Here is a 121896-nt window from a genome sequence, read left to right as displayed (position 1 = left end):
TCCCACCTAAGTAGTTTTACCCACTTAATTACCTGCAGGAGGGAGGGTATATAAGGCAGCTAGTTGCTTTCAGTGTAAGTTTGTTGCTTGTTGGTGTCGGTGTCTCCTCTTGTCTGTATGGAAGACAATAAATGCCACGTTTGTGCTTGCATTTTACCTCAGTCTCATGTCTCTCTCTGAAAAAAACTTAAAGCCACCGCCGGGCCATCGGACAAGTTTAACAAACTGTAACTTAAACTGTTGCTTACTTTAAAACTGACCTTCACTTGGGTGATATACTTTAGGGTAAAATAGGGAATTCTGCTTTATTTCTTGGTGCTGATTCAAATCACCGTCCTTTGTGCTTTAAAACAAATTATTCTCTTGGGCTGTATTACGAACTGTTTAGAGTGATGCAGAGAAAAAAATATGATGATCAATGTCTAATCTTTCTGGTGTTTTTTTTTACATTCTGACCTATTGTGCTGTCCATGTGAATGCATGGATACAGGTACCAACTCCAGAAGCAAAAAGATCATCTCCGTCTAGTTCATTAAAACGATGAGACAGCGAAATAGACACAAGTACAAAGTCACATACAAATCTACGGACAGGTCTTTTATTTACTTGTGAAACCAATGAAACACTGTTTTAAATGGAGGAGAAACTGTGAAACACACTGAAGTACAGCATACAGCTATCGTTCTTTATAAACCAGGTTCTTTTCATTTTAATTGGATTAGTCTCTCTCCATCCACTTATGCTATATTGTGCAAACAAACCAAGAGAGTTAGGTCACCAATGAGCCTGCGTGGGTTCAGAAGTTACTTCTGGACCACAAATATTGTAATCACTCTGTGGATGCAAAGGTAACAATCTACACTTAAAGACAAATCAAACAAATTTACACAGAGAACAAAAAGAGTCCACACATTTATCGCTGCTGTAACAGAAATGTTTTTATCCATCATTACAACACTATACTGGCTATGTAGTCTCAGCCTATCCGTTTCATATCAATCTGGCAAAAGTATTCAGTGCAGTGAGCAGAAAATTAACATTAAACACTTTATGAGACAGAGAGATGGGACTTCAATTATGCAACAAACGTCACACATTACATCCATCTCAGTCAGACTTTGCCTCATTCCTCTTGTGATCAATACAATAGGCAAGGCAATATACAATATTGTGTCAAAGGAAATTGACAGCAGTGCTGTAACTTGTCTCCCTATATTTTGTATTTTGTTTTGAGAAAGTTGTGGACACCCCTGCTGTCCTGCCTTTTTTGTCAGCCTGCTGGTTAATTCATGGCGACACAAATGACTGAAAGATTTAGGTATCAGTCTACGACCGGTGCTACTGTATTGCTATAATGCATAGTGCATAATTGTGCTTGGTCAGTACTGCATACTGTTTGGAGGAAGCATGTGGAGACAGCTAAACATGGAGATGTTACGATGACAGACAAGTGTAGCTTGGGATACTTGAAATGTCAATTTGATTGACACTGTCATTGTAGGAGGAACTAAGGGTGATCTGGGGTTGTGACCACTACAGAGAAGACAATGAATACTTTATGGTAAGAATATGATGTTGACATGACAGAGATGGTAACTCTAGAAGAGGCACACCTTTGGGGAATTTACATTTCATAACTAAAGTTTAAAAGAAGGTGGTCAGTTCACTCCATGATCACTTAAACCTGTGCAATTCAAAAGGCAAAAATCCAGGCCAACAGCCCTAGTCCTGATCTCACACGCTCAGCCTCTCGTCTATCCGATCTGAGCTACATAACAGACACAACCATGTCACTAGAGTCTGCTGTAAAAATAAATAAAAATGATAGGAGGTATAAAATTGTTTTTATGCACATGATTTGCAAAACAATCTCTGTATAAAAAAAACACAAGCATCCCAAGAAAGACTAGTGACGTTAGAAAGGTAGCTCAAATCCACCCATCACCACCAAAAAAACAATTTTTTTGTCCTAAAACGATAAAATGTTTACCTTCATTAGTCTGTTTGCAATGTCCAACCCAATGTTCTCTAACACTCCTATGTAAAAATGGCATACATATTTTTCAGTTATTATACTGACAAAATCTAACATTTTAAATGCCGTATATTATGGTTAGGCAAGTTTTAAACCAGTTCACAAGGTCAAAAAGAACTTTCGCATTGACAAAGTTCTGCTTTTGGTTGTTTTCACCACAGCAGTGAAACACGTCATGATATCGTGATCCTGAAGAAGGACCAACAAACACAGAAAAAAACATTCCAGTAATAAATATCTCAGAAACTCAATATGTAAATAAACAATTGATAGAGTAAATAAATTAGAAATAAATACTAATACGAATGAGGGAAAAGTCATTTGTCACTCTGGAATTTTGCGCCTCAGTTCAGTCCTTTCCAGAGAAGAAGAGAGTCTTCGTCTTCATCTGCGACCCAGGTAACCAGGAGGTCCCGCCGAGGGCCGGTCCATGTTGCGCCCCAGGGTGGGGGGGGGGGGTGTCACAGAGTCCAGTAAGCACCAGGTTTGACTGCTAGGTTCGGGGGAGTTCATCTGAGGGAATCCCCGTCTACAGTGTCTATGTCTCTGCATGACTCCTGCCTACTCGACGAGGCCAGGGCCTGGGCTGGAGCAGCTGGGTTAGGTGCCGGGGGGGTGGGGTTGCTGGGCCAGACAGTTACGAGGGTCGCAGGGGGAGAGAAGGCTGCTGCCGCTGGACAGGAGCGTGTGGTGTTCTGAGAGGTCTGCCAAAAATTTAGCACTGCAGGAATGCAGGAGATAGGAGACAGGAGAAGAGAACAAACAAGTTAAAAAGACTGTTCATTGAAGGACTACAAAGGAGGAGAACCGTTTTTGGAAGAATAAGGTTGCATCAAATCGACAAACAAAAATGCAACACGTGACACCGGCAAAAATACTGACATGGTTTTGTTAAAAGGAAAAGCTACAAATTTTTTCAAGCGCTTTCTTGTTGGTGGTGAAATGAGAAGATTGATACCACTTCTATGTACTCTAAATATAAAGCTATTGCAAGCAGTTAGTTAGCTTAGCATAGCAAAAAGACTGGAAACAGTGGGTAAAACTAGCCACAGCTTCAGGTCACCTCCTGTAGCCTCGTCATCATCAGCCCGAGACACCAGGAAGCTTCATATTTAGTGTTCAGACATGATAGTGGTGTCAGTCTTCTGAACAAATACTTGTCAAGAAAGTGTATAAACGTATTTCAGGCAAACTACAGCATTCCTTTAAAACCACCCTTTGTAACATATTCAAAACAAAGTCTTTTTGACGAGAACATCTATAGAACAAAAGAGGGAGACAAAGGCAAATATGACTTAAAATCTGTCAGCAGTTGCCTTGTATAAATGTCCACTTTGTTGACAAAAATAAAGAGACACAACTTGTTGCCCAGTCTGTTGGTAAACACAAACATTATTGGCAACATGTTGGTAAGTGAATGCAGTTCTTAAAGGTAATAGATCTTCCTTACAGTGGACATCTTGACTTGTCAAACTCAGGTGTAACTAATGATGCTAATTATGACTATTGGCTAACTGAAATGCCTTTATGTGACATTTCCATCGTTATTAATCACACCTGTGCTTTTCCTGCCATGGGAAGTCAAACATCTATCACAGTGAAAACTATAGTGCACATCCGAAGTTAACCTAGAACTTTGAAACTACTTTTTTTTTTTCAACACAAAAGTTGAAAGTTAAGAATAAAAAGGAGAATCAGCGTTAAATATATACAGTAAAAGCATGTATAGAAAACCGCCATGCAAAACTATACATGCAAAGTGACAAACAATTCCTTCACTCCCCCGCCCACTGAGAATGATTTATGCAATACAAGGGTCTCAGCCATAAGTGTTCTTAACTGGTTAATGTAAAGTGTGAACTGAGAGCATGCAGGAACATGTATCTTGTACAGATGCAAAAAAAGAAACTGTGAGCATTTAATAGGATGTGATTAGCTGCAACTGGAATTCTGTGGCGTGTAATAAATAGATAGATAGTAGATAAATAACCGACTACTAGCAGGTTCTACAGCTGGTTACCTGCGGGCTAGGGAGGCTCTCCCTCGCCTTAGTTGTGGGGAGAGTGACGGTACTGAGGCAGCAGGCTGCTGACAATCTACAAGAAACTGATAAATTAGACAGATATACAGAGTGGTGACACTCAGGGTTAGACAATAGCACAGAGAAAACACGGAGGAAAAGACAAGGGAAGGCCTTGTCAGAGACAAATCGACTACTACTGGTATGCTGCTACGATAGCTCAGGTTTTTATACTGAAGAACCAATCTGATCCTGGTCTATACAGTTGTTCTTATGGCACTACTATAGCAGGATAATATTTATTATATTATATAATATTTTATTATTTACATAAAAACTTTTATTTAAACTATTTTACACAACCCTTCTGCAATTTTACTTGACTTTGGTTCTCTTCGATAAGAAAAATGTTTCTCCTGCTGTGGAAGTCAGTGTCTCAGAATGTAAATGAATGGGAAAAGCCTCAGAGAAAAGAGAGCAAGTGGAGAAATATGAGCAGAAGAAGCAGAGGGAAATATTTGAAGCCAGGCTGAGTATAAACCAAGTGACTGCTTCTACTGCATGTCAATTACAGCTTGCATAGTGTGAATGTAACTAATACTGTAAAGCAGTCTCATCTGACCACACTGACTGGACCAGTCTCTGCACATCTAGACAATCAGCACTGGAGGTAGAAAACACAAAGCACCCTAAGAGACAGAGACATGGACACAATTTACACACACACACATACACTTCTAAATCCAATACTGTATTGATCTGTATAGCAGAAAAAAGGGAAGGGCATACACAGTGGGGGTAATGCTGAACAATCCAATCCTGCTCAACTCCACACTAGTCGTGCTTGTCCGTTCCATTTAAAAATTGTTTGTTTATAGGATGTTTATAGGATCACTTATGATATATATGATTATCTGACTTAGGAGATTGAAGATCGAGAGAGAGGTCAAACAGCATTTGACAGGAGAGAGGGGAAATGTGTTCAGACACTGCCATCTGGTGGAAGAAACTGGGAATACTGAGAGAGAGGTTTGTCAAGAAATGGGCCATCAGTGGGGGAATACATGGATTTAGCTTACTACATTGGGAGGTAAGAGTAGAGGAGAAGTGAACTGAAGACAATCAAATAGGAGGTTGAGGCACAGAGAGGAGGTCTGACTGGTTTCCATACTACTCTGGACAACACATTAACCGTGTAACACATTTTAAGCCTGTCAAATGCTTTTTGACATATCTATAAATAAATAAATATTACAACATATAATAAAAATATCACAGGTTTAATAGAATATATTAATTACATTTAATAAAAAAGCAAAAAAAAGATTCTAACATGTAATTCATGGAGTCTGGCACAGGGAGGTGCTCTGAGTCACTGTAAGCTGAAGCGAACACTGCAGCCATTTTTTTGGTTTGGTTTTCACTTTGAAACACTTCCCAGTACTAAGCCAGTGATACACAATGTCACATTTTATCGTAGCAGCTATTCAGATGCAGAGAAAAGATGTCTGATATCAAAATTGTGATGATGTTTGTATGCAGTCCAACTTTCATTCAACCTTAACAATAACAAAAAGGCTGCTCAGTGCTGTTTTTGAAGGCTTTTTGAAGATGGAGCAAGCTGTCGGGGTTGAGTGCCGCTGCATGTTCAAACCATAGACATGTGAAACCAGTTTTTCCTCCTCTCTGTGTCCCACCTAATCCTGAGGCTCTCTGGGAACTGTGTACATAGTGGATATTGGTGCTGGGTGTGGAGACGATGATGAATCATCGCCTTCGCCGTAGGTGAGGAGATACTGTGGCCGGGCTACTGGTGCTGTGGGATGTAGACAGTTGACCTTTGTCTTGTCTCGAATAAATGAGTCGTCGGCACTCTAAGGTTAGCCACTCAGGATCTATTATGATGGGCTGGGTGCCCGTAGACCAATTAGGGTAACTGATGTTAGGCAGAGTTGAAGTTGAAATGTGGATTGTTTCAGAAAGTGGGTCTGAAGTCCAGGCAGACATGGACGGACAGGTGGTTAGCTCTACAGAGCGAGGACTACTGAGGGTCAAGGGGGTGTTCAGGCTGTGGGTGGGGATAATGTAAGGGTTTAGGAGCCTGGTGGGGCTGGAAGGAGCTGTGAAGGCGCCTCTGCGACTTACTTTGGGCGGGCTGCTTTTAATCTTGGGCACTTTAGCGCCACGGCCACGGTGGGTCTGCTCATGGTCAAACTCCAGATCCTCCAGGCGTTGGGTCAAGGCCAGTTTCTGCTGGATGGCCATACGAAGGAGGGAGTTCAACGTCTTTTTCTCATCCTCTGCTGCTGCCAGCTGCCTCTGCATCTCATCCAGCTGGGTAACGTACTCATCACATCTACAGAGAGAGAAGTAAAAGTACAGAGGGAAGAAACAAAGATTTAGCAGGAGATCTCTTCTACACAAGCTAATTCTATTTATTTTTTAAGGAAATTTTAAAATGTTCACTTTCCCAGCTTGGTTGCCTCTTATTTCCCCTCTCACCTTGTGGCAAACATGGCCCTGAGAGACGAGAAGGTGGCGGCATCTTCTTTCAGAGCCTTCAGCTCGTTCCTCAGTTTCATCATGGTCTCTGTCACCATTGACTTTTCATTCTCATACTTGCTCTTCAAATTTGCCAGTGCAACCTCTGCTGTCTACAATGTGGATAATTTAACATTTCATTACAACATGTAGGCCTAAGTCTGGATTGTGTCTCCGACACATAAAGGTGAGACACACAAATGAGAGATATTGCACCATTTCTTTCAGTTTGCATGGTTATTACATTTTTCATGGTACAAAGGACAAAGAAGAATCCCTTTTCACCTGTTTATTGGCCTTCAGCACCAGCCTGAGTGTGGCTATCTGCTCTCTCTTGGTACTGAGCAAGGACTTTAGTTTGAGTATCTCCTCCATGCACAACTCCTTATCCTTGTCAAGCATAGGTGCCAGCTCCCTGGCTGCAGCTCTCTGTCTGGACAGCTGCAGTGAGCGGTCGACTGCTCTCTGGAGGTGTTTGATCTGGTCTCTGATGATGGCGTTCAGGTTGTAGATATTCATGGGCTCCTTCCGCAGGTCCCCACCTGCCTCTGAGGGCACTGGAGATGGGCAAGGAGAGATGCTGATGACATGGGAGCCCGTGGGGTTGCGGGTGGGGCTGCTGTGACAGGATGGAGAGTCCCCGGTGTTGGTTGTTGTCTCACTGTGATGGGCGTCTTTGGATGGGGAGTCCAAAGGACTGCGTAGGGATTCGGAGGAACAGGCTGCAGATGCTGCAGCGAGGCGTCGTGCCAGGCGAGGTGAGAGCAAAGCCCGAGGGTCTTCTGAGCCTTTAAGGCTGCCACTGCGTGTGACGCGGCTCTGGCGGTAGTAGTCAAGCATTACGCGGTTGGGTGTCTCATTGTTGCAAAGACAGACGTGGTGGTAGAGCTGTGCCAGTTCCTCACTGAAGGTTACCAGCTCATCCTGTGCTGCATTCAGCATGCCCTGGCTCTCTGTGGCTGTGCTCGCGGCTGCTCGAAGCTCTGCCTCCAGGCTCGCCACCCTCTCCCGGCTCTCACGACAACTACGCTCCAAATGAGTTACCTGCTTGGAAGAAATCAGTTGGAAATGTGCAACAGGATGCAAAGCAGAATTGAGTGAGATTACTATTGTCCAATAAAAAAAACTGTTGCAATTCTTTGCAATGTTACAATTGACGTGGCGATATTAACATAAATATTACTGCATGTAACAAAGACAAACCTGTTCACTCAATGCCTGGACCCTGTCGTCACTGTGGCTGTCACCCTGCCCCTCCACAGCCTGGTTGTACTTCTCCTTCAGCGCCTTGAGCTCCGCTTTTAGGTCAATCACCTCCGTCACCGCCACCTTGTACTTACACTCCAGGATCTCGAACCCATGGATGTCGGGATCATAGTGGCCATTGGCTGGGGGTGATAAGGAGCCACCGTTGGGTTTCTCACTCTCCTGTGGGTCATCAAGCTCTTTGTCTCCATTGAGACATTTCATGGCATTAACGTGTTCCGTGAGGCGATGGACCCGCTCATTCTGTTCGGTCAGGGCCCCCTGTGTGTGCTGGAGCTGGGTCTGTGACTCCTGCAGGTTCATGAGCAGCGCGGCCTTCTCACGCTCCACCTGCAGGATGGGCGGATACACATCCATGTGAGAGGCAAGACAGTTAGGAAAAATACAATGCTGCATGTGTGTTTAATGACATACATGTGTGTGACTTCCAAGTTCTGACAACCAACTACTGGCAAACATGCAGCATAATTTAAGCTATGAATGTGCAGCAATTACCCACAATAAATTAAAATTAACATAACAAAAGCAGCAATATTCAGAGGTGGCTAATGAAAGCTATAGTATAGCAGGCTCAGTTCCACAAATGTATAATCAGTATGACTTGCACAGCTCCATAACATTAAGGGGCTAATAAAGACAAAGACAATGTACCATGCAACCATCACTATTAGGCAGCAAGTGAACACAGGAAAGCAAATCATGGATATTGACAACGTATCATATAAGTTAACCTGTATTTCTGACTGTACAAAAGGTGTACAATGACATGTGGTGCAGCTTGCTTATCTTAAAACCCATTGGTAACAACAATGGGAACTGAAATAAAGTGCTGTTTAATTACTTCCACACAAATAAATATGTTTAAAAGATGTAAATGTAATGCCTAGGGTGATTAAATTGAGAATGTTTTTCAACAGTGTCCATACTGAGAAAGACAAAATGGACTTTACAAGGTTCAACTGCCAATTAGAAGCCCGATGCTGCTGGCGTTTACTTCTTTCCTGGAATAATCAACTTGTCAGAGAAAATTGATTAGTGAGTAATTGTGTTTATAGAGAAAGGCACACTGCTAATATAGCAGCCACTGATCTGATTTTCTATTTCCCTGGGGATCTCAGATAAGGCAAAAGTGTGCACTAATGACTTAACTAGATTTCAGCGTGAATTTAATTTACCTATGATTTTTAAGTCGTTCAACATACTGTAGGTATTTCTCCTGTATGGGCTGCCTGCTCATGTTTATTATGTATGTGCTGCACTCAGGTGACTCAGTGAAAAGCAGTTCCTATACTTTATTACATGAGCTCTATATTTATACTCTATGTCATATGGATGTAGCTTATCACAGTGCAGATTTGGAAGTTATTGTGGTATGAATATAAGTGTACTGTGCCTGTGGACCTGTGGCCTGTGTGCCTGTGATTTTCCCTGCCCAGGCTTCAAATGAAAAGCCCGTTTCTGTCTCTGTCTTGCTTCTGCATCCACGTCTACTGGACACTAATCACCTTGACAGGGCTCCCTATGGCACATGCAAATGTACTGCCACTGCTGCTGAACACTTTTTGCTTTGCTATCCCACTGAGACATTAGCACATATAATACATTGTATGCAACACGTTTGTCTGTCACTGCTAAGATAATTTTATTATTATGCGTTTCAGCATATGTACTTTGTGTCATGATATGGTTTAAATGCTTTTTCAGTGCCATTATTTGTATGCTTGTCTGGAAAACATTTAGTAAAGCCTGTGTAGAATTTTGCAGTATTTTCTTCTCATCCCCAAACTGTCATCACCTTTTCATTTCCTTGCTGTTGCTGTGTGAACAGGGCTGCTTTCATCGTTGGAGCGATGAACACAGAAAAACTAACACACCAAACAAACACAGACAAGCACCCACACAGAATGCAGCAGGGCAACAGATAAGACCCCTCGGCCTCTACACTGAAAACTGAACTGTGGGAAAGTGGATCGATACAGTCGTCTTCTAATATATCTTCTGTGTGTGCTGTTGGTTTCATCCTTTTTTTTGGAGTGTCGGTAGCAAGTTTAAATATCTACCAGACAGTAACTAAAAACACAACAAAAGTGATGTTCCAGTGGCGTCAGTATCGACCTTTAAAAGGAACATTCAATGCTATAAAAAGAGCTGAACAAAGATTAAAGGCTTTCTAGCAGGTGCAAGTCAACACTGGTCATTTTACTTGGATTATTATGTGTTATGAGTTTAGTTTTGGGTTATATTTGTGTTGTATTTTTCCCTGTGTTTTTCTGGTTTTGCCATTGTTTTATTTGTCTATCTATCTGCCTGTGTTTCTCTCGTTCCTTGTCCCTAGTTATTTATGTCTTGTCTCGTATCTTAGGTCTTAGTCCTGCATTTTAGTTCTGTGCTTTAGTTCATGTTAATGTTATTCCTGGTTTGTGTATTTCTGTGTTTCATTATTTGATTTCGTCTTGTTAAGGGTTTTGTAGCTTAGTTTATTCTATGTTTATCTGCATGTTTTTTACCTCTTTGAGTCCTTAGTCCTATGTCTCCATGTTTTAGTGTAGTCCTGTCACCTGTTTGGTCCAGTCTCAGTCCATGCCCTGATTTTGCAGTCTTTCCATATTTTGTGTTTTACTTTGGTAGATCTGTCCTGGTGTGTTCCAGTGCGCTATACTTCCTGTTTTATTTTGTAATCTTCTGTGCCTGGTGTTCTTGTCTAGCTTTGCATCCTGTTCTGTTCTCCTTGATGTGACGCACCTGTTTTATGTTCCCGTCCCACTCGTTTGCCTCACTACTTAATGCCTGTGTTCTGTTCAGTCTGTGTTGGATCATTGTGGTTAGTCTCATGTGTATGTTTGCTCTGCTCCTGCTCCCTACCGTTTTATGGATTTTTGGTTCTAAATGGATAACCTGGTTTTCGTTGGACTTGTTGTATCTGCCACTGTTGTGAGTATGCCTTCAGTTAATTAAATATTGAACTGAACCTGCTCAGCTCTTGTGTCCTGCGTTAGGGTCCTCATCCTTGCTCACACACTCTGCAAAACCCTGACATTATGGGTATTTAACGTGGGATTTACTGACCCTGCGGTGACCCGGTCTTTTCTTATGACCCACCTGTAGCAGCTGCTGTTTGAGTTTCTGCATCTCCGACAGGTTGAGCTCACTGAACAGGTCCGGCACAGGGTGCAGGCCCTCTCCTTTCCACCCTGGCCGGTAGTCCCCATTCATCTTAGCCAATCCGGTGCCAGCGTGAAGGTGGCCGTTGCGGCGGTTGCTGTCCTCATTGTTGCCATTAGCAGCAGGTATGGCGCTGCCATTTGTGCCATTTGTTCCGTTGGTTTCCTCAGGGAACTTGAGGCCCTCAACGCCAGTGACGGTGAGCGCCAGATGGGCCCCTGCTCCGTAGACGCTGTCACTCAGGCTGATATGGTGGGCCAGCTCCTTCCTCAGAGTGTTCTTCTGCTCTCGCTCACTCTTGAGGGCATCCAGGGCCTCCTCCAGCTGACCCTCAGAAATTTCCTTCAGACGTAATGCATCTTCCAGCTGACTGTTGAGAAGAACAGTCTCCTCCTCGAGTACCTTAATTTCATGCTTCAGTCCCTCATACTCCACCTGATTGGAAGCAGAAAGGACAGGCGGGGGAAAAAAGGAGAAGAAAACATTTAATTTAATTACTTAATTAATTAGATTCTAAAACATATAAAATCCTGTTTGCTAATGATTGGGTGGCCCAATTACAGGTGAAAATAGAGAGGAAGGTGCAAGTAAAACAACAAAAAAACAGCAGCGGAGAGAGAGAGAGCAAGTTAAGAAAAAGCACACTTTAGACATTAATGTGTCCCCTTTGGGTCAAACACCACACAAATTTTCGATCAACACGCCAGGATGATGCGTCAAAAAACTCTTTAGTCATTTGAATTAGATTACAAAGCAGGTAAAGGCATTCATTTTTATTTCACCTCAACACTTGCTGATGATGTAACCTTTACAGTAAGACCAGCAATATCTAAGTCTTGCAACAGAAGAGTTTTATTTTGATTCATGACCTTAATCTATTCCAGCCCAGCGCAGGTATTAGATATTGTGTCCATTTTGTAATTGCACAGGGGATCCTGTAGCTCCTTAAGGGAAATAAAGGAGGATGAAAGCTAGATGAGAGCACTGTATGATCTAATGCGTCCTGGAATGGATACTGAGAACTTAAAGGGGTCCACGTTTGAGAGGTTGAATTTACGAAGTGATATTGGGAAATTGAGTGACATCATTCATCTCAACGGGGGTTGGTGTCTCATCATGGAAAGCCTGTATGGGACAAAATTGGCTGGTTTGTGGTGTAGCTGAGAAATGAGAGAGTGAAATGTTACACCGTAATAACATTATGATCTTCATACTGACCTGGCTCTGCTTGAGCGTCGACACCAGTTTCTGCAGCGTGATGTTCTCTTCCTCCAGCTCCGTGTAATCCTGGAGCAGCCTGGTCTCTCTGAACTTGTACTCTTTAATCTCTTCCCTCATCCTGCTCCTCTGTAGCTCCAGCATCTCGTTATTCTGGAGAAGAGATAAAAGAGTGGGGGGGCAAAGATGGTTACAATGAGGAGAGGAAAAGGAATGAAGTCGATTCATAACTTAAATCCGTGCCAGATATTTTTCTTTTCCATCAGCTTAAGGTTGGATGATACGCACCGTCTCATAATGCTGATCAATGCAACTGACACCAACGCAGAAAGTACTTTTAGTCATACACATACTCCACACTCTCGGACATATACATCTCCTCTCTGATAGCATCAGGATGAGAACATGCATCAAACACTTTCATTATCTTAAATGCCATGAGTCAGCACGCTCCATCTCCCAGACAGATCATTATTTTAGGTCACCTGGTGTGCACAGATAGAAACATGAGCATATGCTGGAGATTAACTTTCGATGAGAGAAACGCACCAGCGACAAAAGTCATAAATCTAAGTACAGTAGGCGGCAGCATGGGGAATATGTTGAGACCTCAGTAAAATCCTCTGTGCTCACACAACTACTAATAGTAAGTTTTATTCCAGTGAATACTTGGACTGTTACTTGTTACTTTTCAGTTGGTAGTAGTGGTATAAGGGGTAATTTCAATTATTTGCTCAGCCCAGGTCACTTAAAAATAGTTTTTGTTTCACAGTAGTAGAACGTGGGCAATTGTATAAACTACACTATTTTTCAAGCAGAATAGGAATGAGATTGTAACGACTACTGGACAAGTATGGAATACAAAATAATGAGCAATTTACAGTATATGCACGCATGTGTGTACTTCTTTCACTGCAGAGTGAAGCTCCCCTGCAGCTCTCTGTGCATATGGCAGAAGTGCTGACCCAGAGATAGTGTCAGGAGCGGGTGGGTACACACACAGGAGGGAGAAAATCAGAGACTTGAGACACATATGGGCTCTTCTGTGCTTTGAATCTCCAAAACTTAAGTATGTGTGTGTTTAGGGGTGGATGACAAGTGTGGTTTTAGAACTGGTAACTGGACTGAAACTAAAGACCATTACGATACAGTGAACCTTTTGATGTGTACAGTTGCTGACTGCAGCTCCTATACTCTTGAAGCTAATGGAGCCTCAACTGCAATGTACACTGAAGTACAGTAGGACTGCTCCTGCAGCTGCACTGAAAATACTTTTATACTAATCTAGGAAAAGAAACCAAATTACATTGTAAGAACAAACCTTATTACCATAAATAACTTTTACAACAATAACACATCTTTGGATGCTGTATTATTGATTATAATGACCTTCCCTTGCTACATGCTGTCCAATTACATATTCATGAAAACACAGGGAATTACACTGAGCTGGGTATGAAGTGCACAGGATTAGAGGCCAATTATCAGTCAGTGAGGCTCTACAGAAGCGTAGCTGATCAGGGGCTATAGTGGCCGGGGTCAGGGACAATGTGACACACAACACTGGCAATGAGCCCGCCACAGACCAGAGCTGGCCAACTCACCCCTGATCTGGAGTTCACAGCACAGACTATGACATAGACTACTGTGACAGCTTTATTGGATTCATGACACAATAGCAAATATGGCAGGAATCCAGCCATTTTGTATTCATTCATCAGTACCACCACTGTTGCTGCAGTAATGGGGAATGAATACAAAATATTAACACAGGATCGAGAATAAGTATACAGTAACAATACAGTACAAGTTCAGGCAGAAGATACGCTGTATGTGCCTGTCTTCTACATAAGAGAAACTGAGGCGCTGTGATTTCATAAAAACATATTATTTGTGAAATTTCTTGTTTGCATAAAAGGGTTACACTGCGATTTCAACTGCAAAGTAAAGTTTTCCCATAAGTGTGCAGTGTGACTGCAACACCTGCCTCACACGATGAGAAGGCGACTCCTCCTCCTCATTAATGGGCATCACACATGCAAATGAGGGTTTCAAAGAGAGCCAAGAGCCATTTGATGAATGCATCATCAAAGAGCCAAGGTCACGATGCAAACAGGTTACATCTGTGTATGTGAAGAATAACAGCTCATCGTGAATGTATCAGGTAGTCAGCTTTCCAACGAAAATATTGTTCTGTAAGCTCGATATAATGTGGAATTTCTGGACTAATTGACCTGTAGTTTTGTGTATGATTTTATTTTTCTTACATTCACACTGACATATGACATACAACAAATGTGTCAATCTTTGAGACATACAAAAAATAATACATACACAGAGTATCAACTCACAACACTACATGATGAATATAGTGAATGAGAGTGTGTGTGCTGTGGGTGTAGTGCTGCTTGTGTGATGAGAGCAGCGTGGCTCACTCTGTCCCTCCACATGTGCCGAGCTCAGGGCATTTCACTTATTCCCCAGCTTAGCACCGGATTTGCCCCCCACAATGGGGTCGTGGCCACGGCGTCTGACCCCAGCTCGAACTCCTCGACACAGCGGCTGCAGACATGTATGAATGCGTAAACGCGCGCTTTGCACGTACACACATGCATATTGTTTTCTCTGCGTGAGGTCTGATCTCTTTCTGCCCGCCTATGTGATCCTTTGGCCTTTATCAAACACACTGATCTCATGTAAGTTCATGTACAGTAAATTAGGCTAAACAGAATGTGGAAAATAGTCTGTTTAAAATTCGAGAAATTGCAAAGATTAAGGAAATGTCTACTTCCAGTTTGGTTTAACAGTTTGTTATACTTTTCTCACAATCCTGAGTTACCTTTTTTTAAAACTCTTTACAAAGTTAACACAATCTTGGACTGAGCTGCAGATTTTTGTTTTTGACTTCTGCAACACAAAATGCATTCAGTGACCACACCTTTTTAAAATAAAAGTGATTTGATTTGATAATCAAACTCAACAACTTCCAAACCTCTATGAAACCACTGCTTATTTTGCACATCTTAAATTTCCTGTAAACTCCAAAACTAACTTACCACAAAACAAATTCACATACCAGTTGCTACATTTCTATGATACACAACTGAAAGAATACTTCAAAATGAATATCCATTGAAAATAAATAAATAAATAAATGCCACCAACCACGGCTTTTCCCATTTTAGTTTAGTTAGGGATTTTGCAATTTTCCTTTACTACTATCTATCTAATCAAAAACATCTTACTACAAGGAAAAAAATAGAAAAATAGGGAGAGAATTTTAAAGTACTACAAAATTGAGTATATATCCAAATACATTAGTTCATATATACATACAGACACGAGTTCTAGTGTCAGCTAATGCGATGCTGTTTTCTCACATTTATCCTGATTTCCTGTGTATTCCTTGTCTAGCATGAAATGACAACTCAGTCTTCAGCCTCTGTAACTGTCCACAAGCTCACCTCTCGCAGCTCCTGCACAACCGTGTTGAGCCTCTCGTTTTCAGCCTGGGCGTTGGAAGCCACAGAACGGCTTAGCGTCACATCCGTCTGCAGCTCCAACAGGCGGCCCATGTAGTAGGCCTCCTTGGAGGCTGACTCCTGCAGCAACGTCTCCTCATTGGTCTCCCCGTCCTCTGCCACCTTACGCTGGTTGGTGTAAGCCTGGCCGAACGCCTGGGGAGGAAGGAAAGCAAGCAGAGTAAAAGCAATGCAATGCAAAAAGAATAGTAATAAAAAAGAATTACACAGCCAACAAACATCTTTTGCGAAGTCAAAATTGATGTGACACTGATCCAAATCCTGTCATATAACATCAACATCCTAATCCATGTGAGGGATTTGCACTCACTTGCATGTAGAGAAAATTTTAATACACAAAATCACACTTTCGGCCACCAGGCGTACTCCTGCTGTACTTTTGACCACTGGCAGTACTGAAAGCATACTTGCAGGGGCTGTCCCTCAAGGATAACTGCTTTCTGGGTATGTGGGATGATGTTTCACTGTGATCAATAGACACACTGTTCCCATTTTCCTGACACAGGTTTTCACAGCACTGAGAGCTGACATGTCATGATAAAGGAGCTGAGGCTTGATTGTTAAAAATCAAAGTACGCATCAACAGCAAAACAGGCCAGACCTACTGTATCAAACTAGTGCTGTAACAAATGCACAAAAGCTCAGTAGAGTGCACTGACCAACAACATTTTTGCCAAAGTCAAATTTAAATATATACAGTTACTTTGTGCAAGGTTAGGGGAATAGTATTCTCTTTCGTCTCTGTTGTATGAATGCAAAATTTCCCTGAATGCAGCCTGAATGTAGACAGAATCATAGTCCTAGATGCACACTCCTCGACACACAAACAGCAGATGCCTTAGTGGCCCAATAAATACTATGAACCATCCTTCACCTTCTCAGCAGACAAGCAGGAAAAATTGATATATTGCCTGCAGTGTGAAACAATGGATCTATACTGCTTCTTCTAAAAAATATTGCCAAATGAAACTGTAAACAATACAGCACATTTAGTTATTAAAGTCTTCAGGATCATGGACAGACTTGACAATGCAGACTAAATCATAAGGGGTGATATATCTTGGACTAGAGCATTAATAATTCACAAAGAGTCTTCCCAATCCCACCTTGACATAATAACATTTTCTCTGTTGGGTACAAGCATCCATTATTTTGAGAAGACATGACTATCCTCAGTGTGCAGCTGACTTTTCTTCCCACCGCACTGGCTCTTTAAAATTGTTTTATTTACTTCTGATTCATGAGCTAACAGGTTAAGTAAACGGTGTGCAGTATGCTGAGGTCCTACTATTAGATAGGGGCAATTTATTACATCAGAAATCTACTTTAGTACAGACCTTGGCGTATCCAGAGCACTACTGGCACAGATAGGAGCAGTTGACTCGTGGATGTTCAGGGTGATAAGTTATGAGTTCACCACCCTGTGGTGCTGCTACATAAATCGACGTGTAGTTGCGTGTGAGTGAATGAGAAGAAACAATTTACCGGCACAGAGATTGGAATGTCACCTAATTAGCTTCATTGACTCCCTCTGTCATATTTTAAATACTCATCACCAGCCAGCACTGCAACAGTAAATGCTGGTTAAACAACACATCCAGTCACTGCCAACACTGTCCTGTCATGTTGATTGCAGCCGTATTCAAACAGCTTCAAATAAATTAAAACGATACACACACATTTCATTTACATGCTGTAAATCAGGTAAATAAACCACTATTCATTCAAAAAGGCACTGATTCCCTTGGTAGGCATATTCATTCCAATTCAATAGATCCCTTTGTTTTCCCTGTGAATTACAAATGTAACAGTTAGCATATGAATAAGAGCCAGTAATAATCAGTCCAGCAAAACGGCTGTAAATACAAAGAACATTTAGCCACTCAACCACAAAAACTGTCTTCAAGGACTTGCTTTGTAATGACTGGAAAACACTCATGCAAAAATACTGTATTATAATTCTCTCTCTTTTTCCCTCCAAGTCTTTCACCGCACCTCTTTTATTTCTCTCTCTCTCTTTCACACTCCCTTGTTCATTCGCCCTCGTGCCCTCTCTCGCTCTCTGGGGAGGCACAGTGTGATTGTAATGAATGATGGAGAGGGGAGGGCCCTCAGGAACAAAACAGCTGATTAATTCTAAGCACAGTGTGACTGAATGAGCTCGCATTCTCACTTCAGATGAGAGAGTCTACCAATGTCCGGGCAGGCCTCACAGCAACAGCTGAGCCCGGCGGGGGCGAGCAACAACTCCGGACCTGCTGTTGAAGTCCAAGAAGAGAGTAAAGATTTACAGAAAGTGCAAAGTGTGTGAATGGGGACCACTACAAATAATATGCAAGAGTTCAGATGTCACTTTTAGCTTTGTTGTACCGTGACTGAGGGGCAATTCATAACAGAACGGGCTGGGTATTGTTTTAAATGGTGTTGTTACTGATGATAAAATGACATCTAATTTTTTTCATTATCTTAGTTTGGTGAATATAAATATTCTGTATCCTGTTTTTTAAGCAACATTTAGTAAAATATGCGAAACATAATTGTTATATATCTTACAGTCTGGAAAATATGCTTTCTCACTTCCTTGCAAAGAGTTAAAGAAGAAGACTGACACGACTATGAGGTCTGTAAGCTAAATACGAAGCTTAAGCCAGCAATAAGTTAACTTAGCTTAGCATTAAAACTGAAGGCAGAGGCAGAAGCAGCAGTGAAAACCTTGCCTGAATAAGAAATAAATGTATGACATACTGTAGATGCTCAAAGAGTAAGTAAAGGAGTATTTGGCCAAACATTTCACTGCAACTTTCGACACTCTACTGACACATTTACTTCAGTATTTATACCTGATAAACATGCCAACAGACAAAAAGGCAGAACCACACAGTAACAGGCACACAGATAGAAGGACTGGCCCAGTTACAAGCAGGGATTCAGCAGCAACTCATCCACGGAGAATTGGTGGGTCTTGGATGAGTAACGAGAGGCAGATGGTTTCATAAGAACCCTCCTTCATGGGTTGAGCCGTGCTCCTCGAAGTCCGCCCGCTCCATCTGGCTACTGCTCCTCTTCACATTGAGCGACACTGATGGCTGAGGCTCAACATTTACACATAAAGGAGCAGAATGCTCTGGCCCCACTGATGCGGTTGCAGCATAGCTCCTGGTGGGCTAAAAATAACACTGTGACAGCTCTGTATGTTTCAGGCTAATTACATCAGTGTCACTGACAACACTGCATGCTGTATCATTATAGTGATGGATTTTCAGAGGCCCCTTATCTGTGTCCTAATTGGTACAACACAACACAGATATTCAAGCCAGTGCAGAAGATTAATTTTTAATACCAGTTCCTGAGGATGACATTAATATGGAGTCACTGATTGGCAGCCTGTTCGGTTTTGTGTTCTGAAAACCCCACAATGCATTCAACCTTGAGGCTCCTTTGCCTTCTGCGCCTCAATGGATAATGTCCAGACAATAAAGTCCCCTTCTATAGATATTCTTCCCTGGGGCCATGGAAGGAGGAGCAGACAGTGGGAACAAACCATTCGCTGCACCAGTGTGAGGAGGAGCGTGTGCAACACTGAAATCCTTCCCTGTCTGTTGCAACCCCTAATGAGGAGTCAGGGGAGGACCTGGGGGTGTGTGATCTTGTATGTGTGTGTATATTCTATTTTTACACCCAGGAGGGAGAAGAAGAGTGTACTAGAGAAATTCTACATCAGCAATTAATCACCACCGAACTTTCATGACTAACGTTGCAGCAGCATACACTGTAAAATAACAAGTTTATTTATAGATAGTCATGTAAAGATAGCAATGTAGTCCAGACTTGCTTACATTTTCAAGGTCACAGAGCAAAGCTTAGAGCTAAATACTACAAGCTGGAGTTTAACAGTGCAGAAATATGGACACAGGAAACTAATAACAATGTGTCCTTGTGTATTTAGGTTCTAATTAATGTGGATTTTAATTAGATGATCTGGATTACCTAATATATTAATGACGGTGACACATAAATTAACTGTTAATCACGCTACAGTCAGAAATTAATTGATGGCTAATTTGACAAAAAGAAAATAAAATAAGGTTGAGGATTTAAATTGTACCATGACAGATGTGGATTAAAAATTAAAATCAATTAGTTTTACAAACCCATTTATATTTTATGAACGTACAAGATGAGAAATGTACCACTTTTATTGCTCAGTCAGAGACACGACAGCCTTAAATTAGAATAACGAGAATGATTTAAATATCAACTGAAAGACAGCTTGCCGAGCTCTAATCTCTGTCTGCCAGTGCAGATTAATGTACGCAACATTTTGATAAGTTATGGGGAAGCAGAAATCAGGGTATTAGTCAACACATAAGAAAGAAAATTCTTATGAATAACACACACACACACAGTTGTGTCCTGTCCAGATGGTCGCCCAGCCAACCACATCAGGGATTTCAGTACCATGGAGAGAGACATTCAGGACTTCTGCTGAGAAACCATGCAGCTGTCTGCATCATGATCATGACAGAGCTCTGTATGGAAATGTGTGTGTGTGTGTGTGTGTGAGTGTGAGTGTGAGTGTGAGAGAGAGAGAGAGAGAGAGAGAGAGAGAGAGAGAGAGAGAGATCTGACAGAGTGAGATCGGTTGTAAGAGTGTTTGAGGCAAAGCCAAATAAAACCAGCGGGAACAAAACATTAGCTCAGTATCCCATAAATAATCAGCAACAGCAACAAATAGAAGAGACATAAGTCAGAAGCAGCATGCGATGTGTCAACCTCTAGTCACAAGAAGCACACAAACACACATCAGCCTGAGGTGAGTGATTTACTCCTAACTCACCCATGCACTCCTTTGGACAAATGCGTATTTGACTGCAGTACACAAGTCCGGGGAGTTAAACAGCAGAGCAGAGTGGGAAGAAAAAGTTTTCACTTTATTGCTGAGTGTCCCTATGGTTTGTCAGTTTAAATTACATATTAAATTGATGATGCAGTTTGGTTAGTGAACAACCTTTACATAATTTTGCAAACTCTAGTCCTTAATGTCCATGTCTCTAAGCAGTACTCAACAATACAATAGGCTACTTAAATATTCGCTCCATCTTGCTAATGTACAAATGAAACTTCACGCATTGCTCTTAATAAGAATGGGCAAAATGAAAGAAGCATTTCCTGAACAGGGCTGGGCGATTTGACTTAAATCTCATATCCCAATAACAATACATATCCCGATATAGAACATTTTTTGTAAATTCAATGATATAATGCATTTCCAACTGTATACTACTACTAGTGCTTGGGATATTTCTCTGCATTATAAAGGTTTTTCTATAGTGAAACGATATATATCATCGTATCGCACAGCCCTACCCCACACCTACTGTGTGTTACTCAGGTTCCAGTTTTTTTTTTGTTTTTTTTATCTCAAGGCCAAGCTGATCTAACCCTGATGACATCACCAGGTTGAGTAGTACTTTTTGTGATCAGTTAACTGAACTTCATGTGTAGAATCAGATCAGAGGAATTTAAATGATAGTTCTTGAGCATCACACAGTGGTTATGCTTTCTCTGACACCCACTCAGTGTTTCATAGTATAGTATATTAGTATATTTAGTATCCTAAAGGAACTCCTGTGTACTCCTGTAACCTATATCCATGATGAAGGAGTAGGTATACGGGAAACGTTCCCCTGGCATACTTCGCCCTTTAACAAGGACACAGCACGTCCCCATGTGCATCTCAGCCACAAGGAAAAGTGCCAAGTCAAGCGATCTGTCATCTATAAAAACACACAAGCACATTTTCACAAGTGAGGGGAAGCTGGGTAATCATAGCCCAGTAAGAATGGAGGTCAGTCTCACTAACAAAATTAATAAATAAAACAGATGATTAGAAGTAATTACATTATTGTTTGTGAAGATGAAATTACACATGATAAATTACACAATTACTAAAAATAAAGTTTGAAACTGGAAGCCACAGAACAGGCATTGCTTTGTGTGTTCATGTGCTTTAAGCCACAAGATATCCTCTACTGAATCAACAGGGATGTTTATTATTTAATATTATAACGCTGAGTGCCCAGGCATGCTCTACTGCACCATTTAAAGCTTTTCTATGCATGATATGAATGTTTTACAGATAGAAAGGAGGGTAAATGTGAATCGCCCTGCTTTCTGTTCCTCCCTACTGAAATGCTATTTAGTGCAGCGAGGCCCATTATTCCTCTGATAACAATATGCTATTGTTACATGCTGACACTTGAGGAAAAAAAAAACATCTATAATGCGGGGCAACAGCTGAAAAAACGCCTTAATGTGCTTTACAGTGGATAATCCCTGCCATGTACAACAAATCCACAGTATCTGTGGCTTCCAACACAATGTGTACAGTGCAAGTGAAGCTGAAAGGTCTGCCAGGGGACAGGCTGTGTTTAGTTAAAGAGGTGCAGCTTGTTAAAGTGATTCAATTTGGCTCTAGTCTGCTCATGATAAGAAAGATTCCTGGATTATTTCTCAGACTGCCTATTACTTACTGTCTGTGTGCTCAGTCTGCACCTGGCTGAATGGACATTGAATTGGTAGACAGAGAGGCAGCTGGGCGAAAGATTTGTTTGCCGGATCCCAAATGACTCTTCCATCCTTACGTTCTCCTCTCCCTCCCTCTTAACTCCATCCTTACCATCCACGATCACAAGTTCAGCACACTGGCCCAGAGTGAAATTAAGCAGTGGACCAATAATTGTGATGACAAGCCATTATATCTTCCACAATTTTTTTCTGGATGTAAAAGACATTTTTGCATTTCACGATCCAAAAAGCCTTTTATGCTATACCATTCAATAGGAAGCAAGACAAGGAAAAACCATCATTAAAGCACTAACAAACCGTATCATCTGTAACTGTGTCATATGTAGCTTCCTCCCTGCTTGGTAATGTGCCCTGCAGGAGATCCTGAGCAAATCAGCCACAAAACCACGTGGCCTACCATTTAGGCCATCCCAGCACACAAATACATATTTAAAAACATACACATGGCGACAGGCACATGTGTACATGGACTACAATACTATTCAGCCCCGACTCCTCTCATTCATTTGTAGAAACAACAAGTGCCACCAGGCTGGAATGGGAAATAAATAGAGCTCTTACTGAGAAGAAGGAGATGTGGATTTTTGGAAGGAAGGAAGAAAGAAATCAAAATGCCCAAATGTGTTTTATGATTTAAATAAATCAACAAATTAGGAACAACCCACAGCCTACATTTTCCTGGATTTGTTTTAGGTTTTGGAAAGGGAATAAATCATACTTCTCCTTTCAACCTCTCTGGGTAGCAATTGAAGTTATTAGTTAGTAAGTGCACAAGGAACAGCGTTTGATCATATCTTGGAAAAATACAGCAAAAAGAACTAGAAAACGGCACCTTTTGCATACGAGGAATCAAATGGAATTAGAGTAAGTCCTACACTGCGCTGTGATTGGCCAGCTGCGTATTAGTATACAACAATATCATAATGTGCTTTTACTTTACACTATAAGGCAAACGGGCTGCAAATAGTGATTATTTTCATTATAGATCCATCTGCAAATTTTCCTGATTACTCAATTCATTGTTTAGTCCACAAAAAGTCAAAAAATTGTGATGTGTTGATGTATTTAAATGTCTTGAAAACCCAAAGAGATCCATTTTACTGTCATAGAAGACAAAGAAAACCAGCAAAAATATTCACATTTAAGGATCTGAAACCACAGAATTTTGTCATTTTGCCTTAAAAATTACTGAAATTGTTGCCAATTAATTTTTATTAACTATCTGCTTAATCGACTAATTGTTTTAGTTATATAAGGAATAATGATATATAGATATTATCTGCCCATTGTTTTGACAAGAGCTAAAAAGGAAAGTCAGCTCCCAAAGTAAAATACAACATTTGATGTGCATCATGCTCTACACCCTGAGCTACACATTCCTTAACATTTAATGCCAGTGTGTCCTCAGTGTTACAGCCTTTCAAGCATACTCATGGCAGATGTGCTGCAGCCTAGAGTGGGTACTTCTGTGTCTGAAAGTGCATATGTTTGTGTGTGCAGGTGTGTAACTATGCGAATATGTAAATGTGCTGTTGTGACCCAGACATATCCTCTACCTCCGGGTACAACCTTATAAACACATTGCATCACTGAGGCTCACAAATTCATAAAGATTACATTAACAGAACAAACAAGGCTAACTGAAAGATTTCAGTGATCATAATCCCTTAGGTCTAACATTACAAATGGCCTACTCTATTATTTTAGTAACTTCCTCTATTCTTGAATTGTATTTCTTTCTTTTTGCTCCTAATTTTAAGGTGAGACACCACAGTCAAACAGTCATATCACAATGAAACTTTACAAGCTGATAGTATATATAAACAGAAGCTTCTTTTGAATTACAATTTTTTCTGTATTAAATTTTTTAATGTGCAAATTAGGTATTTTCTCATTAAATATGCTTTAATTTACATATCCCACCAATCCATTTTCAAGCACATTGATAAGACTCAGATGATTTTATTTGGTTTTATTGTGATAATATACCAAATGACCAGACATTTACAGAACCGCTTATCAAAATATTGTTTTTTCATGGATTTATTGAAAATATACCAGCCGTATGTGTGACCCTTGACTGACCCTTTTTATCCACAATGTTATAAATAAAATTAACACATAAAATGAGAATGATAAAAGATATTTTTAAAAAACGTAATTACTGTTTGTAGCACGAATATATCTCTTATGGATATATGATATATGGACTAGCTAACATTGCGCTTTAGAAATCAAGCTTTCAAATGATAAATAATTCAAGATGGAGAGCTTTAAAAAGGTCAGACTTCTGAAAATTGACAGATAATAGCAAAATCATCATTGACTGTTGTGTCTTGACTAAAAGGTAAAATACTTAAATTTTTATCCATCCTTGTCCAGAATCCTTTAAGTGGTTTCTCCCTCCGTCATAATCCTCCTAAATGACAACAGACCATTTCCATTCCGATCCTTAACTAATCACTGAGTCTCCTCAGTCAGTCAAGTGTTGAGGGATTTGCCTGAGGCGATGAAGAATTAGAGCGCTAATGTAGGGAGTGTGGCGCGCAACCCACTCACCTCTCTCCATCCTTCCTCCATCTCTTTGTTTGACTAAGTGGTAGAAGTACTCCATGGGACAAGGAATTTAAGAATTAAACAAAATAAATCACGAGGGACAGTGAGCTTGGACGAGCGTAATGAGGATGGCAATGAAAAATAAAAAGATAGAGGTGTTTGAAAGCTCACAGGCTGATTGGTATTTTGTGTCGGGTCCAGTAGACGCACCCAAAGAGGCAGCCAGAGGCACACGAGAGAGAGCGAAAAAGAGAGAGAGAGACACACAGATTCTACTGATAACATGGTCTCCTCTCTCTGTAGTGGGTCTCTGCTGATAAAGAGGACTCAGCCAAGCCAGACAAACAGGCTACAATAGAAAGGCAGCCTGCACACAGTGACCCTCTTAGTATTGACACATGGGGCCTCTGGGTGACTCAGTGATTTTGTGCAGCCATAGGAAAGCCGTCATGCCAAGCCCCCCAGGAAAACTGCCGGGCACATTTCTGTAAGAAGGCAATTACAGTGGTAGCACTTCATCAAGTCTTTATATATACTATGCCCTCTCTGTTTTTGTCTCTAATATGTCCAAACATCCTACTTCTCTATACTTCTTCTCTAGCTTCAAACTCTTTCTTATAAAAAGAAATACACTAAAGGTTTTGACACAGGTCTAATTTTACATGTTCTCCATTTCTGTGTGGCTGTACATACACACAGCGGTGCACTGAATTAAATGGTAACATGCTTATGATGAAAATATTAATATGCTGATGTTGAAAAGCTATAAGGTTTACCATGTACACCAGCTTTCAGGGCTCAACATTAAACTTTTTTGCAACTTACTGGCCGGAAGACAATTTTTACTGTCCCTCCTTCCAAAAGTGTTTAATTGTTTATTATATAAGGATATATAAAAAAAAAACTAAACAAAAATGTAATCACAGTTAAAATTATAAAAAATAAACAAAACAATTTATTTTTAAAACAAAACATGCTAACAGACTCAAACATGACATGCTCTCCTGCTGACAGCCATTTATGAAAAATGTACACAGAGCAGACACGAGTCGCCTCTATCCTGATGAAGAGTTTGCCGTGGTAGCGACCTGTCAATCACAAGGTAGTCACTTCCAAAAGCATACGCTGAATTATCGTCTATTTTCCCATAAATAGGACCATAATATATTAAATGAACATCATGCTGTGTTGAAGAATACTTGAAACTAGCGACTGAGACTATAAACTCATTTAAAAGTGTTTTACTGAGGTAATAAATCAGCTGAGAAGCAGCAACATTTTTTTCCATTTTTTCTAATGGAACTCGCCCCCTGCTGGCCGTTTGAGAGAATGCAGGTTTAAGTTCAGTCCGCATGATTGAGATTAGAGAAATAACATTTGACAGCCACTCGTCGCGTAACTACAACTCTGGATTGGACAACGGTGCGCGCCAAGAGCTGCAAAACAACTGCAGGATGTTGAGTTTCATTATTATTATATTTTTTTTAAATACTGAGTTGCTAGTTCAAGTGTCCCGACGTTACGTTTTACTGGCCCCGGGCCATCGGGCCACCGTTATTGTCGAGCCCTGAACTCTGTTTAGCATGTTTTCTAATTAGCAAATATATATTACAATATCATTAGTTTTGCAGGTATTTCAAGTACTGGGCAGACTGGAGTTAGTAAAGGGATCACTAAAGTTATTACATTACATCCATCATGGTGCCACTAGAGTCAGGTGATCATGAAATACATTAGGATTCATCCTCTGGGAATCATGATGATTGCCTACATACAACTTGGTGCCATTTCATCTTGTAGATACAGACATATTAGACTGGATAAATGAACTTTATTTATACTATTTGTATATATATATTATTTAATACCTGCCTAATCCTACACACGCATGTGCACAAATTCATGCATGCTACTGTATCTGTGATAAGGGGAGATAGGCAGGAACGTTGGAAGATCATGCTCTACATCATTGCTAGATATAATGGCCTCTGGTCATCTAGATAGGAGGCTTGTCTTTACCCGGCATGCAGAGATGATGAGCATGAAAGAAGACTGGAGCTGAAACTAAAATACTCCGTCTAGACACAACCAATGCCAAATAACTGAAGTCTGATTTAAAATACTGGATTCCTGTGAAACGATAACAATAAATATAGGCCGCAGATGGCACAACCATAGTTCTTAAATTCACACAAAGAAAACATTTGGGATCCAAAAGCAAAAGTTTTCCTTGTGAGAGGAAAGGCTGCTTTTTTGCTTCGCTTTCAGAGTTTGCAGCACACAGAGCTAAAGTAGATGACAAATCAATACAGCAGCCTGCAGGCAGGGGAGTCCTGTTCCCTCTTCCCTCTTAACAAATACTGTATTTCACTGCAGCAAAAAAGAAGCTTTCTGAAAAACAGAATCTATGCAGGGCTGGGCTGAAGGGTATGTGCAGAGAGAACAGATTCATTAAGTCCTGCTCCCTTTCATGTGAACATCATAAGGTTTCAAAAACAGGGACAACAGAAAAGAATAAGGGTCAGACTTAAATAAATGGGCAAAATCATGTAGTCTTTTTCTGTCTTCTGTTCCTCCTTCTAAAATCAGTCTGAATCCAGCAACCAGTCCACACTTTATCCCTTCCTCCCCTCTTCTCCAACATGTCAACACAACCATAAAAACCTGAAACAACAAAGACACACTCACCACCACCAGTCCATCCCGACACCCCTCCCTCTCTGGTCTCAATCACAACATCCGCACACCCAACCCCATCCCTCCCCACCACTCAACCTCTCCTGCTACACATACAGACACAGGAGAGAAAAAAAACCCCGAAAGGAAAAGCCATATGCACGTGCAGGAAAAGTGGTCCTGACTTGTGACTCAACTACAAAGACAAATGACCTGCCCTTCAGGTCCTGACAAAACACACAAATATCAACCACCCCCATATAAAACACCAGAGGCCAAACACAAGGGCAGACAGGTCCTTATCTATATGCTCAACTGTATCCCTGAGCCTGTTGCTGGGGTCACAGGTCAACACTGCCAAACCTGCAGCATATAATTTATTATGATCATCATCAGAGAACCCCTTTTTTCCTCCAAACACTAATGTAATTTAAACTGATGAAACAATATACTCATTTGTTAATGGCTACATTTCAGATAACCACACAACTTTAAAAGACAACATTCTTCAGTTTCATTTCTTTTAAAAGCTTTGTAAGAGACTGTTTCCGTACAGCTGTTCTGTATGATCCACTTTAAGGAAATTACATGGGATCTGTCAGATGTGTTTCACCAACATGCGCTGATTTCTATGCTACAGTACACACAATAGTGCGCAGCATAGCATAGACCCCACACAGAATAGCAATCGATGCATAAGTCCCACTTCACTCCAAGGGGGGGTGGGTGGGGTGGGGTGGGGCTACAGGAGGGAGCGCCACAGGAGATGAGGTGGGGGATGGTGACTTAATAGTGTAGGGCACAACCGAAAGAAGAAAACAACACCGTCTCATGAGCTATTGATTCAGCCCCTCCATCCATGTTTACAGCCCTCCTTCGAACCCCAGCTAATGTAAAAGAGGAGCAAAAAGGAGAAGGAGGAGAGGGGGAGAGAAACCTGTAAAGCATCCTCTCTCCTCACTCAAGGCAGACTGATTTACAACCACAGCTGCTCTCTTTTTGTGGCTGTTGTCTCTGAATCTGAGGCCCAGTCAAACACACCAGGGAGCTTTATTTAAAAAAGTTAATAAATGTTAATTAGTATTCAAGTTTTGCTAATCCTTCTATTCAATGTCGATTTGCCACCTCAAAGAAGAAACGGCAGATGTGTCCTGCACCTAACTACTCTGTAACTCTGCTACTTCCCTGCTACATTTCAACAGTAATGTAACGGCTGCGGTAAACAGTTGGTGAGGAAAATATGTTGAACGCCTCTGGAAATGTAACTGCTCATCTCTAATATCTTCTGGTTGTACTGTTCATTGCTGTATGAGACATGGAAGGTTCGAGGACCGGTGTGACTTTGTGCAGGTCCTCCACTGGCCTTCATAATTAATTCTGAAGGAGGATAAGTCCAGCAACAGCTTCACACCCTTGTCACTGGTCCCCGATGACCGAGCAGTAGCATGATATCAAAAGGGACAAATCAGATCAGTTACTGTGAAGAAAATCCCAGGAGAATGGACTGACAGAGAATCAATCATCTACAGTATAGGCAAAGTGTGTTGTTAATTTGACAGCTGGCCCTTGAGAATAATGCACTATAACATACTTCGACTACGCACCTGGACCAGGCCAGGATTTCCAAAGTAGGGCAACTGCAGTGTCGTCTGGTTCTAATTTTTCAGAAATAATTTCTTAAAATGTTTTCCTGCCTAAGGAAGGTATTGAAGGAATAGTTGGACATTTTCATAATATGATTTTAGAGTAATCTCATTGGATTGATACCACTCTCATGTCTATACACTAAACATGAAGCTAGAGGCAGCAGTGGTTAACTTAGCTTAGCATAAAGACTAGAAGCAGGGTGAAACAGCTAGTCTGGCTCTGTCTAAAGGTAAAGCTCACTAAGTAACACATAATATCTTGTTTTTTGTGTTTGTAACTCCAGGAAGTCATTACTCCCACCTGAGAAATAGTCACTAAATTAAGCTAATCTAAGCTAAACTAAGCTAACTGGCTGCTACCTCTAACTTTAAAATTTAGCATAAAGACATGAGAGTGCTTCCAGTCTTCTTATCTACGTAACTCTTTGCAAGAAAGCAAATAAGCTTATTTCCTAAAGTGCCAAACTATTCCTTTAACTTAAAGCCACTTACAATAGAAGACAACAATGTTTGTAAAACAACACACTTTGAGGATGATTTCCTGTCAGAGGCATTAATTTCTCCCTGTGGGTGTGATTGACCATATGCAGAGCGTAAGAAAATGTGTGTTCTTGTGCTTTGAATAGAAGGCACACTGAAAAACCAAATCAATATGTTTCCTGCAAATTTTACGTTCAATGGCAGTATAATTCATAAATGTTGAATGCCTGCAGACACTACCAAGAATAGCGTTAAGGAGAGGGATGACTACACAGCTGCCCGAACTATAGAAATGCAGTCTTGAAGCTGAAGCTTTCTGGATGATGAACAATGAACCTGATGAATCAGGACTGAATCTTGCTTTTTAGGTATTTCAAGTTGCCATGTGAAGCATTTGATGTAATTTCTTTTGGCATCTTTCACAGTATAAAGCCTTAAGAACAGAACTGACCTAAGAATTGCCTGTTCACAACTTACACCAAATGTCAAATCTCCTGCGGAGTTGTAATTTAAAAGAGCCGAAAATATGAGTTATTACAGCAGCCAAAAATGAGTAACTTATTTTTTCACACTCCGCAGTGGTGGCATCCACCTCCATCCACCTCTTACTGTGTGTCCTATCTGAGGTTGATCTGCCCAGAGACAGCACTAAGCCAGAACCACGGGGTAATGGTGTCTCCGTCACTACTTAGGCAGCTGTCCAGAGACATACATGCACACACAGGGATACAAGGAAGGAAAAAGCGATGGGGCCGGCAGGCAGAGAGAAAGACGGGGAAGGGCAGCTGAATGAAAGAGCTGGGTGAAGGGGAAATTTATAGAAGAGGAGAGGACACTACAGAGCACTAAAAACACTTCTTGCTGTCAGAGCCAAAAGACGCTCTTAGTATCCAATTTCTATGGGTCCCTGCAGACAGTAAAGAGATACATGCAGCTTTTCCTGAAAGATAAACTGTGCAAATGATAAGAGAAACAATGCACTGATGAACAGCACCAGCTTTGAATTTACTTGCAAAATGTTTAAGATCAACAGAAAAATCCATCTTATGTCAAGGAACCATTAGTTTTCCATGATATTTGCATGCCATATTTCCACTAGAGAGGAAACTAAAATGAGTTGATTATGGAATTAGTCAATTAACAGAAGATTATTTGGCAACTATCTCAATACTTACAATAGTTTAAGTTATTTTTCCAGCAAGAATGGCTGAAGTTCAAGTGGGAGAATTGGCAGAAATGCAACTGGACTGCTAGTCGTATAAAATAAGCTACTGGAAAATTGTGAGAGGCGCAAAAATTAAAACAACAGTTAGTTGCAACCCAAACTTCTACTAGAAGAGGTTGGTCTGTTTGTTCCTATCATCATGGTCTTGTTTTTTTATTGTGGCTGCTATTTAAATATAGCCAGATGCAAATGTGCCAAGTTACAGCAGCTGAGGCACCAGTGTCATTCAGTATTTTGTGTGTAATCTGTGAGTTGTGATTGTGTGAAAGAGAGAGAAAGTAGACTACAAGTAGTGCTTTAGTCAGTTGTTCTCCATCAGCTGGGATTTGGACTGAGGACAGACAACCAGTGCATATGTGTCACCACAGAACATATGCAAACACAGTAGGAACATGCATTGCAAATCTGGCCAGCTTGCACACACACACACCTGCACACAAAATGACATATACTCAATGGAATCTCTATATGGCCTGCTGTCTGTTTAGAGCATACAGATATAACTCAATATCTGGTAAGATAGTTGAAAGCTTTTGAAAAATGAACACTGACTGGGTGAAACAGAAAATACAATCTACTCTCAAATAACAGAAAAAAAAGACAGCAAGACTGTGTAATGGATTTTTGGTCTTTCATAAGAATAAACAACAAGATAGTTAGGCCTCTCAGTCCCAGAAGCAATTCCAATTTCCATTTGCAGTTTCCCTGCCCTTTATATAATGCACCTCTCCTGAGTACAGCGAGAGTAGATGTGATGTTCTTGTAGTGGCAGGTTTGCACTCTGCCTTTCGGTCTCATATTCACAGAAGTGTGCGACAGACTGATAGAAAGCGGGACGAGTTTTTCTGTGGAAGTAATATCACCTCCGGAAAATGTTCCCTTTGTCAGGCGAGAGCAAAGACAGAGACAGACAGACACACAGACAGAGAGACATGCAGGTTGGGAAGCACAGAATACAATGGAAGCAGATGTGAACAGATGACAGATCACATCAAGATTAGCTGACATATTTAGAGAAATAAAAATCTTTTTTAAAATACAGGATGATGCAAAAGTAAGTGGACTATTAGCAAAGAGACACAAAAAGCACCATATTGTATGCTAAGTGACTACATGATCCGCTGATATTCAGAATATTATGTATATAGCAGGCAAATCCACCCTTCTGGTAATTGTATAATAGAGCTATGGTATGGTGTCTTAAAGGTTAGAAGGACTTCTCTTCTGGCATGTAAATCCTTTGTTTTCATTCATCTAATTTCTTTCACATTTATTGTCTTTCTTCACTCTATCCTCTCCATCTCATCCTTTCCACCAGATCCCCTCTCCTACACAGCCAACGTGCTTCTTTCTCTTTGTCTCGTCATATTTCCCCCCCCATCATCCAATAATCCATAAGTGTGAGATATCAGCTGCCGGCTGTATCGGGGTGTCTCTTCACATTAACTTTCTGCTGTAATCTGCACAAAGATCATTTGGGTTATGGGTGCAAGTCAAAACAAAACGGTCAACTAGTCAAGCAGTGGAACAAAAAGGCACTGTGAAGAGAGTGAGTGATCTTAATACATTATATAACCATGTACGCATAATGTAACATGGCAACTATATTCGAGAACCTAGAACCATCAAATATTTGGCATTTTTGATGGCCTAAATGATAAATAAATTGCTAAAAAATTGGCAATTTATTTTCATGTTGATCGACAAATCAATTACTCAACTTATCGTTACAGCTCTAATAAACATACACTTTCTTAAGAATTGTCTTGTGACTAGGCGACCTTTATCTTCTATCTGCTTTGTGTAGATTGGAGAGGACACTGTCTAAATAATGACAAGGCTTTCTAAGTTGGCAGCAAAGAGATCATTTTTCCTTTCTCTACCTCTCTCTCTATCTCACACACAGACACACATAAACATAGCCTTCAGCTCCTATTGCTCTTGGCCCTCTTGCTCCCTAGCATCTCCATGAGCAACCTTGAGCTATGAAGCCCTGTCAGCATCCGCTTCTTGTTGTTGTATTAAATAATGATATATATTAACAGTCAGCATTCATTATTTGGTGTGAATCACACAGAATTTCTCTCCATCTTTGGTGTGTGGACTTTTAAGCCCAAGAAACATGAACAACAAAGCATTTTGGAAAAGGAGTAAACGTTTATGTAATCTAAGAATTTAGTATCTCTACAGTAAGTCTTGATGTCCTTGTATCTTCGCACATTCTTTATGGAGATCCTTATCTTGACACTTGGATCAATGGACAACTGAGCAGCCACACAATCTGTGGTGCACAACTCTGAAGATCCAATTACTGAGGGATTTGTGAGAAAAACATATATCTTAGCAAAATACCAAAAGAATCAGAGTCCCACCAGAGTTCCTGAAAGTAAGGACTGTTGCTACGCAGGGGAGGAATCTTGAAACAATGAAATTCAGTGGTGCGGCAGGTGGAGTAGGATGTCATTGTGTTCTTGCAGAATCCTGAGCTTGCAATATAGGCCTACATATGTGCACTGTCTTGTACCCTACTGTTGCCTATAGATGCACTGCACAGAAAAAGCATAAATTATTCACTTTTTTCAGATTATTATAACTTATTCATACCGGACGGAGCCTATAGCATCAAACAGACTGTGATAGGGCCTATCCTTTATGCACATATTTTCACATAAATTCAATTTAATGTGTTCTTCCTCATTTTGCCAGGGACCTTGGAGACCACAGAACGACCCCTGCTGGTTCCCACTCCCACTTTGAAAGTGCATATTAACACAACAAACAAGACATCACTCATAGCTTTAGGTGGGTGCAGCTGATTAACACACACCTGACTGCAGTGCGTTTCCCACGGTGTGAAAAAGCAACAGAACCCCCCTTTTCTCTTACCTCCTGTAATTGTTCCAGTTCCTTCCTGAGTGTCTCTTGCTCGGTCTCCAGGTCTAAATACTTCTGCTTCAGCGCCTGGTTCTCCTCCAGGACGACCAGACCGCACTCTGCAGCCCGGATCTTCTCTCGGTTCGCCTCGGCCAGCTCCTGGGTAAGCCGCTCCAACTCGGCCCGGTACTGATCCACCGATTCCCCGCATCCTCCATCGGCGGCCATCGCCCCTTTCTCTCTGTGTGTCTCTTGTCTGTTCCCCTGTCGGTCTGCGGCTCCAACCACCGTGTCTCCGTGTCTCTGGACAGTGCCACAGAGGCGGGCGGAGGCTGCGAGATGCTGATATCCGCCCCCTCTCCTGACAGCCAGTGCAGGCAGGCAATGGAAATATAAAACCAAATAAATAATATTTACCTCGACAATGTTGCCAACAGCATCTAGCAGCAGGTAAATAACATTGAAAGGACCATAACTGCTGGTAGATATGGAGCCTTGCGATTTAAATTCAGGTCAGTGTTGCCTTCAGTGTGACACTCAGCAAAACATAATTTCTGCTTATTCATGGGTGCAAGGGCGCCACCTGTCCGCTGCTTTCAGGCACAGCGTCATTTCTATCTATAGCTATGCAAATTCTACACGTGTCAAAGTCCCAATTGCAGCCAATCACATCCCATTGAATGAACACAGACTTTTTTCAAATACTTTTATACTGTAGTAGCACACCTGCCTCTGTACTAGATAAATGCTCTCAGTAGACCTATTCACACTCAGTTATGAACAAGTATTGCATTGCACTGGGTGAAGAAGTGACAGAAGTCTTGCGTACAGCTTTCACACAGTAGCAGCTGCCTGCAGACCTCCATGCCATTGCTGCAGAGCCTGTATATACTTTATGTCCACTTTCCTTTTTGTGCAGTTTAAAAATCATGTTCAATCTAGTAGTAAAGTATGTCTTTAACAGCAAATGCTTTGACTTGTGATAACAAGAAAAGCACAGGTGCTTTCTAATAACAGTAACAACCGCTTGATGAAATGCAGATAAAATAATTATTATTAGTTTCACCTGCGTTTGACAAGGCGAGATGTTAGTCTTGACAAAGGTCTACTGGCTTCAGGGTGGAATCTCTCTATCTACTCTATCCACCCATCTCTGTTTATTGTGCTCAATATATGTGGTACAATAAACAGACAGTAGCCTATTTATTGAAATGAACAGACTTCTGCCAGCACAGAAACACATCACCCCTGACATGGGTTCCCTGTTTGAAAACTGCATGGCTAATGTACAGCTCAGTAATGTATTTTAAAGCAGAGTTTAAGGTCCACAGCTGGATGATGGAGAGATTTTGTTGCTCACCTGTTGGCAAATACCTGAGGTAATCTTAAGGAAGGGCTATAATTGATATTTTGACAATAACGATGTATCAAATGAAATTGCCTAACCTAGTACAGAGAATAATCACCTGAATCTGCAGCCCCCCTCAGCTATACAGAGTTTTATAGGGTGTTTCAGCTCATTGCTCACCGCTCTCATGGCATCAATCTGAGCGGCAGCAGGCACCTGTTTTCAGCAGAAAACCCACTGTACATTACCTGCTCAGAACCAAATGGCAGACAGGCAACTAGCTGGTGAACATATTAAAGTATTTAGCAGCTAAGGGGCCAGATCTTTCTTCTTGGGAGTTTGGTGGAGACCAAAAACAGAGCTAAAAGACATATATTATTGGATGCTAAAAGAGAGTGAATATTGGACTTACATTTGCCAAGGGCCACAAACACTACTCCAAATGAATAATAATGTTATTCCATTACTTCTGGATGTGTAAATAAGCCACTGTTTGCCATATCAACTTAAAGACAGGGTAGGTAATGTATTTCAGAAGCTTTTATTGTTCTATTTGTTGAAAAAAATCAAATGCTCTGAGAGAAAACAAAAGAAAAAAATCAGCTGTCTGTGGCAGGCCTGTAATAAAGGATTGGCTGGTCTACCTGTCTGTCAACCTGCATGCACTCTGCACTCATTGCACATGATCTTGTGTTTTAAGGGGAGTGGCTTTGCAAGGGGGTAAGCCACAGTTGGAACAGTGAAGCCGACCAAAGCCTGCATGGAAGGTTCCATGTAGGCCAAAAAATGACGTCAAAACCCGGTGACCTCCCGTCACACATGAGATATGTAACCATATTGGTTAGATTATAAATGGTGTTTGGCAGGTGAGCCTGGTAGGTGGGCTGATTAGACAGCGACAATCTGAGTCAGACAAACACACTGAACCATGAAACTTTTTGTTGGCGCAGCTACGCAGCTACCAGAATTACAGTGTATCTGCTGGTGCTTTAACGTCATTAAACCACGATTATGCTGCGTGATCATGCACAGTAGACGCTGGTGCCAACAGGAAGTAGCCCTGTGGTAGTATTTTATTGCTCCAAAACTGTCTTCACTGCTGTGCATTAAAATTTGCTGAGGGGCTTTGTCCAGTAATATATTGTCTATGAGCTTTGGAGGCATGGCTGATGGGCAGGGGTGGGATTTTTTCAGATGGATACTTTCAATATCCAGCTGTCTCTTGCTAGTTTCTCCAATATTGCCTACCTCAGCTTTAAAGGGTGATACTATGTCAATGTTGTCTTAACAACTTGTTTTCGCTGACAAGTGGACAAAAAATAAACTGTTATTGTAGTTTTTGATTGAAGATAAAAGTATATTAAATACTCAAAGAAAACATCTTATTCATCCAGTCTGTGTCAACTTATGTTACATTAGAAAACGATCTAGATATACTTATGTTATCCAGAATTTCCATTATTTCCATTGCTGAAATATCTAAATGCATTAGTGACCACTAGAAATGCCGGCAATCAAACCAATTATACAGCCAATCAACATGTAAGAGAGTCTTGTCGAAGTGAGTTCCTCTCAAAGTTGGTCAGTCCTGTGCTTAACAGCAGGATAGACAACTGAAAAAATAGTTCAAGACAAGCAGTATTGACTAGTCCCTTCAATAACTGTCTGTGGATGGATTGATGCCCCTTTTGACCTGTATTTTAGTGGTCTCTGCTGTGTTATTTATTTGTCCTGAAAAGCAATCTCAGAACATGTTATTCAGAGAATTGTCATGTCAGGTGTTCATCTATCATAGGCTACTTAGATGCCAATTTGCAATCGCAATAGTAGAACCTACATTATGATGAAAGGATAGCTACAGAAGCATGGTCATAGTTTTCTGATTGACGCTCTCCACCAATTATTTTTGTTGTCTTAAACCCCACCCCTGCAGCCAGGAGTGAAATAAAGTATATCACAGCAAACCATAAAGGGTTAAAGAAGATATGACCGGGGTGAAAAGTTTACTCACAGGCTTATTAAATTTAATCAGTTATGGTGTTGATAGTGAAGGCGATGCTGTGTTATCTTTGTTTTATAATTTATAATTATTCGCAAATGGTCTATGTAACACTTCTTGGAAAGAAGCGATTCATCTCAATGTTGGAGCCATATCTCAGAACAATTTCACTGTTTGAGGTGAATGAAAACAACACAGACAGTTAGCCTGCACTTCAAGTTGTTTAGTCATTATTACACGGAAGGCTTTGAAATACATTTACTGAGGTAATATTAGCTTAACAAAACGAATAAACATGAATAAAAACATCTATTGATTTTTGTACTTATTTAATTTAAGTTACAATTATGTACATATATCTACAGCACCAATGTACAGATATTGTCTTTACCTTCAGCTAATATTTCCCCTTTGATCCTATTCAATAAGTTCTCTAAGTTCCCTGGCTGACCTGCCAATAACCCCTATGTACGAGGCCGAATTAAGATAAGGACAGGTTGTCAGAAAGTCAAACAGATGAACAGTTTATGGCAGCTGTGTATCTTATCTCTGACAAGGAAGTGTGGTGTCATGAAAACATCAAAACGCTCTCTTGCACAAAAACACAGCTCTCTACCACCAAGTATACCACAGTAAAGTGTTCCCTGAAACCTTGATCTGTACAAATAGTACAGACTTATCACAATGTATTTTATTACAAAGAGAGTCAACTGATGCCAGGATATTCATTTTGAATGTCAACTTTATTGGTAAATGAAAAAAAAAAAAAATCCAGTTGCGAACTTTCTTTCAGGATGACAACACAGTGTAGAGAACACAGTTGAAAGCTCAAGCAAACAGTTATTAAATGTTACATATTACAGACTGTAGTTGTTTTGTGTATCACCAGAAACTCATGATCTTTGCACCATGATGTGCAATGTAAAACGCTTTGACACAACAGTGTCATCATTTATATCTGTCTGTCCCCAGCGGGTCAAAATACAGAGTCCTATGATCTGCAGAATGTGTGTCGGTCAGCGGGGCGGGAGTTGATCTCGCTCTTAGGAACAGCCTTGATTGGAGGGGTTTAGGTAAGCAGCACGGCAGCCAGCACTCCGCCTGCAGCTGGGGCTTCTGTAAGAGCTGGAAGAGTGCATGGTGATGAGAAGTTATCTCACTGAATGTTGTTTAAATCACAGATTTAACCTGTGTTGGCAATACAGTACGATCACTTTTGATTAGATTTTACACAGTCAAATCATGTAGTTGTTTTTGTGAAAAGACTGACATTGCATCTTATTGCTACACAGAATGTCAGCTATCTATTTTCTTTTTTTTGTGAGCATTTGCTTGTAATTTAATTTTACAGTATTGCATTTTTAAATAGTTTTTATTATTTTTCCTTATTTTTTTTACTTCAACTGCTGTTAAAATTTTCAGCTATAGGACTATAATGAAGATGGACAAATATACTATGCAACAAATTATACTTATCATATGTAGTAGGTGCAAAGTGATTGTTCTTGTGTTACCTCATAATAAAGCAGGGGATGACTGGCTGACTGTATGCGTTGACTGGCCATCAGCTCTATATCCTTCAGTGTTTCAGCCTTCCTCCATTTTGCTCTGCGGTTCTGGAACCAAATCTGAAGCACAAACAACACATGTGAAATACATTTACATATCACAACTGAACCACACACACACACACACACAGATACAAAGAAAGACCTATTTTGTTACCACTTAGGACACATTGAAAGAATTCATCATCCATCAGTTCTTTATTACACATTTTTATCCTGTACTGTGCCATTTATTTATTTAAGTAGCTGTGCAAAGACTATTCCTACCATTTCATTGAGGACTATTTAGAATAATCAATTTAGTGTTTGAGGACATTCGCTGAATTGTTAGTAAATACAGTTTGACTTATTGGCTCCTTTTTCAATTAACTCAAATGTCAGCAATACATCAGTTGCAAAATAAAGGTTAAGTGTGGTCAGATTTGACCAATTTTACTCATAATAGGAATCAAATGATGATACTGGTTTGACATATCAGAATAACATCACATTATTAAATATTGCCTCATTTTAATGTGCTGAATATTAAGACATGGCCATTAAGCCATAGTTGAAAAAATAGAGCTATGAGAGGGGTTAATATTCCGAGAAAAACTCCTAATTTCAGAAATGAAAGTCATACAATTACGAGAGAAAACGTGAATATTCTCTGATATTATAAAGAAATAAATGTGCCAGAAAACTCTACAACTCTATCTATCTGAGACTTAACTATCTAAACTCTCTGAGATTAAAGTCACAAATTTGCCAGAAAAAAATAGTAACGATAACGTATCATTATTATAAAAAAAACTCGCAAAATTCTATTTTTCAGATGTGTTATTAAAGGCTCTGTGAGCTAAAAGCAGGGCAGATGCTGAAAACGACAGTGTGACCATGACAAAGACGCGACACATGCTTCCAAATGGCTTTGTTGCTGTCTGACAGCTCCACCTCGAAAGGTCTGCGCTGACTCTTATCTTGAATTATTAATGACGTAAATGTACGACTTTAATCTCGGGGAAAGTTTTTAACTGAACTTTAACTCCGTAATTTACGAAAAAACACGTACAATGGGCTTATGTCGTCATACAATAGGCTACTGCAACATTTAAACACACCAACCATTAACGGACTGCTGAATATTGCCATGACAGTTCTTGGTAAAAAAGCAAAACTAACAATGTCACTCAAGGACACCAGTGCGCATACTCGCTCATTTCTAGAAACTGGCAGACAAGGATGAATTATGCGTCCCACCTGTATTCGGCCCTCGGTGAGGTGCAGCCGAGAGGCTAACTGGTCTCTGGCGTTGACATCTGGGTAGTGAGTCTGCTGGAAGACTTTCTCCATCTCCTGCACCTGGAACGGCGTGAAAGTGACCCTGGTTTGCCTCTTTTTCCTCTCACCTGTGCACAAATTACAGTCTCTGACTTCTTCTTCATCAGCATCATTTAAACATGCACCTCACCGTGTGACTTCTATTTTAATAATAATAATAATAATAATAATAATAATAATAATAATAGGGATTTTTTACTACTTACGCATGCAGTCTGTCGTGGCTTTTGGAGACTCTTCAAGTCGTCTGATTTGTGGAGTTTCTACTGGCAGAGAGAGCATTCCAGCATTAACAGGACTATTTTCATAACTATGTTGTAGCAACTCCCCTTGGGAGAATTTCAAAAAACAAAACAAAAAGATACCTGAGAGCTGATTAGATATTCTGGTGTTCTCCTTGATAACAGACCAGTTACGCTGAGCTATTTTATCTTTTCTGACACATGTGGGCCTCCTCAGTATTTCTTCAATCGAATGGGATAGTTTTTTGCGTGCCTGAGATTCCCTTTCTTGATCCACGCAGGACTCCTTCTCTGAGTCTCCTCTATTCCACATTTCCAGCAGTGTATCCTCCGTCATCAGATGTCTCTTAAGAGTTTGGAAGAGCTCAAAATATCCCGACCTCCTCTTACGCACACCTCGTCAACTAAGGTGATGAAGGTAAGGTTGTCCTCCCTCTCCTGTCAGCCTTTGTTTGACCCGGATCACATGGTCATTATTAGGGAGGAGCGAGTGGCAGTCTGTAACTTCTAGGAAAACTCAGCAATCAGCATCCGTTCTTGTCAAGGTTTTTTTTCTTTCAGTGTCCCTGAAGAACTTTTAATTGAAGGTGTGCTCATTGTAAATGTGTAAAGGTATAGCCTACTCCTGATACAATTATCTGCCCTTATCACTCTTTCATACACACACAATTTGATAGAACTGCTACAGTTAATCTGACCTTTTATTACCTTCAGTGTAACCTGCATAAAAAAACAAATTCATGCATTTTAGGGTACATCTCCCACAAGGTGGTTCTGTAGGTTGATTAACACAGACACTAACCATCTATAAGGCATATTTAAATTCTTGCTTCTCTTTCTTATCACCAGATTTATTGGAAGGCTAACTAACCTTTATCACCTTGGCCTCAGTATGCCCCCTCACACTTCAGTTCAACTCAGAAACACTGGGAGCAGTCATGTGTGATTGGTATGTCGCCATCTAGTGGTGTTTGTGATTCAGTGCATTTACCCCCCCCCCCCCCCCCCATTAGTGAGAATGTAATATTATGATGGTGGTGAAGGAAATATTCAGACCGTTTACTGTCTGCTTTGAAGATGTTACTTAAGTCAAAGTATGTAAGTACAATCAGGACAAAGCACTTAAATAGAATTAAAATTAAAAGTAGGCTAATTAATGTAGAATAATCCACCCGTGTGACTGTTATACTATTATAAAAGATTATAGTTACTTATGCTTTAATGTAAAAGCAGGCTTTTACTATTGTAGGTGGAGCTAATTTTGGATTAATCTGCTAATCTCCATTATTACATTGATTGTTTGGTTTGAAAAAGTGCTGTCACAATTATCCAAAGCCCAAAGTTCTCATTATGTTTATCTTGCCCAATCTATAGTCCAAACATCGAAATGAAAATACAAAATATTTAAATAAGTAAGATCATCAAAAGGAAGAGCAGAAAATCACGATGTAGCGATGTGATTTTTAATATGATAAAAAACAACAACTGCAACAACAAGCATGTCTGAAAGCAAAAGAAACATTGCTACCGGCTCCACGTGGAGAAGTTAGTTCCAAAAACTTCAGTACTGTGGAAGGGGTTACAAAAGTAAGATGTACAACAAACCACAGTAATATGTAAGAAGTGCCAGAAGACTGTGAAGACAACAGAGGGCAATACAACAACCTTATTTCACCACCTCAAGCAGAAGCACCCGGCCAAGTATGATGAGAGCCAAAAATCCCAAGAGGAGAGCTCAAAAGCTATTGTAAGAATAAAACCAAATATATCCTTCAGTATTTTATCATATTATCAAGAATAATATTATTGGAGAAATACCCTGAAATATAAGGGAAATGGTTTAAGGGCCACATCTATCCACACCTAGCTGGAACCATGAAATGTTTTTGCATAAATAATAAAATAATTGACTAATTGTTTTAGTTATATTAGTATATGCTGTTGGGTTGTTTAATTTATAACAAAACATCCTCTTTGTATGTTGTGTATGCACAAATCTAAATTTATAAAGTAACTGGTAACTAAAGTTGTCAAATAATTGTAGTGAAGTAAAAATATTTCCCTCTGAAATATAGTGGAGTAGAAGTAGAAAGTGGCATGAAAAAAACCCACACACTTGTGCCTCAATTTTGCATTTAAGTACAGTACTTGAGTAAATGTATTTCGTCACACTGCATTACGAGGCCTAGCTGTATACCATACCAAAGATCAAGTGATTTTAATAGACCTTCTTGGTGGCAGACATTTTGACACTCCATAGGAGGAAAAGCACATGTGTATTTAACATTAATGATAGCTGTGTTTTAAACTTGACACTACTAGTTTTAATGCAGGCTTTGCTACACTAAAACTGAAACCAAAAATGCATCATCAGGATCTTTTTCTCAGACTTCAGAAAACTCCTCCAGAGCCAGGCTGAGTAAACTCCCCATGCAGAGTAAGCTGACCTTCATGTGTGAAATCAGTGGTGTGCACCTTTAATATATCAACATCACAGTTTACAATGTCGACATCACTTGACTCAATTGACAGATGTAAATTTTCGTCTGAATGCAGGTTTAATTTTTTGAGTACAACATATAGAGGAGCAGTCATTTAATAATCAGTTCCAGTATGGTATGCTACAGGAACATGAAGCCTGTAGGTGGTGCTGTTTTCTTACTCCTCCGGTCCCTCCAGTCGCAAAATGTGACTCACGTGTGTCTCTTATTGACTTTCAAAGGGAAGATTACAGCTAATTTATTTAAATAAACATACATGTTACCCTAGAGTATGGTGAAAAACAAACAATTTATGAATAGAACTTTTGCTTTCTGTCACATCTGAGCATGGAAACAAAGGTTAAGCTTATTATTTAAATGCACCCAAAACTGCACTCTGTTAAATCAGAAGGATCACGGGATTTTAGTTTTATAAATGATGTCTCCCAGGTTGCCTCTCCTCGGGACTTTCCAGAATGCTACAGTAGGCTAAGGATAATGACTTCATTGTTTTGTTTTTCAACAATTTTTGGTGCTGTTTTAGTGGTATAATATTATTTGCCCAGTAAATCTTGATCAGTTTCCCTGACAGTCTATTACTGGAAAAAAGGTAATCTTTAATGTTACATACTACACCTCTGAGGTTAGACAATTTTTTTATTTTATTTTAGACAATGCCTATCATTTTCTCAGTCATACTGGAGCAAAATATTCTCATATCTCATGCAAAGCACCCAGTGAATGCTTATGGTTACCATAAATTAAAATCATTTATTATTATGGCAAAATATACCTTCTCTTAAAAGTTAGCTTGGCATTTAGTAATACTGTAAATAATATCTTGATATTATGATAATGTAATTAAAAATCATTGAAATTGAATTCTCAATATAGACAGCATTCATCAACATTACCAAAATACTGGTTTATGTGCTCTAATATTCCAAATGTGACCAAACCTTAAGATTTTTTAAAAATCTAATTCTTCTCTACAAGAGCTGAAAATCTTGAGAAGGAGCAATGGCCTTTTTTTTATATGTATATGTGTTCATTTATAGTTTATAGTTCATATTTAAATTTGACATTAGGCCTTTAAATGAAAACAATGTTCATTATCTCCTTTTAATTTCAGCATGTGCAACTCATTATTCTGTAAAAGATTCCCAGCCCACTTAGCGATTGATTGCGTATTGCTCCCTCGCCCAATTTGATGGAACAGTCTCTCAGACACACTTTTTAAAAGTACACTGTCTCTGTGGTTTAATGTGATCATGTGCCTCTGATGCAAAAACTCGAATGTGAACGATACGACCAACAATAGTTTGTGGTTCAAGAAGGAAATAATGAAATCTTACTTCTTTCTTCACAAAATTGGCTCTGCTTTGGTGACAGGACACATTCATAAAAATGATTCATGTTAAGGTAGAGCTGTGATAAGCAAGCTTTAATGAGCAGATGACAGCCGTAGCTCATTACTCTCAACTCCGTCTGTGACACTGGTTTACATTTAATACCCGGCTCACATTTAACATCATCTTTATGACATGATTCTGGCTTAATTCAGCCTTCACAAAATAGTTTAAAGGACTACTGGCACCGTCCCAGGCCTTCACTACCTGACATGTGATGGATTCTTATATAGGCTACTGTGCGCAGTCACATGCACAGAGCACAAGACCTCATGATGTCCCAGGGCTGCTTCTCTCTGTGCTTTGCCAGTTTCATGTGAGCTCAATTTCCTTCAACTATTCTATTTGGTGTATTTTTTCAAGCCCCCATTCCTACTATTTAAACAGTCCATAAAAGTCAAGACAAATGCTCTCTCGTAGTAACTTGAAACTGTCTTTTGAATTCTTCCCAGACTGTTAGAAGAGAGCATTATCTCTGAATGAGATAATTATAAGTTTCAATTTTCTAAAGTAGAAGGGTCTCATATACAGGTTATTTGCTGGTTTTCTGTCAGATTTGTGGTTCAGAGATGGCAATAACAGATAGCTGACTGGTTGGTCCAGACTGAAATAGCTTGACAATTAACTTTTAGATGGGTTGCCATGACATTTTGTACAAACATTTATGGTATGAATAATAATAACTTTGATGATGCCTCTCAGTTTTCCTTTAGCGCCACCATGAGGCTGACATTTGTGATTTTGAATGAAATGACTCAACTATATTGCTATGTAGCAGTAGGGAGTTAGAAACTTCATTTCAACTATATAACCTGTTATATTGTGACAAAATAAATCTACCTACCTACCTAAGATTGCCATGACACATTGTCAGAATCAGAATCAGAAGGAGCTTTATTGCCAAGTAGTGTTTTACACATACTAGGAATTTGCTGTGGTGATAAGGTGCTACACGTAGACAAACATACAGTCAACATAAATAAATGTAGAAATATATAAATATGGAATGGAAGAACAACGTTACAGATATATACATGTGCATTATTAACAACAAAGATCAACAATCAACAACGAATATGTACGATGTGCCAGGTCTGTGCCCAACACGAGATGAAACAGTATTTACATGTGCGGAGACATTTGTATCATTTGCAAGGGGGGAGTGTCAGTAGGGGACCCGGGCCTTGTTAATGAGGCTAGCTGCAGATCTTTCCTGCTCGCCTCAGAGTCCTCGAGGCGTACAGGTCCAGAAGAGAAGGAACATTGCAGCCAATCACCTTCTCTGCAGAGCGAATGATGTGCTGCAGCCTGCCCTTGTCCCTGGCAGTGGCAGCAGCGTACCAGATGGTGATGGAGGAGGTGAGGATGTACTCAATGATGGTGGTGTAGAAGTGCACCATCACTGTCTTTGGCAAGCTGAACTTCTTCAGCTGCCGCAGGAAGTACATCCTCTGCTGGTCCTTCTTGGTGAGCGAGGTGATGTTCAGCTCCCACTTGAGGTCCTGGGAGATGATGGTGTCCAGGAAGCCGGAAGGAGTCCACAGTGGTGACTTGGGAGTCACACAGATCCACCTGCTGTAAATACAGATATTCACGTCTCCGTCAGGATAAATTGTAATAATTTTGGTAATCTTTTCATCTAGCGCCACCATCAGGTCTAAATTATAATTTTTCCAGTACTTTAGTTGATGTCTAAATTTGCAAACATAAAGGCATTTTCATCAGCCTCAGCTGCACTTTTTTTGTATATAATACACTAAAGATCATGAACATGGTAAACAGTATTGCATTATAGCATTAGAATGTTAGCACTGACATTGTGAGCAGGTTAGCAGGCTTACTTTAGCATTTAGCTGACATTTACCTCACACCTCGCTGCTAGCATGGCAGTAGACTCCAGTCTTGTTTTAGACACATCCTCAGCAGTCTTAAAAGGTTAACAATGCAAGATTTGCTGATTTTTGTTCTACAGTTTTTACTATAAATTCTACTATGGAAAGTGTGGTGTGCGTGTGTTAAAAAGACATTTTTAGAGAATGAAATTTATAGACCAAAGTGCCATACTGTAGCCTCCTAGCAAATATCATAAAACAGTGATTCTGTATTTCCTGAAACAGAAGGAAAACAATGAGATTCATAATATATATCATATGTCAAACATTTCTTGTAACTCCAGATTCTGTAATTGTAATGTACACACTTTCAATGTATAAACATATTAAAAAAGGATCTAATAAATTTGTAATAGTTTAAAAAACTCTAGTTTCCAGACATTATGTGAGTGAATGATTATGAACAATCCTGTGACAAAGGATCTGAAAAATACACCCAAACATACAGATTCCTAAAGTGTGAGAATCTGAGTTTTTTGCTGCTATATTACAGATGCCCTCTTTTAAACCTTCTTAATTAAGCAGATGTGGGCTGCTATCACACTCTTAATTTGACTACAATTCTATTTAATCTAATATCATTTAGCTTTACGGTAAATTAGGAAATGAAATTAACATTTACTGAACATTTAACCATCATCAATAACAGCTTTGTACCACGTGATAGTTTGGCAACATGTGATAGCTATGAAAGTTTGCCCTACCAAAACATATATTTGGTGTTAAAATTAGAAGGAATGTAGTTATAGCTAGTAGCATAGTAGACTACATGATTTGACTTGACTGGGTCTTAAACAACAGGCCAGAGAAAACAGCAAGAAGTGCCTTAAAGGATCTGCTCCCTCAGCTATAGAAACTTATAAACCACTCTTGAGGAATTATATCTTTTTTATTCTCTGTCAGCTGTCAGAAAGTACTGCTGCTATGAGATTAAAAGCTATCAAAGAGAGTGTGTTTGAGAGACCAAGAAAGAGAGAAATAATATCGCCGCCTCTCTCAAAGGGTATCTGCTGCCTGCCAGATGCTGGTTGGTCAGCTGATTGGGTTCACATGAGCTGCTGGTGGGACTCATTTCAATCAACAAGTGCAGCAGTCTCATGTCTGAACTCCTGCTCCTTCCTACCAAACGGCCCGGCCCACCCGTGCTTCCTCCTCCCAGCTCTCTCCCGTCTCTGGCAGACTCTCTTGATGTTTTATTTTCTGGCTCAGAAGACCACCACCTGACCCTATAGGCTGAAGCTGACATGGCTCCAGGAAAGGAAAGTAATGGTCTTGACAACTATGAATTTGCAGTAAGTATAACTTCATTTTCTACAAGGAAGTGTTTTGAATAGATTGCTTACTTAAAATGTTCTAGTGAAGCTACTTCTGATGATTGTTAAGGTTAAACTAAATAATTTTAACCACTTAGTCATTCTTCTTTTTCTTTTCTACCAGTAAATAATCATATAAAATTCTGTGATTCACTTTTAAATTATGTGAATGTAAGAACATCCGGATTATATGTTTAACTGCTACATGGTGATTCATCTCTCCTCAAATCACTGAACTGGATAATACATGCGTTGTGACGTCTTTTAGCACCAGAATAGAAACTTGATGTTATAATCAGTTAATAATTGACGCCAGATAGAATAGCCAGAAAAGTAGCGTCATGGATACATATGAATGTGTTTGTTTACATTCTTGCTCCCCCAATGCTTAAAATCACATTATTGAATAGATAAGTGACACGCTGTTTAGTCAGAGAAACAAAAGCATTTTTGTGGTTTCAGTCCAAACCTTAATTATATCCAAAAGTGATGAAACTTATCTGGATATTTGTGAAATAAACAGAAAACTAATTTTGCTCTCCAGTATTTTTAATCTATATCTGATTAAGGAAATAAGGAATTGTTTTCATCCTAATGTATAATCTCTAAATTTTTATGGCTATAAAAGTCATGAGCTAACTACACTTACTAGGGATTATCAAAATGAGGAAAGTTTATGGGCGTCTCACATTTGTACTGGTTAAGAGTTTAAACATGTCAAAGCATTCCATTGTTATTGTTGGTGTAAGTTTGGACCCAAATAACAAAATGACTACTGATTGCCACAGTGCAAAAAAAAATATCTGCTACATGCCATCATTTAATATGCATTATTAACCGATCTCTATCTTCCTTTCTGTCTGGCTAATTGAAGCATGAAGGGCGCTTCTGTGACCTACCTGACACAAAACATGTAGAAGAAATGGACACGTCATGTCACATGGAGGGACACAGCAACAAGCTTGCATATTGTGTAACAGATGTACCTCCCTGGTACCTGTGCATCCTTCTAGGCATCCAGGTACGTCAGCGAAGGGGTTTTAAGATCATGTTTGACAATATGTCTCCAGTGATTTCCTAATCAAAGGCCTGTGTAGCATAGCCTCTGATGCAAAGCAAACAGTGTCACATGAGAGCTTCCATTTGACACTTCCTTCGCGATTGGTTAGACCTGGTTCATTTATGTTAGCGTGTGTGCGAGTGTGAAATCTGCTTCAGTCAGTGAGAGTTTCTTTTATGCATTTAGCAGCCTCAGAAGTCCTGACAATTCACTTTTGACATTTTACTTTTTAACATGTTAGATTTACAATTTACTTTTCTACTTTTACACTAATACCATTACAAAGACCATTTCTACAACTACCATGGATCATTCTAGTACACATCTAGTCCACAGACTTTATAGATAAATATACACTAATGTTCAGTGTGCTGTAAACATGCAAATATCAGTTTATGTTTGGATGATTCTTTAGCCTGTAACTAAGGCAGGTTATCCCCCCACTGCACAGAAAGTACTTTAATACTTGTTACATGTTAATATTTCCACATGTTCGTACATTAAACATAAACTAAATGTCTTCATATTTTTCCCCTGACTTCGCTCTCTCAGCACTGTTTGACTGCATTTGGAGGTATCATCGCCATCCCGTTAATCTTGTCTCAGGGGCTGTGTCTGCAGCATGACGGTGTCACCCAAAGCCACCTCATCAGTACCATATTCTTTGTCTCTGGTATTTGCACTCTGTTGCAAGTTACCTTCGGCATTAGGTAAGGAAGTAAAGGGGAGTTAATAAGCAGTAAGGTCTTTGTAGAATGCTGGGCTGATAAATGTCTAGTTTAAATTGAGATGGTTGCAATAGATTTCTTGGATCTCAGGATAATTTACATTCATTCTCACATGAAGTAACACTCCCGTGCGGCCAGACTGGCTGTATAAAGACAGAACAGAGAGGCTGGGACAACAACAGGCAGAGGGAGTATGACGTCATTCTCTGCTCAGGACACCATTATCCCACTATATCTTTACAAACAGTTGTTTGCTGCTATATTAATGTTCAGAATCTCATATACAGAACCTTTAACAGAAGTCAAGCAGAACTGCAGAGTTTATTAAAGTGGAATTAACTAAGTGACTTCTTTTGATTAAACAAGCAGAACAGAGAAGCCTCTCAGCTCAGCAGTCTTTTAAACTATGAAGCCTGCCAAAGTTAGTGTGCAGCCTTAGCCATGAACAATATAACAATATTCTACTGTGTTAGTGGGCACAACTTCTATTCAAGGATTATCAGATGGAAAGCAGAGCTTTTACAGTAAGATGCTTTCAAATGTTGAGGAATTTTTAGCTGTTATGAAAGGAAAAATTGGGTAAGAGAATGAATTACATATTGAGGTACCTTACTGATATAATAAATTGTAGCTAATTGTACTTGGTAGTCTTGTCATAGTATTTCTATTTGGTTACCACATACAGGTACAGAATAATACAATATGATATGATACAATACGATGCAATACAAAACCATTCAATGCAGCAGAATCTGATATGGTAGAATACAACTTCCACCCTGTTTCTGCTGAAGGAAATCATTTTAAAATGCTCTGTAATGATATTATACAAGGATAAAAGCCTCTCTCTGTGTTGTTGTGTGTTTTAGACACCTCCCTGTGTGTCTTTGTAGAAGTTTCCAATCTGCGTATCAAAGAATATTTTTCGATGTAACCAATTTCACTTCAGTCTCATGTGAGGGCAACATGTTTAATGTTTGCAACGACAGTAACCAAGAGGGAAAAAAACAAGACCAGCAGCACGCATTTCACACATAATGTTAAAGCAACTCAATGTGAAGATTCTCTTGTGTGCAGTGACATACGTACACAAAGAAGACTTGAAATAATGTAATGGCAGATTTTGCTCTGGAGAACTATTAACTTAAACCATGTTTTGTTTCTCCGGACTTGTACTATGCTTATGCAGACCCAGTCTGGCTGAATATCAGTGTCACAGTAGGATTAGGGAAGGAATTTCCATCTTATTATGCTTGGAATCTAGTTCTTGCTAAATCCTCATTCCCCTTGTTTAGCACCACTGGTGCTTTCTTGTCTCTCTCCAAATAGCTGGAAGTCAGCTGTAAGGAAAATAATCAGTCTATTTAATGGTATACCGTTCCAGAAAAGCAAAAAGAAAACAACGCTAATTATTTGTGTCCCTTAGAGTGAAAACATTAAAAACTCCCATCAAAAGAAATTTGCTTGCTACGTGTCTTTACCGTTCCCTTGAGTTTTCCATGTTTTCCACAAACATACTTTTGACTATTCTGACTGACTGACTGTGAGAGTCTGTTATGCATGTTGCACTGTAAAATGTTCAGTTCCGTGTTTGCTACGGTCTGATTTGAATCGCTGACAGTCAAGTGAGCAGCATAATGAGGACATAGCAGACGACTTTAACTTGGTTAACCTCTTGTACAGGAGTTAGCCTTCATGTGATTTAAATTAACCATTTTATCATATGTGAGCGAAAGAAACAGGACTGTAGATACAGATAGGGACTCTTGAGGTGGGAGAGGAGATACACTTAAAGCAAATGTAACTTTTTTATTGCTTTTCTTAACTTTGCACTAAGGTGGTTGATTCACCTCTCACACCAAGCTGTCTTGCACAACATCTGACATGATTATATGTAATGATGTATGACCTGTCAAGAAATGCTCCTGTCCTGATGTCATATCTGTCTGGCCCCCTACTCCTAATCGCCTACCTCCTGACAACATCTTTATTTACAGACTGCCCATTCTACAAGGTGGTACATTCACTTTGCTGGCACCTTCCATGGCACTGCTGTCCATGCCAGAGTGGACATGTCCTGCTTGGACCCAAAATGCCAGCCTAGTCAACACCTCCTCCACAGACTTCATAGAGGTGTGGCAGAGTCGAATGAGAGCAGTAAGTAAACCATCTGACCTTCGTAATCACAACTCACAGAGTGAGACAGATTGAAGAAGTATCACTCAGATCTGGAGTTCCGCCTTATCTCCAAAAAGAGTTTTATTATATTTTAGCTCATTGTTTTTACAGCCTGCAATTTTAACGTTTTGGTTCAGTGTCACAGCTCTTGCCAACCTTGTGTCCAGGCAGCTGTTTTCAGTGAAAAGACAAAATACATCACCAAATGGCAGACATGCAAAGTTAGCAACTAGCTGGTGAACATAGTGGAGGATATGGCAGCTAGCTAAGAATCATAGCCTATATACTTTATTTACTAAAACTTAACAGACATAATATAGTACATACATTTGTCAGGCCACTAGAAAGACATGAGTAGGCAACTGTTTGCTAACATGTTAGCCATATCAACTTATCAGACCATATCAAATGAGTGTATGATGTTTGTAAGTGGACAAAAAACAAACACAAGGTAAAACACGAAGGTCTACTTTACTACAGCTGCTCTGTGTGAAAAAACCCCACCACATTAGCCTTCCTAACTTGCTGGTAGCTAATGTTACTTGCATTAATTATAACATTTAAATGTTGCTAAACATTTATATGTTATTATATATGAGAACTTTCTCCGATGTTGCTGCTGACTGATTCTATAAAGACTTGCTGGTTTGAGCTCAAACAGCTATTTGAAAAAGGATGGCTCTATGCTCACAGCAGTGAGTGCCAAAAGGGATAGGATGGTAGCCTAAACATGGAGAAGTTATTTATTAAGTTTATTAAGTTATTCAGAGGTGTTTGTTCATGACCAACAATATAATGTTATTTTCTATGTTTGTGTATTTGATTTAAGTAGCTAGAGCAACATTAGCAGCTCAACCCATTTTGCTTGTTTGATTGCTGTGTAATGGTAACGTGATGTGTGCACATTTCATGCTAGCTTGAACTCTTGCTCCTGTGTGTATAAACCATGGATTTATTGTAGCAGATAACAAGACCTGGATAGGGGTGCCGCTGTTCAGCTTTGCTACGAATTTTGCCCAGTGGCCACTTGTGGTATTGTAGAAAGAAATTCCCCTGGGCCCAAAAAGCATACCCAAAGGCCACCATTTATATCTGTAAAATTTTTCCTCAAGTCAATCTGATTGAAAAGTCTGTGACATTGTCAGAATGTAAAGTCTATGGGAAGAGTAGAAGTCGCTTGTGGTGCCAGCGCATACCCTGGAAGTAAACCCAGAAGCCAGAAAGCAATTATCATTGGACTGACTAGACGCCATCTTTGGGTCTGGTATCCATCCATGGTTAAAACAATAGCAACACATAGTTTTCGTGATTGTTGAGGTTGTGTAGCTAGGTGTGGAGGAGGAGCTGGATCCATCAATCTTAGATTACAGCATTTGTAATGGACAGTGGATACCCCAGCAGAACAGTACCAGTGGTGTGAACAGCTGTTTAAACCATCTGTTATTTGCACATGGTATCAAAAATGTGATGATGATATATTCTTTTTAAAGATAATGACTTATGTTGATTTCTGGTAACCGTTGTAATAATAGCGATGCCACATTTTGACTGTCATCTTACTTGTGTGTGTCTTCAGCTACAGGGGTCCATTATGGTGGGCTCACTCTTCCAGGTGTTTGTTGGTTTCTCCGGCCTCATCGGCTTCTTCATGTGCTTCATTGGACCTCTCACCATTGCTCCCACCATCTCTCTCATTGGACTGTCCCTGTTTGACTCAGCTGGTACCAGTGCTGGCAATCACTGGGGCATCTCTGCCATGTGGGTAAAATTCCCAAACGGTGTCTTTTAGAATTTGGGTGATTCTGCTACAGTACAAAATGCAAATGCAAAAATGAGTACTCAGACAGTAGACAGTTTTCATGTCTGCCATAATATTCTTTTTTGAATTATAATATAACTTATTTTTTACAATAATGTCACATGTAAGCAATAGAATAAGCTCTTGGCTAAATGGAGATTACTGTAAAACAGAGTTTATGCCAGTTTAATGCATTTTTTGAATTATAATATAACTTATTTTTTACAATAATGTCACATGTAAGCAATAGAATAAGCTCTTGGCTAAATGGAAATTACTGTAAAACAGAGTTCATGCCAGTTTAATGCATTTTTGCCCAACAAACCTGTTTTATAGATTATGTTAAATCTGCTTGAACCCATGCCCAGAGGGCAGCCACATTTTAAAAAACAATAATAGACTTGAAATCTGTATAAAGTCTTAATCTAGGAAAGCCTATTAAAAGTTCCAGGCCAAAGAACCTGCTTAGTTGTCCTACTTTGTTTCATGTTGGTCAGATCTAGACTTTACAACAAAGTAGTGGTGTTGTACTTAAATTTAATGCTGTTGATTTTATATTGTGAAGTAATTTCTTTGTCTCTGTCTCTCACAGGACCACAGCACTGATCATCCTGTTCTCACAGTACCTCCGTCACATACCTGTACCATTTCCTACATACAGCAAGGATAAAAAACTGCACACCTCCCGTGTCTATGTTTTTCAGATCCTCCCTGTATGTTTAATAAGTTGTCTTTCCTATTTGCCAGTAAATTTTCGTTTGGATCGAGATTTATGATTTATTAAATTTAGCCTTCTTAGACAAGATAGCAAAGGTGCTTTTTTCCCCCCCATATCCCCAGGTTCTGCTTGGAATCACTTTGTCTTGGCTGATCTGCTACATTTTGACAACCTACAATGTACTTCCTTCTGAACCAGACCGGTACGGTTACCTGGCCCGCACTGATCTAAAGGGAGATGTTATAAGCCAAACTCCTTGGTTCACTTTTCCATACCCAGGTAAGAGGCTGCCAAGCTATGATCTAAAGTGACATTTTACTTATAAAAGTTAGAAAAAAGGTATCACAGACTAAACTTACAGTGGCATTGTGTTTTCTCTTGTGGAATCCAAACTTAGGTCAGTGGGGGTTGCCGACTGTGAGCCTGGCAGGGGTGGTTGGCATATTAGCCGGTGTGATCTCCTCCATGATAGAGTCTGTTGGGGACTACCACGCTTGTGCCAGGCTATCTGGGGCTCCACCTCCCCCCAAACATGCTATCAACAGGGGTATTGGCATTGAGGGACTGGGCTGTCTGCTGGCTGGAGCCTGGGGTACAGGAAACGGTACCACTTCATACAGTGAGAATGTCGGAGCCCTCGGTATTACAAAGGTAAGATGAGCCTCCGCGTTGGCTAGAAAGAGTTTATCTGGAAGATCTTTACTCAATCTGATACATTTGTAGATAAGCATAACATGGGTATATTGACGTGGCACTACTACAGACAGAGGCCTTTTCTTTTTCTTTCTTTTCTTTTTGAAGGTTGGCAGTCGCATGGTGATAGTAGCCAGTGGAGTCTTGATGGTTGTCATGGGTATGTTTGGTAAAGTGGGCGCTGTATTCACCACTATCCCGTCACCTGTGATAGGAGGGATGTTCATGGTTATGTTTGGCGTCATCTCTGCAGCAGGAGTTTCCAATCTTCAGGTACACACTCTAAAACACTGAGCATTTTGGCAAGAGATTTTTTTTTAATCAACCTTAATATTGTATGAAAATAAAACAATACATTTCTCCTATGTTTTTCCCCCTCATATTTTCAGTATGCAGATATGAATTCGTCTCGAAACATCTTCATTTTTGGCTTCTCCATGTTCTCTGGTCTGGTCATTCCTAACTGGATATTAAAAAACCCAACAGCTATTGCTACAGGTACATGAATAAAATGTCACTACACAATTTCCTTAAACGTAGCATACTTTTACTTAATGTTCTTAACTGAACTACTTTCATTGTGTTTTGTTCAGGTATGGTCGAACTCGACCAAGTGCTGCAGGTACTTCTGACAACCAGTATGTTTGTAGGAGGTTTCTTTGGCTTTATACTGGACAACACAATTCCAGGTATGTTTTCCATTTTATATAATTGTAAATTTCTTTATTTCATTAGTATTTTATTATGTTTAAGTAATCTTAATCCTCATCTATATTAACTCATATTATCGTATTAACTGCAAAATTACATTGTAAAAATATGTCATATAATGTTGGTAATTTGACGCAACAGAAATGTCAAGTGAAGAGTCAATACTAGCCAAATAATGTATTCCAAAGCAGATGCTATGAGTGACTGACTGCTGCGTGTCAAGTGATTATCACAACAGTGAAGGGATAGATATTCAGTGTCTGGGGCATGGTAAATGATTTGGCTTGGGTTAGATCAAGATTACAAGGTTACAATAGGGGCTCGCTGGGTCATCACTTGATAGTTAAACACAAACGCTAGATTATAAAAGAAAAAGCGTTGTTAAAATGTTAAAATGTTGCTTTGCTGATTTATATAAGCAACCGATGTTTTTTGTGTTTTTAACTCAAATAATACGAAGGCAGTCAGCAATCTCATTCCTCCAACAGGCTGTAATAGTATGGTTTAACAACACATTTAACACGTGTCCAACAGGATCAAAGCATGAACGAGGCATCCTTGCCTGGAACAAGGCTCACGAGGATGACTCCAGCAACACACTGGAGAGCGGAGAAGTTTACAACCTTCCCTTTGGCATCAGTTCTTACTTGTCTTCTTCATCCTGGCTCCTGTACATACCTTTCTGCCCTCCTGGTGTGCCCAGCTCCCTGGATAGATGCGGGGCAGATACCAATGCCCTGGGGCCTAAGCAGCCACTGGGACAACTAGGGCCTTCACAGACCATTATTGGAGTTGCACTGTGAGTGGTCACTTCATCACCATCCGAGGCAGCTCAGTTTGGACCTCCTGTCCTTTTGTTAAAGACACTGTACTGTGATAACATGGTGCAAAGTATTTCACATGATTTTTTAAAGTGATATTTGCAAATTACATCTTGCAAGATTAATATATGGACATGGAGACATTTTGTATTCAGAGTTTATCACTGTTCAGTATAAACAATGTCTTTTTTGGTTTCAAGCTTGATTTTTAACTTGTTCGATCTTATCAGTTTTAGATTGCAATCACAGCCAGGTGCTAGTGAACACTGTGAATGTAAGTAGATCCATGATGTTTGTTGCTGCATTCAGTACATAAATCCAATGTATCGTTTCATGTATATACAGTCCCTCATTTGAATTAACTTTCAAAATTTGAATAATTGCATATTGCCTGCCAATATACACAACGCAACATTCCCTCAGTGCACAAATCAGGAAACCCCACTGATCTGGATTTTTAAAAATAAAAATAAGGTTTTTCTTATGTGCATATTAAACTGAAACACAGAGCCATTGTTCAGCAACACCTTTATCCGTTCAGTTTGTCCCTGTCAGATCCTGCTTGATGGCTTTGTACAGACTAACAAAAGACTCTGCCCACACATCTCGCTGGTGTTCAGTAGTGGAATTGACCATCTGCTGGGCAGTGTATGCCATGGTCAACAGGGTGCGCTCAAAATCGTCTTGACGCAGGTGACCGATATTATTTGAAAGGTCAGAGATGAGCCTAAATATGTCTGTTAGCTTCCTGGGAATGATCTCCTCACAGATGACTTCTAGGATTCTTGTCTTGTGGAGGGAAGCTAGCTCAGCTTCTTGCACTGAAAACTCTCCACTGGCCCCAAAGTGTACGCCAGCCAGCAGGATCTAGTAGATGACAAGAAGAAGAATACATTCAGTGTTCATTATTGAGGTTTATTTGCTAGTTTTACACTTCAATGACTTATTTACAGATATATTTGTCTCACCTCAAATAATAGATGAACATCATCAAAAGAGTTATGGAAGGTAGGGTTCCCAATGTTTGTCACCCCTCTTTTTATCCTGCTTGCAGCTGGGAATAGGGCTAGTGGGTAAAGAAAGCCAGACAGTGAGAATGAGGGGTGGTAGAAAAGTAAAATTTCCTTTCAGGTTCCATCACATGTTTTTGTCTTTTGTGATTTACTGCTATGCACCCAAAAGGCTTCTTAAATCTGTTGAGTTGCAAATCCCTGTAAAGAACAGATAAACTCTAAACTGTAAGGTACCATGAAAGACAAGGTTTTACTGGGGTACTGACGTTCTGGCACATGTAAGACCCAGGTTCAACAGGCTCAAATTGTGACATACTGCAGTTAATTTGTGAAATGCACACTGTGCATATCAAACTCTATGAACTCTGACCTTATAGATGACTTTTATCTGCAGGTGATGAGACATGACCTCAAACTTCAAAGGCAGCAGAAGAATCAAAGGTGGAGTAATGCACAAATTATACAACAGGTTCCAGATTACTTCAACATGCAGCGTACAGGGTTTAGCATTTCAGATCCATTCTCACAACATTCCTCATTCCCATGATTCAGACCAGGTTGTTAACCACAACAATTCTTGTACAGTCATAGAAAAATAACAGGTGAAAACCTTTCCCCTAACTTGTGCGCATGAGGAAATATAACCATTTAGCATTTGCAAAGACATTCCTTGAATACTATGCAGTGAGATTACTTAGGACTACTAATTGAACACAAACAGAGCTTTTGTTTACCAACCCCAATAAATATGTTTAACTTTCATGGACAAGATGATTAATAACAAAAACCTACAGCCATGCCAGCGGCTCTGTGAGGCTGTGAGCCAAGCGGGAATCTTCCGGTCAGACCTGCATTCTATTGAATGGCCAGCAAGGGGCGATTCTTCTGGTTGCAAAAAGAAGTCTGGTTCCATTACAAATAATGATAAAATGACCCTACTTCTCAGCTGATTTATTACCTCAGTAAACACTTTTATAATGAGTTCATGGTCTCAATTGCTAGTTTCATGTCTTCTTCAATACAACGTGATGTTTATTAGTATTATTATGGTTCTATTTAGAGGAAAATAGAGCATAAAGCAGAGTATGCTTCAGGGTGGGACTATCTGTGATTGACACGTCGTTACCATGGCGGCCTGTCTATCAGGCTAGAGTGACTTGTACCCACAGCACTGTGTACATTTAACCAGGGCTGTTGAAAATGCTTCAAAGGAGCTGGCTGTTCATTTACTCTGGTGAGTACTTTTTTTTAAGCCTGTTTTTCTCTAGTCAAAATTATCATCCCAGTTAAATAACAGTTAAAGTGAATTACAGATGCACCTAGCTAAGCAACGGAGCGTTAGGCTCCACAGTCTCGTCCAGTGCTGCTGATTGCAAAAAATCAACATTGTGGCGCCCTAACAGCCAATCTCGAAGCTTCAAAACGGCAGTCCACAAACCAACGGGTGACGTCACGATGACTACATCCACTTCTTTTATACAGTCTATGGGCTGTACAGCAGTGCTTTGAGCAAACATGCTTACATGCTGAGAAAGCTACAATTCCATACTACATACAGATTCTCTAAGCAGGTTTTTAGTTTGTTGTTTGTTAACACTGGAAAAGGAAATGGGGGAGCTACTCACAGCTGGAAAAACATTTTGTGGGGGGTAGTGAAACAGCTCAAAACAAAATCTTGGAAAACAAAAAATGAGTTTGCAAAAAAAAGTTTTGCTAATTTACACTTAACACAAAGTATAGCTGATGAAAAAGCCATAGACCACCATTATAAAAGAGACAGTAAAACACTTTAAAAGACACCTAAAACAGCAAACAAGGTCTCTTTCTATTATGAATCCATAAGGGTTTTGTACCTTTAAAAGTCTACTGGCAAACCCCAAAGCATTTTTGACTTATGCACTTCCGGCATCCAGTTCCTACAATAGATCACTGGTATTTGGTCAGACACCAAGGTATTGGATGAAGTGAAATTTTGACCTGATAATAGCTCTAGATCAAAAGTTGGTTCAGTTCAATTTTTCTTGAGGGCGACATGCAAATCTGTACCATATGTCACAGAAATAGTTGTCATTTAACACACAATCACATGATGGCACTACAAGTCATAAAGTCATTAGGATTCATTTTTCTGGGGACCATGAATGTCTGTACAAACTTTGGTACCAATCTAATGTAGGATTAAAATTTAGACCTGGGCCAGATAAAAGTCTGAAGTCCTCTTCCAACAGTATATGTTGAAATATTTCACTAGAAGTGAAAACTTTGACCTGCTGGTGGCCCTAGAGGAAAAGTCAGCAGATCACTGAAGTCAGAGGGATTGCTCCTCTGGGGAACACGAATGTCTGTACAAAATGTTATGGTATTCCATCTGATAGTTGTTGAAATTTTTCAATCTGGACCAAAGCTGTGGACACACCAACTGACTGACCAGACTGACATTGCCATCCATCAAGCTACTAACATAGCTAAAAGGTAGGTATAAAGATAGATGGGGCCGATAGAAGGAAATTGAGACCAGAGATAAATTCAGACCTCTGTTTCCACTTACTGTCCAGTATGTCCAACATTCTTTGCTGGCTGGTTTTATTATTGCGTGTAAAGTCTGGAGCTCATGCAGTTTACATTTCATATGGTATATTAATCTCCAGGTGATTAGTTCCAGGTAACAATGTTGAAAAGAGGAAATCATACAGACAAAATGCCACCCTAGCATGCAGAACTGTAGACAGTAGTAGAGTGACTGATAGCGTTAAAGACTGGACTGTGTTGTTTGATGTCATTTTTAACCTGCAGCAGTGCAATCAAAACCATTAAACCTGAACAGTTTTGTCTGGAGTCAAGCCTGGAGTACAGACGTTGTGACCAGCTCATAAAGTATTTATCATTTGTGGGATAAAAAGAAAGAGAGAGAAGTTTGGAAACACACTTAAGAAATCCATTAAATGTCTAAGCCAGAGTCAATTACCCAACTGCCAACTCTTTCACTCCCTGCCATCCACTTGTTTATGTCAGGCTCAACATGTGCAACAAGATGATGATATTTTAATAGTCTTCTGCCAGATCAATAATGGATCAAATAATCCACACAAGTCAGTCATAATGTTTGGATAATGATCTTCAGTTAAATAAGGCCAAGTACTGTGTATGTATGTGCCTCTGATGACTCCAGCTTTTTAAAGACAAAGTGCTCCTTACTGCTGCTTGGATTTCATCCTTGAATTTTGACTCACATTTCCTGTCAATGGAGAAATGTCCATAGCCGAAACCAGAATACTGAACCATCAGAACATTTGTACCACAGTTGTCCGCACGTGTTAATTTCTGTTCATGTCTGTAGTGTTTTTACAGTGAGTGATCTCACCCCCTGATATGAAAGGAATTCTATGACCAGAGCAGGTCTGAATATCTCCGCGGTTTGTTTTTTATTCACTCTAGGAATATGAGTTTCCTCTCTCAGACCTTTTTTGGGCCCTCCCATTGTTTTCATATTAGAAACAGGTGCAGAGGACATAGCTAGATGTGAAAAAAAGAAAGTATTTATCCTCCAAATATGTATCAGATTCGCCTCTAAATTAAATAATATAAATCAAATGTAAAGGTGTTACTAAGAAGATGGGCTAATCAAGACAGAGCAGTTTTTATGCATGGAGGGGGATTGCAGTAAAATGTCTGAGATAAATGTTCTTATGTTTAATCCACATAATGAGGTCATTCCTGTTACAAAACTATGCTTGTACAATATTTTCTTAATTTGTTTTCAGTAAAAAAATCCAGAGTTTTAAAAGAAAATAAAAAGATGAGTTTTCCTGGTTTAATATTACAATACATCTAAATCAAGGAACAAGGAAAGCTACAGCCAGGATTTAATCACTGCACTCTAAAAAAAAAAAAACTTAATTGAAAAGATGTACTGACACAAAATAAATAATTTACAAAATGTTGTGTTGTCATAAATTCCCCTGTAGCCCGGACTCACAAGCAAAAAAGTACAACCCACCGTCAAATTCTTATCATCAAATAACATTGACACTGCTGCTAAATATTATTTTTGCTCTGTGAAAAAACACGTTGATACAAAAAAAGTGCTTCAGTTCAAGTCTTACCTTTAGTCCGACGTGGCGTGACACCTGTTTTGATGCAGCAGTAGAAAATTCCGACTATGGCCATCCTCCAGGGCAGCATGGTGGCTTGCTCACTCTTACAATGTTAGTTGCTTGTAACTAGTGCTGGCCAGCAGTGCTCTTCTGTTTCATTTCTCCCCTTCTCTTCACTGTGCATCTGCAGCCTGACATAACATTGGACTGAATACCTTCTTTATCACTTGTGTTCTCTCAGTCTGTCTCTGCTCAAGACTGTTTTCTCTCCTCCTCCCATCTGATATCCCTCTCTCTCTCTTTCTCTCTCTGTGCGCCTCATAAGCCAACTCTCTTTTCATGTTTTCAGCTGGTTGTCATCAGCTCACAGACACACTCGTTTTTAAACCCTTCTGCTTCTACCATTTACAGGTATATGATTGATGACACTTCTGTGTTCTTGTCCTATCAGCAGCATTTTCATCTGTAGCATCAGAATTTCTCTTTGGGATTTGTGTTTCTTCTCTTCATTTGTGTTTGAAAAGTTTTCCTCTTTATCGTCTGAGTGCTTCATACAGGACTAACTTCATGTGCCCTTATCTTTCAGTCAAACGCAAAAGCTGTTTTTTTAATACAATTTACACTTGTAGAAGAACTCACAGGAAATCTCACGGGGGAAAATCACAAAAACTAATCTAACAGAGCCGGGGTTTATGAACTGCAGCGGCTGGTTATGGGATGACTCTCAGGGGTGTAGAGCAGCCACGGGTGGTGTGGTGATTGGCCTACCAGGAGAGGGAAGCGCAATGCCCAGACACACACACATACACCCAGAAGACAGATAGGAAACAGACAGAAACAGGGGGAAACATGAGAAACACTAGGAGCTGATAGGGTGGCAAAGCCAAATCATGACATTTGAAACATTTTGTCTGTTGAACACACATGTTGTAGCTTTCTTTTAAAGAATCTGCAAGTAGAAAATGTGATTTACCTTGGCTTCTCATTGTGGGTTGCAGAACTGATCATGTAAGAGACTATGTTTATTGTCCTCTTGGAGCAGTGTTTGTGGACCTGTAAATTCAAAGGTGGTTGTGTTTTCACCAACAGCATGCGGGTTAGAGCGTATGTGACAGTGCCAGGATGACCACCGGCAACCAGCACGGTTTGTGTTCCTCCAGAGGACAAATGTGGAAAGTTCACACTCCATGAACATGAAACTCAGCTAAGTGATTATTTCTAATTATACAATGCACGCACCCCAAGTTCTGGACAGAAAACATATGCAGAAACCACAAAGAAAGACTTTGTTCACTGCTTGGCACAGTTTGCCTTCTCCACAAGCCTTAGGAACAGTTACCAAAACTGTAACCATATAAAATAACTTTTATTTGTTTGAGCACTATGTTAACATTAATTTATTTTTGTTTGGGCATACTGATGCCAACATGTGAGCACAGCACACAGTAACATTTTCTAGAAGTCATTTCCATACATCTGGCCCACAGGAACCCAGATGTGTTTCAGAATCGGACAAAGCTGCATCTCAGACTAAGATGTGGCAGTCGTGCAGCTGCAGAGGAATGCAGACCCAGAGTGTGCTGAAACTGGCAAGACAACTGTGGCCTCTGCGAAACCTCCAAGAACTACAGCTCAAGAACTTGAACAAACATATTATTCTTTCAACGGGCAAATTGAATGAAAATGTTATTCTAGGCTGTCCCTCAGATAATTTCCTTTCTTAAATTGGTGTACTTGAGTGACTCAGAGGAGGATGGAGCTCTGTGTTGGGAATGGGTTTCTATTTTCTATTATATTAAATAAGACCTGGTCAGTGAAAATTGGTCCATAATTATGATCACTACACCTTGATGTGTATAATGTCAGACTTGAACCACTTCCTTAACATAAAGCCAGTTGGTAGCCAGAAAAATGAATCCTAAATGCTGAAGAGAATAAAAGGTAAGAGGAGGACAGGATATGGCTCTGGACTGACAGCAGTGACACAACAGAAAAGTGGATACATAAGTGTCTGAACTCTATAGCTCACATTTATGGCTCACTACAGTGTAAGTTCTTTAGTTTTTACTGTAATATATAGAATAATGAACAGTGGTTGGCTGAATTTAATTATTTACTAGTATATGTAAGTAGATTATTGAGATATTTGCACCTATATATTTCCACTTACAGAGTGAAACAAACTTTTTTTGACAGCTGTCGTTGCCAGTGACTTTACAGATTAATACTAACTTGTGACCAGTTTATAAAATATGATACATTGCTGAAGATTGAACCCAACTGTGCGCCAAATAGATAAAATTTGCTCCACATTGACCAGCTGCAATATTAAACTGCTGGTTACTCATTAATACACAAGTAATTTTCAGTATTAAAATATATAATAATGGAACACTGACAGGGGCTCTTTTTCAGCAAATCCAGTACTTTTACTATTATTAGAAATATGCTACTTTTGACATAAATACGTGCTATAATGACTTCGCTTTTAAAATTTAAATGCAGGACTTTAAAGGAGTATTTTTACACTAATGCTGCTTTTACTTAATTAAAGGATCTAAATACTAAATACATCAGTGGTGAAAGAAGTATCAATTTTCATACTCAAGTAAAGGTACAGATACCACATGAAAAGTGTTACTTAAGTATAAGTTATCCAGTATAAACCTACTCAAGTAAAAGTAAAAAAGTACTTGGTTTTAAAAATACTTAAGTAATCAAAAGTACAAGTACTACACATCAAAATCTACTGATCTTTCAAAACGCAATCTATCTTTTTAAATTCACTCAAGACAGGTTTGAATACAGCAGTGTAAGTTATAGTGAATCACAATAAGGAAAACTGAGTTGCAAGAAGACAAGTGGATATTTCCTATACTGTAGGGAGGAAGTCTGCGTTATTGCTCTGCTGCTGTGGTAGTATCCCCTTCAGACGGTCTGACAGACACAGAACCCCATTTGGGACTTTGGGTATGTTAAGATGAGTCAAGGAGGTGGAAACCAAATCTAACTGAAGCATTTCTCAATATACATTCTCACCAAAAATCCACACATGTTAACTTCAGCACCTCTCAAAGTGCAGCTCACAGTCCCAAACAGAGCAAAGTTGACTTCAGTTTTCAGATGTTTATATTGCAAAAGTCTCTGTGACTCACAGTGCAAAAACAGAGCTGCTGCACAGTCACACCTGACACCACAATGCTCTCACAACAATCCTCCCTCTGTAAGAAGCCTGAATACAAACCTCTACTAGAAAAACCCACTGCTGGTTTGAACAGACCTCAGCGCACCTCATGAAGTCTGATAAGACTGGGGACCAATCTGCTGGGTCATTTGGTGCTAGCAGCAACTGTTCCATTAGGGTCTGAGCTGCTTGAATCTGATGTTGGCTGTACATCTCTGGCTGAGCTCGTACTGGCTAAGGCTGGATGTGGATCAGCTGTGCTTATACTGGTTGACTGGTTGGGGTCTGTTCTTGTACTGGCTGATGATCCAGCATCTATAGACAAACTAAAGCACAGCACCTGTAGATTATGGATATTTTCTATATATTAATGGTATCAGCTGCATCAGGCCGATTCATTCAATACATTTTCATATATAAAATACTATTTAAAAAATGACTGGGCTGAAAATGTGATGCTTATTATTAACTGAGCATATTAATAATCAATGTGAATCCACTGCTTTCCATCATCCAGAGTTGTAACTAAACTTCACTGTCTTGTTTTTAAATGATGTATGAGGAGTGCCCTCACATCCTGTCCGGACTGGTCCCACTGATGTTTCTTGCTCAAATGCGTAAGTTTAATTTCTTGCACGCGCATATGAAAGTATTTCCACGCGCAACGTTATCATCTTCCCGAGCTGCAGTTTATAAACATCGTGGCCCGTGATCTACATCAGACTCGGAGAGGAGAGAACATGGTTCCTCTTCATCTCTCTCTTATCAAAGTTTTAAACATTCCCGTTTACCTTTGACAGGAAAGTGAGGCGGGGTCGTCCAGCTCTGCTCTGGAATATCACTGGCTGAAGTTGATTTGCGCCGAGTCGGCTTTTTCAGTTTTAGCCTACATTTGCATAGGCTACTAATACCATTGTAACGAGGTCCCGTGCAGAATATAACAGAGTAAAAAGTCGATATTTGGCTTTGAAATGTAGCAAAGTGAAAGTAAAAAGTTGCAGCAACTAAAAATAGTCAAGTGAAGTACATCGAAAAAACTAGGCTACTTAAGTAGCCTGTCGATCACTGAGAGGGAATGAGTGAGAGTGAGGGGTTTTTGGACATGACACAGGAACAGGACACAGACCTTTCTCATGGCAGGCACGTCAACGTGTTACACACAGGTGTAACTAACAGGGCTAATTATGGCTGCATTCCTTTTGGTCAGGGTCATAGTGTGCATGCTGGCTCACTTCATTTCACTTATCCTTAAATGCAACGGATAACGGTATTAATGTTATTAGTAAAGCTGGTGCCTTTCCTGCTATGACAAGTCAAAATGTCTGTTGTGAGAAAAAGGAGAAAACTGAAAACATTTGTCGAAAATATGTGATGTAAAAATATCACACATTTTTTGTTGTCTTCACCCATTAACTTAAAGTACCTTTGAGACTTCATAATTCCCAAAAGAAAAAGCTGAGATTTCCCATTTAACCTTATATACATTTTATTAAGTAGATCTTAGCTTGTTAGAAATACATGGTGGTCAAGCTTCAGCACTTTTTATAAATGATTTGCAAGCAAGTATGAACAAAACGCAAAATATGTCCATCCTGTCATCTGAGATATTTGCACTTTCTTTTCTAAACAAAATCTAACAACAAACATATCTGGTCAAACTGTCAAACAATACTATTTGGTCTTCATTTGTTCATAAATAAATCATACAAAGATTTGATACTATGTGAAAATAATTTGTGTATTTTCATAAAAGGTGGAAATGAGGGTGGACAATGGCATGACAGGGTGGACCTTTGCATGACAAGATGGACAAAGACTTTAATGAGTGAATTAGAAGACAACACATAATTTGTTAAACAACAGGAAACCTTTCAGCATTATAAAGAATGATTTTTCGAAACATTGTAGTATTAGATAAGTCTAAAAAAACACAGAGTTTACAACAATATGGCCCTGTGATTAAAAAATCTTCCGATCATTGCAAAAAACACATCTTGCCACTAACTTTTTTTAATATTATTAATTAATACTTAATTAATTAATTAATGGTTTTGACTTGGGGGAAAGAAAACTTGTAATTTTAACAGACTGAATGATTAATTTTTAAAAAAAGTTATTGTTTTCATTTCATTTTGGGGATACAGTCAATTCTCTTTGTCACTGTCATTGCTCTTTCAAAGCCTGGGTTTTGTTCTCTGTATTTTTTTAAAATAGGTAATGAAGTCTGTTATATAGACTATATGTTTGGATCGCAGTCTGTTGTTTTAATTACATAGAAAAAAGTTTGTAAAATATCATTAAAACCTGATCATCAATCACTCCTACTACATTAAAATAAATGACCACATGGTGGACCCTCAGGTAGCAAAGTGATTCATTTTGAAGGTGACTGTGTACTGTTAATATACGAATATATATTGAGTTTCTAAAAAGTTTTTCTAATAATTAATATTTCACTATGACGGGGTGGACATGTTAAGCTTGACAACATCCAACTACATACACAATATGATGAAAATTAAGAAATAGAAGTGTAGAAATTGTATGTACTTCCAGCAGTTGTTTAAACCTCCATTGAACCTTGACAAATTGCTGGTGATGATGTCACTAAATACATCGGCCTGTTTCTTAAAGAGAGAGGGACATGTACAAAATGTTTAACATTATAATGAAAATTGAACATAAATTATCAAAATGAACAAACTTGCTAAAGACCATTATTACAAATAAAAACTATTTTAACATTGTGTAATTAAACCACTTATTACACTCAGTGAAGTTAGCAGACCAGCACGTGGGACATGCAAAAACCACATGCACCCAATCAAAGAAAATGGTTTAAAATGAGGGAAACACATATCTAGGGACTAATCACTGTACGGATGTTTGTGTAAATGTTTGGTCATTTATAATAACACAATAACTCAGAATTCAATTATTTTACAATCTGTTCATGATGACTGAGTAATTCTGAGCAGGACACCAATGACACTTTATAGTGATATTTACCAATTTACATTCATAACAGAAAGCCTGCGTTAAACTGAGCACGAAGTTTACAGGATGTGGCTGTTTAGTTTAATGAAATACAATGTAGTTGCATTATGGGAAATGAAGAATCCATGGATTTGGGGGCATTGCCTGGGCTGGTTATCTCGGCCTCAACTGCTTTGATTTTGACTATGCTGCAATACATGAATGTATTTCCCCTCTATAAGGACACATTAATGAAGGCATAGAGTCAAATTGTAAATGTACCTTTGTTAGACATTGAGTATGAGTATTTACAAATGTTCCCATGTGAAAATTTGACGAAATAGCCCTGTAATAGCTATATGTTTCCACTAGATGGCAGTATTTATCTGCATTAACGTTCATCTATTGTGGGCTGTCTCACAGGAAGACCTCAATCATTTTTGGTTGAATTTCTTCTATTATATAAGTACTAATATGATAAAGAGGGAAATTAGTTACTTATTTGAACATTTGGGTCAAATAAAATTCCACTTGAACGTTGAATACCTCTCTAAACACACCGTTGCGACAAACTGTTGTCTCACTTTCATATGAACACATCAGCATTTTCTTTGGAGATACTGTGTGCAGCATTCACACACCCTGGGCAGTTGCCACTTCACAGCCTGGTACTGCAGACATCCCAGCTTTTTCACAGACCATCTGTCAGCACTATGCAGTTGTATTGTATGTGGCTGTCTTCAGGCCAAACCAGGGTTTATGATCCGTTCAGCCACCCTCCTGTTTTTAAAATGAGACTAACTTCGCATAATTTTTGACTTCTGGGACACACTCCAGACTACCAAATCTTTTGCTGGCGTAGGAACGCGTCACAGAGTCAGACTGTCAAACCCATTGTCCATCTGTTCCTCATAGACACAGAGCATAAGAGCACAGCCATGGCTGTAATTAGCTGCATGGAGAAGTTCAAAATCCCCACAGACTGCAGTCGGAACGTGACTTTCTGGGACAGCCTGCAACCAAATTGCAACCAAAAATAGTTTTGTGGGAACAGAACAGACTTTGGATTCTGGGCCGAACACAGTTACCATACTTTGACAAATGACCTGTGTTTTTGCATTTTAGTTGCAACAAATATCCAGCCGCATCAGGACATCAAAACAGTAACTGCATTGTTTCAGAACGATGAGAAAAAACCAAAGCACTGCGATGGTATTCAGTCTCTCTTGGGTTTGAAGAACACACAAAAGCAGAGTGAGCAAGAAAGAAAAAAATAGGTTAAACAGCTCTTTGTGTGGAAATAAATTACAGATGGTGATGTATTTATACACAAAGCATTCTTTTCCTCAAAGGGAGTGTTTTTTTAATGCTATGCACATCTGCCTGACAATGCTATATGAAAATCATTCAATTAATTTGAAATGTAATTTGGCATAGTATTTGACATAAATCAAATACAATTATTTTCATGTTTTAAATGTCACCAGTGCCAAAATTAAACAACTGACCATTAACTACTCCACAATATATCCCTGACATATTTTAAATACAATTCAATTAAATGTATTTTTGCATTTTGGCTAAAGCAGTTTAAAACATGACATTTTATTTTATTAGAATTTTGTCACACCCTGCATGTATCATGCACGTGGGAAATGTCAGTTTAGTGGAATGACTCCTATTTACAGTAATATTGTCAGTCCTGAGCTTATAGAAAATGACTGCAAGCAAATCCTTGAATACATAGTTTTGTGGTATTGCTTCTCATATCATTCAAAGCAGCTATTCAAAGATTTCAATCTTGAATGCTCGGCCTGCTGACAGAGACACAGTCTGCCTCGCATTCTGGACCCATCCTGCCTGAATCCTCCTCTTATTTCTGAGGACAACAGATGAGCTGTCTGCAGTGGCAAGGCCTTGAACATGCCCCTCATGACTCAAATTTAGTTCTCAGAGTCTTTGTTTGAGTTTGTGTACGCACATTTATTAGAATATATACTATATGTGTCTACAAATCCTCAGCCAGGTCCACAACAGTCATTTACATAAATCCAAGGTCCTTTTGCGCCTTTCTCCACATATCCCTCTTCCTCCATACCCTCTTGAGCTCTTTGTGCTTTTGCTGCCTCCTCTAATCTGCCTCGACCTTGACATAGGAAATCTACCGTCTACTGTCTTTCTTAGAGATCAGAGGGATAACATAGGGATGCAGAGCCCAGACAATCACGCTAAATCACACACAAATACCATCATTTTTATTTCAGTGCTGTACAGAGAATACACAAATTTATCATCAGCTCACTTCCATCCTTTTGGAGCAAGTTTGGTTCCACATCTTTCTCCTAGTTAAGACTTAATAATGGCTCAATAATCTGGGCAAGTGACCATAGGGCTCCATTTCAGGCTGCAAAGAATCTTGCAGTTCAAGGCCATTACCTCAGATAAAACTGCCGGTCCTGCTGGGAGCTGGGAAGTGGGTCTCAACCTACTGGCAAAAATCATGCTATTAATCATTCTTTTAATCTTTCAGTACCCATGAAACAAAATATTACAAAGAAAAATACAGGAAATGGTCAGAAGGGTGGGTAAACATTGAAATAGTTTTATACACACACACACACACACACACACACACACACACACACACACACACACACACACACACACCACACCTTCGGACCTTTTTTTTTTTTTTACTTCTGCAGGCATGCACACACACTCACACAAGCCCAATAAAATGTCAATATGAACTCATTAGACTACATCAGGTGGATATTTATGTTGCCTCACTATATTTGACATGGTGGTCAATATCCTGTTGGACCTAAGTTTCATTGAAGTTACAATTAAGGCTACAGACTTTCTGTATGAGCTCTTTCTCAGTCGGGTGGACATTATATTAACCCCCTTTAGCTTTTATTGTCTCCTTCACTCTGTCTTACCCCTCTCATCCACTTGACCTGAGTTCTCACTTCCTTTCTTTTTCCATTTTCCTCCTCTGTTGTTAGCCATGCACTTGTGGCATCCCAGACTGAAAAATCTCAACAGCTACTGGATTGTTTTGCCATTAAGTTTGTACAGAAATTCACACTTCCTAGATTATTAATGCAACTGACCTTGGTGATCACCTGACTCTTCCCACAAGTGCCACCTGAGGTTGACATTTTTGTTTTTTTACAAGAACATGACGCTTTGTACAAACATGCCCCCCTTAAACTGTAAAGCTTTAGTGATCTCTTAACCTTTCATCTAGAGCCATCATCAGGTCAAAATATTAATTTGTCCAATTCAATTCATGACCAAATATCTGCTAAAATACTTACATTCCCATTAGCCTCAGCTGTAGTTTTGTGCTACTTAGCCAATGTTAGCATGATAACAAGCTAAACTAAGATGGTGAACATCATAAACATTAAATCTGGGGCGAGTTCAGCGCCGACAAAATGTTTTTTTTAACGAAAATGGTGGTGCCTCAAACACCCAGTTGTGTACGCAAGCGCAGTGCATTTTCCTGCCCATTTATATTTTATTGTATTTTCAAAGTTATCGCAGCTGATGTCCACCAAGAGGGAGAAAACATACCTCGAAGCCCATTGTGGAACGTTGCACAATGTTGCAAGGAAACATTTTGAGATTGAACTCGCCACTGCTTAAAGTTGCAGTCGGCACCATTCAAACATATAATGCAGATTGTTACTTTCCACCACTGTCGACCACTGAGAGGGAATCAGTGAACGAGTGAGGGAGTTTGGACATGACACAAACCTTTTTCATGGCAGGCATATCACTCTGTTAAGCCCCTCCCACCAAACCCACAAGTCCTATGGCAGCAGAAGTAGCCGGGCAACACCTTAGAGCAGGATGAAAAGCTGTCCCCCCTCAAAAGTTATTCCCCACTCTTTGTTGTCATGACCCTTTGCCACTTGTCAATACGAACGCCATGGCATCGAATATAATGAGCTGAAGCTCTGTGTGGAGTCAGGACGTGTTTTGTACTATACGCTGTTGTTGGCAAAGGAGGGATGGGCGGTTCTTTCATTACTGGTGGTTGCTTCTCAGTCACTGTGTTTGCAACGTCTTTGAAGCTGCGTGCTGAAGATATTTGGACAAGACTGTGGAGCCAAGGGCTCTGTTTGGAGATAGCTAGCTTGCTTAGCTAGGTGCATCTGTAATTCACATTAACTGTCATTTTACTGCACTGGTTAAATTTACACAGTGCCCTGGGTATGAGTCACTCTAGCCTGATTGACAGGTCACCATGGTAACGACTTGTTAATCATAGAGAGTCCCGCCCTGAAGCATAATCATCTGTTTTCCTCTAAATGGGACCATAATTTCTAAATGAACATCATGCTGGATTAAAGAAGACATGAAACTAGAAATTCAGACTATAGGAAAGTGTTTACTGAGGTAATAAATCAGGTGAGAAGTAGGGTCATTTTACCATTATTTCTACTGGAACCAGACGTTTTTTTGCAACCAGAAGAGTCGCCTGCTGCTGGGCATTTGATAGAATGCAGGTTTAAGGGACTTCCACATTCGCCTCACTTCTCAGACCCGGAGGTTCCCGCTGGGGCAGGATTCAGTGACTGCATCGTTAACATCAGCGTGTTTACATCATCATTGTGCGCTTGTTAGCATGCCAACATTAACGTTTAGCTCTACTGAAGCCTCAGAGAGCTGTTAGCAAAGTTGGAAACTCTTAGTCTTGTTTCTATATATCTTCTTCCACTGTGTGTTCGTCTTATTGAACATCTCTGTTTCTGTGTGACAGGTGTAGTCTGACTCCTAGTCTGGGATGGCAAAAGAAAACCCTTATCTTGTCAATCTGATAGCTTTCTTTCTTGGTACTCCATCACATATAAGGCAGTAAACTTACTCAGACCCTCTCGTGTGCATATACAGGTACAAGCAAAGCCCAATCACAAAAGGACTTTAAGCCAGTAGAATGGGGAAATAAATGTGAAATGATTGTTTTCACAGCTGTGCACTTGGCCCTGATTCTTTAGACCGGGTTGAGTGGTATGTACAGTATAAGGCAAGCTGAGCCCTAAAGGGGGGGGGGGGGACTGAGTGTGCTGTTACAGTGAACAGGACAGGTGGAGTTGCTGCGTACAGGGGAGATGAGATAAAGGTTAGTTGGAGGTGATTGATGGTGTTGCCTACAGCGCTGTCATTGAGTAATTGACCTGAAGTCATCTGAGTTGTTAGTATTGAATCAAGCATCTGTAATGAAGTCATATCATCATCCCAGGCAGTGCTAAATGCAGGGATCCGACTGTAATGCAGCAAGAGTGATGAGGTTACCGCTGCACTCATGTTTCATGTCCCTGTGTACAGGTCTCCTAGTTGGACTTCAGTTATAGACGCAGAGGTAGTAATTTTATGTAATAATTCATCAGTTGTTAGATATAACATGCTGGTTTACTGTATGCTTTGACTTTCTTTGATTTTTATATTTTTTAACAACATGAATTTGCGAAATGATAGATTTAATGCTGTGATCTCTCTTTATGGCATAAAATGATGCAGTTTTTGTAGTTCATGGGATACAGAGAAATTGCAAAATTAGGTTATAAAAGTATGAAACATAGCACATTGACAAATTAAATTTACAAACAAAAATGTGTAAGTGGTAGCAGTGCATACAGTATATATTGATCTGCAAACATACAGTATCTGTATAAAATACTGTAGCCTATCAAAAAACAAAACAAAACAAAAAAGTTGCCAAAGCTTTTCAAGGCAGATGACTAATGATGAAAATGCTGCAGTTGGATGACTGCACTGGCCTCGTGGCAGGATGCATTGTTTTCCTGGAATCAGATTTGTGCAGTTTCAGGGATAATTTCTCCATCACATGCAATACAGTTTCAATCAAAACAACTTTTCTATCTACGGGAATGTTGGGTGGGTAGCTCACTGCTTCTGTGGTCTGACCACTAACTGTGTCACGCACTAAAATGAGGGTTTGGTTCAGTTTGTAATCAGGTATTTAGTTCTTTGTTGTACTTACGGAAAATGACTGTCTTTAAAATTTCATGGCCTCAGGGAGCAAAGTGCTGCACATTCACCCTTCACTTTAAGTCCCTTTCTCACTCAGCTATTCTCAAGTGACCCACAGCAAGTACTGCACTATACAAATTACAGGGTACATATTGATTTAGTAGAGCAACACTGTATTATAAACAATAACAGTGGATGCAAAAGCTGAATGGTCTATGTGACTAATGGTTTGTCAAAGGCAGAAACAAGGATATGAGCAACACACTGATCGTAAGCACAGGATCTCAGACCTCTGGTTACACCATCTCTGCTGTCTTGGAGTGCTGGCAGGAAACAAATCAATGCTGACTCAATGGGAAAGACATCTACAGAAATCTATCATACAGTAAACCAACATAAATATTTTCATCAGGCTTCAAATCGAATTGAAATGCAGAGATTTGAATACCACTTTGCACTCTCCAGTTCTTCTAGCCTCATCAGCTGCAGAATCTCATTAATCAGTACACTTGCAGATTGCTTGCTGCAATTTTAAGTGGGTGGAATTTAAAGTGGGTGGAATACTTGGGATAATGATTTCAAAATATAATGCAATATAAAATGAAGGCCAGATTGTCTAGGTTGCAGTAATCATGAAGATTATATGTTATTAGAATACATTGCGTATGTGGATGAAAATGAACAAATGACGTAAATTATTCTCTGTCCTTCTCTTCCAGAACAAAATGTCAAATTGATGACTATACACAAAGTAATTACTTTCATTTAATTTTTTTAATCTCCTTTTGTAATTTTAAAGGATGGAGTAGCTCACTACAGTATCATTAAAGCATTCCTGTGTGTTGTTCTGGCTCTAAGCATATTTGTTTTAGTAGCTCAATTAACATTCTATGGGGAACCGTAACATTTCCTCTCTGACTGTATCTACATGGACATTAGCGGGCCCAGAGAGCTACTCTTCTGGTGTGGTAGTGAAAGGTGATATGTGAGAGCAGCTGTTTGGTCTCCCCAGCTTGCCTGGGCTTCCTCCCAACAGCTGATGAGTATGTATGTATGTGTGTATGTGTGTGTGTGTCTATACACATATGGATATGTGTTATACAGAGCTGTTATCAAATAAATCAACCACTGTGTTCAGGATCGCCCTGCATCACCTTCTTGTCAAACTTGAACCATGCTTACATGTTACTTCACAGTTTACTTTTTATTTGCATCACAACTTTGTTTCTAAATTGTTCAGTGTTCATGTTCAGTTTTTGGAATTTGAATGACGTAAAGAAAACACAGAAATTAACCACATGTGTGCATCCTTCCGTCCTCTGTGAGTGTGTCTCTGAACATATGTAAAACACAGTAGATTTAATGATAGAGCAGATTTAACCATTTTTGTGATTTAAGGACAGTTTGAGTGTGTGTGTGAAGTGTTGTATATCCCTTACTAAATTATTGTAGAATGTGTCTGTGAAGACAAGAGGAAGTAGTTACGCAACGCAAGTTCACTGTCTATTTATATGAGGACTGCAATAAAATCCAAACCTCGTGCGGCTTAAATCAAACTTTGCAACAACCTGACTTCCCACCAAGTGCATGCTGGTAAAATTCCCAGACCCCTGTGCCCATTAAATGTCACAGAAAACGATAAAATAAAGGAATTAAAATTGACCACATTTGTAAACATTGTTATTTCTTTTTTCTGTGTGCTAAAACCTCAACACTTTGAAGACATTGCTGGTCAGAGGAACTAAGGGGAAACCTGTGTAAATAGTTACAGACAGTATCTCTGCAGCTAAACAGCATACTGTAAGAGTAGCCACAGATAAAATCAGCTACTTTCAACTCACAGCTTCACTTCTGTCAGACATTTATATTATCAATGCTTGATGTAAGTGTCTCTATCCAGAAGACTACCCTGATAGCAAAATGTATCTGGTGCACACTTAGGCTACATAGTTGAGTTTCTTCTTGCCCATCATATGCCTGGGTCCTTGGCCCAAGGCTTGGCCTATATACTGCATGATTGTCAGATCAGGATCCGCCTGGGAACCTGATTCAGGGCTAGCCTCAGTTCCACAACGCACTTTTGCTTAGTGTTTGTGTCTGAAAAGCTGAAACATGATACTCAGAGATAATATTCTCAATAAATTGATCCTATTAAAAAATACTGATGTTCAGTTTAGACAAGCTGGGGAAAATTAATTTAAAGAAGTTAGCGTAAAGTAAATTAACCCTTTCAGTTTCAGTACTGTAACAGTTTTGATGTGTATTTCCATAGCAACTGATCATTTAAAAAGTATTCCTGTTGGAAAGTTTCTTTGTAAATTATTGTCATATGAGTTTTGTGGGCTTCACTTAGCGCCATATGTTTTTCATAAGATGTGCATATCCATTATAATTTAAAGTCATTATGTCATTCCCAAATGTTTAATAACAATGCAGTGTCTCCCCTTCACCTCGACCCTTTCTACTGGATAGGGGGCATTTTTCAGCTTCTGTGACAGAAAACAATTGAGCCACTGTGTTAAAGACTTAAAGAAACGCTATTAGTATACCTATGAAAGAACAGAGAAATACCTAAGTGCATTTCTTGTATAGTGGAAAATGTGTGCTATAAAGAGAGTCTTAATTGTCCTTCAGAATAGCTGCTGACCTTCCCTTCCGGCTGGACGTGACAAAACATGATCAACGCTGCAGGTAACACTTTATTACATCTGGTCATGCTTTGGCTGTTGTGAAACTCTACTGTGATGCTCTCCTGCTGTGCCAAACTCTCAGCACCAGTCCTCCCTTAACATGCTGACTCTTACCCAATGCACATTAGTCTTAATTAAGCTAAGTGTTTTCTCTCTCCAGACTGCATCCTCCCTCCTTCCCCTCCTTTTCTCCTTCACCCTCCCTTTTCGGTCCCTTCCTCATTTCCCCCCTTCGTCCTTCCAGCAAAACTTCATCACATTTAATTACTTGGTTGTCTGGTCTCATGGGAGGTGCAACCAGTTTACATTCATTTTTACATAACTGTAGGCAATAAAAAATAGACTTTTGGTTCACAAACCAATGGGATGTTTCCAAGGCATTTGCATCTACTCTCTACTGTAAATCACTGGCTCTATTTTCAGTGTGTGTAAAGCCTCCAGGCTCTTTGCATAGTGCCACAAATGAGCACGGCAAACATGTAGTATGCAAACATGTTTGAAGCAGAAAGATTTTTCATAGATAAGCCTTGTGATATTGCGTATTTTTCTCACTCAACACCAGATCCCATGAACAGACAAACACCAACAACACACTGATGGGAAAAAAAGTATTTTGTCATGTATTTGAATCTGCTGTATATTATTCCTCTCCATTATCATTCAAAAACTATTAAAAACACATTAACTTAGTTCCCCATTCATTAACATGAATGTGGGAACTGTAGTTTATTTTTGGTCAATCCCAAATACTCCATCCTGCTCCTGTAAATACTCAGCTATTTATTCCATTTTAAGTAACATTTGCTAAAAACTACAGTGCCCAGCTGTTTTAGGAAATTTTTCAGCCTAAAAAAAAAAGCAAGTAAACTTTATATTTGTGAGCTGTTTTTAAACATTTATGCTTTAGAAACCACTGGGCTTGGGGCTGAGTGCTACAGCATAGAAAAGTAGGAAAGTATTGAGAAGGGGACATTTTTGGTTATAGTCTTTTCATGGGATTTGTTGACAAGAAAAATACAAAAAAAACACAAAAGTCCCATGTCTGTGAAGATTCTCAGTCATCCAGGTCATAGTTGTCCAACAAAGGTTAAAGTCAAGGGCAACTGGACTTGGTTGGTCTTCAGCCAAGTCCCATGTTATTATTTATCGCGAGTGAGTGCGTTTGATCATGGAGCATCACTTGTTTTTTGTCTTCTAAATCAGTTCTTCTAACTTGAATCTCAATAACCTTGTCAGCCTCATCGACGTCCCGTAAATTAGACATTTTGTGGAATTCTTAATAATAAAGTATGAAGAGATATTCAGAGAGGATTTCATTCTTCTTATTCCTGTAGAAAATAATAACTCTCATTATTTGAGGCTGGTTTAAAAACAAACAAAACATAAGTCCAGTTCCAGTTTGGCGCTGTGTCCGCCAGCTTCCTTCCTGTCCCTGACCTTAGAGGTCAAGGCAGCATAATGAGCGCACTCTCCAGTTTCTCTCTCTCCTCTGCGCCGTCCTGTCAGTGTGCCTCTTGCTTAATATCACTGCTTCAAAGTTGTTCCGCTCATGCCGCTTCAATATGACCCTTTGAGTGTGAGTTTTTCCACTTGTGTATTTTCAGGGACAAACGGCTTATACGTATGACAATGACTTATGGCGAAGGGGAAACAGGACTGGCTACAGAAATATCACTGATTATGATCATAATAAACATACACCTCATCGTTTAGCAGAAGCACTGCTGAAAAACACTCATATATCAATGTCTCGGGCTAATACAGTGCACCGCATCAGAATAATGTTTGTTGGCTGATGCCATTTACCTCAGACACCGTTGCCCTATCCATTACACTCCCCATAAGATTTTAATAATCATATGTACTTGCATATTAGAGAGTTTCTCAGTTGTATGGGAGACCACAATACCTTTGCGTAGTGGGGTTTGGTAAACCCCATTAACAGTGCCCAGAAAGAAAAGCCATTTTTTAAGCCTCAAAGTGGACTGTAAAGGGTACTGGGTCAATAAAGTCTTTATTTGTCTATACACAGGCTGTCAGCAGGTTCTTTCTGCTGTTTTCCTGAGAGTCACTTTTGATTTAACATGTAATCCATTTCAATACAGAGCTGCAAATACAGAGCAGTAAAGCTTGAGTTCTAACTTGAATGAAAACCATTTGCCAAAGAAATGCATGAAGTGACTCCATTTAAAAAGTCAGTTCACAGTCTGAAGGTAAGATTAGATTTGGCTGCACTTATTTTTACCTGCTACCGCTACCGTATATTTAACTCACAACTAAACACGCGTCATAAAGTCATTTGAAGTTATAATCTTTGTGAAATCAAACCCCATTTTTGACTATGATCTGCATTATTCTGCAGTAGCCATTAAATGCATTTACATTCAGTAATTAATTGTCTCTCTATGGTATTTATTGAGAAGAAGAGAAGTCTGCCATTCTCACGCTGGATTCAGATTGCTTACCTACTGTATCTAGCACAATTTTATCACTATAAAATCAGGCCTACTGTTTACTGTTCACTTTCTTTATACCTTTGTATTAACTACTACTACTAATGCAAATGGAAAATTCTACTGCTGCTTTACATTAACACCATTCATCTGGTGAGACACTGTGTGGCTTTTATTGTGAAGAAGCCACAGGAAACGCAGTGTATTTCTCATCAAAAATGCATCTACAAAACAAGACAACAGTCATTTTCTGCGTATTTGGACAAGTTTAAAATAGTGCAGAGAGCTTGGCTGTGCCTTAAAGAGTTACAACGCTCACTCTTCTGTTGTATTTCTGACAATGTAGCAGCTCAATGAGTATTAAACTGAATGTGCTGTTACCATCCAAACAGCAGGTGGTAACCAAAACTGAAATCTTGCTTTAAAAAATCGCTTTACAAATAATCATGAAATATAACAAATGCCTTTAGCTGAGCTCATGTTGAGAAAGAGGAAACCTGAGGGAAGAGAGCTTGATGGTTTCCGTAGCGATGCACATGCACGTCTGGAATGTCTCTATGTGTGCATGAAGCTCTCTCTGTCCCACTGTGCTGGGGATCGCCGTGGTAGAGAAAGCACTCAGTCTCTCAGCGACACTGCGGACTTGCTTTTGCATATAGCACAATTTTATTCTCTGTTTTGTTGGCAGTAAAAGTACTGGCTGAGGCCACAACTCATGATAGGCTGCTAGCAAATGTTACAGCCCAGTGGAGGAGAGCAGCAGCCTGCTGGTGGATGTATAGCTGCAGTGTGCACTGTAAATTAAACATCAGATAAACCTCTATCTGCCTTCAAGGCTGTGGCAGTGTGGGAGTGGAGATGCAGAGGTCTATGTGGGTCTCTGTGAATAGCAAGGCAGCTGAAGTCAAGGAGGTGCAACACACACTGAGATGTGAAGAGGAAAAGCTGCTGATGAAGAATTGGGGATTATTCTAGGGGAGGTTTAGTAAGAGGGTGGGCAGATGAATAAATAACGTGTTTGGTTTTTTCAAATAAAGGGGACTAGTGTTCTTTCTATAACTCCTCCTGGTGGAAGAACTATGGAAAGCTTAATCAAAAGCAGACCACAGAACAGGAGCTGCCATTTCCCCCTCATCTTAAAATGACAAACTGCCACTTTCAGTTTTTTGTCTGCACTTTGTATCTCATCTCTCACCTCAGCTGGATCAAGCTGGAGGTCTGGCACCAGACATCCTGATAATAAGGAGAAAATGAGAAGAGCGGAAGCCGTGAAAGGAAATATCCCTTCAAATGTGCCCCCTTCTTCTTCCCCCCTGCCTCCGCTCCCTTTGCTCTGTCCCCACTCCAACCTCTCAACCTCTATTCCCAGGCTGCACACCAAGCTGGGCCCTCCATGGAGAGCAGGAAGCTGGACTTGGAACTGGGAGCCTGCTGTCTCCAAGACAAGGCAAGGGGGTATGAGATATGTGCCTAGGAGAAGGTGGCCACTTTCCCAACTATGAGCCAGAGTCAAACTGACAGCCATGTTCAAGAGACCCAGGGGAAATTACAGAGTCTGAAAAACCTGAGTGCACGGGGGCACAATGTGAAAACCAGCACCCAGCAGATGAGCATAATAACACACATTGTTCTCACTGGTCCCTTCATATGGGGAATAATTACGCAAATCTGTATCTGGCACACAGAGAGCCTGGGAAAGATTTGTTGAGCTTGTGTGTCTTTTGGGAGACTTGGTAAACCACAATCCAGAGAACTTTAAGAATCCAAGTTTTGTCACCAAGCAAAAACCACCAAACTTCATCCCCATGATTACAGATGTTAGATGTTAGATGTTGCAGATTATCATTTGTTGTTTCCTCCCACATGTTTTTATAGATGATGATAATGATGATGATAAAATATGTCTTTCGTAAAAAAAATTGTGAATAATTTATTTTTTTGTGTCAATACAAGTTGTCAAATACTTATGAAACATCCTTCTATGTACCAAAGAGCTGTCTTGTTGAAATAATTCACTGCTTTGCCACCACAGTATGCAATAATACTGCTGTGCAGATTTCATAATTGTTACTGTGGCATTTTCTTTTGTCAGATCCCACAAAAATGTACATTTTGCTTGAGGGAGGGAGCTTATTTTTGTATAAACATCCAGTAATCCACAGCCTGTTTGATCTGAAAATTATAAACTTGTGACAAGTCTCTCTGGGTGTCTGATTAGCAGTGGGTGAACAAAGACATGTTTTATTTTCTAAAATGTGATTCATTGAAAAGGAGCATTATGTAGGCTCCATGACAGGAAGCTAAATGAAGCAACCTATGATCGAGCTGGTTTCATATAATTGAAAACACACTGTTCACTTGCATTCTTGTGGCCGGGAAGAGGCTTGTTTTCAAGAGGTTAACCTCTCGATTTTTGTCCTATGTGTGTCATACATGAATTATAGTGGAGGATTAAGATTTAACATCTTCCACTCTGTTCTCACCCTCCTTTAGGATGTTTTCAACCACATTACCATTGTGGAATGTCTCAAACATTAGTTAGATGCTAAGAAATTGGTTTTTAAGTGCTGTGGAGAGATGTTTTTTGTGTTTGGTCCAAGGGGTTTCCAAAAAACATGGTTTAAATTTGAGTTAACAGTAAATGTTAGTTCTGTCAGCCTGTTGGGTTGATTTAGAAATAGCCATCAGATGTTTATTTAGTGAAGAAGAAATAAGAAAAGAAATCAAAACATTTACTAGACCTAACTATTTGAACCATAATGCCCCTAGTCTTTCCCTTATCTTCCTCTTAAAGGTTCAGTGTGTAAATTTTAGTGGCATCTAATGGTGAGGGTTGCGAATTGCAACCAGCAGCTCACGGTGCATTCATGCGCTCCTCGGATGGTCCCATTTCCTGAGTTGTGAAGTTCCGACTTTTGTGTGTGTTCATGTTCTCTTCAGTTGTAATGTGAAAACAACATAAATGCTACTACAAAGATGTGTTGGATTAGCATTGTCAGAGCATAAAAATAACACGCAGACATCTAGTTCACTCTACAAGGACAGCAAACCGTTGTAACCATATTACAAATTACGAAATTACGATGTTTATAAAATATGTATATGCAATACGTGATTTTGCACAAATCAAAATTCTGTATAATTATTATTATTATAATTATTATGTCCCATGTACACTAATTTATGGAGGAAAAAACATTCAGATTTTTCTGAGACCAGATGAATGCACCACTCCCTTTCCAAGTGCATTTGTCCAAATTTCTCTTCTTTTCTTACTTCTAATAAGCCAGTCGACTACTACTACTAGTACTATTACTAGTACGTTACTTCTTGTTGTAGCTCTTCTTCTTTGTACGGATTCAACGTAGTGACAAAACACGCTGTGAAGAGCCGTTTGACCATTTGGGCTACTATTGAAACATAGCGGCACAACATGGCACTAAAATATCTGATCTACTATTGGATGAACCCTACCGCCTTTGGCATATCTCAACTCTCACGTTATTTTACCATTATCTCCCGATGTCCTCCTGATATTTTCCCATAAATCTCCAGTATTTTAAACTTTTCTTCAAAAAAGAGAAGAAAATCCTGCAGGGTATTCATTATATTCTGCTCTGGTTGAGCAGGAGGCAGTATGTAGAACATTTGCTGTACCAGGAAGTCATTCACTCAAATGAAGAATGGATATTTCTTGTTCTTGTTCTTGTTCTTCTTGTTCTTCTTGTTCTTGTTCTTCTTGTTCTTGTTCTTCTTGATCTTCTTCTTCTTCTTCTACATCAGGGTGATTGAGGGTTGGATAAACGTGAGAGGGATGTACCTGCCAAAAAAGGTTAACATTTTGTGCAATAATCTCACCAAATGGCAGGAGGATTACCCATGCTTAATGAAGACCAACATTGTAATCACTCTCTTCTACCGGTTGTCTCACTTAACCAGTAACCTCTCTCAAAAATCAAAATTGAAAATGTAATGTGTAAGTGATACATATCCTCATTCAAGTATCTACTAGGATACATAAATAAACTTATAAATGCTGAATTTATATGCCTTTCTTTTGTGTTTTCACAAAAGGCATATACTGTACCTAGCTAGCTACTAGCGCTTCTGGTCTAACAGGGCGTCTCATTCAGACGAACTCAGAGGCGTCTCATACGGACGCCGAAGGGTACCTTTTGCATCAAATAACGCTAATAGTATTTGATGTCCTGACATGAGAACAGACAACAACACACAAATAATTATGAACAGACACATTTGCTGTAACCTTCTTTGACAGACAGGACCCCTTTTTCGCATTTGAATAACGGCTCTTGCTGGTCGTATGGATATGGCACTGACAACTTGTGTGGACTTCGGATAGCCAGATATCCCAGAATGCATTTCGCCGCCAGAAAGCAGAAATGTCGGATGAGAAAACTCACAACTGTAACTTATAATACTGCTGTTCTTGTGTCATACATAGGAGTTTTTTATGTGGGAATTTACTTGTTTAAACTCCAAATATGTGGTTGAGTTCTCAAGACAGAGCTAATATAATAAATAATATATATATAATAAAAATTGCTATGACGTTTTCGGAGATGTGAGGTCCCACCCGCTAATGGGTCCGCTGCTGTTCCAATAGCTGAATGACTGACTGCGTGCTCCCGTTCCTGGGAGTTTGTACTCCCGAGCCGAACTTGCAAAGTCCGAGCTTTAAAGTACAGAAGTCCGAACTTGGCGAACTCGGTATTGAGAAACAGCCACGGTTTTCGCCATTTTGTGGCATACCCATTGGAGATACATAGACATGCATTGTTCCAAATGAAAGGTCTGCTCAAGCCGGATCAATTGATCTTCATCACTGTGGGATGTTCCGTTCTCAGTCTACAGGCCTGTAAAGCATGTGTGTGCTTTTGGTGACAGGAATGTTGATGAATATTCACTGTTTTTATCAATATTTCAGTGTTTTGTCATGTGTAACTTGGTTGTATGGACAGAAAAAGTGTTTTAAAGATATCTACCAATGAAAGTCAACATTTTCACAGTAAATATTGCCAAAATATGGACATTCTCCTGGTATATTTTGAAAATGTTGTGATGATAACTGTATTTTAGTTTATTTTCATCAGATTTAAAGTTACAATTGCATTCTATGTGTATTAGAAGATATTCAGTTGCATTATAATCTATCTTATGATGGTTTTGATGGTTTATTGCATTAAAATATAGCTTTTTTTACCAGGTGAGGGTGAAAATATCAGATTTTTTCTTTATTGCATCTCCATATAGTCTGTAATAGTAAAATAAATATATTAATATACAATGGATTTATATTCCTTAGCTTCAGACTTCTCAAAGGAGACCAGAATTACGCATCTAGGCCAAATGGTTGAGGAGTTATTTCTGATTCATTTTGGGTATGTTATTTCTGGAAAAATGTGGACACCATGCACAAAAGGGTTAAATATATTTTCTCAATGCTGTTGGCATGGCAACTGAAATTAAGTTCAGTTGCATTTAATATATAGAGATATCCTTCATAGACAGATATCTCAAAACCTGAGTTAATAAACCGAAAACTAACTGCTTGACTGGATAAGCTACCACTAAACCCTTTGAGTAGCTTTAACATTGGATGCAACATACCTGAAACAACATCACATTTATATTCAGTATCTGCTTTTTTCCTGCTTCACTGCAGCTTTATCACATACTGAAATACTGAATACTGAATTCACAGCACTGTTTTTATGGCTGCACCATCACATGAAATGGAAGTATACAAACTGTGTATCATTTTCTACACAATTTCCTGTATTTCCACATTTTGGGTATCATTGGACCCTGTACACAGGATAAGTGGTTGACGATGGATGGATGGATGGAAGCCCTGGGAACTTGTCTGGAGAATAACGTACTTTGGAGTTAAGCAATGCTTGTTTGCACAGAATAACCAAACAAGAAACACCCAATGGTTTTTATCGTTAAATGTATCAAATATGAATTATTTACATGTTATTACTATTGGAAATAACTCAGTGTTTAAAACTAAAGTTCTACTTCTTATCCCTTTGCATATTCTCTCCCTCTAGTCGTCTGGTACACCCCCTTCCAACAAAATGATTGATTGTCCCAATGCCCTGTGAGAACTGACAGCTGGTCCCTCACCATCTTGATGGGCTTGCTAACCAGAGAGCTGTAATCATTTGTGACTGGACAATATCTATAAGAAGTGCAGGCTGAGGGCAAGGTGTCCTGGTTGTGTTATGACAAAGATATTAAAGGAATCTATCTTCATCCTTTTCTTTTGGGAGTTTTCTTTTTAATCCAATCAAAGAAGGATGGCTAGCCCTGCATGCTATTCCCCTTATAGAATATTGAAGGATGGGGGCCTTGACACACACTCATAAAGCACAGAGAAGAGAAAATCCTGTTATTTGTTTGGAATATTACACTATTCCCATAACAGATTTCAGGGTCACGTAATATGTGCTGACATAGATAGCTGAAACTTTTCCCTCTCAATACATGGTGTTTTTTAATTGACACAAAGAGATCAACCTACCCTTTATAACATGGAGTGTGGGAGTTTGGAATGAATATGTAACTGAATAAGTTTGAGATGAAAATGATGCCAAGCTTTAGAAAGTAATACTGTTACTGTTTGGAATATTTTAACAACTACAACGCTTATCTTTTCTCAATGCAAATACTTCAGCAGTTCCATAAATGAAGAAAGGATGACTAGATCTATAATTCAGAGCATTCTGCCCTCATGAGCCAGAGACAGCAGCAACACAACAATTCTATTTCGGTCATATACTGTATGTACTAATACATAATTCAACAGTTAATCTGGCTATCTTTTAAAAAAAATCCAACCTTTTTATGGTAAGTGGGTATTCATGAAAAAGTGTTATTTTGTGTGCTTGTTAGAGAGAGAGAGAGAGAGAGAGAGAAGGGTAAGGAGAAGCAGATTATAGCATTATGAATCATTACAGATTGATGGATCGTTGCAAGTGGAAACTGGGATTATGCCTTTCGTCGCAGCCTGTCATTCTGGCGTCTTCAGCTACTGTGACTGCGGGACTATCTGACTGTTCCTAATATTTCAAAGCCTCTTACTCAATGAGCGTGACGTCCAGGGACGAGCACAGACATCATGATCATTTCAGATGAGCTTACCACATTAAACATCCAGTATTAGGGATTTGGCTACATCTGCAGCGGTACTAAAACCAAAAGTAAGATTGCTACTCTAGGACTTGCAAGGGTCAGAGTTAAGTTTGAATATAAAAACTCCAAATTAGCCAGTACATTTAATCATTAAGAGAAAAAGTTGAGTTCTGGAAAAGTTACGGATCCACATCATTGCCCTGAATATTATCACCGTCCTTTAGTTTAACTGCCAAACAGATGGTTTGTTTGCTCTGTATCTCTACGCTTTATGGTCATTTTACCTCCATGTGTATAAAATATGCTGACACTGCTCCTCCCATACAGACTCACAGCAGTATTTGAGCAAGAGGCAATAAAGGTTTGTAAGGGTGCTGCCGTTATGACAGAGGGAGGCCTCAACTAACCTTCAGGATAAAATTATTTTATAAATATTTGACTCTTACAGGGTCATGAAAGTAGGACAGAATTCATAATTATGCAATGTGGCACAAGAAAAGTCAAAGAGACTCTGTTTCATTACCTTTCTAGGGAATTCTCTCAGTTTATTTATAAACTGGTTTTCTTTTTTTAAGTGCGTACCTGTTTTTTGTGTTATCGGCTGTGAAAGGTTGTTTGGTAGCACTGAATGAGATTTGCATCAATCCAAACATGTAAAAGTCTCTTTAAATTTGAATTTAATGCATTATAATATATCATTTCAGTTTAACTGCATTATTTTCATCATGACACTGCAGTAAAATGTTCGTGGGATATTTGTAGTGATTATGCTGATAAATTCTGCTGTTATTATCCTCATATTACCCCTTCGCTGCTGAAAAGCGTAACACCAGGCACACCATGGTAAAGTACTTGACCTCTGAAAATGTTGGATGTAACTTCCGTATATGAGGCACTCTTCTAACCTCCCACAAATATTGGACAAGGATACTGAAGGTAGTGCCAAAGAATTGCAGTCTTCTCTATGGACTGTAGTTTGACCCCTTTCCAAAAGTGGAAAATTAAGCAAACCAAAGAAAATTAAGATTTGATAAGGGATATAAAAATCCAATACTACTCAAAGACATTATTTAATTAATTTAATGTCTCATAGCTCCAGTGGCTTATCCTGCTGTTTCTGGTTTAAGGAACTTGCGTGCATGCAATCAAATGAATGATGTATTTCTTCCTCATGCCAGCAGAGAGCTACACATCACCTATTAACATTAGGTGCGTTCTAGATGACGGCGGCTGACTTTTGCCGACTTGATAGTCTAACATGAGCTGCAGGTGACTGCAGGGGTGGGGAGCAGCCGCTTTGCTCCCGCGAGCTTTTAATGTCATGTGACATGGTGTCGTTTTTGCAGCGCTGGTGAAAGTCGGACACAATTTCTAACCAGCATGCCTTATTTCTAGCATGCATCACATTAAGTCGGCGCTGTGCAGTGCCCCATGAAGTCAAACCCACCTGTTTTTTAGGGGCTATATGGAGTTTTCAACGGCCACTAGCGGTGTGGTTTTTAGATTTCATCCAGGTGTGCTTGTACACATGCTCAAACTCATGAGTCAGTATAATCCAATCCAACACACATAGACACACTGGGAGAGCTGCTTCACACAAAGTGCTCAGGTAAACTCCCACTGCAATGTTACAATAAGATTTTTATTAGCTGGAGGTTGAAATAATCCATGCCTATTGCATGGCAAAGTCACACTGACTGTATTTAGCAGATGGGATACATCGGCGCCTAACCCTTTTCAATAACTATTTGTGTATATTTGTCGCCACACTTAATATAACACTGCAGTGAATGGGTCTTCCACTGTTGTTCCAAATTGAAAATGTTTGATTGGTCTTTATCCAAATAAATGTTTTGATCCTGAAAGAAATTCATACTTCATAGAAGATGAAGTGCAGAGTTATACAGCACCCCTTTTATTGACAACTCCGCTACTATTTGACTCAACTGTACCTATTTCAGCATTTCACAGACTCACTTATTAAATGACATGGAGAACATACAGCCTGATCTCTGAGAGATAGAATTCAGTATTTATGCACTATACACGAATCACCTGACAGACATTATGTAAACACGATGCAAGCTATGGAGTGCTTTTTGCATTAACAGGCTTCAGAAAATTCAATAAATCCTCTAGGGTGCCCCAGCCTTTCTCTCGCTGTCTCCTCAACCACATTCTGGCCTTCTGCTGTTCCTTTTATGTAAATGTGGCAATAAGGGACCCAAATACTTGTGCACTTGCAGAGTGGGAGCCTACAGCTGCAGGGAAGAGCTGCCACTGAGGTGCAATTACTCTGCTGGAGAGCTTCAGAGCTTTGACTTCACTCAGGCCTTGAGATGTTTGATGGGACATCAAACAAGTTCCAGTAAAAAATTGTGAATGTGAGGATTCTTCTTTTGTCATGAAACAGATGAGGGATATAATGAGGCAGACATGACTACACAGGAGGTTTGCTTCATTTGTTTCCATCCAGCCGTCTTGTTCTGCATTCATTACATCCGTTTTCACTGAAATCTGAAATTACAACTTGCTTCGATCCTTTCCAAATTTCAGCATAGGCTGACTATGCTTTAAGTGCCAGTCATCCAAGAATAGTGCTCTGCATTTCCCTTAATGTCACAGCTGTTGCTGATTTCCCATTTTTTAGGACCCTGCCAGCTTCGCCACAGCAACAAACCCCTGCTGCATCCTGGTTACTTGATCCTCTGTTTGCAAAAGGAGAAGGCTGACCCTGAATAGTCGAAGATTCGATGCTTCTATGGACAGAGCCTGATTCGACTGTCAGTCTCACTGACCGCTACGCAGCAGTGTTATGAAACGAGGATCATTTTGTTAGTTCTATCAAGTCTGATAGAACTACCACTTTTCTCCCAATAAGTTAATATACAGCCTATTACAAAATAAATATAAACATAATGATTTAAATAAAAATGTGAAAAGAAAGAAGCTTATATTAAAGGTTTTTAAAGTGCGTGACTAAATCCAAAATTGTAACCATAACCCTTAAGGAAGGGGGGTCAGCATGGTTCGAATTACGGGGAGGATTGGAGGTGTCTAACCCCCCTAGCTAAGGCTTGGACCCCCCCAAAAGAGGCAAAAACAACAGTTCAGGATGGTCTTTCTTACCTGTAATTGTAAATATTCCAATACATTTCCTATACCCATGCCTTATATTTAAGAATGTTGAAATACGATTTCAGACACCCCTAAAATGGACCACACGATTTTCTAACATTGGCGTTAGTTGAATACCTGTCTGCCCACATCACTCATTCACAGTCAACATCAGCAAGAGGAAAGGAGATATTTGCTAAAAAAGAGTAAGTTGAAACTTTAAACTTGATGAGAATGATAAGAATTAGGAAATAGATATGATAATGCAGACTGTATTTTACGATAGTGTCTTTGGTTCTGGCATTGTGTGGGTCTGTGTTTGAGGGTTAGGGTTATGTGGTATGGGGGTACCCGTGAACTTGTGTCATGAATTTGATTTATCATCATCTACAGACTGATGACATTAGTTAAATAAGCAAGGATATTGTAAGCTTTGTAAGATTTTAGTTCACTGAAGTGTGTGTGTGTCGGTATCTGCTGAAGAGACGCAGCCTCAGCTTTGCCGGCGTTGTGTCTGTAGGCACCAAATCTATGCTGCCTGCCGGATCCCTATCTGCACATGCGCAAAAGTGGTCCTGTCTGTCAAAGAAGGTTACCACAAATGTGCCTGTTCATAATCACTCATGTGTTGTTGTCTATTCTCATCTCAGGTCGTCAAATACTGACGCTTTCAGAAAGGCTGTTATTTGATCATTGTATTTGATGCAACCCTTCGGCGTGCATATGAGACCTGGGCGCGTCTGTATGAGATGCCCTGTCTGTCTCTGAAGCGCTAGTAGCTAGCTAGGTAGCTAGCTATGCTAGTATAAAAGGCGTTGACAGCTTCCCAAAGCCCCTTACCCTAACCCTAATCATCACAGGGGTGTGTGCCTAAACCTAAGTCAGCGACTGTATGCGTGTCAACCTGCTAACCCTGCAGCTAGAGTTAGATTTGCAGTAACCTTCTTTGACTGACAGAACCACTTTTGCGCATGTGCAGAACGGATCTGGTAGGCAGTACGGATTTGGCACTGACAGTGCCGACTTGTCCGCACCTTGCGGGACATTCTCATAATTTATCACTTATTTTTTAACAGTAGCCTATTTGAAACAGACCCGCAACCCCCACGGCAACCATGCAAAACACGGCACAAGAATGGCAGGCGACCAGAGACGAAATGGTCAACAAAAATACTTTTAGCAATACTAATAATTTTAGCTGTGAATGTACAGTGTAAGTTACACTGACTAATAAATGGAGCTACCGTGTGTAATACTCTCCCTGCATGCGAGCGCAATTTCCACCACACAGACACACGTGATTAGACTATCAGTCGACTGTAGGCAAAACTTGACAATCCGGATTTGACTGTGTAAATCCTTAGTCGGGCTGCCTGAATTCACTTTGAAAATGTTTTTTGTGCACATTGGAGAACTTGACGGATGAAAGATGTGCCTCTGTTTCAACATATTCTTGTATATTCAGCATTCCTGGCTGAGCCCAGATGTCTTGAGGCTGGAATAATGGGAACAATAATAGAATTAAAGGCAAATTCACAGATATTGAAACAAGCGCACACAGTCAGCCAGGGGCTTGTATAAAAATAATCCAGCAAGACACTCATGGCACCGTTTCTGCATTTGAACATCTAATATTACATTTGCACACGTTCTGTTATAGCATCCGGAGGCTCAGACATATTGAGAAGATCATTAATCACCAACCTGCAGTCATTGCGTTTTGTGTGATAGATTGCAGTGTGAAGGCAGCGTACAAATGATAAGGAGGAGCCTCAGTCTCTGTGTCTGTGTGCTATGATACAGCTACGTATCTGTCCAGCTATATAGGTGTGTCTATGCTCAAATTCAAACCTTTCCTTCATTATGAATAACTTGACAGATGATGGCACAGTGTGACTTTGCAGAAACATGGCATGACTTAACAGCAAGGGCATACGGTGGTGGCCACCTCGAGGCAGATGGCTCTGATTCTGTTAACATCTGTGTCAGGCTGCCCCTGCTGTAAAATAAATTTCCCCTCTAGGCCTTAGACATGACTTTGTCTTCAGGAGCGTTAACATGCCATGTAATCACACTGTGTCTGTGAATGCCATTAGGCTCCCTTTGAAATATGTATGGGAATAAAAGGAAGGAGGCTTCGCATTTTAAACGCAGGTGTGTGCATGTTTACTTCCTCCTATAAAAAAAAAAAACTCCTTATGGTTTTTAAACTAGAGACTGCAGTGTGCCAGGCATTTTCATAATTCACATGAAATCAGTCAAAAGAATAAGACAGATTCAGGAATGGTGCACTGTTTCTCATACATGGACACTGCGCTTAGGTCTTAATCAAACAGTATATTTACACTAGCCACTCCAGCAGCCATATACCTTACAGTATCTGAAACAAGTTGTGATTGTAGAATAATGAGCCTTGAGACCATATTCCACAAAGGTTTGTCTTTAATTTGTCAAGTTAATTCTGCATTAAGCGGAACAGGCCCCACAAGGACTGACCTGGCAACCTATACCCCTTTAATTTCCTTTCCTTTCCTTTTCTTTCCTTTCCTTTCAGGTTTTGCTACTTATATTCCACAAATGAGACAAACTTTCCTTCCCTTACTGGCTCGGGCTTCTCTTTTGGCTTGAAATTTACGATGCTGAGGTGCAGCAGGGGTTTTAGCCCTGAGTACTAAAGGGAGAATGGTGGAAAGGGCATTTTTGCAAGCTGTCCTCTGACATGCCACCCACACAGTTCTAAACGGGGTGTTATCCTCTGCCATAAATCACCTGGGTCATTAAATCACACCCCAGACACTCTTCTGCCCTTTCTCATCACAGTGGTCTCTCTTCATCTTTATTCAATTAGGGAGATTAATGGCCCAGGACACATTCAGGTTGACATTCTGTTATGGGGGACATGACTGAAATGTCACAGTGTGGGGATGACAGGATGTGAAAGGATAGTCAGGGGACGCTCATTTAGTCTGGACACATGGTGATAAGCCAAGCTAATGGGACCCTTTAGCCCTGTTTTTGGATACACCTGTTGCTACTGGCTTGATATGGCTTGAAGATTTATAGAAAAAATCAAAAACATATAACTGCATTTTCATACAAAATATCAGAAAATTGTTTTTTGATATTGTTCTGCTCCATTAAACCCTGGTTTACATTTCAGAAGATGTAGTAGAGATAATTTTTTTCCCCATCTGATGACAAGCAGACCAAACAGTCCTGTCCTCATCTGCACTATGACTGAAACCTCATCACAGAGAGCAAACATCCTTTAACTGTGACTCACCCTAAATATGAGCGTTGCACTGTGAAGCAATAACAGACCTGGAGACATGGAGTTTGCTCTGCAACTGCCAGAGCCCACAGTATTTCCCTACAATAGAAAAGGGACATGAACTGGGGATTGACCAGTGTTTCATCTGTCAAACAGTGGACCACATCTGAATAGAAGCCCTCAGCAAAGGCTTTGAAGGCTCCTTGTTAGTCTTGTCACTAGAACTGCCACTGTAATGTATAGTAGGTGGTCGTTAGGGTAGAAATATGAAAATGTGAAAAGGAAAGACACTAAGTGAAAAGGGCTGTCGTTTACTGATGTATTGTTCTGTTGCTAAGGGAAGCAGAGTTCCTGGGGGGATATTTCATCATGATATTATCTAAATATAGACTTAAAATGCATATTTTATTGGTGGGCCTTGCTGTGATGGTGGGATTTGGATGGTAAACTACTGAGTTAAAGGGCTGCATTGGTTGAATAAAGCCTTTCATCTCCCATCAACTCAAATTTTTATCCAGACGTGTCAGTGGTGCAGTTTATCCGTGCTAACAGCATGGAGCCATGCTATGGTAATGTTGGTCTGTTGGTCGGTCAGTTGGTTGATCCACCACTTTGGTCCAGACTAGAATATCTCAATAACTATGGATGAATTTGATTTGTGGACATTCGTGGTCGACAGAGAATGAATCCTTATGACATTGCAGATGCCCTGAATTTAACTCTAGCGCCACCTTGAGGTTCACTTTTGTAGTTTTGACTGATATATATACACACACATTCATGCCACCCTCAGGATGAATTGTAATGATTTTGTATGTCCTTCCAGTTTTTAATGTGTATTCTGTTTGTGAAGTTACTCTGATGAAAAATGTTGTAGCCATTAATAGAAGAATAATGATCCAGTCTAACATAAATTACAACAGCTGGAATCCCTGCAAACTCTTTCCACCTGTTGAGGCTTTCCCACATGTACTTTTCACTTACAACATTAATTGTTTGTTCAAGTGTTGTGTTACTCTTTCCACTTACAATATATCACACATATGAAATGTCACTCTGTAAGGAAACAGGGAGAGTCTGTGAGGGCTGAATGTCAAGAACACTTTCAGAAATGTGCTCCATGCTGCTTATCAAAATATTACGGTTATTAGGATTTCAGCATGGTTGTTTTCATTTCATCAACAATGCTTTCAGCATGAAAAAAACAAAGTGTGACAGGATTTATAATACAAATGGCAACAAACTAAAACATGCAGACATTTGAAATGTGCATCTAATGATGATCAAATGCTAAAAAGCATTTTCCTTTTTCTGCATATGTGTGATATTGCAAAAACAACTCATCTACGAAAAATAACATGAATGTGAATGTCAAGTCGTTTTGCTTTTGTGTCACCTTTAGTCACCACACTTTGCCTTCATGTAGAGTTAGGAAGCAGCTGGGTGAAGAAAGAGGCTGCTCATTTGCTATGTTACTGGTCTCTCATCGTGGTCTGGAGTTGACTCAAGCTGCTGTTGGCTGGTTCATCTCCGTCGTCATCTGGCAGGTGACTGACAAGAGCAACCATGGTATTGTTCATGCAAGGGAAATCTCCTGGGAACCCTCAGCAGCCCCCCCACCCCCTCTCTACTCACACATTTACAAGCCCTTGCAAACACAGACGGGATTGTCTACCGTTAGTTAGTATTCATTTCTTCCACTGACTGATTGTCAGGCTCTGGGTAGCCATTGTTCATGTTGTGTAGTGTGGTTTTAGATGTTGTGTAATGTGACAGTTATTGTTAGTAAAGCTGACTGGAGCATGGCAACCAGCTTGTTAAAGAGGAAATATAATAACAAACTGTAATAAAATCATAGGATGCAAAAGAGTTTTAGCACAAAATGCAAATACGTCAAGGCATTATGCAGTTTTTGTCGGTTTTTTTTTATTTAACATTTTATCTGCAGCTGACACACAGGGCTCCTTTGTGCATTACTAACATAATTAACCTTTATTCATTCATGCAAGCCAAAACACAGTGGAGTAAAATAATCACGCATATGTCTTCATGCTACAAATACAGTTGGTCTCTGCTGAAATGAGGAGGAGTGGACAGATCTTGGCATGGGAAGTTATATGATTATGCAGGGACTCGCAGGTGTAACATTTCCAATTACTGCTGTTCTCAGTTTAATCAAAACACAACCACCGCAGAGCATCACCATCTACATGTTTATGAAATGTAATTTAGTGGGTTGGCTGCACTGTGTGTTGTTTTTACTGGGTGGTAAACAGTCAAAGATTCTTAAATAATAATTCCCTGTCATTGCTGCATTAACATCAAAACCAGTGATTCTATGTCTTTATAGAAAAAAACACATTTTATGTTAGGTGTTTCATGAATTTGTTAATTTTATTTGCCTGATTATAAGGTGTGATTACCAGCTTGGCACTAGATCTAGATGCATGTTTCCAAGCTGTGAGCGTCTTGGCAATCAAACAGTTGAGATGATTCCAAAGCCAAGACAGCAAACAATAGCATTTCACTACAGCTTATGGTAATGAAGCAGAACACAACTAGACAAAACCATCGCTGCCACATTTCCACTGTCTGAAGACTGTGATGTTTATATTTTGATGCATATTTTAAAAATCCCCATAAACCATTTACAAGTTACACACACTCAGCACAAACTGTTGTAAAATGAGGGATTATATGTGTCTTCGTGCAAAGGATCAGAAAAGCGAGGAACATTGTGGTCATTGCTTTTTATTGTTTCCTGCAAAATGTTTGCAATGTGATGGTTAGAGCACAGTTGCTCTTCATCCGACTTAAAAATACCGCCACTGAGCTTGCACTCTCACTCGCAATGGACAGTTGCAAAAAAAGGTGCAATGTAGCAGAACTAGAGACATTATTCTTTATATTCCATGCATTATTGTACCGTAGCCCTATGATGAACTGGCGAGCTGTCCATGATGTACCCCGCATCTCGCCCAATGTCAGTTGAGATTAGCTCCAGACCCTGCACAGATAAGAGGTTATAAATCACGGATAGATGGAAGTATTATTCTACTTGTCAAAACCTGGACTGCCTTCTTGGTTTTGACCTTTGCCTGCCTCATTATTTTGTAAACACATGTACGTGTATTTTATTTCCCCATCAAATCAGTGAACTGATCCTGTGTACCTGCTTCTGTCTGTGTCCTATCCCTGTTGCATGTATTCACTGGCTGTGACACCAACTGATGCTGACTCAAGTGACATCACTCTAGCCTCAGTCAGACTAAACGCAGCTTCCTCTGGAGGCTAAAAAGGCTTTATGCAACTTTTTTGGACTTGTAAACAGACTTTGATGTAAAATCAGTGTTCATCTTAAAGTATACCAAAAAAGAAATTGAATCAAACGGTTGAAATGGCTCTACAAATTGTTTAGTACAATGGTTTTGCTGAATGCATAGGCAAAACCATAGAGATGTTTTCTGACAAACATAAATTGCTAGAATAATGTTTTTTTGTAGACACTGCAAGTGTCTACAGGACAATGGTAAATTTGTTCAATTTTGATTATTCCAGTGCTTCTCAAAACAGGAGAACCAGCTGACATGTTAAATAAGTCCAGTCTGCTGTTGCTGTAGCTTGTTGTTTTGAAGGTTAACTAAACACGGAGTGGAATTAAGCATTGGTCTTGGATGGAAACATAAGAAATACACCAATCTTTATTACATGATAGTAGAAGTGCCAGTGAAATATTAACTCCCTTGGTTTTCCAATGTGGCCACTGTTATGGCAACTTTAAGCACAATTACAGCCATCTTTTCATTAAATGGCCATTTGTCACTATGGAGAAAAAAAAACAGCCGGTGGATGTCAAGGTGTGCCCATATGGTCAGAGAATTACACAGGCCAACAGTATAACTGAGTGTCTCCGTGAATGACAAGAAAATGGACTCAATCAGACCATCCACAACTTGGCAAGCATACATTAAAGGTGGATGGAAAAGGTTGGACTTGACAGACGGAAAATGCACCCTCATGCCAGAATAGCTCATATTACGCTCTGTGGCTGTGGAGACATAAATGATGTCATACTGTCAATATTAAGGAATCACTTTGTGGCCAAAACTTGATTGGATCTCATGAAAATACTCTAGACTTGCCTGCCAATCCCGCTGAGTGACAATAAACAAGAGTTCTAAGCCAATTGTTGTCATCAACTTTGCCTGCCATTTCTCAGCAAAATTCAGATCCATGGGCAAGTATTCGCTCTGAATCTGAGCAGTGATGCTTTCACTTTCCCATTCTTTAACAGGATTGATACTTAGTAGGAGGGGAGGCAAACAAGCAGCAACTGGCAACACCATTAGCATAATTGCATCATTAATTGTGAATCCCTTTCACTCTGTGAAATAGTAGCTGGTACTGGGTGCAGCTTCTAGTCAAGAGAAAGGCTTCACACACACAAGGGTTTGTAACGAGCCAGAGAAATGCCTGCTGCCTCATTAGTGCTAGATCCCTGCAGGCCTCCTCCTCTGAATACAGGGGGGTCTGACGCTGGTGAATGACAAACCCATGGTGTTTGGTAGAGTGGAGGCATTCAGGTGAAAGTTATTACACTTTTCTTCCCACACTCAGCCGCATAACTCAGCTTTAGTGTTTCCCCCCACAGGAACACTCCAAGGTTGATTGTATCTCTCCAAGTAAAGCAACCAAACTTGTGTTTGAAGAACTAGTCTCAAACTGTTGTCTCCTCCATAATGAGGACGCCATCCAAGCATTCCTGCCTGCTGGTGCTGTGAAACAGAAAGGAAGAAAGACTGTGTGAAGAGGATGAATAAGTGAGTAATTAGGAGTGTACGGCTGATCTTGAATTAGCAAAGGAATGACAAGTGTGAAAGCCGGCTCTTTAAAATAAAGACCTAGGTTTCTTAGAGAGAAACCTAGTGAGTGGGCAGAACGTGATTCACAACAGGCAGTACCAAATGCATTCATGAAACAAAGGAGAATGTGTAAAATGCACACTATTGAATGGGCGAAATCTCTTAATACACATAACCACCCAAAAAACGGTAAATTGTCTGTAAAGATGATATGTTGTGGTTTTACCGGATATTATGTATGTATGTTAGCTAAGCTAACTGGCTGCTGGTTGGAGCTTTATATTTACCATACAGACATGATAAAGAAGTGGTCATCTAACTCTCTGTAAAAGAAAGCAAATGTCAAATTATTCATTTAAGGAGATGTTTATTCTTAGACACGTAGTCGTAGCACAATGTTGGGAAGAAAAATGATAAAACAGCATTTCCAAAAGCTCTGATTGGACCTTTTGTGTTTTTTTCACGCTCCCAGTTCCTCTCTTGGCTAAATGAACAGAGCAACCATATTTAGGGAAACATAGTAGCTAATTATCATGGCCAAACTGCTCCACAGCACTCCACATCCTGAAATGTCTGGTGGCTCCCAGATGGAAACAAGCCAACAATTATTAAAGTAACTTGGTTGAAAACTGGTCTTTCGTAGAGGTGTAAATGGTCTCTTTTTTGAAAGCAGCTACACAAAGACAAATAATAATCATCTTGCTGCCCTAAAATGAACTGTACACATTTTCATCTTGCAGGGATGTTTAGGGTTGTTCGATTTATTATTCATAAATGATAAATAATGCAACAAGTGTCGCAGTGGGCCAGATGCACTGCATCTTACGTTTTTAGAGGAACATGGAGGATTTCCCACAGTATGCATTTTTTAATATAACATAGCTTTCTGTGTTTTAGTCTGCAATGAAAATGATTACCTGACCTTTTTCTCATGTGGAAGTTAAATAGCCTTCTGCAACATATCAAACATAAGACAGAGGGGAGACTGCAGATGCACAAACCTATTCATAATGAACAATGCTCTAATGGGAATGTGGTCTACAATTCATGGAAACCCAAACACACTAAAAGGTTTGAGTGTGCTTGTGTTGGATGGTGATGTCTGTGATGAATGACAAGAAAATTATGATTTTGTCAGTTTGTAACCACCCAGGTGTGGGGGGGGAAAAAAGGATCCCTGAAAACTGTGTCTAAAAATGCTGTGTTTAATAAATCATTCTCCGTTTATTTTAAGATTTGTATTTGTACTTGTTTTTTGTTTTTGTCCTATGAAGAGCCAACATATGGTACTGTTTTGTAGCATCCAGCTCTGTAAATGTCTAATGCTTACATAATTAAATCATTTCTGTCTTTTGTAGAATTGTTTCAAAAGTCTGGTTTGTTATGTATTTGTGTGTTAAATTTACCCTCTAAAGCAGTCTAAACATAAACGGGATGATAGATTAGGGGCTCTTTGAAACTTGAATTTGTGGTGCTTCAGCCACCTCAGAGCAGCAAACCCATGTTGAAAGGCTAAAGATATAATTATTTAAATTGGGGAAATAGTTGGTGATACTTACTATAATATTTACTTCATCACATTATTCTGCTTTTCAGCAATTCTACTTTATGTCATTTCCAGGTTCATAATTTTATTTAGGGGTTCTATCAGAATAGGTTTAGTTTCAAAAAACACCTTAATTTTGTCATACTGCACATTGCTGCAGAACCTCTTTTAACTCTGTGTTTTTAACACTCTGTTTTAACTACTGAGTGAAGCTTCTCACTTCTATTCGATTTATACATGTGCAGTACCTAGTTAAGGATTACTAGCTACAATCAAAAGCAGAGTCGGGTCCTGACAAGTGGGTAAACACGGCTTTGGTTCAGCTGTATGTTCCCAAACCAGCTTTGCAACCTAGACCTGGAACAAATGTTTCACAGTGGTATGTTAATAATTTGTAACACATTTATCTTTAAAAGGTAACGTTTCAACTGTGCACTGGTATGTTACGTTTGGTAGGGAAGGTGGTGGTGAAGGGGGACAGCAGGCGGACGTCTTGTCACTGTGTGTGCTGCAGCTCAGTGTGTTTCTCCACCAGTGTTTTTGATGGCGTGCCTGACTAGCCGCTAGCATTATGATGTGTGTGTTACTGATGCAGATAGGTGGGAGATGGTAACTTCATTTGGGTTGAACTTTGGGCTTTTTCAATTTGCAAACTTATTACATGCACAAAAAAGATATATAACACAATAAAGGAAAGACCACAAATATGACAATATGTGGTTTCAAATGGCACTTCACCATACTACTACATTATGGTAATAATAACTTCATTTTGCAAAGGTCCTTATAAATGGAACAGATGTATTTGCAACAGAGAGCCACAGATTCAAAATGTAATTTATATTATATCACTGTTCTCCTTTACCAGATGAATTCAATATTGTAGGGGGAAATAGCCTTGTTTAAATGTCTGGACTCTCTTTACTGGCAATGATTTCCAGGCTACAATATATTACCTCCATGTAATCCACAGAAATTCATAGGATGTAACAGGGGTGGATGGTAGCTGTACAGTCTACAGTCATGCTTGGGTCTCTGTGAGACTGTTCTTGGGCACAGTGGTGCTTTGAGCCAAACACTAGCGTCAGCATTCTAACATGTTCACAATGACAACGCTGACATGCCAATACTAAGCAGGTATAATGTCTAACATATACACCATCTTAGGTCAGCGTTTAAACGTGAAACATTAATGTTAGCAATATTTGTTACTTAGCACAAAACACAAAATACAGCTGAGGCTGATGGAAATGTTTTGCAGAAATTGGGTTATACACCAAAGTATTAGACAAAATAATATATTGATCTGATTGCGGTGCTAGATGAAATGTCAGGGGATCACCGAAGTTCATCTAGATGTCTGAACCAAATTTCATAAACATACTTTTAAGGAGATACTATCAATGCAATATACAGCTTGTTCATGTTTATCCATGTTGTAATTGTACTATTGTCAGATGAGCAGGGTTTTTGTTGATTCTGTAAAAAACATGTACAAAACTACACACAGGTTCTGTAAAAACATTGCCAAAGCAACGCATTTTTTCTTTTTCAAATGTTTATGATTACTGTCAATACCCCTACTTTTTAAAATCTACTATTGACATCAGCGACACAAAAATACACACTGTCTTTAAATGTAGCTGACTGTCACACTAATATACTCACCACCGATCGACGGCTCAACCTAGGTAAATATCACAGTAATGAAACAGGAAGATCCATCACATCAGCATATACGGCCACTGTGTCCACTGTCATACCATGGCATGATTGATTGTGCTTCTCAGCAATGAAAATCAGTTTTACTTTTTCATGTTCATAACAAATGGAGCATCCTGTCCATTGGGAGCCTTTTAAGTGATAAGCTGCATTTATTTCCCAAATGCTATTCTTTCTTGGTACAAAGCCGTGGACATCTGTTAAAGTTGATTACCAAACCAGATCTGCTTCATGCGTTCCTATTTTTGTTCCTCCCATGTCGACCTTTGGGATTGTTTATTGAAAAAAATATGAGTAGTGAAAGGAGTCATCCAGGGAGAGGATGCATATGATAAAACACAGATGGTGGAGCATCAAATTCTTGATGATGTCAGTTAGTATCGTACAGACAAGTGCGTTCTGGTAGGTGAGGAGTACACTGACTGAAAACTAATATAACTGATTAATGTAAAGGGAAGCATGCTGTAGACTAATCTGGGTGAGAGTGTAAGTCATGCTTGATTACAGTCAAGTCTAGGGGTTAAACCAGTATATTATACACGCATATGGCTTCAACATGCAAGAAAATAAAAAGGGGAGTTGGACACAAAAATGTGTTCCTTTCTGCAAAAACAAACTAATACTATATTAATATCATTTCCCCTCCTTGGTTACTTTCAAAGATTCTGAAAACGATCATGTCACTTAAATACCTTTAACCCTAACAGCTGAAAATAAGGCTTTCTGTTTGTACCTTAGCTGCTCTTCCTAGAAACAACAATCCCAAAAACCACTTACCTCCCTGCCCTGAGCCCAGACCACTCTTCTATCTGGCTAAATGTTAAGATGCCTCTGCAAACATAAACAAAACCCGAACTCACATTTCTTGTATAAACAAAGCTCTCAAGAATTCAACATTTGACCAGAAAGTTAATGTAATTGCATTTAAGTATGGTGCCTAAAATAGAGAGGCCTATCTTGTGATTAGAAGAGATGATTACATGGTGAAAATCTATAATCATGTTGAATAAGGTCTGCACACCGGCAGCGATCCACAGTGGCTCAGTGCCAAACATTAAAAGAAACTCATGCTTCTTTAGTTGACCAAAAGTCCAAAACAAAGCTCCTCAGATCTCTACCTTGGAAGCTTTCCAAGGCTCGCTTTGCTCACTTGTTGGATAATCTTGCTGTGGTTGGTTAATTTTTGTGCGATAACCTCAGGCACATGTACAGACCCAGCAGAGGAGGCCAACATGGTGGCAGGATAACTAGGGAAGGAAACAATATTAGAAAAAGTCTTAAGTGAACGATAAAAAGCAACATATTACTCTTTTCCTCATCTGCTGCACAACTTATCCCTCCCTGAAGAAACCATGTGCCAAACACAGAGGGGGCAGGCACAGCACAATGTTTGTGTTTACCTTACAGATTTACACTATAATCTTTTCTACACAATTTGAACCATTTGAGTTGGATCGTGAACAGAGCATGGTTTGGATCATGTTTTACTGGTTGCAATATTTTGTTTCCATAAACGCAAACAGTGTGGACACATACCATTCACATTCAGGCTGGTGTTTATGAAACAAGGCATGTGGGCTAGCTCAGGCCGTCAACTTGAGTCCATTGCTACTCTCAGAGAACATACTGTTCCAACACAATCACCAGACAAGAATATCAAACTTGGTCTATTCTGCACAACATTTATTCTTGATTTATTGACAATGTTTTTTTTTTTTTATTGTACACTGCCAACATTTTTTAATTGTCTGTTTGGTTACAGTTAGCATTGCACTCCAATAACATTGACTGGAAACCGATGAAAAATCGAAACCAGAGATACTGTCTTTTTTATTGCAAGCATTCTTCTTTTTTGCGCCACAATTATCTACAATGGAGCTTAACTGCCAACAGCAAAATCGGAAATTTGGGTTTGTTTTGCTAGCAGCTAATATAGCCTTATGCCTCTAGCCTCAAGCATGGATAACGCGCCAATAGAGGTTTGGTAAGCTCACTTCTTTCTCCACATCCCCAGATTTTTTTATTTTCAAACTTATAGTCTTCAGATCCAAACTACATTGACTCAATTGACATTACTTAAACATTAAGTTTAGAGTGTGGTTGAGGTTAGGGAACTTAAGCAGTTGGTAAATTGTTGTTAGGGTTAGTAAAAGGTGAATGTTAATTTCCAGTTTTTGCCAGGACTTGACTTTGACCTAAAGTGACCTTCACTCTCTCTACATTTGTTTTTGTTTTGTTTTTTACACAGAGGGCAAACTACTTCCTGCATTGGCAATGAACATTATAGCATTGGAAGTACATAGACATCATTCCTAGAATGCTGGACTGAGTTCTTTCACTGCAGAACGTATCCAACTCACCCTTTGTATATGGCTGCTGCCACACTGCACACTTGAATGCAAAGATGCTTTTGATTTGCTGCAATGGCTGCTATCACCACTGCTGCTGTTCATAAAGCATTTCATAAGCCCCACCTCCACCCCAGCATCCACCTGTAGGCTCTGAGTCTATGTTCCCTAAGGGAGTAGTCATTATCAATCCCCAATTCATGCTGTATGGAGCTTGGTCTATCAATGCAGGGAGTGACAAGGTCAGAGCCTGACACCAAATATCAACCCTGAACTTACTCTTTACTCACACACATTCCACATGAGTTGGCTGACTGAACTAGCTCTAAGGTTACAAAACTGGGGTGTGAACAAAGGTCACTGCATTAATTCCCTCAACAAACAAGGAAAAGGACAGGGGAAAAAAAGGTTGGGCCCTACCCTTTTTTCAACAACTATTATAACAAGACCCTTGAGTAAGGCAGGGTAGCCTCCTCCCACTGTGGCAGACTATGAAATCTTGTGTTGGTTTTTGATCCCACCTGTGCCTTGTTGTTCAGTCAGTTTTGAATCACCAGCACCCTTCACACGTGCTCCCCTGCACTGACAGCTAATAGGCAGGTCTGCCCAATATGGCCCACAGATGTTCATTTGAAGGTTCATTTGCTGTTGATGTTGTATTAACACAACTCTTTTAGTTGACTGACCCAAAAGTGATTTATGATCTCCTGGGAATTCCAGGAAATTGTGGTGAACATGTAATTGCAGGGAACATTTTTAGCTCCTCACAGTTCACTGGACATCATTGTGTGGTCAGAGGTCTGGTGACCAGAGTGGCATTTACGTCAAAAAAGCATTGTTGGATGACTGTGATGCCTTAGCTTTGATTTCCTATTGATGTAATCTTAAATAATTAGAGTGACCAATGCAGTTTCTCAAAATGTTTACATGCTGTCCAGTAACTCATTCAGTCCAAGCAGGGCTACGAATCACATAGCAAATCATCCAGAAAAGGAGTAGAAATAGAGTCTTTGAACCACAGACCAGACCTGCCTCTGCACCACCTCCATCCTCCTTCACGCTTTCCTCCAGGTGGCCATCACACAAAGAGCTGCTCTGTGAGTCAAACCATACCTAGGGTCCTTACAAAGCAGCACTCACACAATGAAACTCTTTGTCCAGATGCTGCATGTTTTGGTGCATTAAAAAAAGGTAAATTATGAAAGGATCACCCTAAAATTCACTGCTTGTAAATTTAGCAGGCCTTCCCAGTTTCCTGTGGAGAAATCCATACACAATCAGTCACACTAGCAGCAGTCTTTTTGCCCTTTTTGATTAAGTGTGGATTTAACCTTTAAAGATATTTTGTTGTTGTTGGTGGTGGTCCTGCAAACACTTGATTCCATCCCCTGACCAATGGACAGCTCAATGTATTTATTAATAATTTTATTGTAAAATATCACAATATCAGCAAAAGGTTACACGATAATAATAATATCAATGATGTCATGGTGTGTGTGTGTGTGTGTGTGTGTGTGTTTGCAAGTGGCACTGTATGATGACAGAGAGGCATATTTGATACAGATTGCTGTTATTAAAACAGTATGCTTCTTTCCTGTGGCTGGGCTGTGGCAGTGGACAAGCTGAATGGATCCTGTGGAGATGCAGTTACTGTGTGTTTCTAACTAACAGAGCACTTTGGGGTGGGTGGAGTATGTGCTGAATCAAATTTTTTACATATTAAGGCCACATTTTGAGTCATAAAACATTGAAATAAAAAGTCTTTCATTTAGATCCAGCTGTCACAATGTTAGAAAGAAATCTTCTATAAGAGGATGCGGATTCAGTCTTGTTTTAAGATCGTGTGAGTGGTTCAAAACAGAAAGCAGAAGTTATTATTGTACAAACTGTGCAGTAAAAACAACTGAGTGATGAATGCATTTCAAATTGCTTTGTCATTTTTACAAGTTGACATTTTCATCAACACTTTTATCACCTCTTTATCAGCATTGGCTCCCCAAAACAGAAGGCAAAAAAAGGACACTTAACACAAGCCATATCTGACCTATAATTGTGACCTACAAAGAAGCAGGCTATTTCTCTGTTTATTTTGCAAATCGAGAGGAAATCCACTTCCGTGTGTGACCAGTAATGATTTGGCTTTACATGCCCTCAGGAAGGTTAATTTAATCTAAATCCCTCTAATTGATTTCCTGAACTCACACATACTCACGTCTGCTTGGACAAATTAGTGGAGACTTAGGAGGATATGTATATTTAACATTAGTTTAATGAGCGATCAATCTAAATATGATTACATTCTAAATTCAACTGTGGCTGTCCTGTTACCCACTGTAAACATGGCATTAAATTAACTTCCAATGCTGGTGAAGGATGTGAAAAATTTCACATCATACTTTTCCCTCAGAATTATCATTCTTCATTGTCAAAACTTGTGCTCACAAACAGTATGTTACATGGCCGATGCTGACTACAAATATTGCACATTTACCATGTTATTTACTTGTAACTCAAGAACTCCATCTGTTTGAAATCTGGAAAGAGTACAGAGGAAGGCACTACGTTTGATAGCAGTGTTATTTTATGTCTAATTAGTGTACATTAGCACTTGTGTTAGACACTGAAACAGCACTCCAGATAACTGTTATCAGGCTAACAGACAATTCCACACACAATGCGCCAACATAAGAACAAAGGTTTCACAAAAATCAAATGCACACAAAAGGAAATGCTTACATTTTCCAAGACAACTGTTAAAATAGGGACTGGGGGAAGCTGGTCATGGTGCTGCACACATTCACCAAGACTTAGATTCTCATCATTAAAAACCCTCAAAGCCCAGTAAAGCACTGTGGTTGAAGCTAATGAAGAAATATGACTGGTTTAAAACTGACAGCCTAATGGCTGCGATACTAAGCAGTTAACCACCAGCTGCCTCAGTTCAATTTCATACTCAGCATTATGTGAACATGGTTTTGCCAAAGATATAAACATTGTCTGATTGCTTCCAGAACTCTTTTTGCTCTTCCCACTAGAATCGAATAACGCACCAAATCCTATCATTTGATGACTGATGTGATGAAAAATGCTTACTGTTCAGTACTTCTGGGTTGGTGATAGAAAAATATTAAATTGCTCAAGATCATTTCTGATATTAGATAAGTCACTTTGTTTTTTTAAACCTAAAGGAATAACACATTCATTATCTGTGCTATGTTCAGTTTACATTGTACCAAACATTTGACTGTGCAGTGGGTTTACAGTTCTGATAAAAGTGTACACTATCGTACTACACACATTTGTCATTCACCTGGGATGGTGTGTACAAGGCTTTTCCTCATCAGTCTTATACTCTTGCTGTGAACAGCATCAACAGCATTTGGGTTTTGCTGCTGGTCTCAATGGAGACGTTGTTGGTTTTCACCTCTGTCTGATTTGATACACAACTGCAGCAGGAGTGCGTGCTGTTTTGGGGGATTTCTCCTCACATGACGGAGGTCTGGGGCCTCGAGCTAGTTGCACGGCTGTGGATGGCAGAGCTTGACACAATCAAAGGCATCAATTACAATCAGGCCTGTAATGGGGCTATCGGCATTGAGCTGATTTGCAAAATGTTTTGGGGTTTAAGAGGAAAAAAGGAAATTTTTGACAGAAGACACGTTTGCGTGTGAGTAGAGAGACTCCACACATGTGTGTGAGGCTGTATTTAGGTTGCTTAAACAGATGAAAAACTCAGACACGTCTTGGCAAATAATGAATCAAAATGTGGTTGTGTCTGTTAATTGTTTTAACAGCACCGAATGTATTTCAGCCAAATAAACACTTCATCATTGAACCAAACTAAAACTTAGGCAGCTATTTTACTTCATCAGCTAAATTCTTTAGCATTAAATGGTTTGTGCATGCTCATACCTCTGAAGGGCCAGATCCAAAGGCCTTATCAAGAGTCTGTCATATGAGCTGAATCCAAATGAAAAAAAGGGTTGATGGTAAAAACAAGTGCACAAGAGATTGATTGCAGCTTTAAAAGGTATCAAATTAATAGCGTAGCTGAATAGCATTTCCTCAATTGCTTTGCTAACCTTTAGATGCAAAAGGATGGATTAGTGGCCTTTGTGGTAAACATACTCATAATTATCAGCACAAGTGAGTTTCACAAAAGTATCCAAAGGGGGAACATACTGTTTTTATCATGGCCCCCAGGATACTTTTGGAGCTCAGTCAGGCCCACTGGTAAATGTCCAAACCGCAGCTTTGAGAGATTTTCCATTGGAATCCATATTGGACCTGTCACAGGGCCTCTAGGCTGGAACCCTGGTGCTGAGCGTCTTGAAGCCTATTTGCAAATTACCTCCTTCGCCAGAGTCGAGGGTAGAATAACACACAGCAGCCTGCTGCCTGTTCAAGACCCAGCTACCTGGGTCAGCTACTGCAAGGATACTGCAGAGATATAAGAGATATGTGGCAGGACAGGGGTGTGGGGTGTGTGTGTGTGGGGGGGGGGTGTGTCAAACCTGGCTAACGAAACCCTACAGATACGAGACCTGTTGCTCCTTCCACGGTCACCCACTGGTGTCCCATTTCTGTTATTATGGGAGCCTTTTAAAGGAAGTGTCCAGAGTTGTTAGCAGCAAACTTTTTACTGTTTTTTGACATGAGGGTATAATAAAGCAGACTGTGGTAGACTTGAGCGTGGTGTTCGTGTTCTAGATTTGCATGATGGATGGTGGCAGTGGCTGAGTGGGACAGGTTGCCTGCTCTAATGGGTCTCTGAGGAACTTAATCAGCCATTCCCACAGCGCTAAGGATAAATAACAAGCTGGATAACCCTGCTTTAGGGGGGTCCGGCCAAGAAAGAACTGATTGACGGCACTCTTGCAAAGAAAAAAAATACGAAGAGCTCCCTCTAGCAAGATAATGAGCTTAATCAAGAGTGAAGTCTAAGAAACCGAGACCCACACTTTGAAAATACATCTTTCTTTCCAAAACATTGGGCCAAATGTCAATCTGTGTGCATTCACAAAGCATCTAAATCTGTGGCAAAGTAAAGCAAAAGGTGTGCCGGCTCTTGGTCAAACCACATATTTAGGCTCTAGACAATTTGCACAGCAAAGTAATACGTGAAAAGCTCCACTGAAGTGTGTTCATGTTCAGTGGAAAATGGCATGGGTGCCAAGACTGAAACTGACAAGAGCTCTTGCTATAAATATCTACTTAACACAGTGAAGTATAGCATTTTTGAGCAGCTGGACATGTTGCCATCCATGTCAAATTTTCTTATGGAGACATGATTCGGAACAAGAGTATAGCTGTGGCTACTTGAAATAAATGGCAGCAGCTGTCAAGAATGTACGTAAGGTTTAGAAATTATTCTGCAACACATGGTTGGAAACAGCAAAAGGAAGGAAGCAGAGTAGCCAGAGTCTGCTAGCCAGCATGGCTAATGAATATAAGATGATAGGGTGAGTCAGTTAATTTCCTGACATATGGCTTATTTCATTTTGTGAGTTACGGTATAGCTAATCTGAACCCACTTGTGAGATAAGAGTCAGAATTAAAAGACAACTGAAATACAATAGACAATAAAAAAGCAAAACCAATATACATGCTGTACTTTAAAGTTAAAATCCAGTTAAAACTGCAGCGTAAAAAAACCCTTCTCAGGTCATGCTAGTCTGTAGAAGATACTGTATAGAAATCACAGGGTTTCTCCTCTTGAAGGAGTGAAGTAAAATATTTAACCATTTGAACAATGTTGTAAAAACGTCAGACTCAAGCTGTTTAAGAAATCACAGAAGCTCCAAGAGATAAACTGTGAATTGTGATCTAATTGTAAACACTATTGTAAATACAAACCATTTGTAGGATAACAATTTGAGACGCACAGTTTATTCTCCTGTGACGATAAGATAGACAGACTCCGAGATCTACTGTGTGTAAAGCGATTTTAAGACAAATAAGCGGTGTAGTCTGTAACTCTAGTCCAGCCGAGACATCAGGTTGAATGCAAAATACATTGTTCCTTTAAAAATATCCCAAGGAGATCATTTCCAAGAGAGATACAGAAAGTACAGAAAGCTTTCCTACAAATTCTAGACTCTTCAATGATGTCATTCTTCCTTCAGGTTAGCCTCTCCTGATTGAAGCTGATGATCACTGGCATTCAGATAGTTGGCTTATTTTGTAATGCTTGGCTCAATGATCCATCAGGGTTTGGATGTTTATACAGATTGTGTAACAGAGAAATGAAAGATGTGCAGGGCAGTGCAGTCTGTGTTTAGGCGGTGGCTGTACTCCATCAACATGGCCACAGCACCAGACAGATAGGAAACCTGCCCAGATGGAGAGGCTGTGCAGTTGCGTCATGAATCCCCTGGCAGCTGGTGCCATAATGGAGATTCAGATAAAAAAAATTGGTTGTCTAAAAACAAAAAAAGCACAAACTCTGAAAAGCAGATTATAGTTGTGGACACTGATGTGCCTCTGATGTTCCTCTATCACAGCCTGACTTATACAGTACATCAGACTGGATTAAGTGACAACAGCAAACTGGACATGTAATTCTCAACCGTTGGTCACACTTTGATCTACAGGCACAAACAGCACATCATTTAACGTCACGTCATTTACTTAGTAACATCATTAACTAACCTGTGCCACAGAAGGTCTGCCACAGAAGTACACTATTCCCTCAGTTTACCATTTATTTCCTGTCTGGTGAAGCCGTCGCCCTTTGGGAAGTAAAGAAAAATGGTATAATGATGTGAAAAATGCGATGCAGCATAGGGCCACCAAAAGTGGTCGTGGTCGTCCTGATGACAGGAAAGTGACGTATGACTGCTCTCATCTATGGTTAGTGTTGATTAAATCAGAAATAATAAATAACAAGCCAAGTGTTCTAACACACTGACCACCATACCATTACTTTCCAGTAAAGTATTGTCTGGTTCATGTTGTCATGTCTCCATGTAATCTGTTTGGATCACTATACCAAATATTAGGCTTTGTATTTATCTCATTACGTGTCATAAGACAACAAGGCCTTTGACTGTTGTGATGATGATGTGGGTCAGTTCAGTTCTGTCAGAAACACTTACATCACATGACAAATGGAGATGACAGTATTTGAGTTGGCGGGAAGACTCCCTGCTGCACACATGATAAATAATACGCAAATAATCCCACATTGTGTATCAAGTAGAAGTAAACACCATGCAAAGGTGCATACAAAGAGAGAAGAGCTAAAATACAGGGAGGATAGAGTGAGGAGTGTCTCTCAACAGCAGCAGCTAGCACACAACACCTGCCTTGCCCTTGTTTGATTGACTTATATCAGAATAATGCATTTATAACTTAAATTGTGTTGAAACTAAAATAGCTTTTTTATAAGTTCTGGTGTTTTGAGCGGTCTTCACCACCATATTGAAGACTGGCAAAATTTATCAGGAATGGTGGGACTCAAAAAGTCATGACAAGGTCATCAAACTGTTTAAAACAAAGCAATATCTACGTGTCTATGAGTTGTTGTCGTTTCCACTGAATACTTTATTTAGGTCTGATTAGGCATGATGAAGTTAAAAAATGAAGTTTTTATTCAACAATTGCATACAATTTTGTGAAGCAAAAATATGTTTCTCATTTACTATCCTGTGAATCATCTACTTTTAAATTTTAGAGGCGGAGCAACTCTGTCAAATTCGCATAAATGACGCGAGGTGAAAGATCACTGCTTACGACCCCTTAAGTGAGTCCCACCCCCTACACTGAGATATATTATTTAAGCGATGAAATCTGATTAATTCCCTGTCAAAACAGCTCAAAAATTAACCACATATGTTAACGTCTATTGATGAAACCAAGGTGCACATTGTTCACCCGCATTGTTGCTCACACTGTTGAGGACCTCCGCTACGGCTGTCGGTGTATGTTAAATCACCTGGAGTCACCTCTCTGTAGGTCAAATGAATAATTCCTCTCTATTGATCAATTGTGCGACATTGATCTTCTGGCCGCGGAAAGTACTGCCCAAAGGAGTTCTGAGCCCACACTGAATTGCACACAACTCACCTATAAATATTGCCCCTTGAGTTTTTCCCCCCTAAGCATGCATGGAGTCCATGTGATGGTCTGAATGGAAATCCAGCTGTCTGGAGAATAGCCTGTTGTTTTGACAGTGTGCTGCTGGATCTTCACATCTTGTCTTTCTCTCTGGAACTAATCAATCCTGACGCCGCAATACGCACAGGCTGCACCTGCGTCCTCTCTGGGTATTACACACACACATATGGCCTATGGACACCCATGCATACACATAATTCCACACACAGCTCGGAGAACACTGCAGTTCTGCTTCTCCACGTCAGTGAGGGCATAAGGAAGACAAAGTACATTCTGTCAGAGAAGACGTAAAAAATGGAGCCATTTCCTGAGATGTGTAGGTCCCAGCTGCCAAGAAAACCACACAAAATGGTGTGTTCAGAAGGTCTCAAGGGTTTGGCTGTTAATAGCTCTCTGTAAATCCTCAGGGGTGGCCATTCTGGGAAGATGGGGATCTGGGTTGTGTCTCTGACTCCTTTTTCATGCTAACATTGTACACCTGCATAATCACACATGCCTATCCATACAAGATCACACACAAGGCATGTGTGACAGTGGTAGCTGGTATATCTGTGGATAAAGTCCAAACTGGGAAATCGAATAGAGGAGTCCTTTGCCAACATTTAGTCAGAACTCATAATGGGTTTCGGAGGATTCCTACATGTCTATACTGACATTTGGGTGACCACTGGCACTGAAACTCTAAATATGAGTTGTGGGAATCACATGCATCAGCAACTTCAGCTTCAGTCTTTTCAGAGGACATTTTCCAAATACATATTACACAATGTTCACTTGTCAATAGGCTAGTGTGATGGCTAAAAAGCAAATATACTGTAGAATGCTCTGGTGTTAAAGAGAAAATTTATGGCATGGATGACAGAGAACCACCCAATGTGTTCATTTCCTGCAGTGTGCCAGAGCTCTCCTTTTCTCTCCCTTCTCACACACACACGCACATGCACACACACACACACACACACACACACACACACACACACACACACATTTCAATGATAATATCAGAAATTCATTCCAGTCGGGTGTTATATACTGCATATTTACATGTAGAAGTAGTCGTGAAGGCAAAGGATTTGACAGTTCCACTTTGATGAATGTCTTGTCATTTTACTGAACTAAACTTAAAGCGGTCAGGACTCATGAGAAGGGGTTTTGACTGAGTTAAGCTTTTATTATCTTCTTTAATGGTATTAGAATATATGCACAATATATGTATATATGCATATAAAACTGAGCTTCCCAAAGTATGTGAGGAGAATATTCATTTAATGTGTTACCACCTATTTCTGCAGTAGGACTTAATGTGGTGAACAGAGAGAGAAAATCAACATAACATTTATGTAAAAGTTGAACTACATCTCTGCTAACACACTGTCCCATCATGGTCATAGTCTATTATGATGTGGGTTGGTCACTCTCTACTCTAAGACAATGTCAAACGAGGCAAAATCACGAATAAACATGACTAAAATGCTTTGAGCTAAATGCTAACTTCAGCATGCTAACATGCTCTATGGCAAAGCTATAATGCTAAGCAAGTATAAAATTTATCATCATCTTAGCTGACCATGTTAACAAGCTATCATTTGCTAATTAGCATGCACTAAACACAAATCACAGCTATGGCTGAATGGAATGTCATTAGTTTAGCAGGTATTTGGTCATTTTGGACAAGTCAAGTGATCGCCAAAGTGTTTCATCCTCGGGACGCAGTGGATATCTGTATAAAATGTAATGCCAATCCATCCAATAGTTGTTGAGATAAATCAGTCTGGACCAAAGCTGTAGACCACTCAACAGACTAACACTGCAATAGTTTTTTTTAGCAATGCTAACGTTATTAGCTGAATTACTCACTGTGTTTTAAGGTCAGAGTGTGGAAATTTCCTAAATAAATCTGTCAAGAAAACTAATATGCACATAGAAATTACTTCACATTACGTCTTATTTTGATAGCGGTATGAGAGCCTGACCCAATATTGGCAACATGTGTTTCTTTTCACACAGTAATTACAAAAAAATGTGTGGCTTACAAATCCATCACAGTGTATTTACCTACAATATACTGAGAAATAAGACATAAGATAAGGCTCAAGAATCCCCAACCTTGTGAACTTTGCAATGTTCTAGTGAGTACTTTGAATTTAAAAGTCGTAGATTCTATTCCTGATTCTACTGAGCTACAGTAGTAGTAAATTTTGCATAGTAACATAACGCCAAAGAAAAACAATTTCCTTTCTGGACATCAAAACCCTACAATAATATGAAGCAGAGTCTCATCTTAATGCTTCTTCTATCAGGTAATAACAATGGATATTGGGTCCAGAGGGGAGGACTTCTCAGCATCACGCACAGCCGTCCACTCTGCTGTGAGCGCCGGGCTCAGGCACTTCAGATCAAAGTGGTGATAGTTCATCAGCACATACCACAAAATATTTGCTTGATAACAGCAGGCAGATTTGCCACATCACGGCATAATAAGAGAAATTCCTTCCTCCCAGTTTGAACTCTTCTGGATGCGAGAGGTCACATAAAGCAATGAAGTTCTGAGAGTGAAAGACAAACATTCTTGATATGCTTGGGTGCAGGGAATCCAGGGTTTATCTAATGCCATGAGATAAAAGTGAATATTTTGATATAAGAACAGGAAATCAAGTTGCATGAGATGTGATTTTCTCAAGGAGAAGAAAGTATTTTACTGTAATTTTACTCAACTCTTTTCTCATGTCTATTTTTAAATAAATGTACCTTAGATGATGAAATTTAAACTAATAAAATCAGTACTATATCACTTATGGATGATGTCAATTCACATCATTTTGTATTTGATTTATGCTTTCTGCTGCACATAGTGATGGTGTCAACGAGAAAGGATCCCTTACTTGATTTATCCTTACCACTACAATTTAAACTCTGCAGTACTAATAACAACTGACAAAACGATGTGCTTCGTGAAACACCCACGAAACACAAGACGTTTAAAGGCAAATGAGGACACATGAGAGCCTGGAAATAGCCCTGTTTGTTTAAAGGCCAATGACACTGACATCCAAATAAATTAATAAGCTCAACATGTGTCTGATTAGTGTTTGGATAGCTATATGAGTGATATGGCAACAGTGACATATTATAGCTAGATGTGTGCAGACAGAATTTGAACAGCATGTGGTGTAGCTGCATGGCCCACATTTCAGTCCATTTACTTTATTTTAAAAAATCCTTTAGGACATGGCAAAGACCATGTCTGTCTGTGGGACTCCTCTCTGTGTCCAAGATCCTTATCTCTATCAATCACCTCTGCATGCCCGCTTTCCTTCTCTCTTTTTTTCGGTGTGTCAGTGAAATGGCATAAACATTTGTATCATCAAATTAATTTCCATTCCGGGGGTAGATGGGTTGACCCACTCAGATAGACCTCCAACACGGGATTGACTGTGTGGGTCTGAGAGTCCACTACTATAATGCCTCATCTGTGAGGCTGTACTTAGGGACAGCTGTTCTTTTTTTTTTTTCATCCTCAAAAGACCACAAATGTCTGTAGAAAAATGTTATTATGACTATTAATTTTTCAGTCTGGACCAAAGTGGTGGACCAACAATCAGACTGATGTTACCATCCCTAGAGCCATGCATCTAGCATGGCTAATATAATGGTCCAAAGACTGTGGAATAGCTAAAACAGTAGCTTCTGCTAATGCTGCAACTACCATGTGTGCTGACATTATTTCCAAGTCAGCGGTATATTTAACATCACATGGGTTGAAACCCAAATGCCTCCTAAGCCCTATAGCAAGAAATGAAAGCACACTGCCTTTGTAGCGTGACTCCACAACCCAACAAACCAAGTGAGGCACACCTGTGTTATGAGAAGAAGATCAAAACTGGACTGGACAGGCAGCCTCTGTGCATTCCAGTCAAATAAGGAAAGCTGGACACCATGGTGAGCTCCGATCATGGGAGCAGACCTTCCATGTAGACATGTGAGAAACATCACAAGGCAGACTGCTTCGTTCTAAGGGAAGGACCTTTTGCATGTTAGCGGGGGTCTGAATGTGGGGGCGGATGTAATCGAAACACACCAGCCATATGTATTCACTGTGCTACCCCTTCCATATGGGAATATTTACATGTCTTCTTTGTTGCTCAAAGATGAAAGTGCAGGAGATCCATTTAAGTTGATTTTATGACACGTTTTAGCAAATTTGCAAGGGGGGGGGGGGGGGGGGGGCTTTAAATGCCTTGTAAAATGTGTTCCACAGCATGTGAGACCACCACATTAAGTCTGATATCCCACATGAATATAAAGGAAATCTGACTTAGAAATGTGGACTTTGACACAGAGTGTGAAGGGAATGTGTGTTTTTGAATGGTGAGTGAATGTTAAAAATCCACATGAAATCCATAAATGAACCTGGAATGTTATCTACATCTACTTGAAAAACAGCTGCACAGGAACCAAAACAAAAGCAGAACACCATACATTTATTGTGGAAAAAAAAGCAACATTGGGAGGAAACATGTCTATTCTGGCACGTTGTTCATCTTTATATTACAAAAAGGGCTACAAATCTCGATAATTTATACAAATACAACAACTTTCAAAAATAAATCTTTAATTTAGTAAACGCTCTGTGAACAAGTTTCTGCAATTACCAACCTCTTGAGATCCCTGAGCAGAGACACAGAGTGAAACACTGTTTTTTTTTTTTTTTTTTTTACTACACATCTTCACTCAAGCAATAACAATTATCAGTGTTTGCTCATAAACACTTTATATACACAGGAGAAATGAGCACGCTGTTTGACTATGTGTGAGTGTGAGGTGAGGGGCAGGAATAAATGGTGATTATCTTACTGGACATTTATCACTAGTGACCATCACAGTCAAAAACGGAGCAGTGTTTCACACCATTGTGACTGTAACATGTGACATATATATTTCTAAGTTATACGTTTTATCCTCCATTGTAGGTGTTGCTCTGTATTTATATTTATCAGTGACACTCAGCTGTATGTGGACATCATTTCTGCTAACTTCCTTCATTTTACATGTAAAAACACAGTGCCAGCTGGTTCTGTTGCCAAGTTAACACGAAGCAATAACTCACAATGTATGAACAATGAATGAACAAAGGACACAGATAAGTCAGGAGGTGTGTGGCCAATAACAATCAAATGATCACAAATACTTTACATATTCTTACTTCCAAGAAGGTGCTATTTCACTTACTGTATGCTGACAACAACCAACAAATAGATGTTAATTACACAGAATATATACAAAATGAGACTGTAAGACTGAGTTTTGACAATATGGGAAATACCAAAGAACCAAACTTGCTCATCTGAGCTTACACTTTAAGTCTGGCTACTTTTTTGCTGCATGTTTTTCTGTATACTATATACACCGTAGGTATATATTAGGATTCATTTATACAAACACAATGAAGTTAGTTTTATTCCAACAAAAACATAGGCATTAAGACATTTCCCTCAGGCGTGCTATGTCTGTGCATTGTCCCGTGCTGAAAAAGTGTGTATCGGCATAGCTTTTGTATTTGGTTAGAAGAACTCTTTCGGTTTTGGCTCTGCACACTCCTATGTAAAAGCTCCAGGTGTGCAGGGAGAAGGTGTAACCAAAACTACAGTAATTGCCTCTGTTGTCTCTGACTTCCATGAGAAGGTAGTTTAATATTTACAATTATAGCCTCTCACTGTTGTCGAATTGAACGAGTTATCATGGTGAGTTGGCTTCTTTGCCACAGCAGAACAAATAGCATTAGTGGTAAAAATCCCACCTGTATGCTACTGTACACTGCTAAAAAAGATTCACACATTTTTCTTTTAAGGCATCATAATGTGAAAGGAGTCCCATTTTTCTTTGCTTTAGAGTTTTCTTGCCAAAGAATAGTGTATTTGGCAAAATCCAGCCTTTGTGAAACTTTGAGAGGCTATTGTTGTGCTGTGATGGTTACCAAATTAAATTCCCTTTTTCAGGCTTTCACCAAATATCAGGACCTCTGCTACAAATGGTTTGCAATGATTTCCATGTCTTCATTATTAAGGGTGTGATCTCTCATTAGCAAAACAAAGTGACCAATTGAATATGTGAATGGAGATTTTAGTAATCTGAACTTGATTGACATGATTGATTTAGAGATTTTAGATGGCATGCAATTCTTCATATTGCCTTATTTTCTTCATTATCAAAATCTGCCATCTGATCAAACCAAGAACTTTATTAAACTGTCATGGAAAATACCCTCAGTGCAAAGCTCTGAGATGTATTTTCTCTCTTTTATATTTTATCTCACACTGCTCAGGGACAAATTTCACCGCTTTGAACTACAATTGCTTATTTAAAAAACCCTAATTCATCACAAATGTTGAAGGATGTACCTATGGTCTCACTTTAAGTGCTCTAGTTATAGAAAAATAAAAACAGAAAGAAAATGTGGTTCCTGTGAGAGCACTAATTTTGAGGAAAGTTCTAAAGACTCCAAATACCATGTCGTGCCTGCCAAACTGTGAGCAATGCTACTGAGGAAAGCTGCTGGCCTGAGGTGTATGCAGAGCTCAGGAGTCATTAGGAGGGCCGTGTGGCACAGTCATGGCCTCTCTGAGCAAACATCCTCCCTGAGTCTCCTCTATCTCTCCAGGAGGAGAAGAGCAAATGAGGGACCTGTAGGCCGCCCTTTCCCCCCTAGTCTGTCATACAGATGGCAGGTAGGCAGGCGGGTTGAGCTCAGGGGCTCGTGGTCCTCAGGCCCTGTTTCTCCATGATGTTCCACAGCTTACGCAAGTTGGACTGGGTGATAGTGTCATCCGGTTTTAGTTGAAGTGCTCGAAGGTAATTGGCTTCAGCTTCTTGCAGCTTCCCGTTGAGGTGGAGGATTGCCCCCAGGTTCATCAAGGCTGCAGGATACTGAAAGCAAAAAAGAGATCTTAGTCATTTTAGGATGAGATCAGTTTTATACTAAGTACACTTCGGGCTAGTTTAAAGCTTTATTCCAAAGATAGAGTGGTCTTTTCTTTCCAAGAATAGCAACGCAGGCCTCTACCCTGTTATTGAGAAGTAGGTACAGTGATTCAGCTGCTGAGACACAGCAAGAGTGAGCAAGCATACAGGAAAATATACACACCACCAATGGTGTGTATAGTCGAAAGAATTCATTTAAACCTTTACAACATCAGAGGCCATGAGTGGATATTTGGTGAGATGAATAATGCAAATAATCTATTCACACTTTAGGGATATACATAATTTAACAGGGAATGGAATTTGACCAGAAATGTTTTATATCACTGAGCCACATGCAATAAATTGTTGTCCAAGCAACTCCAAACAGACACTTTGAACAGATGTTATTTTGGAAAGTTTGAGCTTTAAAACACTTGAAAATAAGAATCTTATTTAATGTCAGGTTGAATAAACACATAAAGTTATAGAATAAACAATGATTGGTCCTTCTAATAAAACAGTCACTGTAAAAAAAACATTTGGTCATTTTGTAAGGCTACACAGCAGAGCCTAACACGCAATTGGTTCCTGTTTGTCAGATCACCCAGACTGTGTTTGGAGTTTGGTAACCATGCTGCTTTGTGTGTCCCTGTGTCTTGTCTGTGGCCCCAGATGTCAGAGGGAGCAACCACTACTTTGAAGTGGGTCTAGATGAATATACTGTATATTCCTGTTGGTGCCAAGGGGCAACATCATCATCTGTGCGACAGGCTGGTGAGTCACAAGGACTTAAATACAGGAAAAGTGTCTGGGTGCAATCACGGTAAGACCATGAAGTATCCAGGCCAGGGGAGGGGCCACATCTGATCTCCATTTTAGTTTGAAGTGTGGAAAAGATGTCTAATCCTGTAGCGAAGCTACTGTTTTACTGCTTGAGACTATTGTAATTTATGTAATTATAACTCCTAGGAAACAAGGAATGTTTGTAAAACAGTCTTAGTAGAATGGCCAAATGTGTGCTTTTACTGCACTGCTTTTTTTCTTATAATTATCAGCTCATACATCAATGTCACATGGAATGGCATATGATTATAGCATCTTGACATTTACTGATATATTGTACCACAAGCCTTAATTTTTCCCCCCTCATGGCCTGTTAACTAATCAACTAATCTCAGGGCAATACTCTTTGAGTGAGAGCATAGTGTAATTTTTATAAATGAAAACTGTGCATGTTATGAGAAATGCATGGAAATGTGAACCACTCACAACAGCAGTGCTACAGAAAAATAGCAAGAGCATACTAAATACATAATAGCATTAAAAGCTGTCTTTGTGTACTGCATGGCTTGGAAATAAAAAAAAAACTATCCAATTCAGTTAATGAACATATCTTCATAAAGAATAAAAATATACAATAATTAAACACCTAACAAACTCTGAAATGCAAATTATGTTTTTGAACACAAGGTAAAGCAACCACAGGTGTCTACGTGTTAAAGTAGGTTTATACTTTGCATATTAAAGGTTTAGTTATTCCTGCATTGAGAGGTTACTAAACACAACCACTCTCGGATTTTATGGCCATTGATCTTGCTTTGTCCACACCGTGCTGTAGATTGACCCTCCTTTGCTAGGCCGTTTCGCCCTTATCCAGTACACTCACAAAACTCTCTTGCTGTTTTTCCAGTGTCAAGGTTGGATGAGTGATGCTCTATGCATGAGAATTCAATGGGAACAATATGTCCAATAGCGCTGCTTTTCTCATAGGAAGAATAAAATCGAAGAATAAATCAAAGAGACTCTGCAATAATCCTATTGTCCCTCAGAGAGGAGCCACTTGTTCCCTCAACGCACATGAAACATGCTACAAATGCTGTGGCCGAAGTAGAAGGCTGACATGACCAACACTTCTGCTGTTGCTTACTGACTCCACATCTGTAGCATTAAAATTACTGGATACCAGTTCCCTACACTTGCTGCATACTGTGCAATTACATTAAACCCCTAGCAAAACAAATATTTCTCTCTGTGTTTCAATTACTGTTCACAGGAGCAGCCACAGTTCTTGACTTTAATGGTCTGGGTAATTCTGAGACTGTGCTATAAATTACCTGCAGTTTGACCCAACATTTGAAGGTCATACCACAAAATTACACTGGGGATCAATTTGCAAGTTAGGGTTTTTTACTCCTCAGAATAATGCTAGCCAATGTATAACTGTTTATACATATGGGCCTCACAGAGATACTGTATGCACAACATGTAGGTGACAAGTAGTCATAGTAATGTCACCTATAATTTCCTTGAATGAGACTTAATACTTTTTGATGGATATTGTTACTGTAAAAAAATGCAAACTATCACGTCCAATGTCGACAATGAAACTTTAAACTCAATAAACAATGTTGTATTTCTATCTTTACTACAAAGAGCACTGCATTTGACTACATTATCTTTGATAGTACGGTTATTACTCAAGGCAACTAAGATGAGTATTTTAACATATCGATCAAAAGAAGCATGGGGTAAACAAAGCATCTGGACACAGGCGTGTTTCAATTTAGTTTTAAATGGTTCAACTTTCAAATGTGACAATTCAAGCTTCTTGTATCATTCTCTTTAGCCCATGGCAATATAGTGAATTTCTGTTCTCAAAAAATATAAAGTAAAGGCCAATGGGGAGTGAGCTTTTAACAAGATGTTTTCTGCCAAAGTAAAAAACAAAGTCTGTTCAAAAAACATTAGGTTTTAGATGAATGAGAGGTTGGTGAAAATGTGTAACCACAATTCTTAAATAAGTTCTGAGGATAGAAATTGAAAACCTTTGTCCAGTCATTGGAAAGACCAATCTAGGTGGAAAGTGTATGAGAAGCTGATGAATGGTGTAACATATGAAGCCATTTTCAAAGACTCCTGGTTTTCTTCTCAGTGCAGCTGCAGCAGAGACTCAAAGATCTTTTTCTTTCCGTCCACTGAAAACCTATCAACTCCTGAGTTTCTCCCCCGTAGGCTCCCACCTTTCCTCACCCAAGCCTTTCTCCCCTACTTTGTATAGCTAAGACGTTTGTGATTTACACCCCTACTCCTTCATTCTTCCTCACCCTTGCAACACCCTGCAAAACGTTCCCTTGTCAAAAGCTTTCATTTTCCCCCCCTAATTTCCTGCTGCTCTGTAACCTCTCTGCCTCCTTACCCTTCCCAAAACTGGCATGTAGCAGCAGAGGCATGGCCAGATGTGGAGCATATTAGCCTAGACCATAAAGCAACATGTGCTATAAAGACTGCGAGAGTTAAAAGTAAAGCTTGGTTGGGAAATGACCTGACCATAATGACTTTACATAGGCCTTTAGGTAAAGAATATCTACATGGAAGGGGAAACTTTCAAAGGACAGATGTCATAGGGTGCAGAGATCAACCAAATCAAACCAAGCATCCGATAGGATTTAGCTCGTCTAGATAGAGGGAATTGAAGGACTAAGGGACTAAATCCTTTGAATGGAGGGAATTGTCCTCTCTCACTCAGAACCAGCAAACATGTGTGCTTAATATAAAACACCAGAGCCTTTGGAAAGTGAAGAGTCAAACTGCAGTAAAGCATGAAATAACAAATGAAGATGGACAGGGTACATAGCAAGTCAAGTCGCATAGGAAAGAACAAAGGATAATGGTAAAGAAGATGGATGAAGATGCTAAATTCTAATTGTGCCTCAGCTGTAAGCAATACAAATGGCAAAAGGCATCCAAGCAAAAGTGACCAAGTAGGGGCAAGAATGCGCCTCTGTGTTCAGATGTGGACATCAAATACGTGTTTGTACAATGACAGATGCCAAGAAACAGTCATGTGAAGATTACACGGATCTTGCCCCTAAAATAGAACTGTAAGGAACACAAGCATCCTCAGCACAATTTCACAGAAGTGGATATCCATCAGGGCGGCACAACAGTGGTCTTCTCAATGGTCAACCCTGTCTCCTCACAATAACTCCCTGGGTCCAAAGACTTAAAATTGGGTGAACCGTGGTGTGAGTTTGAAATATGGATGTACAGTGTTAAGAGAAATGAAAACTGTACTACAGGAGGGTGCACATTTAATAAAAGTTGCTTATCCAATTTCTATGCCTGTTTTGGCAATATGTCTTAATACGAAGAGTTGTAGAAGCTTGAGGTGCTTGAGGTGTTACATATGTATGTCTCTTTAAAATGGTGGTCACTGGGGAAAACGCCTTTTGGTTGTAGGGGACATTTTTGTTGCAGCCCTTCAGCCA

General features: G+C 39.6%; 5 protein-coding genes across 11 annotated transcripts in view; 1 reads left to right on the top strand and 4 right to left on the bottom strand.

Annotated features, from left to right (window-relative positions):
• Window positions 1–570: 570 nt before the first annotated feature.
• Window positions 571–34358, bottom strand: bicd1a (bicaudal D homolog 1a). Of its 4 annotated transcripts, none has more exons than XM_038706968.1 (10): window positions 33842–34358; window positions 15707–15919; window positions 12243–12395; window positions 10962–11459; window positions 7800–8192; window positions 6882–7640; window positions 6558–6709; window positions 6201–6411; window positions 4056–4141; window positions 571–2756 (listed from the first exon to the last, which is right to left on the bottom strand). In XM_038706968.1, exons 1-10 carry the CDS (start codon window positions 34055–34057, stop codon window positions 2636–2638), a joined length of 2802 nt encoding a protein of 933 aa, XP_038562896.1. In that variant the 5' UTR covers window positions 34058–34358; the 3' UTR covers window positions 571–2635. The 4 variants fall into 4 exon arrangements, with proteins under 4 accessions (XP_038562896.1, XP_038562895.1, XP_038562894.1 ...); XM_038706966.1 differs by having other exon boundaries at window positions 2625–2756; window positions 4056–4131; XM_038706967.1 differs by lacking the exon at window positions 4056–4141 and having other exon boundaries at window positions 2623–2756.
• Window positions 34359–37900: 3542 nt separating this feature from the next.
• LOC119893956 (intestine-specific homeobox-like) lies at window positions 37901–40717 on the bottom strand. Of its 2 annotated transcripts, none has more exons than XM_038706385.1 (5): window positions 40430–40717; window positions 40271–40330; window positions 39984–40132; window positions 38691–38804; window positions 37901–38301 (listed from the first exon to the last, which is right to left on the bottom strand). In XM_038706385.1, the coding sequence occupies exons 1-5, from the start codon at window positions 40641–40643 to the stop codon at window positions 38125–38127; spliced, it is 714 nt and encodes a 237-aa protein (XP_038562313.1). In that variant the 5' UTR covers window positions 40644–40717; the 3' UTR covers window positions 37901–38124. The 2 variants fall into 2 exon arrangements, with proteins under 2 accessions (XP_038562313.1, XP_038562314.1); XM_038706386.1 differs by having other exon boundaries at window positions 40271–40327.
• A 6526-nt stretch (window positions 40718–47243) lies between these two features.
• zgc:110789 (Xan_ur_permease domain-containing protein) lies at window positions 47244–56438 on the top strand. Its single transcript, XM_038707013.1, has 12 exons — window positions 47244–47379; window positions 48275–48421; window positions 49013–49170; window positions 51186–51345; window positions 52943–53124; window positions 53757–53877; window positions 54005–54161; window positions 54280–54533; window positions 54684–54848; window positions 54965–55073; window positions 55169–55264; window positions 55821–56438. Exons 1-12 carry the CDS (start codon window positions 47332–47334, stop codon window positions 56087–56089), a joined length of 1866 nt encoding a protein of 621 aa, XP_038562941.1. The 5' UTR covers window positions 47244–47331; the 3' UTR covers window positions 56090–56438.
• On the bottom strand, window positions 56247–61427 carry LOC119894329 (protein FAM180A-like). The gene is made up of 3 exons (XM_038707015.1): window positions 61224–61427; window positions 57076–57173; window positions 56247–56974 (listed from the first exon to the last, which is right to left on the bottom strand). Exons 1-3 carry the CDS (start codon window positions 61300–61302, stop codon window positions 56645–56647), a joined length of 507 nt encoding a protein of 168 aa, XP_038562943.1. The 5' UTR covers window positions 61303–61427; the 3' UTR covers window positions 56247–56644.
• A 53701-nt stretch (window positions 61428–115128) lies between these two features.
• tmtc2b (transmembrane O-mannosyltransferase targeting cadherins 2b) overlaps window positions 115129–121896 on the bottom strand; it is a 131116-nt gene continuing 124348 nt past the window's right edge. For all 3 annotated transcript variants that reach the window (XM_038705302.1, XM_038705303.1, XM_038705301.1), the window contains one exon: window positions 115129–117592. In XM_038705302.1, coding sequence (XP_038561230.1) covers window positions 117413–117592 — 180 coding nt within the window. In that variant the 3' untranslated portion in view covers window positions 115129–117412. The remainder of the gene's footprint in view (window positions 117593–121896) is intronic.

Source organism: Micropterus salmoides, unplaced genomic scaffold, assembly GCF_014851395.1.
Source record: "Micropterus salmoides isolate LMB-PRFRI ecotype aquatic unplaced genomic scaffold, ASM1485139v1 Ms_hic_scaffold_8, whole genome shotgun sequence".
NCBI lineage: Eukaryota > Metazoa > Chordata > Actinopteri > Centrarchiformes > Centrarchidae > Micropterus > Micropterus salmoides.
This window is presented reverse-complemented; position numbering and strand designations above follow the sequence as displayed.

Bases quoted from the DNA above. Each gene is read 5' to 3' on its own strand.
- bicd1a (XM_038706965.1), bottom strand. From the start codon at position 34,057: ATGGCCGCCGATGGAGGATGCGGGGAATCGGTGGATCAGTACCGGGCC. The intron at 7,641-7,799 runs GTTTGTCTTTGT...TCTTCCAAGCAG, and splicing joins TCCAGGCATTGAGTGAACAG to GTAACTCATTTGGAGCGTAG. The intron at 6,710-6,881 runs GTGAAAAGGGAT...TCCACATTGTAG, and splicing joins TGCTGAAGGCCAATAAACAG to ACAGCAGAGGTTGCACTGGC.
- LOC119893956 (XM_038706385.1), bottom strand. From the start codon at position 40,643: ATGACGGAGGATACACTGCTGGAAATGTGGAATAGAGGAGACTCAGAG. The intron at 40,133-40,270 runs GTAAGTAGTAAA...ATTTGTGCACAG, and splicing joins AGCCACGACAGACTGCATGC to GTGAGAGGAAAAAGAGGCAA. The intron at 38,302-38,690 runs GTAACACAAGAA...GCACTCTTCCAG, and splicing joins ATCCCCTGCTTTATTATGAG to CTCTTACAGAAGCCCCAGCT.
- zgc:110789 (XM_038707013.1), top strand. From the start codon at position 47,332: ATGGCTCCAGGAAAGGAAAGTAATGGTCTTGACAACTATGAATTTGCA. The intron at 48,422-49,012 runs GTACGTCAGCGA...TCGCTCTCTCAG, and splicing joins GCATCCTTCTAGGCATCCAG to CACTGTTTGACTGCATTTGG. The intron at 49,171-51,185 runs GTAAGGAAGTAA...CTTTATTTACAG, and splicing joins CAAGTTACCTTCGGCATTAG to ACTGCCCATTCTACAAGGTG.
- LOC119894329 (XM_038707015.1), bottom strand. From the start codon at position 61,302: ATGCTGCCCTGGAGGATGGCCATAGTCGGAATTTTCTACTGCTGCATC. The intron at 57,174-61,223 runs GTAAGACTTGAA...TTTACCCACTAG, and splicing joins CACGCCACGTCGGACTAAAG to CCCTATTCCCAGCTGCAAGC. The intron at 56,975-57,075 runs GTGAGACAAATA...GTCATCTACTAG, and splicing joins ATGTTCATCTATTATTTGAG to ATCCTGCTGGCTGGCGTACA.